Here is a 144,179-nt window from a genome sequence, read left to right as displayed (position 1 = left end):
GTATGATTCACCATATAATGACGTAGGCGTTTGGCAGCCCAAACTAGGGCGCAGCACGTCTTTTCAAGCATTGTATATCGAGTCTCACAGTCGGTAAATTTCTTGCTCAGATAGTAGATAGCATGTTCTTTCTTTCCAGTCTCGTCTTGTTGACCGAGAACGCATCCCATGGATTTATCCAATACTGACAAGTACATAATCAAGGCCCTTCCTTCCACTGGCGGGACGAGGATAGGAGGTTCTAACAGGTATTCTTTAATGCTATCAAAAGCTTCCTGGCATTCATCATTCCATACAACGGGCTGATTCTTTTTGAGCAATTTGAAAATTGGTCCACGGGTAGCAGTCATGTGAGATATGAATCTAGATATGTAATTCAGGCGTCCGAGGAAGCCTCTGACCTGCTTTTCAGTTTGAGGGGCCGGCATCTCTCTGATGGCTCGGACTTTGTCGGGATCAACTTCGATGCCTCTTTGGCTGACAATGAAGCCTAACAGCTTCCCAGATCTTACACCGAATGTACATTTATTGGGATTCAACCGCAGCTTATACTTTCTTAACCTTTCAAACATCTTTTTCAAATATTCAACATACTGCTCTTCGTCACTTGATTTCACAATCATATCATCTACATATACTTCAATCTCTTTGTGAATCATATCATGAAACAAAGTGGTCATACCCCTTTGATAGGTAGCACCAGCATTTATCAAGCCGAACGACATTACTTTATAACAGAATGTTCCCCATGGAGTGATGAAGGACGTCTTTTCTCTATCTTCAGGCGACATCCGTATTTGGTTATAGCCGGAGAAACCATCCATAAAGGAGAACACTTTGGATTGAGCAGTACTGTCAACGAGCACATCAATATTAGGCAACGGGAAGTTATCTTTCGGACTGGCTTTATTCAAATCTCTGTAGTCAACACACATCCGAACTTTCCCGTCTTTCTTTGGCACCGGTACGATATTGGCAATCCACTCAGGATATTCAGTTGTCATGAGGAAACCCGCATCAATTTGCTTTTGCACTTCAGCCTTGATCTTAAGGGCCATGTCTGGACGAGATCTTCTCAATTTCTGCTTAACAGGAAGGCACTCGGGTCTTGTCGGTATCCAATGCTCCACAATCTTGGGATCTAGACCCGGCATGTCTTCATAGGACCATGCAAAGACATCTGGATAATCACGAAGAAGCTGAGTAATCTTCTTTTTTACTTCTGGCTTAAGTGCAGCACTGATTTTGATCTCTCGCTTGCTCTCTTCAGTGCCCAGATTGACGAGCTCAATTTCTTCCTGGTGAGGCTGAATGGTTCTTCTTTCTTGCTCAAGCAGTCGAGTGATCTCATATGGTATCTCTTCATCACCTTCCTCATCTTCAGCTTCATATACAGGGAATTCAAAATTTGGAAGAAACGTAGGACCACTGTGCTCAACGGGTTTATTATGGTTCAATCTGCATAATATGATTGAGATGATTTTAGAAAAAGGTTTTTCATGCAGATTTTTGAAATTAATAAGAAAATAAAAGATGTTTTGGTTCTTTCTGGCATTACCATTATTTCTAAGAAAAAGGCACTAAAAAGTAAAAAATCAAAGAGTTGCGGAAGAAACGACAATTTTTATTGCTAACGGCAATGCCGAAACAAACATGCCCTTACAAAGACATCACTTTCGCCTCGGGCAGAGCGAAAGGATTGCTATTTTGAAAACAAAGAAAAGCATGAGCAACAAGACACATTACATGGAGGCATGCATGACTAAAGGAATATCAATGGCCTCCCAATTTCTCACAGTGCCTCCTGGTACAACAAACGCAGGCATATAACTACTTTCAGCAGCATCTTCGACAATAGCGTTGATAAATCCAGCACTATAGAAGGTTCCTGTTGAAACGTCTGAGGTTGGGGAGAAACTAAGGCCCTCTTTGCGCTTGTTCTCCAGAATCTGTATCACTTTGCCCCAGCCAGCAGCTTGCCCATCTTGAACAGCTTTCTGGGCATCTTTCAATGAGGCCATAGTAGCACTAGCTCTCCGAGGCTCCGTGCCTTCAATAGTCAAGCCCTGAAATGACGTCCCTTTAGCTGACCCTGCTTCAACACAAGAGAAAGATGACACTTGGCTATCCAGATACGCTTCTTCACCATGTATAGTGACAAGCTTACCATTCCTCACAAACTTGAGCTTTTGATGCAGAGTGGAAGTCATTGCCCCAGCATCGTGAATCCATGGTCTTCCGAGGAGGCAACTGTAAGATGCGTTGATGTCCATGATTTGGAAAGTGACCTGGAATGTCTCCGGACCAATGGTAATTGGCAGATCTACCTCCAAGAACATTCTTACGAGATCCGTCAAAAGCCTTAACCAAATAACTGCTTTCCCTCAAAGATATCCTGTGATGGCTCAACTGTCTCAGTGTAGACTTGGGCATTACGTTTAAGGATGATCCAGTGTCCACCAACACATTGGATATCATATCAGACTTACAATGCACTGAGATATGCAAAGCCAAGTTGTGGTATTTCCCTACTTCGGGGAGTTCATCGTCACCAAACCACAAGTTATTACAAGCCGTAATGTTACCCATTATTCCATCGAACTGATCCACGGAAACCTCATGATCAACATAGGCCTGTTCCAGCACTTTCATCAACACTTTCCTGTGGGCTTCTGAGCTCAGGAGCAAAGACAAGATGGATATTTTTTTACGGAGTTTGCAGCAGCTTGTCTACAATCTTATAATCGCTCTTTTTGATAAGCCTCAAAATCTCGTCCAGATTGGATTCTTCAATAGACTGGCCCGATGAGCTGGCGTTTTCGTCAACAGGAGGAGCAACTGGTGGAATTACTGTGGCAGCAGGTGTAACAACCTTCTTCTGGAACAAGGGTGGACGGACCCTTCCACTTCTCTTAGTTGTAATTTCTTCAGCAATGTTACTAACTGCAGCTGGGGATACCAGAGGCACTTTTACTCCATTCTCAATCATGGTTGCAGCGTACTTGTAAGGGATGGCTTTGGTAGAGGCATAAGGTACCGGACCAGATAGTCTGATCACCAAGGGTTCGACATTCCCTGTCTGAGGCACACTCTTGGCAGGGGAATCATGAAACACTGGCACGATCATGCAAACGTCGCTGGCAACCAAGTGCTTATTGTCCATTAGGCTTTGTATGTCACCTTGCACTATACAACAACCCATAGGATTCTGGAGACACTCTGAACAGGAAGCATGATCATGATTAAACAAGGAAGCTTGGCAGAGCTTGACATGTAGCGGCACCAAAGGAGTAGCAACATTACAGACATCTAAAGCGGGAGCTTCTTGAGGAACCCGAGATGTTTCAATTTTATCAAAAGCACAGACTCCTTCGAAAGCCTCAGTCATGTTAACAACTGCATGGTTTGGAAGTGGATTGTCAAGAACGTACGGAACACTATTTTCAAAAGTTAAATGTCCTCTGTCTATTAGATCTTTTACAACATACTTCAAAGCATAGCACCCTTCAACATCGTGGCCTTGAGTGCCCTGATGGAATTCACATTGGAGATCCTGTCGGAACCTGGGAGGCAATGGCGTAGGTGGAGGCTTGCCTGGTCTGGTGACGCAATGTCCTTTAGCAAGTAGGGTTGGGAGCAGATCGGCATACCGCATTGGTATCGGTGGAAAATAAGGCCTGGGCCGGGGGCCCTGTTGTTGCGGCTGTTGCTGTTGAGCAGGAGGCTGTTGTTGTACTTGCTGAGCAATGGCATTGATGGACGCTGGTGGTTGACCCGTTGGCAGAGGAAATTGCTGGTAGAATGGTGGGAAGAAAGGATGTTGAGAGTACTACATGTATTGGTAGGGTAGAGATAACCGAGCAGCATTAATAGGAGCGACAACAGCTGTAGACTGGTTACCGGACACCATCCCTGCCTCGGATTCCTTCTTCTTATGGTGGCCGTTACCATACTTCTTTTAGCTGAGGATTCACCTTTTTCGAGAATAATGATGCCTTCTCTGACAGCATCCTCTAGACGAGTCCCCATGGTAACCATATCGGCGAAGTTATTTGGTGCAGAGACTATCATTCTTTCAACATATTCCTTCTTCAAAGTTTTCAGGAACGTCTGTGTCAGTTCTTCCTCATCGAGCGAAGGAGAAATACGGGCAGCTGCCCCTCTCCATCTCTGAGCATATTCACGGAAAGTTTCATCTGTCTTCTAAGACAAAGACTTAAGAGAATCCCTATTCGGCTTTAAGCGGGTGTTAAACCCATAGTGACTTTCAAAAGCAGCAGCGAGTTCCTCAAAAGTATGGATATTATCTTTGCTCAAGCTAGTGTACCAGTCTGCCGCATCTTCCGTCAGACTATCTTGGAAGCAGTGGATCATCAGTGCATCATTATCTGCATAGTTGTCCATCTTCTGGACGTACCGAATGACGTGGCTATGTGGACAAGAAAACCCATTGTATTTGTCGAAATCTGGCACTTTGAACTTCTTAGGAACCTCGAACTGGGATACCAGGCATAGATCACGAGCCTTGGCAGAAACACCGTTCCCACAGCTAGCTTTGACCTCGCGGAGCTCTCCAGCTAGCTCTCTTAACTGTTCTCTCAGAGCCTCCACTATAGGGTCCTGTCCACGCGGAGTGTCAACATCGATCACCTGGCGCACAATGTGTACAACAGGATCGGTAACAACAGTAGTCGCTTGAGGCACAGAGGTATTTGTAGAAGCAAAAGTTGTTGCGGGAATCTGTCCTTGATTGGCAATACCCGAAATACCGGCTGCAGTGTTGGGAGCATAGAAAGCTGAGAGTCCATAAGTGTGCGCGTTGGGCATAACAAAACGAGCATCAGAAGCTGTTGTGGACAATGGGATGGATGGAATCATTTCAGTAGTAGCCGGAACAGACGTGGCTGGTTGTTCTTGTGCAGCCAGCAAGGTAGACATAGTGTCATGAGCCTTGGCCAAGTCTTCTTTCATAGCAGCCAATTCGGCACGGAGCTGAACATTCTCTTCTTCGAAATTAGCCATGTGTCTCCTTCTATGTAATCTGGTTTGATGAACTATGGTCGGTTGGTAAACCTTACGAGCACGAGCCACCTTTCAGACTGCGGCAGAAGAACCAGGAGGTAATGAGCACGAGGGAAGTTTTGTGTTTTTCTGGTGACCAATGTATGATGCATATGATGCATGATATGTACAGATGCATATGCAAAAAAAGACTCTTTTTGTGTTATCGAAGGGTTTTTAGACAAATTAGGACTTTTGTAAACATTACTACACAACAATTAACATAAACGGGTAAAACAACAACCAACATATAGTTTTACAGGATAATTCCCTTTGAAATGCCAAGCCAAGGGGTAGACTTTGAAATGTAAACAACGTAAACAACAACTGGAAACACCGACAAGAAAACAGGAATCTTCAAGCATAGGAAGTGGAAGGATCATCCTCGGGCTCAGACTCGGACTCGTAGCTGCAATATCGGGCATAGAAGTCACGGACACCCCTAGCCCTCTTGGAATCCATCATAAGCAACTCATCCTTTTCTTCAATTTCTCTTCTAGCCTTAGCCAACTCCCTCTTCAACATCGAAACCTCATGAGTCTTTTGCTCATCTTTTCCATCCAAAGTCGTGATCAAATTCTCAGCATCATAGTATCTGGCCTTCCACTGATGCTTCTCTCGGCTCTCCATAGCTAGATGCTCCTGATACATCTCTTGGGTAGGCAGAGGTAGAGGCAAAGGCATGGATGGAATAGATGCGGACACATATCTCATGGCGGGATAAGGCATGCCAATCTTCTCAGCCTGGTTTATTACCCATTGGGTATAGGCCTCGTGAGCAATACCGGACCTCACACCCATATGCTTCACGTCTTTCTTTCGAATCTTGGACCAAGCCTCTATGAAATCTTCTCTTATCCCTGTAAGAGCATTGGAGTAATGGAAGAAATAAGGAGATGTAGCAAGATAGATGGGCTTCTCTTTCATCGGGAAACCAAATTGTCGCAAGGCGAGCTCCGGGTTATAGTTGATTCCACCCCGGGTACCAAGAAGAGGTACGTTAAGAAACTTTCTACCACCGATGATAATTTCTTTGACCTTAGCGGCGGGAGTGAGCCAAACCACTTCGCTAGGAGTGCGAGCCATAATCCGCTGTGAAATAGTCCAATTCTCTGGATTAGCATGGAAAGACTTCGGAAGGTGCGAAATAAACCACCTGTATAGAAGAGGCACACAACAAAGAATGTAACTGCGAACCTTGACAGATCGGTCGTGAATAGCGTGGTATGTGTCAGCCAGCAAAGTAGGAACCAGATTCTTGGAGCGGAAGATCATAATAGCATTCATATCCACGAAATTGTCAAGATTTGGAAAAAGGATAAGCCCATAGATGAGTAGTGCAAGGAGAGCCTTAAGAGTGTCCTGACAAGTAGTTTTGAGATTGGCTTTCTCAAGTAGATATTTCGAAGTGAACCCTCGGATGTGAGCCTTAGTGAGAAGATTCTTGGAAACATCGGAAGTCTTGAGATAGAGATCACGGGCGATAACCAAAGGAATAGGAGGATGCTCAAGTCCCGTGAAAGGTGTCCCTTCGGCTATAGATAAACCTGTCAAGGAAGAATAAGCCTCGAGAGTAGGTACCAACTGAAAGTCAGGAAAAGTGAAGCACCGATAATCCCGATCATAGAATTGCACTAGAGTATGCACAAGCTTCTCTTCCACATTAGTCCGGAGAAGGGTAAGTAAGTCCCCATAACGGCGTCAAAAACCGGTCGGATCCTCGATCTTGAGTGCCAAATCTCTCAAACTAGCCAAATCAACCTTCATGAACTTGTAGGACTTAGTCTTCCCCATTTCTACAATATTTACAAATTCAATTTGTCTAAGCCCTTCGATAAATGCATGGACAAAAGTTTATGCATGTATGCATGATCACATTCAAGTACGGAGAGAACATGGTGGGTTGAGATTTAAAGTCAAGGAGCCATGGGTGGACACGGTGTCCAGTGATACTAGGGTTTTGGGTAATAGTAACTGGGTTCTACAAAAGGTTCCCAAGTTGCAACCTCTCCTACGTATATCATGGTGCCACTAGACAAACACTCGCTCCACGATTATTCGTAAGAGGGTCTAACTTGAGTGTAGTATCGCGTGACGACTAAAACTCGAGGCGACGCTCGGTTTAGCCACCGCACTACATCTTAGAAAAGGCGATGGATGGGTTTGGTTATCTATGGTCCATAGCGTCATAGAACAATTGGAAGCAAAGTGCCTAAACGCGACAAACACGCGCCGACAACATCACTCCCAAAATGCCGCAGCTATGTGGGATTGATCGCATAACCCAATACACGAGGCAACCCTCGGATTGAATTGTTGATTATATCCCTCCTAATCCTAAGTTCACTCAGCCCGGGTGTAGGACTTTAATATTCTCACCCCCACACGTTTGCAAAAAATTAAACAAGTAAGCAAGTATAGCAACAATAAGTAAAGCGTAAGCGTAAGAAATAAAGACTAGGCGTAACTCTCAAATCTCCCCCAACGGAGTCGCCAGCTGTTTTATCTAGGTTTTTGGGTGTCAAGCATTGATTAAGCTTGGACCTTTTTAACCTTTGATATCTCCATTTTTTCTTGGGAAGGGCAAAATGAGGAACCGTCTTATAGGAACCGTCTTTACTTTCTACACCTAATGCTTTACTTTTATATGCTATTTATTGAAAACGTTATTCACACCTAAAGGTTTGCTAGGTTAAGAATTGGAGGGAGAAGAATGTGTTTGGATTTTTTTTGTTTTATTTGATTTGGAGGAGTGTTGGCTCCTTGCCTACGTACCCTTTTAAAGGATCAAAACCAATCGTAGTTCACTCTCAAAATTGTTTTTGGTGGGTTGTAGTTGATTTTACATTTTTTGAAAATAGAAGTTTGAAGAAGAGAAGAGAGGTCTTAAAGGCTTGAGATTGGAAAATAGTGAGGTTGGTTCAATTATTTGCAAAAAATTTAATCAAAGTAGAAATTAAGATTCATTTGGATTTTTGATTAAGAAAATTGGAAAGAAAATTCAATGGGATTTTGATCCCAAGGTTTATTTGGAAATTTTTTGAGTGATACTCCTTTGTTTTCTTGAAAATAGTAATTTTTCTAAGTTTCACACTTCCTAAACAATTACGTCGTAAAGCAGTAAGATTCATACACCGTGTGTGCATTGTGTCGGTGTTCGTGTCGGTGCATTTCCACTATTTGCTTTTGGAGTTACATTGGCCCTATGTACAAACTAAGGTCTTGCAAGAATTTTAAAGACATGAAAGTAAAAATTACAAACCCTAGTTTTACATTCTAAATTTTGCAAGAAAACTTAAAGTGCAAGAAACCTAAAGTTATCACAATTGAAGATGAAATGCTACGAGAAAATGCATGAAATGGTTAGTACATAATATGGCATAACATGGTAGAGATTATTGGCAAGTGAAATAGCACTAGATAATGGCAAAAAAAATATCAACAACAAGTGACAAAATGTGCCTAAAATTTGATCATAAGTCTCATACAAGCACATGACCTATAATTTTCATACCACAGCAATTTTCAAAGGTTCTTTTTCAGTCATAACATGAAAATTATAAAGCAATATCAAGCCAAAAATTATGACTCACTTTAGACGCATTTTACATTTTATTTTCACATTAGAAAAGTTCACATAACTTGTAAAACAAGAAACTACCAAATCAATTCCCAAAACAGTGAAGTGGACACAAAAATCAGTGGTAAACACATCACAAAATCACATGTCAAGTACCAATATCATGCATCAAAGTATCATGATTAAAGACATAGCAAAATTTCTCAAAAATCAACAAAAAGTAAACAAATCGCAAGAGACAACACACATATTTTTTTTATCAAATTTTATCATGCAAAAATATCACAAAAACATTAAGAATATTATCAAGAATTCATAGAAATCTATTAGGAGTTTTTGCACAAAATTTTGACATGCAGAGGGTGTAAAAAGCAAGATCCAGTGGTGTGCATAGCAAAAAATGAAGGAAAGAGAAACAGACAAAGTCCAGGCCCAAAATGCGTTGAACCAGAGCCACAGGATTGATCCAGATGGATCAACCCTAGATCTGATGGCCTAGGATGGAGGAGAGTTGAACCGGAAGTGAACCGGTTCAGGCGCCTATAGAAGCCTATAGGCGCCGGTCCAATTCATTTCCACTTCTTCTTTCTCTCTCTATCACAAATCTAGTGAGATATGCTCTCACTTCTCTCTAAAACTCACCGTCGGAGAAGGTCGGAGAAGATGACCGGAGGAGGCTCCGGTACGGCGGTTTGTCGGTGGCGCCACGGAGTCTTTCTGACTCCTTTTTCAAAGTTTTTTACATGATTTTTCTCGTTTCTTTCTCCTCTTTGTGGTTTTGAGGTTATTTTTGTGAAACTGTGGCTAAAACGGAGTAGATCGGGGTTTGATTCTTTCGGTTTTTCAAGAACTTTTCAGGTTTTGAATCTTTTTGCAGATGTTTTCCAGAAATCACCGATCTATTCCGATCTAGCTTCGTTGATGTTTTAAAGAAGAAACTGAGGAGTTTTACGCGTTTACCTGTGATTTTATTCGGAGATTGGAAGGAGAAGACGAAGGAAAACTTCTTGAATCTTCTCTGATCATCTGGTGAACGCTTCGTCGTTGTTGCAACTGAAAATAAATCGGTGAGTTTGTTCCTCTTCTTCTCCGGTTCAATTCGAATTCGATCTCTCTTCTTCTCTTTCGCACCAAATCCTTCGTGAACGCGTTGGATTCGTCACAACTTGTGATGGATTCACGCTGGAATTGCAAAGGTTACCGGTTCAATGATGAAGATTCTCCATAGAATCTCTGAGAACTTCTTGCAAAATTCGAACCAGTTTGATGAAGTAATTGTTGGATTGAGTCTGTTTGTGATGAAATTGTTGTGGATTTGCGAGGAATTGATGTGGAATTGTGTTCTGGAAAGTTAGGGTTTATGATTTGGGGATGAAGTTCTCCATGAACTTCATCATGTTCTTGATAATTTCTGGAAAACGGTTAGAGTTTTGATCCTTGAGATCGGAGAGAGAAAGTTGAGAAGTGTTTTTGGTGATGTGGCGCGTAATGGATCGATCCCCCTCTGTTCTGGGCTTAGGTGGCCTTTTATAGGCTGCCAAGTGGCCTCTGGACCTCTCAGGAAATGACATGTGGCACAGGCCATGGACTTGGACAAAAGGACCTCTCTGCAATTGTTAGAAATAACAGGACTGGACTGCAAAAGGACTAAAATGTAAAATTATAATAAAATTTGAATTAAAAAAAGGGTAATTTGGAAATAAACGTAAAGTGAAACAAAAATTTAAAATCAATCAAAAGGACTAAAATGAACCAATTACAAAAAATGAGGTACTTTAAAGTAACCTCTCTGCCAAAATTTTGTGTGAAATGACCAAAATGCCCCTAGGGACTAAATTGACTCAAGTGCAATTTTCAAAAAGGTTTTTTAACATGGAATTAAAGCAAGAATTCATACAAACAAATTGAAAAGACTCAGAGACAATTTACAGGGACTAAAATGAGTTCGAATGCAGGAAATGACTAAAATACCCTTTTTCATGATTTTCTTGCAAATAATATTGAAAAAAAATACAGTTAACCAGAGACAATTGGGAATGCAAGAAAACCTTTTGGATGGTTTGAAATGCAGGAAAACACAGACAAAATCACATTTGAAAATATTTTCAAACACAGACAGTAGAGATATACAAATACAGCAGAGTAAAATATCAGAGTAAACAGTAGCAGATTGGCAATCTCTCAAAGGTCAGGGACACACATCAGAGATAAAAGACATTTTGAGCAAGTATTTTTAGGTCCAAAATTAGGGTATGACAAGTGCTATTAACGGTGTTGAGCAAATGAACTATGCTCAATACAACCAAGGGATGAGACAAAATCAAAATTTTTATAAAAACCAAAATCCCTATGGACAAGTAGCACCACCCGGTTATGCAAACAACCAGAGATTCACTCAGAAATCTAACTTGGAAATTTTGTTGGAAAATTCTATTGCCAACCAAAACAAACAACTTCAAGAACTCAAAAACCAAACTGGATTTCTGAATGATTCTCTTTCCAAGCTCAATACCAAAGTTGATTCTATCTCTACTCATTCTAAAATGCTTGAAACACAAATCTCCCAAATAGCTCAACAAGTGTCCACTCTTTCTCAAGCACCGGGAGTCTTTCCTGGTCAAACCGAAGCCAACCCTAAAGCTCATGTTAATGTCATATCTTTTGAGGGTAGTAAGTTAGGAGATACTATTGCTAAGGTTCAAAACCTTGAGAAAGAAAATATCAAGCTTTTAGGTGAGAGAACTGTGATAGAGAGTGAGAAACCGCTTGATAAGACCCAAGCTCCTTCCCCGTTAAACATTGCTAAGCTTAAACTAGAGGGTCAATTTAATAAGTTTGTCAATATTCTTAAAAGAATTTGCATTAAAATCCCCCTTGCGGAAGCTTTGTCTAGGATGCCTCTATATGCCAAGTTTTTAAAGGAAATTTTTTCAAAGAAAAGGGCTATAGAGCATAGTGAGACGATAGCTTTGGCTAAGGACACTAGTGCAATCATCCAAAAGACACCCCCTAAGCTTAGAGATCCAGGTAGTTTTGCCATACCTTGTATGATTGGGAGTGAGACCGTTGACAATGCCTTGTGTGACTTAGGAGCTAGCGTTAGTTTGTTACCTTTATCCCTCTTTAAACGGATGGGAATAGGAGAGTTGAAACCTACCGAGATAGAATTAAAGTTAGCTGATCGTTCTACCATGAAACCAATAGGATTTGTTGAGGACATACCTGTTAAGATAGAAGGGAAATACATCCCGACTGATTTTATAGTCAGTGACATTAAAGAGGACGAAGACGTCCCGATAATCCTTGATAGACCTTTCTTAGCCACTGCCGGAGCTCTTATAGATGTTAAACTTGGTAGGATTGTCTTTCAAGTGAGTGATACTATGGTAGGATTTGAGTTGGAAAACGTTATGAAAGGTCCCACTCTTTACTCTTGTTGCATGCTTAAAGATCATGTTGTGAAAGAACGTTTTATAGCGTCATCTACAGAATATGATATCTTTGATCCATTCTAAGGACCCTTTCTAACCGTCAAGCTAATGACATTAAAAGAGCGCTTCGTGGGAGGCAACCCACGCATTTATTTGCTTTATTTTGTTTGTTTTTCTTTGCTTTAAGTGTTTTGTAGGTAATTGTCCAAGTTTGATTCGAAAAAACTGAAAAAGGAAAATTTTGAAGCCCCCTGACCAGAAGGTTGGCACGGCCCGTGCTAAGGCTGGCACGGCTGTGCCAGGTATTTGAAGAAAAAGCACAAAAATACGAAAATTTTAAAGAATGATACCAACATTCACCATTAACTTCTTGGAAAGCCCAAAAATAATACCAACATGGCTGAAAAACGTGCTCTTAAAGAATACGTGACTCCTTCAATGGAAGAGCCATATGCTATTATTGTGTATCCAACGGTTGAGGGTGATGACTTTGAAATTAAGCCTGCCCAACTTAAGATGGTGCAGCAAAACTATTTTTCGGGATCCCCCGATGAGGATCCCAATCTCCATATCTCAACTTTTTGGCGGCTCACTGTAACATATAAGAAAAACCCAAGAAACTTTAAGACTGCATCTCTTCCCTTTTTCTCTAAAAAACAAGGCTCTTAATTGGTTCCATTCCCTAAAAGTTGGTTCTATCACCTCATGGGACCAATTGAAGCGAGAATTTCTCATCCGTTTCCTTCCCCCGTCAAAAATCGGCCAACTAAGGGCAAGGCTCTTTCAATTCACTCAAAATGAGGGGGAATCTCTTCATGATTCATGGGGATGTTTTAAAGAAATGCTTAAACTTTGCCCCCTCCATGGACTAGAGGAATGGTTAATCATCCACACTTTTTACAATGGTTTATCTCATGCTACTAAAATCTTTGTTGATACAGTTGCAGGTGGTGCTCTAATGAATAAGGACTTCGAAACAACTTATGCCTTGATTGAAGACATGGCTCGAAATCTCCTTCTATGGACCGATGAAGAATTCACTACAAAGTCTTCACCCTCTAAAAAGAGGGCAGGTATGTATGCAGTCTCTAACTATGACCACCTTGCTTCTAGGATTGATGCACTAACCCACAAATTTGAAAAACTTAATGTTAGTGCTAGCACTTCTACTTCTACACCTCCCTCTTGTAAAACATGTAGTGAATGCAAACTAGGTAGTGTTGAGCAAATAAATTTTATTCAAAACAACCAAGGGGTAAGTTTTAACCAGAGCCCCAATAAAAACCCCTTGGTTCAAAAAACAACACCACCAAGTTATGCAAATGTTCAAAAGGTCATTCAAAAGTCTAATCTTGAAATTTTAATGGAAAATTATCTTTTTAACCAATCCGAACGGCTCAAGGAGCTTGTGAATCAAACTAGACTTTTGAATGACTCTTTTGTTACACTTACATCAAAAGTAGACTCTATTTCCTCTCACAACAAAATCTTAGAGACTCAGCTCTCTCTAGTTGTCCAAGAATTTCGCCAACCTAGAATGAACGCCATTACACTTAGGAGTGGTAAGCAATTAGAGGACCCCTTAAGAGTCAAGCCTAGAGAGGTTGAGGAAGAGACTAGTGAACCACAAGGTGAGATGACTAAAGAAGAGAGTGAGAAACCACAAAGTGAGGATGTTACACCACCTCCCTTCAAACCAAAAATTCATTTCCCTCAAAGATTTGCCAAGTCTAAGCTCGATGAGCAATTTAAAAAGTTCATTGAAATGATGAATAAAATCTACATTGATGTTCCCTTCACCGATGTCCTAACTCAAATGCCTACCTATGCTAAATTTTTAAAAGAAATTCTTTCAAAAAAGAGAAAAATTGAGGAGAGTGAAACGGTGAACCTTGCGGAGGAATGTAGTGCCATCATCCAAAATAAGTTGCCACCCAAGCTTAAGGATCCAGGAAGTTTCTCCATACCTTGTGTCATAGGTTCTGAAATAGTAAAAAAGGCGATGTGTGACTTAGGAGCTAGTGTCAGTTTAATGCCTTTATCTCTTTATGAAAGGTTGGGATTGGGGGAACTTAAGTCAACTAGGATGACCCTACAATTAGCAGACCGTTCCATTAAGTACCCAGCTGGAATCATAGAGGATGTCCCTGTAAGGATAGGAGAGATATATATCCCTGTAGATTTTGTTGTGATGGAAATAGAGGAAGATAACCATGTACCAATACTTTTGGGAAGGCCCTTCCTTGCTACCGCCGGGGCTATAATTGATGTTAAGAATGGTAAGTTAGCATTTAATGTTGGTAAAGAAACTGTTGAATTTGATCTTGCTAAACTAATGAAAAATCCCTCCATTAAAGACTCTTGTTGCATGTTAGATATAATTGACCATTGTGTGAAAGAGTGCTCTTTAGCATCAACTGCACGTGACGGTTTGCAGGTACAAAGCTAGAAGGAGATGCCAAAGCTTACGAGGAATTACTGAATGAAAGCCCTCCTATGGAAGGCTTGGGCATGGAAGAGCTAATGAAAGAAGAGGCAGCCCCTCTACCAAAAGAGGCACCAAAAGTGGAGCTCAAACCACTCCCACCAAGCTTGAGGTATGAATTCCTGGGCCCTAACTCAACCTACCCTTGTGAATGCAAGCTTGAGTGAGGTTGAAACTGAAAAATTGCTTTATGTCCTCAAGAAATACCCTAAGGCTATAGGTTATACCATTGATGACATTAAAGGAATAAACCCCTCATTGTGTACACATAGGATATTACTTGAAGAGGACTATAAGCCCTCCGTTGAGCACCAAAGAAGGTTAAATCCTAACATGTAGAAAGTTGTGAAAAAAGAAGTCTTAAAACTCCTAGATGCAGGTGTTATCTATCCAATTTCTGATTCTAAATGGGTCAGTCCCGTTCAAGTTGTACCTAAAAAGGGTGGTCTCACTGTTATTAAGAATGATAAAATGAATCCATTGCCACTAGAATCGTCACCGGTTGGAGAATGTGTATTGACTATAGGAAGCTCAACAAAGCAACCCGTAAAGATCACTTCCCACTCCCTTTTATAGACCAAATGTTAGAAAGGTTAGCTAAGCATTCACACTTTTGTTACTTAGATGGCTATTCTGGATTCTTCCAAATACCCATCCATCCTAATGACCAAGAGAAAACTACCTTCACATGCCCTTTTGGCACTTTTGCCTATAGGAGAATGCCTTTTGGTCTTTGCAATGCTCCCGCTACTTTTCAAAGATGCATGATGTCTATTTTTTTCGATTTTATTGAAAATATAATGGAAGTTTTTATGGATGATTTTTCTGTGCATGGATCCAGTTTCGATAATTGCTTAACTAACCTGGAAAAAGTTTTAGAAAGATGTGAACAGGTGAACTTAGTGTTGAATTGGGAGAAATGCCACTTCATGGTAAGAGAAGGAATCGTCCTAGGACACTTAGTTTCTGAACGAGGTATAGAGGTAGACAAAGCAAAAATTGAAATTATTGAAAAAATGTCTCCTCCTACCTCGGTAAAGGAAGTAAGAAGTTTCCTAGGGCATGCCGGATTTTACCACCGTTTCATTAAAGATTTTTCTTCAATCACTAAGCCGCTAACAAGTTTTCTCCTTAAAGATGCAGATTTTGTGTTTGATGATGCATGCCTAAAAGCATTTTGCAGGTTAAAAGAAGCTTTGGTCACTGCCCCAATCATACAACCACCAGATTGGAACTTACCATTTGAAATAATGTGTGATGCAAGTGACTATGCAGTTGGGGCTGTGTTGGGACAAAGAAAAGACAAGAAGATGCACGCCATTTATTATGCAAGTAAGACCCTTGATGAGGCACAGGTAAATTATGCTACAATCGAGAAGGAACTGTTAGCAGTAGTCTATGGTATTGACAAATTCAGGCCATACTTGGTAGGATCAAAAATCATTATTTACACAGATCACTAGGCAATAAAATATTTGTTAAACAAAAAAGATGCCAAACCGAGGTTGATCCGATGGATTTTGCTCCTCCAAGAATTTGACATTGAAATAAAAGATAAAAAGGGCACTGAAAATGTTGTAGCTGATCACCTGTCCCGCCTTAGGGAACCCAATGAGGACGAGTTGCCTTTGGATGATTCTTTCCCGAATGACCAACTCTTCTTATTGGCGCAAACTAACGCACCTTGGTATGCAGATTTTGTTAATTTTCTTGCAGCAGGAGTACTACCACCTAACTTGAACTACCAGCAAAAGAAAAAATTCTTCCATGATCTTAAGCACTACTATTGGGATGAGCCTTACCTCTTCAAAAGAGGCTCGGATGGAGTTTTTAGAAGATGCATCCCTGAAAGCGAGGTAAGTAGTATTCTTCACCATTGTCACTCCTCTTCCTATGGTGGCCACGCCAGTAGTCAAAAAACTTCTTTCAAAATTCTTCAATCTGGTTTCTGGTGGCCATCACTTTTTAAGGATGTGCATCTCTTTGTTTCTAAATGTGACAATTGTCAACGCACCGGTAATATTACTAAAAGGAATGAAATTCCCTTAAACAACATCCTTGAAGTTGAAATTTTTGATGTATGGGGTATTGATTTCGTGGGGCCATTTCCTTCTTCTTTTGGTAATCAATACATATTGGTGGCTGTTGACTATGTGTCCAAATGGGTTGAGGCCATTGATTCCCCCACCAATGATGCACATGTAGTTATGAAATTGTTCAAGAAAATTATCTTTCCAAGGTTTGGGGTGCCAAGGGTTGTCATAAGCGATGGAGGGTCTCACTTCATTTCTAAACATTTTGAAAAACTTTTACAAAAATATGGAGTGGGACATAAGGTTGCAACACCCTATCACCCACAAACTAGTGGACAAGTTGAGGTCTCAAATAGACAAATAAAAGCCATTCTTGAAAAAACAGTTTCTATCTCTGGGAAAGATTGGTCAAGTAAGCTTGATGATGCTCTTTGGGCCTATCGAACGGCTTACAAAACACCCATTGGAATGACTCCATTTCAACTAATTTATGGGAAATCTTGTCACCTTCCAGTTGAGCTTGAGCACAAGGCTTATTGGGCAATTAGGAACCTTAACTTGGACCCAAATCTAGCCGGTCAAAAAAGAAAACTTCAACTAAGTGAGTTAGAAGAACTTAGGATAGATGCCTATGAGAATGCTCGCATTTATAAAGAAAGAACAAAAAAATGGCATGATAAACATATCCTTAAAAAGGACTTCAAAAATTGTGACCTTTCTTTTTAACTCTAGGATGAAGCTCTTCCTAGGAAAACTAAGGTCTAGGTGGTCTGGTCCGTTTCAAGTACGCAAGGTCTACCCCTATGGGGCTATTGAAATATTTTCTGAAAAAACCGGACCATTCAAGGTTAACGGACAAAGACTAAAAGTTTACAATGTAGGGGAAGGAACTAAAGTAGTGGCTGCTTGGAAACTTATTGACCCGCCTTAAGGTTGTTTTTCTTTTTGTCAAGCTAATGACATTAAAAGAGCGCTTCGTGGGAGGCAACCCACGCATTTAATTGTTTGTTTTTCTTTGTTTTAAGTTGTTTTGTAGGTAATTGTCCAAGTGTGATCCGAAGAAATTGCAAAAAAAAAAAAAAAAAAAATTTGAAGCCCCCTGGACCAGAAGGTTGGCACGGCCCGTGCTAAGGTTGGCACGGCCGTGCCATGTTTTTAAAGCAAAAAGGGTGTCCAACCAAAGAATGTTGGCACGGCCCGTGCTAAGGCTGGCACGGCCGTGCCAGATTGCAGACTCCAAAATTCAAATTTTTCTGCTATTTATAGCCCATTGTGAGCTTTCTGCACCCCTTCTTCTCTTCTAATTTCTTTTTCTTTGAATCATTGAGGACAATGTTTCCCCTAAGTGTGTGTGTGTGGGGGGGGGGGCTAATAAAGTGTCTAGAGTCGTAGTGTTTCCAAACTCCCTTCAACTTTATTCTTTTGTTTTGTTTTTATAGCGAAAGGCATGATTAAGTAGCTTGTTTTTAATGTAAAATATGGCATAAAATTTTTGTTTTGTCTCTTCTTTAAAGGTTGCTTCTTGTACATGAAAGTAGTTCTTGTGTTCTTGCTATACCCATATCTTGTCTCTGTGAAAAATTCTCCAATGAGAAAAGCACCCGGTTGCAATCTTTGAGCAAATGTATGAGTATGTATTTTAAGGAGCACATTCTATCTTTAGTGTTAACTTAGACCCTTTAAAGTCTTTAGAGTAAAAGTAGTATAAGTTTGTGTGTGAAATTAATCAATTGTGCTTCAATGTTATATTCTTGATTGTTAAAAATTAAATGGGGCGGGAGAATGGCACCAACATGAGGAGGAAAGGACAATCCCTAACTTCCTAATTGTGGTGGTGACTCCCTAATTTGAACTTAAAGAAAATAAATTCATCAATGCTAGGGGGAAAGGACAATTACATCCAAAAAGACTTTCTACGCTGAGATGAAATAAAAGAAAATTTTGCAGCACTGCTTAGGGTGATTTTGAATCTGGGGGGAAAGGACAATTACATCCAAAAAGACCTCCTATGAGGATAGATAGCCCCTAAGCATCTGCAGCCCCTTGTACTTAATTGTTAATTTAATTTAATTTTAACTTAAATTCCCATCACTCTTATATGAAATGAAGAAAGGACTTTTCTCGGTTACTTTAGCATTAAGGATAGAACATGTTCCTCATAATATCTGTCTTATACAGGAGCAAGAAAAAGGCTGGACTGCACACACACACTCACTTGAGACTTGATGTTGGGTTGAATAGGTTCACGAGGAATGTTTGAAATTATGATTAGTGTACTTGGAACAAAACCTTCAAAGAGACTTGTGTTTTCAATTGCATTGCCATAATTAATCCTTTTAGTTGTTGCTATGTCTATTGACTTTCGCTTGAGGACAAGCAAAGATTCAAGTGTGGGGGAGTTTGATGAGTCAATAATTAGTCTAATTTAATGCATTATTTAGTTTAGTTTTATTAAAGATTTGATTTTATTTTATTGCAATTTATTTCCTTTTTGAATATTTTACTTCAAATTGCTTTTTATTATATTTTAGGAACGAATATATGGTGGAAGGTGTCTTGGAGAAAAAGAAAGAGGACTGGAGCAAATACAGTGCGAAAATACGAAGATACGGAACAAAAATATGTTCCCACCAAGTCAGAAGCTTGGCACGGCCAGTGCCAACATGTGGCACGGCCGTGCCACCCTCCAGAGTCTCTTTTGCTGCTTTTTCTTGGGCCCAAGTTACCCTGTTGCAGCTTTACTGTTTTGCCCATTTAGTAGCTTAGTTTCTAAGTCAATTGTAAAGCTATAAATAGAGTAGCATTCCATCATAAACAATTCACCTTTTGCTTAGAATATTTTAGTTATTATTTCAATAAAGTCTTTATTCCTTTACTTTCTCTTTCGCAATTTATTTTATTGTCTTCTCTCTTCTTCCCCCATGTCTACGATGAACATGAGTGAGTAGACTTCTTTGTCTTAGGATTGTTGGGAAGTCTAATGATATAATCCTAACAAACCAAGCTTTAACCCTAATTCTATGTAGCCGTAATTTCTAAATTAGATTCACCGTTTTAACATGAATTAACAATTATCAAACTGTGGAAGCGAAAGCGGAGGGTTTGATAATTGTTAATCCATTATCCCAAACATCAATTCATAAAGCGAGAGCGGAGCTTTGATGTTGGAACAAGTGAATCTAGACAATAATTGCAAGACAGCGAAATAGTCCTTGCAATTATTGAGACACAAGTAGTTTCAATCCTTATAAGCATCTTCTAGTAATCAAATCAGCGAAATAGGCTTGGTTACTAGAAGTAAACTCTCACCGGACTTTCATCGGAAAGATGAGGGGCTAAAGGGAAACCGGTCTTAAGAAATTACGGTGTAAACCATGGAATTAGAAGTTAAAGTCTTGTCTAGTGAAAGATTTATTATCATGACAACCCAATAATCCCAAGGCTCTTTATTATTATTGTTATTTACCTTCATCAATCAAACCTCCTTTTATCAAACTTTCTTCTCCTCTAATCATTCTTTAAAGGTTAATTAAGTTGAACAACTCCCTAGCGGAACAATACTCTTTCTTACTACTATTACTTCGATAGGCCGTGCACTTGCGGTTTGGTTCCTATCAATGGTGTGGTGAATTGTTTGTGTGAACATATGCATTTGTGGTCGAGTCATATGTTCATGCATTCATGACTGATGGTGGCGGATTTATATCCAATTGACATGATTATGATGTTTTTGTTGCATCATGGGTGACGACCTGGAGGAGACTTGGTACCACATGCATATAAGTGTCGAGTATAGGCGCATATGATATTGCCATGAGTCTTATTTGTTGCATGTGAACGATGATTGTTGGTGATAAGTGTGTTTGATGAATACATACTTGCGACATTTGGAATTGATTAGTTGATGAATTGTGTCATAATTGAATATGTGACTTGATGAATTTTGTGCATTGGTGAAATTTATTGAATGTTGTGATCTATGTGGATTGGTGTATATGTACATTGGTGGACTTTGTTTATGGTTGAGCTATGCTCTAATTGCATGCATTACTTGTTTGTGCTTATACACTTGGTGAATCAATTTGATGATAATTACTTTGGTAATAGTAATGAGGTGAGAATTGTATATACATATGATGTGGTGACTTCTTTGATAATGATAATTTCTTGCTTATAACTTTCACATGATGAATTGTACTTGTTGAGTTAAGAATGCTAAGTGAAGAATAAGGCGAGTAATTCTTTCGTTGATTGATGTTGATAAATGATGAGCTTAGGTCGATGACTTGATTAGAGATTGAATATGCTTGCTATGCTATGTCATTGTTGTGATAGCTTGATGTGTATGGAATGGGGGATAATAATCATGTGATGTTAGCATTCTAGGAGGGATGGGTATGTATATATGCTATGCATGAATCCTTGAATGCCTATGTATGTTTATGTTGATTATGATTGATGTGAAGCTAACCCCCAGTGGTCTGTGGTGGACCGCCTACCTGTTTGTATGAATGGGTAGACGGCGTGCAAGATTAGTTTTGTTGCTTGCTTGGTCAGTGCTTGAGGTTAGAGGAGCTACCTCGTCTATCTGTTTTTGGAGTCTTAGCTTAGGGCTCTGATTAGGATGTCGTCTTGTCTTTTATTTTGATGTTGGTTTATGTTGTTGAGATTTTACCCATGTTTTGGGATTTGGAGATTATATGTATTGATATACAGTATTTGGAGTTTATGGCATGTATATTTTGGAGATGTATGAATTGTATCCGCGACTGTTGAGATTTTATACATGAATGTTGTTGAATTTTGGATTTTGAATTTTGAATATATGCTTTATTCGCGTGTTTTATCGCTTTAATAGAAATAGGGTGTTACATAGTAATTTATTTTTAACCGGTAGGTGACCGTTATTATGTTTTACCGTTAAGTGGGTAGAAACATTTTGAATTGGTTTAGTAAATGGGTTAGGCCCATTAAGGCATTGTGAGTTGAGCCCAATTATGTAGAGCCTATATAATTTCTAGTGTTTAGAGAAAATAGGGTTTACATAATCATTTCACAATTTTGAGAGAAGAGGTAGAGAGAAAGAGCAAGAGAGAATAGAAGGGTTTGAAGAAGGAAAGCTAGAGAGAGCTAGAGGAAGGTAGAGCTTCAAGGATTGGAGCTAAAGTGAAGCCCTAGTTTGAGTTTGTGAAGAATTAAGGTAAGGGGGTTAGACTTTAATCATAATCTTGTAGTTTAATTTCTACCCTAATTCTTTGCATAATTGCTTATTGTGGTTTAGTGGTTAATTTGATTTTGGTTGTAGAAATTCGTGCTTAATTGTGATGATATGATTATGAACATGAATTGAATGATAATTGTGTTATTGTTGTTGAATTTGTATGTCAAAATGGGTATATATGAACATGATGTGTTTTTGTGTGAAATTGATGATGAATGGAGTTGTGGTTGTTGAATTGTGGATAAATTCATGTTCAAATGTTGTTGTTGTTATCTTGACATATGTTGTTGTTGAATTGATGCAATGGATATCATTGAAATGATGAATTGTTGATGAGTTTGTTGTTGTTGTTGAAAGTTGTGAGAGTTTGGTGAATTGGTGAATTATTGATGAATTGAAGTTGCAATCTCAAAACTTGTGTATGTTTGAGTGTTTTGAATTGTATATGACCTGTAAACATCTTTTGGGTTGGGTTTTGGGGTTTGGAATGATCAAAATTGGGATTTTGGGTGAAAAAGGGTTGGAACCCGTAACTGAATTTTTGACAGACTGAAGCAGGACGCTTAAGTGTGCTCACCACGCTTAAGCGAGCAGCAAGCGTGCTGCCAGCGAGCTCTAAGCGAGCAAGCCCAGAAGTTTCTGGAACTTGCACGCTTAAGCGAGTAGGCCACGCTTAAGCGTGCTCCCTCCTATACAGCAACACTTGATTTTTTGTTTCGTGCACTTGGGGACCAATCCGGGCTTTCTAAAATGTTTCTTTTGACTTGGTTAACCTCTATTTATACACTTAATCCTACTGGAACATCGTTTGAATTGAATTGGACTTGATTTTGTGAATTGAACTTAACTTTTGAAAAATGGTCCAAGAATGTCGATTTTTCCGAAACTCGTTTTCTCCGGAAAATGGAGTGGGGTTAAAGTTGTATAATGTTTATATGGTTTCTAAAAATGGTTGTGATTGGTTTCATCAAGTCTTAACTTGTTTTGCTTTGAAAATGGGATTTTCTTGAAAAGTGATAAAGAGAGACGAACCTTGTGATTCTCATGAATTCGTCGTGTTTAGCCGGTGAAACGTAATTGTATACTCTACTGTACTTATATGTAGCCTAGAGGTATACTTAGTTGAGGCATTGAATCTTGTTTACTTGGTTTTGGTTCAATAGCTTCAATTATTTTGAAAATGGGATAACGATAGACGAACTTGGTAGAAAATGGTTCCTTTGAGCCGATTACTTTATAAATTCTTCGTGAATGGTTTTATATGATTAATTGAGGATATGTGGATGATTGTTGATGGTTGAATATGATGTTTATCATAAAAGTGTTGTATTGTTCCACTTACTTGGCTTATGATAAGTATATGGAATTGTTGAGATATATTGCGTAGTTGATGTTGATGTATGTTGATCCATGTTGATGACTCTTATTTGAATTGTGATTTGTTGAATGTGTGGACATGAATACTTGATAATGCAAATGTTGTTGAGCTAGTCAATGTAATTGGAGGTGTACTTTTACATTGTCGTTGGTAGTTGTTATGTTGAAGTTGTGCATTGTCGGGTCGTTGTTGTATGTCCATGCATCATAATCATATCGAGTCATATGTTGAAATGTAAAAGGAGAAGTACTTTTACATAGTTGGTTGTAAGAGGAGGTGTACTCTTACATAGATGTGTGGTTGGCATCTAATGGTTGTTGTTATGGTACCACATGCATATCTGTGTCGAGTATAGGCGCATTGCATATTGAAATGAAATCTTGTTGTGGTAGGTGAATGATGTTTGTTGGTGATGATTGGGTTGATAAGCACATGTTTGAGATACTTGGATTGGTTGTATATATATGGAAGCTAATTGTTCATGCAAACTATTTGATAATTGAATTGATTTCTTCAAGCCAATTATTATTTATTGATTATGATTAATGTAAAGATTACCCCCAGTGGTTTGACCGCCTACCTGTCTGTATGGATGGGTAGACGATGTGCAGGATTAGTTGGCTTTTGGTGAGTTGCTTGATGCTTTGCTTGGATAGCGGGAGCTAATCTCCGTTGTCGGTTGTTGAGTCTTAGTTTTAGGCTCTGATTAGGTGTCAGTTGTCTTTGGATTTATGTATTGTTTATGTTGAGGAGTTTTATCCATTGTCGGATTTCAGAAATTTCATTTATGATTTGATGTTGTTTTTATGACATGTAAATTCTGGTGATGTATGAATTATTTCCGCTGCGACTGTTGTGAATTTTATATGCATGTCTGTTGGATTATGTTGAGACGTAACGTCTATTTCTTGAATATATGCTATATTCGCGTGTTTTATCGCTTTAATAGAAATAGGGCGTTACAAATTGCACTTGTATTATCACAAAAAATAGGAACACTTGTGTACCTTAGTGAGTAGTCTTCCAACTGATTTCTTACCCACAAAATTTGAGAACAACAACTAGCTACAGATACATACTCAGCTTCAGTTGTGGAGAGTGCAATGGTGCTTTGCTTTCTGCAAGACCATCCAATTAATGCTTGCCCCAAGAATTGACAGGAGCTACTTGTACTCTTCCTCTCAACTTTGTCTCCAGCATAATCAGCATAACAGTAGGCTACAAGATCAAAACTAGAACCTTTTCTATACCAACGGCCAAGATCAGTAGTACCTAGTAGATATCTAAAAATCCTTTTAACTGCAGTTAAATGAGATTCATTTGCACATGTTTGAAATCTTGCACAAAGACCTACTGCAAACACTATGTCAGGTCTGCTAGCAGTCAAATATAATAATGAACCTATCATGCCTCTATATTTTTTTTCAGAAATAGATTTTCCACTCTCATCCTTATCTAAACTTGAAGATGGATGCATAGGAGTGACCATGATTTTTGCCTCATTCATTTTGTATTTTTTAAGAATGTATTTGACATACTTTTCTTGACTTATGAAAATTCCATTTGGATGTTGTTTAATTTGTAAACCAAGGAAGAAACCAAATTCACCCATCATGCTCATTTCAAATTCACTTTGCATAAGGTTGGAAAATTCTTCACACATTTTTTCTTTAGTGGCACCAAAAATGATGTCATCCACATAAACTTGAACAATAAGTACGTCAGAATTATGTGTTTTTCTAAAAAGTGTGGTATCAATTTTTCCTCTTGAAAATCCATTTTCAATTAAAAATGTGCTAAGTCTATCATACCAAGCTCTAGGAGCTTGTTTAAGACCATAAAGTGCTTTAGTAAGTTTAAAAACATGATTTGGTTTTTCTTCATTTATGAAGCCAGGAGGTTGACTTACATAAACTTCCTCATTTAGAAAACCATTTAAAAATGCACTTTTGACATCCATTTGAAAAAGTTTAATGCTTTTATGTGCAACATATGCAAGAAGAATTCTGATGGCTTCTAACCTTGCCACTGGTGCAAAGGTCTCATCATAGTCAATTCCTTCTTGTTGGTTGTAACCTTGAGCAACTAACCTTGCTTTGTTTCTGACAACCTTACCATCTTCATCAAGTTTGTTTCTGAAAACTCATCTTGTTCCAATGATATTTTTGCCTTGATCATTTGGAACTAAGTTCCAAATTTTGTTTCTTTCAAACTGAGAAAGTTCTTCCTTCATGGCATCAATCCAAGAGTCATCAATAATGGCTTCATTGATTGATTTGGGTTCCATTTGAGAAATCATTGCCATGTTGTTATCTTGAAAGGACAACCTGGTTCTTACACCATCAGTTGTGCTTCCAATGATTTGATCTACAGGATGATCTCCTACCATTCTCCAACTTCTAGGTGGACTTTGAAGAGTTTGATCCTGAACATTCTGATCATCTTCTTTCTCCACTGGATTTTCAGTGTTTTGAGTGGGAACATTTTGAAGTGTTGGCACTTCTGTGTCTTCACTTTCTTTTGGTTGAGAATGTTCATCATACTCATCAAATATGATATGCATACTAATTTCAACAGTCTGGGTTTTTAGATTGTACACTCTATAACCTTTAGAAGTTGTAGAGTATCCTAAAAAGATAGCTTTATTTGATTTAGGATAAAAGTTACCCAATTTTTCTTTATTGTTCAGAATGTAGCAATAGCAGCCAGATATGTGAAAATAAGATATGCTAAGTTTAATGTTTTTCCAGAGTTCATATGGGGTTTTATTTAGAACCTTTCTTATTGAAACTCTATTCAAAATGTAGCAAGATGTGTTAATGGCTTCTGCCCAAAAATTATCTTCAACATTTGACTCATTTAACATTGTTCTAGCCATTTCTTGCAAAGTTCAATTTTTTCTTTCAACAACTCCATTTTGTTGTGGAGTTCTTGCACAAGAAAAATTATGTTTAATACCATTTTCATCAAAGACTGTTTTGAAGGATGCATTTTCAAATTCTCCTCCATGATCACTCCTTACTGTGATGATATTAGAACCTTTTTCATTTTGAATTCTTTTACAAAAGTTTTGAAATGCTTCAAAAGATTCATCTTTGTGTTTTAAAAATAGAACTCGTGTAAATCTAGAAAAATCATCAACAATAACAAAACCATATATTTTGCCATTTAGACTTGCAGTTTGAATTGGACCAAAGAGATCAATGTGAAAGAGCTCTAAAGGTTTCTGAGTTGAAATAAACTCAATAGTTTTAAAACCACTTTTTACTTGTTTACCGTTAACACAAGCTTCACAGATCTTGTCCTTGTCAAAGCTAATATTAGGCAAACCTCTAACTAGATCAAGTTGAGAAAGTTTAGCAATTGTTTTCATGCTTATATGACCAGCCCTTTTGTGCCAAATCTATTTGTCCTTTTCAAGAGACATAAAACAAGATTCAGCAGGCATATCATTTAGTTCCAAAACATATAAGTTCTTTCTTCTTGATCCAAAGAAAAACAGTTTGTTAGAGGAGGTATGTATTATTTCACATATGTTAGGTGTTCTGGACCGGCCAAAGGGATTCTTGGCCCATTTACTTAGGCCTAATATCACTCAAAGCCCAAACTCCACGTTTGGCATTATTGCTCGCAACATACCCCCCTCTCCTGAAGGGGGGTGCACGAAGAAAAGAGACCGGTTCAAACGAACCCCAATGTCTCTCTTGCACGTTGTGCACGTTCCCGCAATAAAATCTTTGGCGGTTACACTTCCCACGATTTCGTAACCGCCAGAGCCAGGTGTGCCTCCTCAACGGCTCTGCAGCTCTCCACCTCTATAAATAGGGGACTCACCGCAGTCCCCAAGGTAGAACTCTTTGTTATACCCTAATTTTGGACCTAAAAATACTAACTCAATTCTTCTTTTCTTGCATTTCAAGCCATTTGATATGTCTCTGATCAATTACATCTTTTTCTGCATTTTATTTCAATATTACTTGCAAAATTCATGAAAAAGGGCATTTTAGTCATTTCCTATGTCAAAATTCCTTTCAGTCTTTTAAAGATTGTTTGAGTCTTTTCAATTGGTTAGAATAAGTCCTCATTTCAATTCTATGTCAAAATCCATTTCAAAAATTGCATTTGAAGTCATTTTGAGTCAGTTTAGCCCCTAGGGGCATTTTGGTCTTTTCATGTGTTAAAACCCTGTTTAAATTCTAAAAATTGTCTCTGAGTCTTTTAATTCGCTTGTATAAACTCTTGCTTTAATCCCTTGTTAAAAAAATCATTTTAAAATTGCATTTGAGTCGTTTCGAGTCATTTTAGTCCCTAGGGGCATTTTGGTCATTTCACATGAAATCTCTGATTCATTTTAATCTGCTTTGTTGTTTTTAATCGTCTCGCTTTACGTTAATTTTCAATTTACTTTTTCAATTCAATTTTAGTTTTAATTTTCATTTTGGTCCTTGTACTTTTGTTATTTGCATTTTAATCCCTTTTTAAGTTTGTTAGAGTCAAAGTCAAGGTTTGTTACAAGTCAAGTGCCACATGGCATCACATCATTGGTCCAAGCTGTTGGAGTAAGCCCTAATAGCCAATCTATGTTGATTGGGTTTGGCTTTGTATCATGATATTGATATAAGTATATATTGTGAATATATAATAATAAGGCATTTCTTTATTGATTTTGTTCTGTTTCAAAATAATAAAGTCCCTAGAATAGTTAGTCCATTTAATGGAACATTAAGTATAACTTAATTGTGAGACCCCGTTAAACATAAGGAAACTATTTTTAAAGTATCCGTAGTCAAGCTTTATTGAGAAGTGGGATATCATTAAAGCATAGAGACTATTATGTGGGTAGACTGATGATCACATCTCACAGATCATGGATAAAAGAGTTATCAAGTCTTCACATAGATATAAATATTAGGAGTAATATTTATAATGGACTGACCCACTATGAGAATACTACATAGTAAAAGTTATGAAAAGTGTCATAAGATATTCTCATAGTGATAGTGGTGTATTCCACCCTTCGACCTGAAACCGCTATGTACCCTAGATGTTGGAGTCGAGTGCTTTGTCACCATTCAAACGTTGTCCGTAACAGGATGACTATAAAGTTGGTTGATGGGTACTCCATGAATCATGCTGAGGGACATGAGTGACCTAGATGGAATTTGCCCCTCCTACATAACAGGAGAAATGTCTACGGGCCCAATATTGAACTAGACAAGGATGACACGGTCTATGCCTTGTGTTCAATATAGACATGAGGGCAAAAGGGTAATTATACACATGATCATTATCACAGAAAGGTTTCGTCAGATCACATGACATTCTCGTCACTTGGGTAGCAGTGATGTGTTGCTAGATACCGCTCACTGTTTATGATATTAAATATGTGATTTAATATTATTGCCAACGTTATGAGAACCTATAGGGTCACACACAAAGGACAGATAGATGAGAGAAATAAATAAGTAAGACTTATTTATAAAATAAATAAGTAAGACTTATTTATAAAATAATAAGTAAGACTTATTAGTAATTAAATAATTAAATATGATTTACTATTTAATTACGAAAAATAGAGAAACGCGGTCCACCTTAAGGTACGGTGTGTTTAAGTGAAATATGGTGCACCGTAAGGTATGGTGTACTTAAGTGCTTGTCTTGCTGACCACACAAGTGAATCTATAAATAGAACCCTTGTGTTGAAGCATTACTAACTTTTTGTGATTGCTTAACCTAATTCACAAAAGTTGTGAAACCCTAGCCGCCGCTCTCTAAACCTTGTTTTCTCTGAATCTCCGTTGGAATTGGCTAGCACCGGTCATCGGAGAAGTTCTGTTCGTGTGGACTGAGTAGAGACATCGCTGCTTTGCTTTGCTCGTGATCAGAAATATTTCTTCTACAAAGGTTCTGCGCTTCAAGAGGTAAACACATGAATCCTTAAAGTGTTTAAGCATGTGTTCTGTTTGATTTGTGATTAATGATTTAATCAAGATCCGTTTCATTGGGATTTGTTCCGCTAAGAGGATTATAAAATTTTGAAAAACCTCTCTTAAAATCCCTTCAGTGGTATCAGAGCACTTGGTTCCGATTAAATCATTGAATTCAAATGTTGTTTACGGATATTATGATTATATGATGATATATTCTTTTATGTAATTATTTATTTGATAAATATTTTTCATCATATTGTTAATCGATTGTTCTGATTGTGTCTTTGAGTCTGTTATGCAATCAGCGATTCAATTTTGGATTTGGTTCGATTTTTGAGTTTTCAAAATGTTTGAATCTCAGGTAATTGAACATCTCCTTTTTGTTTTGATCTGCCACAAAGAGTTTGTGCAATTTTCATACGCATCGATACTGTTGTTTTGCTTTTCTCGAAGAGATAAACATATACCTGCCTGCCGTTATAGTATACACATGTGATGTGGTTTTTACTTCCAATTGATTGGTGTATAAATTGACAGAAACGGTTTCTATCAATCACACACAATTATGGAATTTGTTTCCTCTAATTCAATAGTATCAATTGGATTGATACGAGATTATTTGGATTTTGGCAATTTGATATATGCTTTGATACTTTTCATTTGAGTGCATCATCTTTCACTTATTGTCATTAATTGATAGGATCATATAATTTATTTTAGAAACAAATCTGGGTTACCTAATTCATTGAGATTTAGTTATAATAATAATAATTGAACGTCAATATTATTATTATAATTAAATAATTAAGATTGATGAGATTTTTAAATTTGATTTAAGAGATTTCTATATTTTCGCTTAATTGGTTTCTTTTTGAATATGTTCCCAACATATAGATATTCAGTTTTATAAATTTTGAATGTGATTCAAAATTTCAATATTAAGTATATCTATTTTAAACAATGATCCTATTTTGTTGATGTCACGGGTTTGAAAGTGTTTCATGCGCACCTCTTACGTTTTCCTTTTCTCAGAAGAAAGAATTGTTTTATTATAATAATGAGAGGTTATTATAATTTTGTCCAGTACCATTAGATTCATGAGTTAGTTTTATCATGATTTTGTTAGTTGCTTTTATTGTGGCATGATATACTGCGAAACTACTTCTGGGTCACTGGAATTAAAATTGAAATAGAGTTAATTTCGGATCAAATTAAAAATTGTTTTAATTGCTTGAATGAGTAGAAATAATAATAAAAGGATTTATTATTATGTGTGGTATATGGTTATGACCTTAGATTTTGGCGTTTGGTTTATTTAAATACGACCTGCGTGTCGTGATTTATTTATTCATTTTAAATACGACCTGCGTGTCGTGATTTGTTTTATTTTATTTAAATACGACTTGCGTGTCGTGGTTTATTTTAATTCTTTTATTTAAGTGTTAAATAATGTAATTTCTCAAGTTGAAGAGAAGACGACGCCAAATGATGATTCCAGTTGGAGAAACTTTTGAAGCTTGCTCGTGGGTCAAAGAATTGTAATAAAGTAGTTTATTTAATTCTTACGCATTAGGAGGTCATAACCATACTACCTAATTTATTTTATGTATGTGATGCATGAAATGTATGTTTATTTAGCGCATGTATGTGATGTATGCTTAACATGTTTTAGATGTATGTTAGCATGTATGTTTTAAATGTTTTATATACTTGCTTTCTATGAGCATGAATGTCATGCATCTTAATAGACGCGTGTATGCGATACACATGTCGGTGAGATCAATCTTAATATAAATCCTTCAAATAGAATATGAAGTAAATTGATTTCAAAAGTATAACACACTTCAAGACTAATATCGAAATGTGTAGGTTTCGCCTCCGCGAGGTGCACTTTCTATACTAGTAAGTTGTGGTGCGGTAATTCTATTTACTGACTGTTATTTTTGGATCTAACTTAACTAGATTATTTTAATAAGATTAAAATATATATATTTACTTCAAATGAAATATTAAGTTTAATGTTTTCCAAAAGTTTAACACCCTTCAAGACTAATATCGAATATGTGGGTTTTGCCTCCGTGAAGCGCATATTTTATACTAGTAAGTTGCGGTGCGGTAATCCAATTTACCCAATTGTTATTCTTTTGGGTTTAACTTAACTAAATTAATTTTAATGAGATTAAAATAAATTTAGAAGCAATGTTTGGGAACATCTATATGATAGATTAGAGTAAGGAGTTATTCACTCAAATGATTTGAAAGTTGTATGAGATACAATTGGAAGGAGTTCCTACCTAAATAACTGAGTTTTGAGTACAGCCCCCGTTGACTTAAAGCAAGGTGAAATATGGATTTCAACCCACTAGAAAATCATGATACATTTATTGAAATATGGATTCCAATGAGATTTTCCGATTCAAATGTTGAAGGTCATTTGTTTTGAGTAAAATAGTGGGAGCATATTTAATTAAAGACCTAATTAAATATGTTTTTCAATCATGATACATTTATTTTATTTATTTTCTGTATTTAGAATTTCTTCGGCATATACATTTTTATTATACTGTTAAATGTTCTTATGAAGAACAAAATCTTCAGAAAGGAGTTTCTGAATTGGTACAAAATTAAGAATTGTTCTTTAGAATGAGAAAAACTGTTAATGTTTTGAAAGAGTCAAAATAGAAGTAAGACTTCTTATCTGCCCATATAGTTATAGAAAGTTAAATTTCTACTTTTGCATCATAAGTATATGATACTTGATGATTAATCTCATATTTGTTGAAATATAGAGAGTTTTAAAGAAGCGGGACATTAACTATAAGTGAAGTCCACTTACGTCTAGAATGAAACAAATTGTTTCATTGACATAGGAACTAATGCTTGGACTTAAATTTAACTTGATATGAACCAAATAATTGTTATTGAGTTCCATGTAAAATAGAAGCATTAATCTTAAATCTTGTATTTACAAGTGAAGGATTGTGTAGTTGAATAATAGACAAATGTTGTCCGATTATTCCAATAATGTTTTCTATACAAGTATGCTAATCAAGTAATGGATTTGTGTTCCATGATCTTGATAAGCTGATCTATAACATATGTGAAAAGAGGATCAAATGAGATTTGAACCTTTTGTATGTCATTGGCATTATTGTTTAGTACAAACAGGTGTGATTCACATTTCCAAAATCCGTGGATATGGACTATTGGACTCATTTGATTTTATATCATTTGAAGGATGTGAATCCCACCTTTCAAAATAGATTAGTATACCCGTCACCAACAAAGGTGAAAGGACACATAATCTATTTGAGTTGATATACATATGAGATGTATATGAAGCACTAAACATATTTGCTAGATATTTTGCTTCTCTTACTTCATCTAACATTACTAATTAATAGTAGATGAGAAAAGTGTTTTTGACACGATTCAAGAAATCTTTGAAATTGTTCAAAGAGTTTAACAATGAAGTAAAAGGAATATGTTTGAAAAGTATAAAGACCGTACGAGTAAATCGTGATGGTAAATACTTAATTAAGGAGTATAATGATTATTTATATCTCATCATGTTTGACATGACTCGATCTAAAATAAGATTATAACTCCGTGACTCTTGTAATTGCTTTATTTACAATTATTCTTTACCCACGACAAGTTCCAATTGAGGTAATCATAAAGACACCATATTTGATATGGAGGTAAAGTACCTAGTTTGACTTTATGTTAATTTGGGGTTATAAGGTTTATTCAATAAACTGAATTCCAAACTAAATGAATGTATACTAGTGGAAGTACCCTTAGGAAACTAAAAGATACTATTTCTACATCTTTTTGACAAAGGTTGTTTGTCGTTAAAACTGGAGTATTCCTTTTCAAGGAGTATGGCTCTACAAGAGCCAGTGGGAGTGATGTAGAACTTGAATTAATTCAAGTACCACAAAATACATGTTTCTCTAAGAATGGAACATGAACTGATTCAACAAAGGGTTGTTGGTAAATCGATAGTTCGAGTAACACATGATCTAGATGAGTCTGATATGTCATAACACTAGGATGAGAAACATGATTTTATCATGACTCAACAAGGTGATATGATGCTCATGGAAGATGAGCACCTGACTTACTAGAAGGTCGCAAATGACCTGATTTTGAGAAGTGGCTAGATGCCATGTGATCTTATAAAGAATCCATGTACACAAACCATATATGGATATTGGTTATCTCATCCAAATGAGTATGACTCATAAGATGAGCGTGAGTTTTCTTATAGAAAACAGACATGGATGGTATTATTAATACCTTTAAGATGTGATTGATTGTATAAGGTTTCATGCAATTCATGATGCATATCATGACGAAACCATTCCATCATCATAATGCTTAAATCTAACGATCCCAATTCCCATTGTTTTATAATACATGTTCTAGAAGATGGATAACGATGTTGTATTACTTAATTGGAATAACATTATATATGTATTTGACATATGTAGGATTTCATTAATCCAAAGGATACTAGAAAGGTAGATGTATTATAAAATTCATTTATGAATCAGAGAAAACATCTCAAAGTTGAATTTTTATTTTATTAATGAAGTTTTATGAAAACCTTTTAATAAAGAAATCTTGTGCAAATAAGAAGATTAGTGGGAGCATTGATATTAGTTTGGTGGAGTATGTAGATGACATACTAGTCACCAAAACAATTTATCTACACATGTAAGACATGGTTAGAAAATTATTTCTAATATGTACCAAAATTGATTATAGTGTTCGACACTAGAATACCTTCAAGAATATCCTTGGATGTCTTGAAGGACATTGGATTGTTTCTTAAACACGGATGAAAGAAACATTGTAAATGAGTTACAATGATGTTGACTTTCATATCGGTGTACAGTATATCCAAATTGTAATTTGGAGTAAATGTTATGCTAGGATATCAACTATGAAATTTGTAAAAGTACAAGCTTCAGATAGTTGTTGTTTCTATTACAGATGTCAAATATATATGATTTGGATTGTTTAGCTCATAACTGAGTGAAAACATGTGTTTCTTGCGTTGCGGATTCCATTGATCTCGTCTGACGTAAAATTGGTTTAAATCCTGCAAGCAATGAAAACTTGATCTCACCAATGATCCAAATGTATACTTTGACACTTCAATTTCTTTTCGATGGAAAATCGAAAGTGTAAATTGAAAGTAGTATAGCCTACCAACATAGGAAAGGGTTCCTTATCTACTAGAATAGTATCATGCCCAGAGTGTGCTTGATGCTAACACTTGACCAATAGATATTGAGTTAATATTTGATTGGCTTTTAGTGCTAGTGGGAGATTGTTGGAGTAAGCCCTAATAGCCAATCTATGTTGATTGGGTTTGGCTTTGTATCATGATATTGATATAAGTATATATTGTGAATATATAATAATAAGGCATTTCTTTATTGATTTTGTTCTGTTTCAAAATAATAAAGTCCCTAGAATAGTTAGTCCATTTAATGGAACATTAAGTATAACTTAATTGTGAGACCCCGTTAAACATAAGGAAACTATTTTTAAAGTATCCGTAGTCAAGCTTTATTGAGAAGTGGGATATCATTAAAGCATAGAGACTATTATGTGGGTAGACTGATGATCACATCTCACAGATCATGGATAAAAGAGTTATCAAGTCTTCACATAGATATAAATATTAGGAGTAATATTTATATTGGACTGACCCACTATGAGAATACTACATAGTAAAAGTTATGAAAAGTGTCATAAGATATTCTCATAGTGATAGTGGTGTATTCCACCCTTCGACCTGAAACCGCTATGTACCCTAGATGTTGGAGTCGAGTGCTTTGTCACCATTCAAACGTTGTCCGTAACAGGATGACTATAAAGTTGATTGATGGGTACTCCATGAATCATGCTGAGGGACATGAGTGACCTAGATGGAATTTGCCCCTCCTACATAACAGGAGAAATGTCTACGGGCCCAATATTGAACTAGACAAGGATGACACGGTCTATGCCTTGTGTTCAATATAGACATGAGGGCAAAAGGGTAATTATACACATGATCATTATCACAGAAAGGTTTCGTCAGATCACATGACATTCTCGTCACTTGGGTAGCAGTGATGTGTTGCTAGATACCGCTCACTGTTTATGATATTAAATATGTGATTTAATATTATTGCCAACGTTATGAGAACCTATAGGGTCACACACAAAGGACAGATAGATGAGAGAAATAAATAAGTAAGACTTATTTATAAAATAAATAAGTAAGACTTATTTATAAAATAATAAGTAAGACTTATTAGTAATTAAATAATTAAATATGATTTACTATTTAATTACGAAAAATAGAGAAACGCGGTCCACCTTAAGGTACGGTGTGTTTAAGTGAAATATGGTGCACCGTAAGGTATGGTGTACTTAAGTGCTTGTCTTGCTGACCACACAAGTGAATCTATAAATAGAACCCTTGTGTTGAAGCATTACTAACTTTTTGTGATTGCTTAACCTAATTCACAAAAGTTGTGAAACCCTAGCCGCCGCTCTCTAAACCTTGTTTTCTCTGAATCTCCGTTGGAATTGGCTAGCACCGGTCATCGGAGAAGTTCTGTTCGTGTGGACTGAGTAGAGGCATCGCTGCTTTGCTTTGCTCGTGATCAGAAATATTTCTTCTACAAAGGTTCTGCGCTTCAAGAGGTAAACACATGAATCCTTAAAGTGTTTAAGCATGTGTTCTGTTTGATTTGTGATTAATGATTTAATCAAGATCCGTTTCATTGGGATTTGTTCCGCTAAGAGGATTATAAAATTTTGAAAAACCTCTCTTAAAATCCCTTCACAAGCATTCCCACATCACCTATAAATAAGTCCAAGTCAAGGTCAAGGTTCACAACTAATCATTTTTTTTCCACTAATTATTTTCACAAATTCCACAAAATTCACAAAAGTTTTTTCTCTTATTTTCTTTTTCCCATTTTTTCTCATCTTCAACAACCACAAAAACCACCTCTAACTAACTTTCCTCCACCCTAACCAACTTTCTCCACCACCCAAACCACCCTAACTAACTCTTCCTCCACCTAAACAACCTTCAACCATCATCATCTTCATCCATAACATTCCTCCATAACCAAAAAGCTTCAAAAACTTTTTCACAAATCCAATCAACAATCCTCAAAAATTCCTTTCCTTCTTGAATCGATCAAACCTCAACCATCAATAACACAAGATTCAAGAACGAGACACACACATATACTCCAATCGGTGACTAAACCATAACTGTTCTCGAATTCGTTTTCTTCATACGGCGACATCGAATCGTTCAAAGCTTTATCAAGCCGAAGTGGTGAAGAAGACGAACGAAAGCGAATCAGTTTCGTCCTCAATCGTAGCAAGCATAACCGAATCCAGAATTGAGGTTGGAGCGAGGACAGAAGGGAACAACAATATCTCACCAGAACTGAATCGGAATTGATGAAGCTCGACGAGGAAAAGAGAGGACCGATCTGAAACAAGCTTCATTCAAGCGAGTCACTACTGTACCGAATCGAAAAGAATCGTCCAGATCGAAAAAAGGTAACGTTATCCTCTTCATTCCGTCATTTGATCTTGCTGGTTCATCTCGTATGTCAAATCCGTCAGCTTTGAAGGTTTTTTGTGTGGAAATTCCTTGTTAAAATAAGTGTGTTTGAAGAGGAGTAGGCTAATGTGTGTGTGTTCGTTTGAGTCGATTCGCGGCACTATGTGTTAGCTAGGAAGAATCTGGATTCATGTCAAAGCTATTTTATGAAAAGAGAACATGAGGGAAGAAGGAAAGAGCAGCGATGCTGCTGAGTTTTAAGAAGAATGAGCTTTTACCAAACTGGTTTTTACGTTACTCTTGCTGGACCGATTCGGTTGAACCGACCCGTTCCTGAACCGGTCCAGCTTGTTTTGCCATGATCCACATCTTTTTAGGCCCAAACTGTTTTACTGCCTGCTGTTCTTGCTTTGCCTATGCTGATTGCACCCCCCTGTATTGCTGATTGCATCTGTCTGTTGCTTATCTTTTCGTTCTAAAACCTTTAAAATTTGCTATATGCTTTATTTCTTTCCTGTAATTGATTTTCTATGTCAAAATTCCATCTCTAAAAGTCTGGAAGATATATGCACTCGTTTCTTGTATTTGATTGCGGTTCTTTTTTTTTTTGTTTAGTGTTCTTGTGGATTTTAGATGTGCACGAGACTTTATGTGTTCTTGAGTTTGTTGCGTGTTAATTGTTACCTTTGGAAAATATGTGAAAATACATGTGAGTGCAGCTTACTTCAATCGCTTTGTGGACTTGTCCCTTTGTTTTTGCCTTGAGATGTAAGAATAAATGTAATATGCACATGAGAATTGCTATAAGGTTTTAGTGTTTCTTGATCCGATTGATTTCTAATACTTTGGTTTGAGAAGTATGTTACAAGTCATCATGATAAAGAAACTATAGGATTGAGAATCGTCACTATCTTATAGTAGTTTTCTAAGAATGTTATTATTGTTATTGTTGCTTTCACTTCCAACTTGTTAAACGCTTTCTTGCCTTCAAAATACTTCGAATAGGTGCTTAATGCAATTTTCTTGTTCTCTATTTCTATGAAAATTTCCCTCTGGCGTTTTCTATGCCATATGTGAATTTGTCTCTTACATTTTTTTTACGTTTTTCATCATCTCAAAGTGCCTAAAAAGATATGTCTGCTAAGGCCCTTTTCCTACATGTTGATACACCATTTACTACTTTCCATGCTTATTGTTTTTACCCTTGCAAGTGCGTATAAAAGGCTCTCAAAAAAAACTCCATGTGATTGTTCATACTTCTGGTGCATTTTGTTAGTTTTTTTTTACCACTTCTTTTCTACAACATTCCCATTTGTTTCATGCATCTTTGTTCACTAACCCCTTTGTTCCCATCTTATATTCTTAGCCTTAATTTCTTGCCCCTTTAAATTTTACCAAGACTTAGAATGTAAAGCCTAGGGATTTTGTAATTTTCTTTTATGCTTTTAAATTCTTGCAAGACCATAGGATGTATCTAGGCCAATGATGTAAAAGGACAATGGACTCTAATAATGTACACCGACACAAGCACCGACAAATGCACACACATCACTTTAGGTATATGGCTAGAATATGCATGTTTAGATGTATGTTTAGGATAGTATGTTTAGATGAATGCTTAGGATTTACACTTAGAAAAAATCAATTTTCCAAAAAATATGAACAACATCACTCAAATATTTTTCTTAATAAACCTTGGGATCAAAATCCCATTGAATTTTCCTTTTATCTTCTTAATCCAAAATTTCAATGAATTTTAATCATACTTAGACCTTTTTGCAAAAGTAACTAACTTCACCTCACATTTTTCCAACCTTATGCCCTTGAGGCCTCTCTCTCATTCTTCAAACTCCAATTTTCAAACTTAAAATCAACCAACAAAAACAAAAACATTTTTGGAACAGAACTACGGTGGATTTGATCCCTTAAACGGGTACGTAGGCAAGGAATCAAAATTCCTTCAATTCAACTAAAATAAAGTTCAAACACTTTCTTTTCCCTCCAATTCTTCATTTAGAAACTCTTAGGCTTAAATACCATTTTTCAAATAGCATTTAAAAATAAAGCGCGCGCGTAGAAATTAAAGACGGTTCCTATAGGATACTATAGTCGTTATGGGTGCCTAACACCTTCCCGTAGCAAAAACAACTCCCGGACCTTGATTCTCAAGGGTTTTGCTTACTTTTTCCCTTCCCAAGAAAAAATAAGATATCACCGGTTTAAAAGGTTCAAACGTAATCAATGTTTGACACCCGAAAACCAAGATAAAACAGCTGGCGACTTCACTGGGGAGATTCGAGAGTTACGCCTAGTCTTTATTTCCACGCTTGCGCTTCGTTTTTACTTGTTTCTTTTACTTGCTTTCCTATGTGAATAAATGTTTAAATTCTTGCAAACGTGTGGGGTGAGAATATCAAAAGTCCTGCACCCGGGCTGAGTGAAATTAGGATTTAGGAGGGATATAATCGACAATTCATTCCGGGGGTTGCCTCGTGTTTTGGATTATGCGATCAATCCCACATAGCTGAGGCATTTTGGGGGTGATGTTGTCGGCGCGTGTTGTCGCGTTTAGGCACTTTACTTCTAATTGTTCTATGATGCTATGAACCGTAGATAACCGAACCCATCCATGGCCATTTTCTAGGATGTAGTGCGGAGGCTAAGCCGAGTGTTGTCTCGAGTTTTAGTCGTCACGCGATACTACACTCAAGTTAGACCTTCTTACGTATAATCATGGAGCGAGTGTTGTCTCGTGACACCGTGATATACGTCAGAGAGGTTGCAATTTGGGAACCTTTTTAGAACCCGGTTACTATCTCCTAAAGCCCTAGTTTCACCGGACACCGTGTCCACCCGTGACTCCTCGACTTTGAACTTCAACCCACCATGTTTTCTCCGAACTTGAACATAATCATGCATTCATGCATACATGCATACATGCATAAACTTTTTTCCATGCATTTATCGGAGGACTTAGACGAGTCATCTTTTGAACATCACGGATGTGAACACCAAGTGATACTATCTCAACTAAACTTCTAGTTTTGCTCAAGATCTTCAAATAAAACCGTGTTTCTCCGTGATGTTCACAACCACTTTGACAAGTCTCCTGACAAAAAAAGAGTCTTTTTGCATTTGCATATCATGCATCATATGCATCATTCATCGGTCACAAATGGCTTCCCGTGCTCATTGTCTCCTGGTTCTTCTGCCACAGTCTGAAAAGTGGCTCGTGCTCGCAAGATTCACCAACCAGATAGAGTTCAGCAGACAAGATGGTACAAGAGAAGAAACATGGCTAACCTTGAGGAAGAGAATGCCAGCCCCTCGGGCCAGCCCATTGAAGAGTCTAATTTGGACGAGATTTTAAGGCTTATTAAAAAGAGCGATTATAAGATTGTTGACCAGCTGCTGCAAACTCCGTCAAAGATATCCATCTTGTCTCTGCTCTTGAGCTCAGAAGCTCACAGGAAAGTGTTAATGAAAGTACTGGAACAAGCATATGTTGATCATGAAGTCTCCGTGGATCAGTTCAATGGAATAGTGGGTAACATTACTGCTGGCAATAACTTGGGGTTTGGTGACGATGAGCTCCCCGAAGCCGGAAAACACCACAACTTGGCTCTACACATCTCGGTGCACTGTAAGTCTGACATGATATCCAATGTGCTGGTGGACACTGGATCATCCTTGAATGTAATGCCTGAGTCTACACTAAGGCAGTTGAGTCATCATGGAATTTCCCTAAGGGGAAGCAGCTATTTGGTTAAGGCTTTCGAAGGATCTCGCAAAGATGTTCTTGGGGAAGTAGACTTGCCAATTACCATTGGTCCTGAGACGTTTCAGATTATTTTCCAGGTCATGGACATCAATGCTTCTTACAGTTGTCTCCTCGGGAGACCATGGATTCACGATGCTGGGGCAGTCACTTCTACTTTGCATCAAAAGCTCAAGTTTGTGAGGAATGGTAAGATTGTCACTGTACATGGTGAAGAAGCATATCTGGTTAGCCAAGTGTCATCTTTCTCTTGTGTTGAAGCAGGGTCCGCTGAAGGGACGTCATTTCAAGGCTTGACTGTTGAAGGTGCAGAGTCTCGAAGAGCTAGTACTAGCATGGCTTCACTGAAAGACGCCCAGAAAGCTGTTCGAGAAGGGCAAGCTGCCGGCTGGGGCAAAGTGATTCAGATTTTGGAAAACAAGCGTAAAGAGGGCCTTGGATTCTCCCCGACCTCCGGTGTTTCAACGGGAACTTTCTACAGTGCTGGGTTTATCAATGCTATTGCTGAAGATGCTGCTAAGAGTAGTTATGTGCCTACGTTTGTTGTACCAGGAGGCACTGTGAGAAATTGGGAGGCCATTGATGTTCCTTTAGTCATGCATGCTTCCATGTAATGTGTCCTGTTGCTCACGTTTTTCTTTGTTTTCAAAATAACAATCCTTCCGCTCTGCCCAAGGCGAAAGTGATATCATTGTAAGTGCATGTTTGTTTCGGCATTGCCGTTATCAATAAAAGTTGTCGTCTTTCTCACGACTCTTTGTTTTTACTTTTAGTGCCTTTTCCTTGGAAATAATGGTAATGCCAGAAAAAACCAAAACATCTGTATTTTCTTATTAATTTCAAAACTCTGCATAAAAAACATTTTTCTAAAAGTCATCCCAATCATATTATGCAGATTGAACCACAATAAACCCGTTGAACACAGTGACCCTATGGTTCCTCCAAATTTTGAATTCCCTGTATATGAAGCTGAAGATGAGGATGATGATGAAGAGATACCGTACGAGATCACTCGACTGCTTGAACAAGAAAGAAGAGCCATTCCGCCTCACCAGGAAGAGATTGAGCTCATCAACCTGGGTACTGAAGAGAACAAGCGAGAGATCAAGATCGGTGCCGCACTTGAGCCAGAGGTGAAAAAGAAGATTACTCAGCTTCTCCATGATTATCCAGATGTCTTTGCATGGTCCTATGAAGATATGCCGGGTCTAGATCCCAAGATTGCGGAACATCGGATACCGACAAGACTTGAATGTCCTCCTGTCAAACAGAAATTGAGAAGGTCTCGTCCAGACATGGCTCTCAAGATCAAGGCTGAGGTGCAGAAGCAAATTGATGCGGGTTTCCTCATGACAGCTGAATATCCTGAGTGGATTGCCAATATTGTACCAGTGCCAAAGAAAGATGGGAAAGTTCGAATGTGTGTTGATTACAGAGATCTGAATAAAGCCAGTCTGAAGGATAATTTCCCATTGCCTCATATTGATGTGCTTGTTGACAGTACGGCTCAGTCTAAAGTGTTCTCTTTTATGGATGGTTTCTCTGGCTATAACCAGATACGAATGTCACCTGAAGATAGAGAAAAGATGTCCTTCATCACTCCGTGGGGAACGTTCTGTTATAAAGTGATGCCGTTTGGCTTGATAAATGCTGGTGCAACCTATCAAAGGGGTATGACCACCCTGTTTCATGATATGATTCACAAGGAGATTGAAGTATATGTTGATGATATGATTGTGAAGTCAAGTGATGAGGAGCAGCATGTTGTGTATTTGAAAAAGATGTTTGAAAGATTGAGAAAGTACAAGCTGCGTTTGAATCCTAACAAATGTACATTCGGTGTAAGATCTGGAAAATTGCTAGGCTTCATTGTCAGCCAAAGAGGCATCGAAGTTGATCCTGACAAAGTCCGAGCCATCAGAGAGATGTCGGCCCCTCAAACTGAAAAGCAAGTCAGAGGTTTCCTCGGACGTCTGAATTATATTTCAAGATTCATATCCCACATGACTACTACCTGTGGACCAATTTTCAAATTGCTCAGAAAGAATCAGCCTGTTGTATGGAATGACGAATGTCAGGAAGCTTTTGATAGCATTAAAGAATACCTGTTGGAACCACCTATCCTTGTCCCGCTAGTGGAAGGAAGGCCCTTGATTATGTATCTGTCAGTGTTAGATGATTCTGTGGGTTGTGTCCTCGGTCAACAAGACGAGACTGGAAAGAAAGAACACGCTATCTACTATCTGAGCAAGAAGTTCACCGACTGTGAGACTCGGTATACAATGCTTGAAAAGACTTGTTGTGCTTTAGCTTGGGCTGCCAAACGCCTGCGTCATTATATGGTGAATCATACAACTTGGTTGATATCCCGAATGGATCCAATCAAGTACATCTTTGAGAAGCCTGCCGTTACTGGAAAGATTGCACGTTGGCAAATGTTGTTGTCTGAATATGATATTGTGTACAAAGCTCAGAAAGCAATCAAAGGAAGCGTCCTTGCTGAGCATCTTGCTTGTCAGCCTCTTGATGATTACCAGCCGATTAAGTTTGATTTCCCTGATGAAGAGATCATGTATCTGAAAGCGAAAGACTGTGAAGAACCACTGATCAATGAAGGACCAGATCCCAACAGCAAATGGGGATTGGTGTTTGATGGTGCTGTTAATGCTTACGGTAAAGGAATTGGAGCCATCATTGTAACTCCACAGGGGCACCACATTCCTTTCACCGCTCGAATAACTTTTGAATGCACAAACAACATAGCTGAATATGAGGCATGTATCTTGGGCATTGAAGAAGCCCTTGATCTGAGAATTAAGCACCTTGACATCTATGGGGATTCTGCACTTGTTATTAATCAGATAAAGGGTGAATGGGAGACTCATCATGAGAAGCTGATCCCTTACCGTGACTATGCCAGACGTCTGTTGACATACTTTACTAAGATTGCGCTGCACCATATCCCTCGGGATGAGAATCAGATGGCTGACGCTCTTGCTACTTTGTCTTCCATGTTTCGTGTGAATCATTGGAATGACGTGCCCGTAATCAAAGTACAACGTCTTGATAGACCCACTCATGTGTTTACTGTTGAAAATGTATCAGATCGGGCTGATGAAGATGTGGATGATAAAAAGCCTTGGTATTACAACATTAAACGATTCTTGCAGAATCATGAATATCCACCTGGTGCTTCCAACAGGGATAAGAAGACTTTGAGAAGATGGGCTAGTAAATTCCTTCTGGACGGAGAAATCCTATACAAGAGGAATTATGACATGGTCTTGTTGAGATGTGTTGACAAGCAAGAAGCTGAGAAATTGATGCATGATGTACATGATGGTACCTTTGGGACCCATGCTTCGGGTCACACCATGTCAAGGAAACTGCTAAGAGCCGGCTATTACTGGATAACTATGGAGCGTGATTGCCACAAACATGCTAAGAGATGCCACAAGTGTCAAATTTATGCTGACAAGATTCATGTGCCTCCACACGCTCTCAATGTTATATCTTCCCCATGGCCTTTCTCTATGTGGGGCATTGACATGATCGGAAGAATTGAACCAAAGGCTTCCAATGGACATCGTTTCATTCTAGTGGCAATTGACTACTTCACCAAGTGGGTTGAAGCTGCCTCCTATGCAAATGTGACCAAACAAGTGGTAGTGAAGTTTATCAAGAATAACATCATCTGTCGATATGGTGTTCCCAGCAAGATCATCACTGACAATGGTTCCAATCTGAACAATAGCATGATGCAAGCTTTATGTGAAGAATTCAAAATTGAACATCACAACTCTTCTCCTTATAGACCTTAGATGAATGGTGCAGTTGAGGCTGCTAACAAGAATATCAAGAAGATTGTTCAGAAGATGGTCACTACTTACAAAGACTGGCACGAGATGCTACCGTTTGCCTTGCATGGTTACCGTACCACGGTGCGCAGTTCAACCGGGGCAACTCCTTTCTCTCTTGTGTATGGTATGGAAGCAGTTCTCCCTCTGGAAGTGGAGATTCCATCTCTTCGAGTGATCATGGAAGCAAAATTAACTTAGACTGAATGGTGCCAAAGTCGGTATGATCAATTGAATCTGATTGAAGAAAAACGTATGGATGCTATAGCTCATGGACAGTTGTACCAAGTGCAAATGAAGAATGCTTTTGACAAGAAAGTCCGACCTCGAGAATTCAAGGAAGGCAAACTTGTATTGAAAAGGAGGATAAGTCAGCAACCCGACCCAAGGGGCAAGTGGACACCTAACTATGAAGGTCCTTATGTTGTCAAGAAGGCTTTCTCTGGTTGTGCTCTGATTCTTACACACATGGATGGTGTTGAACTCCAAAATCCTGTTAATGCCGATATAGTCAAGAAATACTTTGTCTAGAAAGAACAGCGTGGTAGGTCGAAAACCCGAAAGGGCGGCCTAGGCAAAAATCCGCTTCCCGGTGGATCGAAAACCCGAAAGGGCGATCCAGGCAAAAGTTAGGGACAAAAAAATGAATATGAAAAAGCTCGCTAAGATTGTACGCAACTCAGGCAAGAATGAGTGCCTCGATGAGCCGAAAACCCGGATGGGCGGTTCATGCAAAAATGAGGTTGACAATAAAAGACAAGTAACTATATTTGGCAAATCACCATCACCCCTTGGGGCATCTGCAACTGTCAATGATCATCTTCATCAGAAACTTCTGTACTTGTGAATTCAAAATTTCTATGAAATGTAGCGGTCATCGTGTTCAATGTATCACCAACCAATAAAATTACCATTTTCCAAGCTTTGTAAATCTGTGAAGTCATGCCTTCGGCTGACTCTCACTCTTCTACATCAATTTGAGCCTGTGCTATTGTTTGAAACTCTATTTTTTGTTCTATTTTCAATGTTATATACAAAATACTTCCTTTCTATTCGATAATGTCAAAGTCTGAAACAAACATCTGTTAAAATTGAAAAAATCTTTTTTGTCTATTTTTGAAAGCAAACCTGAGCAACATGGTACATTTCAATGAAACATGCATGAATGAATGAGTGTCAATGTCTATCTCAATACAAGTTACAATCAGGTTACTCCCCAGGATGATCTGTGGTCAATGGCAAGAATGAAAAAAAAAACAGAATGAAAATAGAAAAATTGAAAAAAATGCAAATAAAAAGCTCGCTAAGTTGAAAACCCGAAAGGGCGGCTTAGGCAAAAATGAGAACCCCGCTGGTTGACAACCTATGAAGGCAATTCAGGCAAAAATGGGGCAATGAAAAGAATTTTATTCCCCGGTGAATCGAAAACCCGAAAGGGCGGTTCAGGCAAAAATGGGATTGAAAAAATGAAAGAATGAAAGAATGAAATATTGAAAAGCGTTGACCACAGATACGAACATCCAATGTTTACCCAGCACTGACACGCCTAGCAACGGCGACCTGTATCCAGGAACTTTCCAAGGGTCCCTCCTTTACAAATTTTATTGCCCTCAGCCATGGTTTTGATACGTCTCTCAACGACGGTCTCTCCAAAGAGGATTTCTATGTGAATATGCTGCAGCACGAGCCACTACGTGCCCAATCTTCCAATGTTTTGTCTGCCTTTGTGAAACTTCTCTGTCAAACTACAAACCAATCATGCATTTCAAGCATTCATACATGCATAATCATGCATTTTATGTGCTCATACATTCAATAATCTTGTTATACCATACATACATGTTGCATTTCCAATTTCAATTTCCAATCTAAATCAATTTCCATTTTCAATCCAGTTCAATTTCCACTTCAAATTCAACCCAATTTCAATTCCAACTTTCCAACTCAATTCAATTTCCAGTTTCAATTCAAATCTCAATTTCGATTCAATTCAATTTCAAATCTCAAATTCGATGCAATCTCAACTCTTAAACCTCAATTTCAATTTTCAATCCAACCTCAATTTCAGTTTCAACTCGATTCCAATTTCAATTGTCAAATTCAATCCAATTTCAAATTTCAAATTCAATTCAATCTCAATTTTCAATCCAATCTCAATGTCAATTTCAACTCTCCAAATCCAATGTTTATGTCTCTGATCAATCTCAACCTTCAATCTCTCTTTCAACATCAAACTTTCAATTCAATGTCATTATCAATGTCAATTCACTCTCAATTTGCTTTTGGGCCATCAAAAATGGTCATGTCTATTTTTTTGAATCTTTCTAAATCCAACTTTCAATTTGTATCTTGTTATCGGTCAAGTGGCAAGTTCGATCCAAAGAACAGCTTGTACCTGCTTATATGTCTATGTTTCCGGTCAAATGGCAAGTTCGATCCAAAGAACAGTTTGTACCCTTTGCTTATGTTTTGTTATCGGTCAAACGGAAAGTTCGATCCAAAGAACAGTTTGCACCTACTTACATGTCGTGGTATTGATCAAGCGGCAGGTTCGATCCAAAGAACAGCTTGTATCAGCCTTTTGTCTATGTCTCCAGGTCAAATGGCAAGTTCGATCCCAAGAACAGTTTGTACCTGCCTATCTGTTTGTGTTTTCAATCAAGCGGCAAGTTCGATCCAAAGAACAGCTTGTATCTCCTTATATGTCTACGTTTCCGGTCAAGTAGCAGGTTCGATCCAAAGAACAGCTTGTACCCATCTCTTGTTTGTATTCCTCGGTCAAGTGGCAGGTTCGATCCAAAGAACAGCTTGTACCCATCTCTTGTTTGTATCTCTCGGTCTAGTGGCAGGTTCGATCCAAAGAACAGCTTGTACCTATCTTTTGTCCCCTGGTTTGTCTACCCTGTCAATTTCTACCTAAATCCCCAGTGATATGACATGCTCTGTTAGACTCCAGTTTCTTGTCTTGCATTCATAATCAAAATGTTGCATGGCATTCATGTTTTGAAAATCTAAGCGTATTTTTATGTCCAAAAACAGTGCAAATGTTAATATTTAAGTATCTTCGTCCCGTCAAATCAAAGACTTCGTCTCTTGACTCTCCGGACAAAGAAACTTAAATAGGGGCAGCTGTTATACCCTAATTTTGGACCTAAAAATACTAACTCAATTCTTCTTTTCTTGCATTTCAAGCCATTTGATATGTCTCTGATCAATTACATCTTTTTCTGCATTTTATTTCAATATTACTTGCAAAATTCATGAAAAAAGGCATTTTAGTCATTTCCTATGTTAAAACTCCTTTCAGTCTTTTAAAGATTGTTTGAGTCTTTTCAATTGGTTAGAATAAGTCCTCATTTCAATTCTATGTCAAAATCCATTTCAAAAATTGCATTTGAAGTCATTTTGAGTCAGTTTAGCCCCTAGGGGCATTTTGGTCTTTTCATGTGTTAAAACCCTGTTTAAATTCTAAAAATTGTCTCTGAGTCTTTTAATTCGCTTGTATAAACTCTTGCTTTAATCCCTTGTTAAAAAAATCATTTTAAAATTGCATTTGAGTCGTTTCGAGTCATTTTAGTCCCTAGGGGCATTTTGGTCATTTCACATGAAATCTCTGATTCATTTTAATCTGCTTTGTTGTTTTTAATCGTCTCGCTTTACGTTAATTTTCAATTTACTTTTTCAATTCAATTATAGTTTTAATTTTCATTTTGGTCCTTGTACTTTTGTTATTTGCATTTTAATCCCTTTTTAAGTTTGTTAGAGTCAAAGTCAAGGTTTGTTACAAGTCAAGTGCCACATGGCATCACATCATTGGTCCAAGCATTCCCACATCACCTATAAATAAGTCCAAGTCAAGGTCAAGGTTCACAACTAATCATTTTTTTTTCCACTAATTATTTTCACAAATTCCACAAAATTCACAAAAGTTTTTTCTCTTATTTTCTTTTTCCCATTTTTTCTCATCTTCAACAACCACAAAAACCACCTCTAACTAACTTTCCTCCACCCTAACCAACTTTCTCCACCACCCAAACCACCCTAACTAACTCTTCCTCCACCTAAACAACCTTCAATCATCATCATCTTCATCCATAACATTCCTCCATAACCAAAAAGCTTCAAAAACTTTTTCACAAATCCAATCAACAATCCTCAAAAATTCCTTTCCTTCTTGAATCGATCAAACCTCAACCATCAATAACACAAGATTCAAGAACGAGACACACACATATACTCCAATCGGTGACTGAACCATAACTGTTCTCGAATTCGTTTTCTTCATACGGCGACATCGAATCGTTCAAAGCTTTATCAAGCCGAAGTGGTGAAGAAGACGAACGAAAGCAAATCAGTTTCGTCCTCAATCGTAGCAAGCATAACTGAATCCAGAATTGAGGTTGGAGCGAGGACAGAAGGGAACAGCAATATCTCACCAGAACTGAATCGGAATTGATGAAGCTCGACGAGGAAAAGAGAGGACCGATCTGAAACAAGCTTCATTCAAGCGAGTCACTACTGTACCGAATCGAAAAGAATCGTCCAGATCGAAAAAAGGTAACGTTATCCTCTTCATTCCGTCATTTGATCTTGTTGGTTCATCTCGTATGTCAAATCCGTCAGCTTTGAAGGTTTTTTGTGTGGAAATTCCTTGTTAAAATAAGTGTGTTTGAAGAGGAGTGGGCTAATGTGTGTGTGTTCGTTTGAGTCGATTCGCGGCACTATGTGTTAGCTAGGAAGAATCTGGATTCATGTCAAAGCTATTTTATGAAAAGAGAACATGAGGGAAGAAGGAAGGAGCAGCGATGCTGCTGAGTTTTAAGAAGAATGAGCTTTTACCAAACTGGTTTTTACGTTACTCTTGCTGGACCGGTTTGGTTGAACCGACCCGTTCCTGAACCGGTCTAGCTTGTTTTGCCATGATCCACATCTTTTTAGGCCCAAACTGTTTTACTGCCTGCTGTTCTTGCTTTGCCTATGCTGATTGCACCCCCCTGTATTGCTGATTGCATCTGTCTGTTGCTTATCTTTTCGTTCTAAAACCTTTAAAATTTGCTATATGCTTTATTTCTTTCCTGTAATTGATTTTCTATGTCAAAATTCCATCTCTAAAAGTCTGGAAGATATATGCACTCGTTTCTTGTATTTGATTGCGGTTCTTTTTTTTTTGTTTAGTGTTCTTGTGGATTTTAGACGTGCACGAGACTTTATGTGTTCTTGAGTTTGTTGCGTGTTAATTGTTACCTTTGAAAAATATGTGAAAATACATGTGAGTGCAGCTTACTTCAATCGCTTTGTGGACTTGTCCCTTTGTTTTTGCCTTGAGATGTAAGAATAAATGTAATATGCACATGAGAATTGCTATAAGGTTTTAGTGTTTCTTGATCCGATTGATTTCTAATACTTTGGTTTGAGAAGTATGTTACAAGTCATCATGATAAAGAAACTATAGGATTGAGAATCGTCACTATCTTATAGTAGTTTTCTAAGCATGTTATTATTGTTATTGTTGCTTTCACTTCCAACTTGTTAAACGCTTTCTTGCCTTCAAAATACTTCGAATAGGTGCTTAATGCAATTTTCTTGTTCTCTATTTCTATGAAAATTTCCCTCTGGCGTTTTCTATGCCATATGTGAATTTGTCTCTTACATTTTTTTTTACGTTTTTCATCATCTCAAAGTGCCTAAAAAGATATGTGTGCTAAGGCCCTTTTCCTACATGTTGATACACCATTTACTACTTTCCATGCTTATTGTTTTTACCCTTGCAAGTGCGTATAAAAGGCTCTCAAAAAAAAATCCATGTGATTGTTCATACTTCTGGTGCATTTTGTTAGTTTTTTTTTACCACTTCTTTTCTACAACATTCCCATTTGTTTCATGCATCTTTGTTCACTAACCCCTTTGTTCCCATCTTATATTCTTAGCCTTAATTTCTTGCCCCTTTAAATTTTACCAAGACTTAGAATGTAAAGCCTAGGGATTTTGTAATTTTCTTTTATGCTTTTAAATTCTTGCAAGACCATAGGATGTATCTAGGCCAATGATGTAAAAGGAAAATGGACTCTAATAATGTACACCGACACAAGCACCGACAAATGCACACACATCACTTTAGGTATATGGCTAGAATATGCATGTTTAGATGTATGTTTAGGATAGTATGTTTAGATGAATGCTTAGGATTTACACTTAGAAAAAATCAATTTTCCAAAAAATATGAACAACATCACTCAAATATTTTTCTTAATAAACCTTGGGATCAAAATCCCATTGAATTTTCCTTTTATCTTCTTAATCCAAAATTTCAATGAATTTTAATCATACTTAGACCTTTTTGCAAAAGTAACTAACTTCACCTCACATTTTTCCAACCTTATGCCCTTGAGGCCTCTCTCTCATTCTTCAAACTCCAATTTTCAAACTTAAAATCAACCAACAAAAACAAAAACATTTTTGGAAGAGAACTACGGTGGATTTGATCCCTTAAACGGGTACGTAGGCAAGGAATCAAAATTCCTTCAATTCAACTAAAATAAAAGTTCAAACACTTTCTTTTCCCTCCAATTCTTCATTTAGAAACTCTTAGGCTTAAATACCATTTTTCAAATAGCATTTAGAAATTAAAGACGGTTCCTATAGGATACTATAGTCGTTATGGGTGCCTAACACCTTCCCGTAGCAAAAACAACTCCCGGACCTCGATTCTCAAGGGTTTTGCTTACTTTTTCCCTTCCCAAGAAAAAATAAGATATCAACGGTTTAAAAGGTTCAAACGTAATCAATGTTTGACACCCGAAAACCAAGATAAAACACTCTTCTCTTCCTCTAAACCCTCACTCTCTGATCTCTACTGACTTGAGCGTCGGAGTGCCTGCAGGTACACACCCCCATCCGCTCCAAGAAGCATTCTGACGTATTCCACCACCTTCACATCCACCGCATTCAAAGCACCGGCAGTCTCCTTCTGATCAGGTACGATCAGTGGCGCCATCTGTGGGAATATATAAGCTTCCCCGTTTTTATCCCTAAAAACCAGAGCTTTTCACAAAAAACTACAATGGCTGCCAACGGTGCTAAATCCCAGCTACGAAGTGAGGTGCGCATTCCTCAACAGGATGGGGTAACATCCTCACCTTCACCTGTGGATACACCCAGGGAGGAACCAACCCAGGTACTTCCTATCCAACAAAGGCCTCTGCTAGGTCCCATCCGCCCTACAGAGACGCCAGAAGACGCAGCACCAACCGGTGTACTCCTCAGCAACCTGATCCGCACGGTTCAACGACAAACCTCGTTAATCGAGGAACAGAACCGCCGGCTGATGGATCTGGAACAAACACGTCCAACCGTCCAAACCCGGCGATCTCCCTCCCCAATACGTAACAGAAGAGGAGGGAGCCCCAGTCGGTCACGTTCCAGATCCCCTCAACATTCGGCGAGCATCGGATCTCCATCCTACTCCCGGAGGTCAACAAGAAGGTCCCCCTGACGGTCTCCACCAAGGAGATCTCCTCCCAGAAGGGCCCCGTCGCGAAGATCCCCTCTGCGTCGAACTCCACCCAGGAGGTCTCCGTCCAGACGCAACGGGCGCTCAAGGACACCTTCCAGTTCTTTGGACACTCGCGATACCAGAACAGATCGTAATGCTTACAGTCCGTTCACACGGCGTATCTGGGAAGCTCCTATCCCTCGCGGACTGGAAAAGCCTCCGCAAATGGACTCATACGACGGGACTACCGATCTGGATGAGCACATTGAGAACATCGAAGCAGTTCTCACTTACCGATCGGTGTGGGGCGCCGTCAAGTGCAAGCTCTTCGTCACTACTCTAAGGCGAGGAGCCGTTACGTGGTTCAAGAACTTGAAGAGAAACTCCATCGACTCTTGGAGTGACCTCTGCAACGAGTTCACCACCCATTTCACCGCGTCAAGAACGTAACCAAAAATGGTGGCTTCCCTCGAAGCCATCGTCCAAGGAAGAAGCGAGCCTCTCCGAGACTACATCGAGAGGTTCAACAAAGAAGCCGTCCATGTCCGGGGCACAATTGAGACAATGAAGCTGTACCTCATTGCCAAAGGCCTACGCGACGAGACGGACGTCAAGAAAGCTGTCCTCCTGGATCGCCCAAGGACTCTCAACGAGTTCCTAGCGATCGCCAAGATCTACATCGCCTACGAAGAGGCTTTGTACGCGGACAGCCTCAACAAGGTTAGGAAGGAGGAACCTGCTGCTGAATCCTCCAAAAAGCCCTTCCACGAGAGAAAGAAGGAAGGCAAAGCTACTCGGGAGAGCAAGAGGCCCAGCGGCCACTTCGCCGAGTACACTCCTTTGGCCATGTCAAGGGAGAAGATCCTCGCCGAGATCGCAGTAGCCGATCTAGCAGAAGTCGGCATCAAGCCGCCAAAGGCTCCATCTCATGAGAGGAAGGGAGTCGACAAAACAAAGTATTGTCGATTCCACAAGTGCCACGGACACACCACCGATGACAGCATCCATCTGAAAGACGCCATCGAACTCCTCATCCAAAGGGGTCGACTCAAGCAGTACGTCAAAAATTCGGAAGCAGAACGGAAAGTCGTCGAACTTATAGGTGACGGATCTGAACCCGGAAGGACCATCGCCATGTCCGTGGAACATCTTGGTGATTTCCCTGACAACGTGGAAATCACCCCATACTCATGCACCTAGGAGCAGTTCCCTACCGCTAACATCATCACCGGAGGAACGCTGAACATTTCCATGGGCAGCATGAAAAGGAAATTCCAGGAACTCATGGAAGTCAATGCCATGGCCCCCTCCAATCGAGGAGGAATGCCGCCTTTGGCCTTCTACGACTCCGAGCTGCCTGGTGGAGCTTCAAATTCTGCCATCCCTTTGCTCGTGCGAGCATCGATGGCCAACGCAGATGTCAGACGAGTCCTGATAGACACAGGGGCCTCATGCGACATCATGTACACCAGCCTGTTCAGAACTCCCCAACTGACGGAGAAAAACCTTTCTCCCTACGTTGGGGATGAACTCTATGGCTTCAACAGCTCATCCAATCAACCATGGGGGTACGAAGAGCTACTGGTCACCTTCGGCGAAGAGGAGGCCAAGAAGACAATAAAGATCCCATTCTTGGTGATCGACTGCCCTTCTCTCTATAACTGCATTATAGGGAGGACCGGGTTAGCCCAGCTGGAGGCCGCATGTTCAACCGCTCATCTGAAGTTGAAGTACCATGCAAAAGACGACATCATCGCCTCTCTCAGCGGAGACATCGAAGCCGCTAGAAGATGTTTCCTCCAAGCTAATAAAACCCAGAACTCGGTTTCCCAACCCAGCAAACCTGCTGGAGACAAAGGGAAAGCTGCTGCGAGTACCCTGGACGCCAACTTGGTCGAACTCGACCCCAGGTTCACCAAGGAAGACCTGAAGGAGCAAAAACGGGAGAAGAAGGATCCGCTCAACGCGAAACTTCTTCGACCTGTTCCCGATGGTGAATTCGAGCTGGTCCCTTTCGGCAACGACCCCTCGAAGAACTTCAAGATTGGCAAGGATCTCCCCGAACTTGTCAAGAACCAGCCGATCGCCTGCCTTAGAGAAAACGCTGACCTGCTCGCCTAGAGCGCAACTGACATGCCCGGAATCGACCCTAGCGTCGCCTGTCACCAACTGACAGTGGATCCCGGAGTCAGCGCTGTAGCCCAGCATCGTAGGAAGTAGTCTCCTAAAAAGTCAGAGGCTGCAGAAAAAGCTGTAAAAGACCTCCTAGAGGCAAAGTTTATTTCCAAGGCCAAATACACTAACTAGCTCTCCAATGTTGTACTTGTCAAAAAATCTAATGGAAAGTGGCGTATGTGTGTTGACTATACCGATCTTAATAGGGCCTGCCCTAAAGACGCATATCCTCTTCCTAACATCGATAAACTCGTTGATAATTCCTCTGGCTATAAACTTTTATCCTTCATGGACGCCTATTCTGGGTACAATCAGATACCCATGGCTGAAGAAGATAAAATGAAAACAGCCTTCATGACCGAATCAGGGAACTATTACTACAACGTAATGCCCTTCGGTCTACGAAACGAGGGGGCTACTTATCAACGGATGATGAACAGAGTTTATGACAAGGCACTTCTGGGCGACATTCTAGAGGTTTACATGGACGACATGATCGTAAAATCCCAACAAGAGGTGGATCATGCCACCCATCTCAAAAGAGTGTTCGAGCAAACTCGGAAATACAACATGAGACTCAACCCAGAAAAGTGCACCTTCGGAGTCCAAGCGGGTAAATTCCTTGGTTTCTATCTTACAGAAAGAGGAATTAAAGCAAACCCAGACAAATGCCGCGCATTTACTGAGCTTCCAACACCCCACTACAAAAAGTGCATCCAAACACTCAACGGAATGCTGACCGCTATCTCTAGGTTCGTGGCCAAGTCCGCTCAACATGCACTTCCTTTCTTCAAACTCTTGAGGAAAGAAACGAAGTTCGAATGGACGGACGAGTGCGAGACTGCCTTGCAGCACCTCAAAGAAACACTCTCTGTGCCACCAGTGCTATCGCGACCAGATCAAGGTGAAGTATTGTACCTATATCTCTCTGTTTCCTCTGACGCGGTAAGCGCCACCTCATCAGAGAAACGGCGGAGGGACAGAAACCAGTATACTTCACCAGCAAAGCATTGTTGGGACCTGAAACAAGGTACCAGAGGATCGAAAAGGTGGCCCTCGCACTCCTCACCGCAGCCAGAAGGCTAAGGCAGTACTTCCTAGCTCATACGATGGTAGTCCGAACGGATCAACCCATCAGGCAGATCCTGGGCCGTACAGACGTGGCCGGCCAGATGATGAAATGGTCACTCAAGCTATCCGAGTTCGACATTCATTACGAATCCAGGAAGGCACTAAAGGCTCAGGTGTTCGCCGACTTTCTCGCCGAGATGACTTTCCCAGCTGAGGAAACCCTGAAGAATGGACCGTCTTCGTAGATGGGTCATCTAACGCCAAGGGAAGAGGAGCCGGAATAATCATCGAAGACAACAAAGGTATCGTTGTCGAAATTTCCCTCGCTTTGTCTTTTCCTGTTACCAATAACACTGCAGAGTATGAAGCCTACCTGGCTGGCTTGCGAACCGCCAAAGACATGGGGGCCAAAAGGGTGAAAATCTTTACCGACTCGCAACTAGTGGCTTCCCAAGTCACAGGAGAGTTCCAGGTAAAAGAAGACCACCTCCAAAAGTACGTCCAGTTAGTACTAGAGAAAATGAAAGAATTCGACGTCGTAGAAGTAATTCACATTCCCCGCGAACAGAATACTCGGGCAGACATTCTTTCAAAACTCGCAAGTACGCGAACTGCGAACGGAAACAAAACAGTAATACAAGAGGTCCTCGGCGAGCCAAGCATCCAGAACACAGGAACTCTGCATCAAGAGGTCAACTCGATCATCGGAATGGAAGATTAGAGGGGACCCATCTCTCGATACATAGAGAATGGCGAGCTCCCGACCGATCCGCAAGAACAGACAAGGTTGAAACGAAGGGCTTGCTCATTCATTTTAGTGGAAGGAACCTTGTACAAAAGAGGTTTCAACATTCCGCTAATCAAGTGCCTAAGACCCAATGAGACCCAAGAAGTCCTCGCCGACATCCACGACGGCATCTGCGGACAACACCTTGGTGCAAAAGCTCTCGCAAAAAAGGTCTACGAGCAGGATACTACTGGCCTACCATGATGAAAGACGCCCAAGACTAAGTGAACCTCTGCGATAAATGCCAGCGACACGGGGACATGCACCTAGCACCTCCTGCTGAGCTAACATCCTTGGTCTCACCTTGGCCTTTCGCATGGTGGGGCATCGACCTTCTGGGACCATTCCCCAAAGCCGTTGGGCAACTAAAATATCTGGTCGTCGCAATCGACTACTCAACCAAATGGATCGAAGCAGAACCATTGGCCAAAATCACAGCTAAAAACGTACTCCGCTTCTTCAAGAGAAACATCTTAGCAAGATTTGGAGTGCCAGCATTAGTGATATCCGACAATGGTACACAGTTCACGGACCAACGGTTCCAGGACTACCTAAGGAATATCGGCATCAAACAAAGCTTTACCTCCGTCAAACACCCTCAAGCCAACGGCCTCGTCGAGGCTGCAAACAGGTTAGTTTTGCGAGGAATACGAAGGAGGCTAGACGCGGCCAAAACACAATGGGCGGAGGAATTACACGCAGTCCTCTGGGCCTACAGAACTACTCCCCATTCCACAACTGGCGAGTCACCTTTTCGACTCACGTACGGGACAGAAGTGGTCTTACCCATTGAGTTAACTGAACTCACATGGCGTACGGACACCAGCACTGACTTCCCGGCCAACACGGAAAATCTACGTGAAGAGCTCGAATTCGTCGATGAAGTCAGGATAGAGTCAACCTTGCGAGAGGCAGCACTAAAACAGAAAATAGCTGCTCGCCACAGCAAGAAAGTCATCAAAAGAGAATTCAAAGTAGGCGACCTCGTCCTCCGGTGAAACCAGAAGGATTCCGAAGAAGGGAAACTCGCCGCCAACTGGGACGGCTCCTTCAGGATCCGGATGAAGACCGAGACAGGAGCTTACGGACTCGAAGACCTCCATCAAAATGCAATTCCAAGGACTTGGAATGCAGAAAAAATCAAAAAGTACTACACTTAGATGGCAAAACAACGCCAGCTCACTCTAATGTACGTACTTAGTTCGATACAACGAACTCATCGCTCCCCGTCGAGCAAATAAACAGAAGAGGAAAGTCGTGCCACTCCGAATCCAAAAAGAAAAAGGATGAGAGAATTTTACATAACAAATTCTCTTACTCCTCAGTATGTACGCTTACCGCCGCGACATCACTGCTCGGCATGTTAGGTAGAACCCCAGCTCGCGATGGGTGTTTCACGCCTCAGTGGAGGGAACTTAGAAAAAATTATCTCGTTCACCCGCTGTTACACGTCCATAACTTTGGACACACATTCAGATAAAAAATCTCTTGGATGTGCAAATACTTCTAACTAATACTCCGCGTAAACAGTTAGAAAACTCCTGGCCTGAGCTCTTCCTTGCAAAAACTACGCAAAGGTAAAAACTTTCCTAGCAAAGTAAATCATTACTCGGAAAGCAAAAGGCACAACTTTGATTTCATCAAGTCAAAGCCACAAAACGCTACGCGGGCATGGAAGACTCTCCAGTCATTAAGTCACTTCGTCGAAATAATGACTGCGGGGGGTAACCCATCCCGCCACACTCAACTTAAAGAGCTTCGCAATCCGAAAGCATACAAGTTCGCAAGTTGAACAACTAAGAGCGCACGAATTATTGTAATCTGTCAAAAACATAAGGCAGATAGATAGTTCGCTCTCGACAGCAGCTAAGAGCGTACGAATTATCGCAGTTTATCAAACATGCAAGGTAGATAGATAATTCGCTCTCAAATAATACTTCAAACAGTATCAAAAAGCCTCACACAACGAGCATGCAAAACTAAGACATTATGCAAAGTAAATCACACATTTCAGAAATAAATGTTAAAGAAGCAAAAAACATACGAGCCACAAAGGGCAGTATAATGTCAGAGGCACGAAGGCCAGTCAAGCAAAAGCAAAAAAACATATTACATGGCAACACAAAGCCCGGGCTTTTCAGACATGCCCCTCGTCATCTTGGTCAACAATCTCACCATTTCGCACATACTTCAAAAAGTTAAGCCCGTCCTCACAGAGCTGCACGCCAGGGTTCACTACCTTGAGTTGCTCTATGGCCTTCTCAAAGCCATGACGAGCAGCACCTACAAGGTTTCTCTTCAGTTCCTCAAGCCTGTACACCAAGGCAGGACGAGCCAACACCGCCGTGTCCTCGGTCTCATCTTCACCTGGCTGGGTGGCATCACGGAGAGCATCTTCCAGGGCTCTTTTCTCTACGGCAAACTTGGCACGAACCTCAGTCAGCTCACGATGGCAGCGGGACCCCATATCTGCTTTCTCCTCCAAGAAGGCAATCAGCTTGTCATTCTCAGAAGCGCTCGCTTTCATGGCAGCCACCTCCGCCTCGAGTTCAGCTATCCTCTTGGCGGTCGTCTCCCGCTCGCGGGCAAGGGCATCTGCTCGGACAGCTTCCTCCATAGATGAATTGTTGAGAAAGACAGCAACCTCCAAGGCTCGCATGGCCCCAACGACTCCCTCGGTCACGGCACGAGCTCGGCCCGCGGTTCCCAAGTCACGAATGGCCTTCAGCTCAGCATCGCCAAGATACAATGAAGCTTGAGGACCAAAGCGATCTGACTGGGACCACACCTTCGGAAGTTGGAACAAGCCTTCGTCAGCAGAAGGGACACTTCGAGAAGGAGCGACCCCCTGCACCTAGAATTGCTTACCTTTGTCCAGAGCAGTAATCATCTTCCTCTTCAAAGGAACTTCCTCTTCCTCCCCTTGGTCATCAGTCAAACGGACGGGGAACCAAGCGTCCGCGGTCCTTCCCCGCTGCTCATCTCTCTGCCTGCTACCACTACCTTGCCCGGAGACTTTCTGGTTGGCCTTGTTCACTAGGGAACGGATATGAGACATCTTTCCTGCACATGAAAAACAAGGATCAATCATTAAAACAGAAAAAGCAGACGGAAAGGTAAAGGAAAGCACAACACCAGTATACCCAGAAGAGTCAAGGGATCCATGGAGAACACCAAAGAGCGGGTATCAATCAATCGGGGTTTGGTAACAGGATTCCCTCGCAAATCCATCACCGGATCGCCACCATCATCGACCACCACCGATCGGGAAAAAGAGTTCACAAACCTCACTAGTTTGGCGAAACTATCTTTGTTCCGCTCGGTCAACTTGTCATAGCTAATCCTATACATGGTGTGCTCATGCTTCAGATGGTCGCGACTCTAGTTAAAACGGATTCGAGGGACACGCACAGGCGCGACACCACCCTCCCCGTTGGGTCGATCAACTACCTTCAAGACACTTGAAGTGTTGCTTCCGTTCGAGGCCTCACCAGGAAGAACCTCTCGTGAAAATCGGCAACACCTGCACCAAAAACCTCAAAGAGAGAGGTACGCTGATGAAACGACACCCAGCCGCAGCCGCCATCTTTGTCCAAGTTTCGTCGGACAGCGAAGATAGCAAAAAAGAGGTCTTTTGAAACGGGAAGCCGGAGGAAACGACATACCGACTCAAAAGCCGACATATAGGCGAAGCAGTCGGGTCTCAACTGGGAAGGACATACCTCCAACCACTCCAGAACATTGATTTGGAAAGAGGAAAAGGGAAGCCTAAAACCCACTTCCTTAAAAGTCGCTTCATACATGGGGAAACGATCTCTCAGAAAACGCGAGCATATTCGATCCGCAATTTTGGGGAGGAGGATCTCCCAATCTTCTTTCCTCCCTATTGGACAGCGCGGAACTACGCCAGCGCCGTCTACCGCAAATTGGGACACCGCTCCTAAGATCTCCCCACTTATCCAAGAATCAGCAGACATTTCTCCTTTGTCCCCTCTTAAGTTTATCACCTCGATCAAACCTGGAAGGAGGAAAACATGGGGAAGGTCACTATCATCTTCTCCAAAACTAAGGGGTTCAATCGCAAAGAAAAAATTCTAGAAGGTCTAGGGGGACTCCAAAGCAGTGAAAAAGCCTACGCTACGGCTAACCCTAACCCTAGAAGCGTAAGCCTGTCGCCAATATTTTTCTAAACACTAAACAGAAAACAGACAGCATATCTACAAAACTCTTTGATGCACGGTGGAAACCGCCTAAACCAACGGCGGATACCACCGAGTCAAACTACTCCTGCCCTAGAAGCATGCATTCCTACGGTTTCTAAAGAAGAACAGAAACTAAAATACAGAAGTAAAAGAGACGAGTCAACAGAACTCTACCTGTGAAGAAGAAGAGATTGAAGTTGCGATTGGAATGCGAAAACTCGGAAGAACTTTGCTTTTGGAAACTGTGGGAAATCTCTAAGTCTCTGAGAAATTTGAAAATGCAATGACTCTCCAAACAACAGTGGAACTATTTATACTCGTTTCACAAACCACCCAAAAGTCACAAAGTCTATCCGGTGCATCCCTTCACTGGCTACTCCTCCTCTAAAGCGCTGCTTCGACGGTCCATATTCAATCATACCTCTACATCCAAGGGCTATGATCCTTCACTACGGTTCCCCAAACGTCAGGATTCAATCAACGGTGATGATGACACCTCGGAAATACCACCCGAGAACACACTGGAAACTATAGGCACTCAAGTGCTACTAACAGCTTGCACACGTGTCACTCAGAAACCAAAGGTCATGTCCCCTCAACTTCTCCCTCGAGACGTTGGCATTAATTACGGAATGACATCCGACCAAACTTCCTGGCGAGGGAATCTTTTCATCCGATCTCATACCACCGGACATACCCACGCCGGAGTCCGCCACACAACTATGCGAACTTACATCGTTAGAGGGAGAACAAACGCTTCGAGATAGGCGAGCCTAGTCGGCCCGAATTCTCCGCATTCTCAGTCCACCTCGCAAACGATTCTCCGATTCAAGGCATGCATACGTCCGCTAACGAGATCCATCTCTTCCTCTAGCACGGGGATACATACCAACTGAATTCTCATTGAGGTCGGCTCCTGACGAGCAAAACGCCCGCACTTAAGTCATCACTCTTTATCAAGAGCAACGACTTCGGGGGCTACTGTTCTGGACCGGCCAAAGGGATTCTTGGCCCATTTACTTAGGCCCAATTGATGACACTATGTCATGACTAGTTTTGTAGACACTTTTTCATGTATTTGTAAGGTAATTCATCAAGGTATTCAAGCCAAAAGCACAAGAAATTGAAGATTTCAAGTCATTGGGATTCTGGAAAAATCGGGCCCCGATTTACCACATTCGGGCGCCGATTTCAGCAAGATGGGAGGAGCAAAGTTTCTGGAAAAATCGGGCCCCGATTTACCACAATCGGGGGCCGATTTACTGTTCACAGGGTGACGAAAATTCAGTTCGGGGGCCGATTTTACTGGTTCGGGGGCCGATTTTGGCCTGCTTATAAATATAAAACTCTGTTTCTGAATTAGGGGTTCACGTTTTTGGAGATTAAAAGGCATAGAAACACACAAGGAGAGAGCTAGAGCAACATTGGAGGAGATTTTGAGCAAGAATCATTCATGAATTATTCTTGTAATCTTTCTTTTATCCCTTTCTCTTGTTTAATTGCTATGTGTAACTAAACCCTCCATTGTTGGGGATGAGTAACCCTAGATGAACATGATTGTCATATGACCTAGTTTTTATTATGGATGAAACTCATTGAATTGCTTTTCTTATCTCTGTTCTTAATGCTTTTATTGATTGATCACCTTTAAATTGAATTACGGTTTATTTTGTGAAACGGAAGTGGAATTTATAAACGCTTTGAGATAAGAAATCCTTGCCTTTGTAATCTAGGAATAGATGCAAACCCTTGGAACCGTTTGAGAATCCTTGGTCGTTCATGCTTAATTTTAATCTTAAAACTCACTAAGGAATTAGGTGTTTATTTTAGAATTAACGTTTCTGTCACTAAGGAATTAGGGCACGAATTTTATAGAGGATTCGGTAGCAATTAGATGAGTCGATTCAATAGCGATAATTAGGTTGTTAACGTGAAATAATCATCCTGTAAAACTCATCCCCAACACTTTTCTCTTATTAAATTTGAACCATATTTACTTGTTTAATTTTTCATTATTGCATTGAAAATAAATCTCGTACCTTTTTGTTCAATTAAGTCCTAAATACAATTCAATAGTATAACGCGATCCTCGAGTTCGACACTCGGTCTTACCGATTTAAATTTATTACTTGCACGATTTCGTACACTTGCGAATGTTATACCCTAATTTTGGACCTAAAAATACTAACTCAATTCCTCTTTTCTTGCATTATAAGTCATTTGAACTATCTCTGATCAATTGTGTCTTTCTCTGCATTTTGTTTCAATGTTATTTGCAAAAGTTACATGCAAGGGTATTTTAGTCATTATGTCAAATTTCTCTCAGTCTTTCAAAATTTTGTCTGAGTCCTTTCAAGTAGTGTGAATAAGCCTCTGTTTCATTCTATGTCAAAGTCCATTTCAAAAACTGCATTTGAAGTCACTTTGAGTCAGTTTTGCCCCTAGGGGCATTTTGGTCATTTCGAGTGTCAAGTCACTGTTTAAATCCTAAAAATTGTCTCTGAGTCTTTCAGGTTGGTTTAAATAAACTTTTGTTTCATTTCCCTGTCAAAAATCCATTTTTTAAATTTGCATCTGAGTCATTTTCAGTCATTTTAGCCCTAGGGGCATTTTAGTCATTTCACACAAAATTTCGGCAGAGAGAGGTTACTTTAAAGTACCTCATTTAGGCCATTGGTTCGTTTTAGTCCGTTTTGTCAATTTTAGACGTTTCGCTTTACGTTATTTTCCAATTACCAATTTTAATTCAATTTATTTTTATTTTTAGTCCTAAATTCCTAAAAATTGCATTTTAGTCCATTTTTGTCCAAGTCATAGTCCAGTGCCACATGTCAGTCTTTTATTTGTCCTAAAGTTAGTTACGCCACATGGCAGTTTGTTATTGGTCCAGTCCATACACTTGTCAGCTATAAATCCAGTCACAGGCCCAGTCATCATTCACTATTCATTTTTCCACTTTTCACCATTCATTTCTTTCCACATCATCACAAACACCTTTTCTCATTCTCTCTCCTGCCAAAACAGATCAAACACAGAAAAAAGGGATGAACACATCGAAGTTCATCAAGAACTTCATCATCCAAGAACCCTAACAACTTTCTCAGATTCCAATCCAGCACCAATACAGAATCATCATCAACAATTCACATCGCAAAATCAACAAAAACACCAGAAATCACATCAGATTGAGAATCAATTCGCAAATTGTTCATCAACAACAAATCGCGAATTCAAGCTCAGAATCCAGCATCAAAGTCACAAAATCTGAGTTCAATTCCAGGCACGAATCAAACGCAAAAACACATCACAAGTTCGAATCAAGAAATCACAACCTGAGTTCGTTGCAAGCTTGCAACAAATTCAGTTACTCAGAAGTGCAAAGGAGAAGAAGAAAGAAGGACTCGTGAATCACGAAGAAGGAGAAAGGAATTGCCAGTCCAAACGAACGAAAGGTATTCTCCTACCGTTCATCTTTCATTTGAAATATCCAGAAGTTAGAAGTTTAGATCTAGGACATTTGAGCATGCTCCTCGAAAATCTAAGGCCAGAATAAGGACGAGGAAGATGAGACGGTTATTTTGGTGTAAAGAAACTTAAAAAACGTAAAAAAAAATGCTCCGGTACGGTGGCGCCGCCGGCGAACCACCGCACCGGAGCAAACTCCGGTCATCTTCCTCATCTTGTTGCTCGCAGAGCTCCTCTCTCTAGGATAACCTAGAGAGAGAAATGTATGTGTGTTTTGAGTAACTTCTCTCTGAAATTCCTTTTTATACCATGCCTGTGCATCTCACGCGCGCGCGTACACCATAGTAGCGTGCTCCCCTGGCCTTTGGACCATCAGATCTAGGTTTGAGAGAGTCTGGATCAATCCAACGCCCCTGATGCGTTTGGATGATCCAAGATCCATCTCTGTATGGGCCTGGACGTCTGTTCTTCACAGATCTTTCGTTTTTGCCTATTTCCTGCTATGTGCACCACTGGATCTTGTTTTTTACACCCTTGTTTGTCCAAAATTGTTCACAAAAATCCTAAAATTTTTTCTATGTGTTCTTAACACTTCTTTCAACATGTTTGTGACCTTTTATTGTGCTAAAAATTGAGAGAAGTATTTTAAGCATTTTTTTTCCATTTTTTGTTAGGATTAGTAATTTTCTTGTGTTTTTACCCAAAAATCCTTTAAAAATTCCTAAAAAGTTTTCTATGTGTTCTTGATTGTTTTTTGACATTTTTGTGATGCTGATTATGTTTTAAAATCTTGATTGAAAAGTATGTAGTATTTTCTTGTGAAATGTTTACTTGTTTTGTTAAAAAATTGTGAAGTTTATATGTAGTTTGAGTCCAAAAATCTTGTGAAAAATTCTAAAAATTTTCATACACATTTCTTGATAACTTTGTGGTGTTCTTGTGTCAATTTTACATAATAAAAATTGGTTAACATAATGTGGATAATTTTCCTACTATTTTGTGATATTTTGTGCTAAAAATGAATGAAAATTTGCTTGATTTTAATCCAAATTGCTTGATGAATATTGGTGACCTATACCACTTGATTTCATAGGGTTTTAGCTACTGTTTGTGTTTGATATTGTTGCATAATTGTGAATCTTGGTTAATTGCTTAGGTTACAAGTTACTTGTGTAAATAAATAATGCAAATATGCTTAAAATTTGTTTTAAAATGCCAATTAAATCATGTTGCCTTAATTCCCATTCCAAGACTTGATTCTAAACCTTTAACATGTATTGGAATGTGAGAATTATAGGTCATATGGTTCTTGCCTTCTATGAACAAATTTTAGTCATGTTTGCACTCTTTTTGCCTTTATTTTGGTTTATTTTCTATCCTTTATGCTCTAGTATTTCTCTTGCTTCACTTCTTTGATATTGTCATGTCCTACTAACTCCCTTCATTTCATGTTTCATCATTTCATAAGCATCTCCATTTCATCCTATATTCATCTCTTTTTCTTTCTTCTTGCAATTTAATTTGTACCAAAAATTAGAATGTAATAATTAGGAGTGCTTGTAATATTTTACTTTTATGCCACTTTTAATTTCTTGGCAAAGAGGCCATAGAATGTATCTAGGGTATGATGTAAAGGACAATGGACTCTAATGATGTACACCGACACAAGCACCGACACATGCACACACATCACTATATAGCTAGAATATGCATGTTTAGATGTATGTTTAGGATTGTATGTTTAGATGAATGCCTAGGACCTATACTTAGAAAAAACCAATTTTCCAAACAAATGTGAACAACTTCACTCAAGCCATTTTCCAAATAAACCTTGGGGTCCAAAACCCCATTGAATTTTCCTTTTATTTTCTTAATCAAAAATCCAATGAAAATAATCATACTTTAGACCACATTTTGCAAACAACTAATTCCACCTCACTCTTTTCATAACCTCATGCCCTTGAGGCCTCTCAATCTCCATTCTTCAAAATTCATTTTCAAACTTAAAATCAACCAACAAAAACAAAAACATTTTTGAGAGAGAACTACGGTGGATTTGATCCCTTAAACGGGTACGTAGGCAAGGAACAAAATTCCTTCAATTCAACTAAAATAAAAATTCAAACACTTTCTTCTCCCTCCAATTCTTCACTTAGAAAATTTTAGGTGTAAATAACATTTTCGAATAGCATTTAAAAATAAAGCGCGCGCGTAGAAATTAAAGACGGTTCCTATAGGTTACTATAGTCGTTATGGGTGCCTAACACCTTCCCGTAGCGAAAACAACTCCCGGACCTCGATTCTCAAGGGTTTTGCTTACTTTTTCCCTTCCCAAGAAAAAATAAGATATCACCGGTTTGAAAGGTTCAAACGTAATCAATGTTTGACACCCGAAAACCAAGATAAAACAGCTGGCGACTTCACTGGGGAGATTCGAGAGTTACGCCTAGTTTTTATTTCCACGTTTGCGCTTGTATTTTTACTTGCTTCTTTTACTTGCTTTCTTATGTGAGTAAATGTTTAATTTCTTGCAAACGTGTGGGGTGAGAATATCAAAAGTCCTGCACCCGGGCTGAGTGAACTTAGGATTTAGGGGGGATATAATCGACAATTCATTCCGGGGGTCGCCTCGTGTTTTGGATTATGCGATCAATCCCACATAGCTGAGGCATTTTGGGGGTGTTGTTGTCGGCGCGAGTTGTCGCGTTTAGGCACTTTGCTTCTAATTGTTCTATGACGCTATGAACCGTAGATAACCAAACCCATCCATGGCCATTTTCTAGGATGTAGTGCGGAGGCTAAACCGGGTGTTGTCTCGAGTTTTAGTCGTCACGCGATACTACACTCAAGTTAGACCTTCCACGTATAATCATGGAGCGAGGGTTGTCTCGTGACACCATGAGATACGTCGGAGAGGTTGCAACTTGGGAACCTTTTTAGAACCCGGTTACTATTATCCTAAAACCTTAGTTTCACCGGACACCGTGTCCACCCATGACTCCTCGACTTTGAACTTCAAACCCACCATGTTTTCTCCGAACTTGAACATAATCATGCATTCATGCATACATACATACATACATGCATAAACTTTTTGTCATGCATTGTTATCGAAGGGCTTAGACAAGTTGAAATTGTAAACATTGTAGGGATGAAGATGACTAAATCCTACAAGTTCAAGGAAGTGGATTTGGCTAGTTTGAGGGATTTGGCACTCAAGATTGAGGATCCGACTGGTTTCCGACGCCGTTACGGGGCTTTACTTCCTATTCTCCATACTAATGTGGATGAGAAGCTTGTGCACACTCTAGTGCAATTCTATGATCCGGCGTATCGGTGCTTCACTTTTCCAGACTTTCAGTTGGTGCCTACTCTAGAGGCTTATTCTTCCTTGATGGGTTTATCTATTGCTAAGGGGGTACCTTTCTCAGGACCTGAAAACCCTCCTCCTCCATTGGTTATTGCTAAAGATCTCTATCTCAAGACCACCGATGTCTCCAAGAATCTTGTCACTAAGGCACATATCCGAGGGTTCACTTCAGAGTATCTTCTTGGGAAAGCCAACCTCAGTACTACTTGTCAGGACACTCTCGAGGCTATCCTTGCACTTCTCATCTATGGGCTTATTCTCTTTCCGAATCTTGATGGCTTCGTGGACATGAATGCTATTATGATCTTCCACTCCAAGAATCCGGTTCCTACTTTGCTAGCTGACACATACCATGCTATTCACGATCGTTCCAGCAAAGGTCGTGGATACATTCTTTGTTGTGTGCCTCTCCTCTATAGGTGGTTTATTTCGCACCTTCCGAAGTCTTTCCACGACAATCCGAGGAATTGGTCTATTTCACAGAGGATTATGGCTCTCACTCCTAATGAAGTGGTTTGGCTCACTCCCGCTTCTAGGGTCAAGGAAATCATCTTTGGTGGTGGAAAGTTTCTTAATGTACCTCTTCTTGGTACCCGGGGTGGAATCAATTACAACCCGGAGCTTGCTTTGCGACAATTTGGTTTTCCGATGAAAGATAAACCCATCAATCTTGCTACGGCTCCTTATTTCTTTCACTACTCCAGTGCTCCCACAGGCATTAGAGAAGATTTCATGCAAGCTTGGACCAAGCTTCGGAAGAAAGAGGTAAAGCATATGGGTGTAAGGTCCGGTATCGCTCATGAGGCCTATACACAGTGGGTGATAAACCGAGCTGAGGAGGCTGGTACGCCTTACCCCTCTATGAGATATGTGTCTGCAACCGTTCCTACCATGCCTTTGCCTCTACTCCCACCTACCCAGGAGATGTATCAGGAGCATCTAGCTATGGAGAGTCGGGAGAAGCATCAGTGGAGAGCTAGATACTATGAGGCTGAGAACTTGATCATGACTTTGGATGGAAAGGGTGAGCAGCAGACTCATGAGGTCTTGACACTGAAGAAAGAGTTAGCTAAGGCTAGGAGAGAGATTGAAGAGAAAGATAGGTTGCTTATGAGGGACTCCAAGAGGGCTAGGGGTGCCCGTGACTTCTACGCACGATACTGCAGCTATGAGTCTGACTCTGAGGACGATGCTTCCACTTCCTATGCTTGAGGATTTCCATTTCCTGTTGTTATTTCCAGTTGTTTATGTTGAAATTGTCTTGTAAAACCATATGTTGGTTGTTTGTTTCCCGTTTATGTTAATTGTTGTTTAGTAATGCTTACAAGTTTATAATTTGACTAAAACCCTTCGATAACATAAAAAGAGTCTTTTTTGCATATGCATTAACGCATTTCATGCATCATATGCATTCATTGGTCACAAAAAGCTTCTCTCGTGCTCATTGCCTCCTGGTTTTGTCCGTCGCAGTCTGAAAAGTGGCTCGGGTTCGCAAAGTCTACCAACCAGATAGAATTCATCAGACAAGATCTCACAAGAGAAGGATGATGGCTAATTTTGAAGAAGAGAATGCTCAGCTCCGTGCCGAATTGGCTGCTATGAAAGAAGACTTGGCTAAGGCTCATGACGCTATGTCCGCTATGATGGCTGCACAAGAACAGCCAGCCACTTCTGTTCCAGTTACTGCTGAGGTGATTCCGTCTATCCCACTATCTACTGTGGCTACTGATGCTCGTTTTGTTATGCCCAATGGGCGTCCTTATGGTCTCTCAGCTTACTATTCTCCTAATACTGCTGCTGGTGTCTCTGGTTTTGCTGGACAAGGACAGATTCCTGTGTCTACTGCTATGCCTCAAGTAACCACTGTTGTTACCGACCCTATTGTACACACTGTGCAACAGGTAATTGATGTTGATACTCCGCGTGGACAAGATCCCGCAATGGAAGCTATGAAGAGACAGTTAAGGGAGTTGGCTGGAGAACTCCGTGAGGTCAAGGCTAGCCGAGGAAACAATGGTGCTCCTGCTAAAGCTCGTGATCTGTGCTTGGTATCCCGATTTGAGGTTCCTAAGAAATTCAAAGAGCCAGAATTTGACAAGTACAATGGGACTTCTTGCCCACACAACCATGTTATCCGGTATGTCCGAAAGATGGCTAACTATGCCGACAATGATGCACTGATGATCCACTGCTTCCAGAGTAGCTTGACAGATGATGCAGCAGATTGGTACACTAGTCTGAGCAAAGATAACATCCATACCTTTGAGGAACTCGCTGCCGCTTTCGAAGGTCAATATGAGTTCAACACCCGTCTGAGGCCAAACAGGGACTCTCTCAAAGCCCTATCTCAGAAATCAGATGAAACATTCCGTGAATATGCTCAAAGGTGGAGAGGGGCAGCTGCCCGTGTTTCCCCTCGACTTGATGAGGAAGAATTGACACAGACATTCCTGAAGACTCTGAAGAAGGAATATAAGGAGAGAATGATAGTCTCTGCCCCTAACAACTTCTCTGATATGGTTACAATGGGAACTCGCCTAGAGGAGGCTGTCCGAGATGGTATTATTGTCCTCGAGAAAGGTGAATCATCAACTAGTGCACCAAAGAAGTACGGTAATGGCCATCACAAGAGGAAAGAATCTGACGTAGGAATGGTGTCTGGTAACCCGTCTGCAGCAGCCATGCAACTACCTTTACCCTATCAATACATGCAGTACTCTCAACATCCTTTCTTCCCACCGTTCTACCAGCAATATCCTCTGCCACCGGGTCAACCACCAATGCCCGTCAATGCTATCCCTCAGCAAGCACAACAACAGCCTCCTGCTCAACAGCAACGGCAGCAACAACAGGGTCCCCGACCCAAGCCTTCTTTTCCAACAATACCAATGTGGTATGGTGAGCTGCTCCCAACTCTATTGGCTAAGGGACACTGTGTCACTAGACCAGGCAAGCCTCCGCCTAATCCATTGCCTCCCAGGTTCCGTCAGGACCTAACATGTGAATTCCATCAGGGTGCTCAAGGCCATGATGTCGAAGGTTGCTTTGCTCTGAAATATATTGTGAAAGATCTGATAGAAAAGGGACGGTTGACTTTTGAGAACAGTGTTCCTCATGTCCTTGATAATCCGCTTCCGAACCATGCTGCTGTTAATATGATTGAGGCCTTTGAAAGGGTTCCCGTTCCTCAAGAGGATCCCATGTTGGATGTCCGCAATGTTGTTACTCCCTTGGTGCCATTACATGTCAAGCTTTGCCAGGCTTCTCTGTTCAAACATGATCATGATTCTTGTTCAGAATGTCTGCAGAATCCTATGGGCTGTTGTGTTGTGCAAAATGATATCCAGAGCCTGATGGATGACAAGTACTTGATTGCCAGTGATGTATGTGTGATTGTGCCAGTATTCCATGACTCTCCTGTTGAAAGTGTATCTCAGGTAAAGAATGTTGAGCCTTTGGTAATCAGGCTACCTGGTCCGGTATCTTATACCTCTACCAAAGCAATTCCCTACAAATACAATGCAACCATGGTTGAAAATGGGGTGGAGGTGCCTCTGGTATCCCCAGCTACAGTTGATAATGTTGCCAGTGAAGTTACAGCTCTGAGAAGTGGGAAAGTCCGTCCACCCTTGTTTCAGAAGAAAGTGGTGACACCCATTGCCACGGTAACTCCACCAGTTGCTCCCCCTGTTGACAAGAACACCGGCCCAGCAGGCCAATCTATTGAAGAGTCCAATCTGGACGAAATCCTGAGACTTATCAAGAAAAGTGACTATAAGATTGTTGACCAGCTGCTACAGACTCCTTCAAAGATATCCATCCTGTCTCTGCTCATGAGCTCTGAGGCTCATAGGAAAGTGTTAATGAAGATACTCGAGCAAGCTTATGTTGACCACGAGGTCTCTGTGGATCAGTTTGATGGGATAGTGAGTAATATTACTGCCTGCAACAACTTGGGGTTCGGTGACGATGAGCTCCCCGAAGCAGGGAAACGCCACAACTTGGCTCTACATATCTCAGTACATTGTGGATCTGACCTGATATCTAACGTATTGGTAGACACTGGATCGTCTCTGAATGTAATGCCTGAATCCACCCTAAGGCAATTGAGCCATCACGGAATTTCTCTGAGGGGTAGCAGCTATCTGGTTAAAGCTTTTGATGGATCCCGCAAGGATGTTCTCGGGGAAGTGGACTTGCCAATCACCGTCGGTCCCGAGACATTTCAAATAACTTTCCAAGTCATGGATATCAATGCCTCTTACAGCTGTCTCCTTGGAAGACCATGGATCCACGACGCCGGAGCAGTCACATCCACTTTGCATCAGAAGCTCAAGTTCATGAGAAACGGTAAGGTTGTCACCGTATATGGTGAGGAGGCATTTTTGGTTAGCCAAATATCATCGTTCTCTTGTGTTGAAGCAGGGTCCGCAGAAGGGACGTCATTCCAAGGCTTGACTGTTGAGGGTGCAGAGCCCCGGAGGGCTGGTGCTAGCATGGCTTCACTGAAAGATGCCCAGAAGGCTGTTCAAGCAGGGCAAACTGCTGGCTGGGGCAAGGTGATTCAGATCTTGGAAAACAAGCGTAAAGAGGGCCTTGGATTCTCCCCGACATCTGCTGTTTCAAAGGGAACTTTCTACAGTGCTGGGTTCATCAATGCTATTACTGAAGATGCTGCTGAAGGAAGCCATGTGCCTACATTTGTTATACCAGGAGGCACTGTGAGAAATTGGGAAGCCATTGATGTTCCTTTAGTCATGCATGCTTCCATGTAATGTGTTTTGTTGCTCATGTTTCTTGTTTTCAAAATAACAATCCTTTCGCTCTGCCCAAGGCGAAAGTGATATCATTGTAAGGGCGTGTTTGTTTCGGCATTGCCGTTAATCAATAAAAAGTTGTCGTTTTTCTCACGACTCTTTGTTTTTTTTACTTTTTAGTGCATTTTTCTTGGAAATAATGGTAATGCCAGAAAAAACCAAAACATTTGTTATTTTTCTTATTAATTTTAAAAATCTGCATAGAAAAACATTTTTCTAAAAATCATCCCAATCATATTATGCAGATTGAACCATAATAAACCCGTTGAACACAGTGACCCTATGGTTCCTCCAAATTTTGAATTCCCTGTATATGAAGCTGAAGATGAGGATGATCATGATGAAGAGATACCGTATGAGATCACTCGACTGCTTGAGCAAGAAAGAAGAGCCATTCAGCCTCACCAGGAAGAGATTGAGCTTATCAACCTGGGTACTGAAGAAAACAAGCGAGAGATCAAGATTGGTGCTGCACTTGAGCCAGAAGTGAAAAGGAAGATCATTCAGCTTCTCCATGATTATCCAGATGTCTTCGCATGGTCCTATGAAGATATGCCGGGTCTAGATCCCAAGATTGTGGAACATCGGATACCGACAAGACCTGAATGTCCTCCTGTCAAACAGAAATTGAGAAGGTCTCGTCCAGACATGGCTCTTAAGATCAAGGCTGAGGTGCAAAAGCAAATTGATGCGGGTTTCCTCATGACAGCTGAATATCCTGAGTGGATTGCCAACATTGTACCAGTACCAAAGAAAGATGGCAAAGTTCGAATGTGTGTCGATTACAGAGATCTGAACAAAGCCTGTCCAAAGGACAACTTCCCATTGCCTCATATTGATGTGCTTGTTGACAGTACTGCTCAATCCAAAGTGTTCTCCTTCATGGATGGTTTCTCTGGTTATAATCAGATACGAATGTCACCTGAAGATAGAGAAAAGACGTCCTTCATCACTCCGTGGGGAACGTTCTGTTATAAAGTGATGCCGTTTGGCTTGATAAATGCTGGTGCTACCTATCAAAGGGGTATGACCACTCTGTTTCATGATATGATTCACAAAGAGATTGAAGTATATGTTGATGATATGATTGTGAAGTCCAGTGATGAAGAGCAGCATGTTGTGTATTTGAAAAAGATGTTTGAAAGATTGAGAAAGTACAAGCTGCGGTTAAATCCCAACAAGTGCACATTTGGTGTACGATCTGGAAAGTTGCTAGGCTTCATTGTCAGTCAGAGAGGCATTGAAGTTGACCCTGACAAAGTCCGAGCCATCAGAGAGATGCCGGCCCCTCAAACTGAAAAGCAAGACAGAGGTTTCCTCGGACGTCTGAATTATATTTCAAGATTCATATCTCACATGACTACTACTTGTGGACCAATTTTCAAATTGCTCAGAAAGAATCAGCCTGTTGTATGGAATGATGAATGTCAGGAAGCTTTTGATAGCATCAAAGAATACTTGTTGGAACCACCTATCCTCGTCCCACCAGTGGAAGGAAGGCCTTTGATTATGTATCTGTCAGTGTTAGACGATTCAGTGGGCTGTGTTCTCGGTCAACAAGATGAGACTGGTAAGAAAGAGCATGCTATCTACTATCTGAGCAAGAAGTTCACCGACTGTGAGACTCGGTACACAATGCTTGAAAAGACTTGTTGTGCTTTAGCTTGGGCTGCCAAACGCCTGCGTCATTATATGGTGAATCATACAACTTGGTTGATATCCCGAATGGATCCAATCAAGTACATCTTTGAAAAGCCTGCTGTTACTGGAAAGATCGCACGTTGGCAGATGTTGTTGTCTGAATATGACATTGTATACAAAACCCAGAAAGCAATCAAAGGAAGCGTCCTTGCTGGGCATCTTGCTTGCCAACCTCTTGATGATTACCAGCCAATTAAGTTTGATTTCCCTGACGAAGAGATTATGTATCTGAAAGCAAAAGACTGTGAAGAGCCACTGATCAATGAAGGTCCAGATCCCAATAGCAAATGGGGATTGGTGTTTGATGGTGCTGTTAATGTTTATGGTAAAGGAATTGGGGCCATCATTGTAACTCCGCAGGGGCACCACATTCCTTTCACCGCTCGAATAACCTTTGACTGCACAAACAACATAGCTGAATATGAAGCATGCATCTTGGGCATTGAAGAAGCCCTCGATCTGAGAATTAAGCACCTTGACATCTATGGAGATTCTGCACTTGTTATAAATCAGATAAAGGGTGAATGGGAGACTCATCATGAGAAGCTGATCCCTTACCGTGACTATGCAAGACGTCTATTGACATACTTTACAAAGGTTGAACTGCACCACATCCCTCGGGATGAAAACCAGATGGCTGATGCTCTCGCTACTTTGTCTTCCATGTTTCGTGTGAATCACTGGAATGATGTGCCTGTGATCAAGGTGCAGCGTCTTGATAGACCCGCTCATGTGTTTACTATTGAAAATATGCCAGATCAGGCTGATGAGGTTGTGAATGATAAAAAGCCTTGGTATTACAACATCAAACAATTCTTGCAGAATCGTGAATATCCACCTGGTGCTTCCAACAGGGATAAAAAGACTTTGAGACGATGGGCTAGCAAATTCCTTCTGGACGGAGAAATCCTATACAAGAGGAACTATGATATGGTCTTGTTGAGATGTGTTGACAAACAAGAAGCAGAGAAATTGATGCATGACATACATGACGGTACTTTTGGGACCCATGCTTCGGGTCACACCATGTCAAGAAAGCTGTTAAGAGCCGGCTATTACTGGATAACTATGGAACGTGATTGCCACAAACATGCTAAAAGATGCCACAAATGTCAAGTTTATGCTGACAAGATTCATGTGCCTCCACATGCTCTCAATGTTATATCTTCCCCATGGCCTTTCTCTATGTGGGGCATTGACATGATCGGAAGAATTGAGCCAAAAGCTTCCAATGGACATCGTTTCATTCTAGTGGCAATTGACTATTTCACCAAGTGGGTTGAAGCAGCTTCCTATGCAAACGTGACCAAACAAGTGGTTGTCAAGTTTATCAAGAATAACATCATCTGTCGATATGGTGTTCCCAACAAGATCATCACTGACAATGGTTCCAATCTGAACAATAGCATGATGCAAGCTTTATGTGAAGAATTCAAGATTGAACATCACAACTCTTCTCCTTATAGACCTCAGATGAATGGTGCAGTTGAGGCCGCTAACAAAAACATCAAGAAGATTGTTCAGAAGATGGTCACTACTTACAAAGACTGGCATGAAATGCTACCTTTTGCCTTGCATGGTTACCGTACTACAGTGCGCAGTTCAACCGGGGCAACCCCTTTCTCTCTTGTGTATGGTATGGAAGCAGTTCTCCCTCTGGAAGTGGAAATTCCATCTCTTCGGGTGATCATGGAAGCAAAGTTAACTGAGGCTGAATGGTGTCAAAGTCGGTACGATCAATTGAATCTAATTGAAGAGAAACGTATGGATGCTATGACTCATGGACAGTTGTATCAAGTGCGAATGAAGAATGCTTTTGACAAGAAAGTCCGACCTCGAGAATTCAAGGAAGGCGAACTTGTATTGAAAAGAAGAATAAGTCAGCAACCCGACCCAAGGGGCAAGTGGACACCTAACTATGAAGGTCCTTATGTTGTCAAGAAGGCTTTCTCTGGTGGTGCTTTGATTCTTACACACATGGATGGTGTTGAACTCCCAAATCCTGTTAATGCCGATATAGTCAAGAAATACTTTGTCTAGAAAGAAAAGAACAGCGTGGTAGGTCGAAAACCCGAAAGGGCGGCCTAGGCAAAAATGCGCTTCCCGGTGGATCGAAAACCCGAAAGGGCGATCCAGGCAAAAATTAGGGACAAAAAAATATATATGAGAAAGCTCGCTGAGATTGTACGCAACTCAGGCAAGAATGAGCGCCTCGATGAGCCGAAAACCCGAAAGGGCGGTTCATGCAAAAATGAGGTCAATGAAAGACAAGTAACTATATCTGGCAAATCACCATCACCCCTTGGGGCATCTGCAACTGTCAATGATCGTCTTCATCAGAGGCTTCTGTACTTGTGAATTCAAAATTTCTATGAAATGTAGCGGTCATCGTGTTCAATGTATCACCAACCAATAAAATTACCATTTTCCAAGCTTTGTAAATCCGTGAAGTCATGCCCTTGGCTGACTCTCACTCTTCTACATCAATTTGAGCCTTTCTATTGTTTGAAACTCTATTTTTCTTCCTACTTTCAATGCTATATACAAATATTTTTCTTTCTATTTTGATAATGTCAATGTCTGAAACAAACATCTTTGAAAATTGAAAAACATTTTTTTTTCTGTCTATTTTGAAAGCAAACCTGAGCAATAAAGTACATTTCAATGAAACATGCATGAATGAATGAATGTCAATGTCTATTTCAATACATGTTACAAGCAGGTTACTCCCCGGGATGATCTGTGGTCAATAGCAAGAATGAAAAAACAGAATGAAAGTGAAAAAAAATGAAAAATGAAAGTAAAAAGCTCGCTAAGTTGAAAACCCGAAAGGGCGGCTTAGGCAAAAATGAGCACCCCGCTGATTGACAACCTATGAAGGCAATTCAGGCAAAAATGGGGCAATGAAAAGAATCTTTACTCCCCGGTGAATCGAAAACCCGAAAGGGCGGTTCGGGCAAAAGTGGGGTTTGAAAATGAAAAATGAAAGAATGGAATATTGAAAAAGCATTGACCACAGATGCGAACGTCCAATATTTACCCAACACTGACACGCCTAGCAACGGCGACCTGTATCCAAGGACTTTCCGAGGGCCCCTCCTTTACAAGTTTTATTGCCCTCAGCCATGGTTTCGATACGTCTCCCAATGACGGTCTCTCCAAAAGAGGTTTTTCCCCTGTGAATATGTCGCAGCACGAGCCACTACGTGCCCAATCTTCCAACGTTTCGTCTGCCTCTGTGAAACTTCTCTGTCAAACTGCCAATCAATCATGCATTTCAAGCATTCATACATGCATAATCATGCATTTTATGTGCTCATACATCCAATAATCTTGCTATACCATACATACATGTTGCATACCCAACTTTCGACTGCCAAGTTCAATGCAAGTTTCAACTCTCCAACTTCAATTCCAATCATGTCAACTGTCAAATTCGAAGCAATTTCCAATCTCCAATGTCAATCCCAACCTCAATTTCAATGTCAAACTGTCAAAATCAACTCAAATTTCAAACCATGTCAAATGTCAAATTCGAAGCAATCTCAACTTCAATAACAATTCCAATGTTGACATCCAATGACAATGTCAATGTCAATCTCCAATTCCAATGTTGACGTCCAATGACAATGTCAATGTCAATCTCCAATTCCAATGTTGACATCCAATGACGATGTCAATGTCAATCTCCAATTCCACTTCCAATGCCAACTTCCAATTCCAATGTCAATTCCAGTGTCGATTTCCAATTTCAATTCCAATTTCAATGTCAATGACAATATCCAATGTCAATGTCAATTTCCAATCCAATTCCAATCCAATTTCAATGTCAATTGCAATTCTCCATTCCAATGTCAATGTCTATGTCTCAGTCCAATTCCAATTTCCAATCTCAACTTTCAATCTCAACTTTCAATGTCAATTTTCAACTCAAATCAATGTCAATTTACTCTCAATTTACTCTTGGGCCAACAAAAATGGTCATGTCTATTTCCAAATCAGGTCAATGACAATTTACCCTCAATTGGTATCTTGTTAAACCAGACTTTCAATTGGTACCTTGTTACTGGTCAAGTGCCAGGTTCGAGCCAAAAAGAACCACTTGTACCTGCTTATATACCTATGCTTTGTTATTGGTCAAACGGCAAGTTCGATAGAACAGTTTGTACCCAGCTTATGCTTTGTTATCGGTCAGACGGCAAGTTCGATTTGAAGAGCAGTTTGTACCCAGCTCATGCTTTGTTATCAGCCAGACGACAAGTTCAATCTGAAGAACAGTTTGTACCCAGCTTATGCTTTGTTATCGGTCAAACGACAAGTTCGTTCTAAGAGAACAGTCTGCACTCCCCCACATGATGTGGTGATAAGCCCACAAGCAAGTTCGATCTAAAGAAACAGCTTGTATCAACCCTTTTGTCTAGGTCTCCAGCCAAACAGCCAGTTCAATCCAAAAGAACAGTTTGTGTCTGTCTATCTGTTTGTGTTTTCAACCGAGTGTCAAGTTCGATCCAAAGAACCGCTTGTATCTGCCTATATGTCTAAGTTTCCGGTCAAGTGCCAAGTTCAATCCCAAGAACAGCTTGCACCTATCTCTTGTTTTGTATTCCTTGGTCAAGTGACTAGTTCGACCCAAAGAACAGCTTGCACCTTATTTTCTATCCCTGGTTTGTCTACCCTGTCAATGTCCACCTGAATCCCCAGTGACATGATAGGTTCCATAGACTCCAGTTGTTTGTCTTGCATTCATAATCAAAGTATTGCATAACATTCATATCTTTGAAACTCTGAAAGCGTATTTTTACGTCCAAAAGCAGTGCAAATGTTAATATTTAAGTATCTTCGTCCCGTCAACTCTAAGACTTCGTCTCTTGACTCTCCGGACAAAGAAACTTAAATAGGGGCAGCTGTTATACCCTAATTTTGGACCTAAAAATACTAACTCAATTCCTCTTTTCTTGCATTATAAGTCATTTGAACTATCTCTGATCAATTGTGTCTTTCTCTGCATTTTGTTTCAATGTTATTTGCAAAAGTTACATGCAAGGGTATTTTAGTCATTATGTCAAATTTCTCTCAGTCTTTCAAAATTTTGTCTGAGTCCTTTCAAGTAGTGTGAATAAGCCTCTGTTTCATTCTATGTCAAAGTCCATTTCAAAAACTGCATTTGAAGTCACTTTGAGTCAGTTTTGCCCCTAGGGGCATTTTGGTCATTTCGAGTGTCAAGTCACTGTTTAAATCCTAAAAATTGTCTCTGAGTCTTTCAGGTTGGTTTAAATAAACTTTTGTTTCATTTCCCTGTCAAAAATCCATTTTTTAAATTTGCATCTGAGTCATTTTCAGTCATTTTAGCCCTAGGGGCATTTTAGTCATTTCACACAAAATTTCGGCAGAGAGAGGTTACTTTAAAGTACCTCATTTAGGCCATTGGTTCGTTTTAGTCCGTTTTGTCAATTTTAGACGTTTCGCTTTACGTTATTTTCCAATTACCAATTTTAATTCAATTTATTTTTATTTTTAGTCCTAAATTCCTAAAAATTGCATTTTAGTCCATTTTTGTCCAAGTCATAGTCCAGTGCCACATGTCAGTCTTTTATTTGTCCTAAAGTTAGTTACGCCACATGGCAGTTTGTTATTGGTCCAGTCCATACACTTGTCAGCTATAAATCCAGTCACAGGCCCAGTCATCATTCACTATTCATTTTTCCACTTTTCACCATTCATTTCTTTCCACATCATCACAAACACCTTTTCTCATTCTCTCTCCTGCCAAAACAGATCAAACACAGAAAAAAGGGATGAACACATCGAAGTTCATCAAGAACTTCATCATCCAAGAACCCTAACAACTTTCTCAGATTCCAATCCAGCACCAATACAGAATCATCATCAACAATTCACATCGCAAAATCAACAAAAACACCAGAAATCACATCAGATTGAGAATCAATTCGCAAATTGTTCATCAACAACAAATCGCGAATTCAAGCTCAGAATCCAGCATCAAAGTCACAAAATCTGAGTTCAATTCCAGGCACGAATCAAACGCAAAAACACATCACAAGTTCGAATCAAGAAATCACAACCTGAGTTCGTTGCAAGCTTGCAACAAATTCAGTTACTCAGAAGTGCAAAGGAGAAGAAGAAAGAAGGACTCGTGAATCACGAAGAAGGAGAAAGGAATTGCCAGTCCAAACGAACGAAAGGTATTCTCCTACCGTTCATCTTTCATTTGAAATATCCAGAAGTTAGAAGTTTAGATCTAGGACATTTGAGCATGCTCCTCGAAAATCTAAGGCCAGAATAAGGACGAGGAAGATGAGACGGTTATTTTGGTGTAAAGAAACTTAAAAAACGTAAAAAAAAATGCTCCGGTACGGTGGCGCCGCCGGCGAACCACCGCACCGGAGCAAACTCCGGTCATCTTCCTCATCTTGTTGCTCGCAGAGCTCCTCTCTCTAGGATAACCTAGAGAGAGAAATGTATGTGTGTTTTGAGTAACTTCTCTCTGAAATTCCTTTTTATACCATGCCTGTGCATCTCACGCGCGCGCGTACACCATAGTAGCGTGCTCCCCTGGCCTTTGGACCATCAGATCTAGGTTTGAGAGAGTCTGGATCAATCCAACGCCCCTGATGCGTTTGGATGATCCAAGATCCATCTCTGTATGGGCCTGGACGTCTGTTCTTCACAGATCTTTCGTTTTTGCCTATTTCCTGCTATGTGCACCACTGGATCTTGTTTTTTACACCCTTGTTTGTCCAAAATTGTTCACAAAAATCCTAAAATTTTTTCTATGTGTTCTTAACACTTCTTTCAACATGTTTGTGACCTTTTATTGTGCTAAAAATTGAGAGAAGTATTTTAAGCATTTTTTTTCCATTTTTTGTTAGGATTAGTAATTTTCTTGTGTTTTTACCCAAAAATCCTTTAAAAATTCCTAAAAAGTTTTCTATGTGTTCTTGATTGTTTTTTGACATTTTTGTGATGCTGATTATGTTTTAAAATCTTGATTGAAAAGTATGTAGTATTTTCTTGTGAAATGTTTACTTGTTTTGTTAAAAAATTGTGAAGTTTATATGTAGTTTGAGTCCAAAAATCTTGTGAAAAATTCTAAAAATTTTCATACACATTTCTTGATAACTTTGTGGTGTTCTTGTGTCAATTTTACATAATAAAAATTGGTTAACATAATGTGGATAATTTTCCTACTATTTTGTGATATTTTGTGCTAAAAATGAATGAAAATTTGCTTGATTTTAATCCAAATTGCTTGATGAATATTGGTGACCTATACCACTTGATTTCATAGGGTTTTAGCTACTGTTTGTGTTTGATATTGTTGCATAATTGTGAATCTTGGTTAATTGCTTAGGTTACAAGTTACTTGTGTAAATAAATAATGCAAATATGCTTAAAATTTGTTTTAAAATGCCAATTAAATCATGTTGCCTTAATTCCCATTCCAAGACTTGATTCTAAACCTTTAACATGTATTGGAATGTGAGAATTATAGGTCATATGGTTCTTGCCTTCTATGAACAAATTTTAGTCATGTTTGCACTCTTTTTGCCTTTATTTTGGTTTATTTTCTATCCTTTATGCTCTAGTATTTCTCTTGCTTCACTTCTTTGATATTGTCATGTCCTACTAACTCCCTTCATTTCATGTTTCATCATTTCATAAGCATCTCCATTTCATCCTATATTCATCTCTTTTTCTTTCTTCTTGCAATTTAATTTGTACCAAAAATTAGAATGTAATAATTAGGAGTGCTTGTAATATTTTACTTTTATGCCACTTTTAATTTCTTGGCAAAGAGGCCATAGAATGTATCTAGGGTATGATGTAAAGGACAATGGACTCTAATGATGTACACCGACACAAGCACCGACACATGCACACACATCACTATATAGCTAGAATATGCATGTTTAGATGTATGTTTAGGATTGTATGTTTAGATGAATGCCTAGGACCTATACTTAGAAAAAACCAATTTTCCAAACAAATGTGAACAACTTCACTCAAGCCATTTTCCAAATAAACCTTGGGGTCCAAAACCCCATTGAATTTTCCTTTTATTTTCTTAATCAAAAATCCAATGAAAATAATCATACTTTAGACCACATTTTGCAAACAACTAATTCCACCTCACTCTTTTCATAACCTCATGCCCTTGAGGCCTCTCAATCTCCATTCTTCAAAATTCATTTTCAAACTTAAAATCAACCAACAAAAACAAAAACATTTTTGAGAGAGAACTACGGTGGATTTGATCCCTTAAACGGGTACGTAGGCAAGGAACAAAATTCCTTCAATTCAACTAAAATAAAAATTCAAACACTTTCTTCTCCCTCCAATTCTTCACTTAGAAAATTTTAGGTGTAAATAACATTTTCGAATAGCATTTAAAAATAAAGCGCGCGCGTAGAAATTAAAGACGGTTCCTATAGGTTACTATAGTCGTTATGGGTGCCTAACACCTTCCCGTAGCGAAAACAACTCCCGGACCTCGATTCTCAAGGGTTTTGCTTACTTTTTCCCTTCCCAAGAAAAAATAAGATATCACCGGTTTGAAAGGTTCAAACGTAATCAATGTTTGACACCCGAAAACCAAGATAAAACAGCGAATATCGCCATCAAGTTTTTGGCGCCGTTGCCGGGGATTGCCAAATCACTGTTGAATTTTATTTTTGCTTAATTGAAATTTTTTGCTCTGCAATAAAATTTTTGTTTTTATTTTATTTTTATCTGTTAAGTTTTCTAATGTCGTGTTCTAGTGATGTTCGTCTTCTTTGTTGAGATAATTAACCACCGCATAGTATGGAAGAATTTGATGATTATCTTCTACAACGTTTGGATGAAATTGAAACTTGTCTTCTTTCTGCACAATGTCGAATACTTGAGGGGCAAATCATGAGAGATACATTTGAAAAGGACCTCCTTCGGTTTTTACCTCATAGATTTGATTTTTGTATAGAAGGACATATGAGTGACACTTTTGATTATTATGTCCTGCCATCAAAAGGCGAAGAGCTATTGGTGTTGGAAGCAGAAGAAGATGAGTTTTTCATGAAAAAGATCAATTGGAAGCAAATGCTACCTACTCAAATTCTCTACAAAGATTCATATGACAAGAATTTTCATTCCAAGGACGTTTTGATTGAATTCATGAATGATAATCAAGGTTCAATTGAAAGGTTTGAGAATCAATGTGAAAGGTTATTTGAGCAAGTGGTTGAGTTTGAGAAGCTCAAGATTGTAGATAAATTCAGCGTTGTGGAAAAGAAAGAAGATGAGGGGGAATTGATAAACATTAAAGATGGTCTTGTTGGTAAGGAAACTCAAAAGTCTCAACTTTGGAGAGATTTAGATGTCCAACCAGAAATTCCTCAACAAAACATTCCTCCGAATTTTTTTAGCGACAAGGTAGGGAAAAAGGAAGAGATTGATGAAGTCCTAGATGCCATATATGCCTTGTTCATTGTTGTCAACTTGAAAAGGATATGGAAGCAACATCATCTATTTTTCAAGTTCATGGAGTTCTTACCCAACAAAAGGAAGAAGAAGGATGATGTGTTCTTTGTATCATATTTGCCACCTTAACAGTGGTTGATGCGTCAAGCTCAATGACGTAAAAGAAAGCGCTTGATGGGAGGCAACCCATCCATTTCCCTGCTTTGTTATTTGTTTCTGTTATTTCCTTTGGTATGAACTTTTGTATGGAGTCAAACTTGAGTAGTGTCTTGGTGCTTATGGATTTGTTCCCCTATTTTGAAATGCATCTGCGTTTGTTTATTATTAATGAATTCACTTTTCTTGAAATGTACCAGTTGAGTAACAAAGATTCCGCCAATGGTTTGTCAAAAGTTCAAAGGAGGTGGTTGCTTGATTGGATCTTTCAATGGGAAGTGTACGGCCGGACGGAATGCTTAGGTAGACACAACTTCCAGAAACCTCAACTTGTAAGGTCATAGCCAAATTTTATTTTTCAATTTTTACAAATATGAGTGTTTCCATGTGAATGCTATTTCTAGGGATTTCGATTTTTCTCTGCTATTGATTGGTTATATTATGTGCACACTAAGGCAAATTGCTTGTACCTTGAGCCTTTGAAGCCAACCTGAGTTTATATTGAATTATTCCTTTGTTTAAGCCAAGTTGAGCCATTAGGATTAGACCCCTTGTTTCGGTGACGAACCACATTACAAGCCTAGAGACCATAGGATTGTCCCAATAATTTTGTTGGAGTTAGGCATAATGTGTGTTTCAATGTTACAAAAATTCAAGTTTGGGGTTGCTCATGGAACTAGCAACACTCTAAGTTTGGGGTAGGGGTACTAGAGAATTGAAGATCATTTTGTGTTGTCTTATAAAAAAAAAAAAAGAAAGAGCATGTCAAAAATAAGCTGAAACGTTAAAAATTCAGCTCAAAAAAAAAAAGTATATATGCATAAAGACAACAAGTGATCAGTTTTTTATTATTCAATGTTAATGATCTCTAGTCCCTGAATTTTGTTGTGGTATTGTTTTTAATTTTTAGAACTGTAGGATGATGCTTAACTCCAAGTCATTTTTCTTAAGCCTACTTTCCAAATTATCCCACCTCAAACCTAAGCCCCGTTATAACCGAAAAAGTCCTTAAAAGTGTGTGCATGATATTGACTTTGATTGATGCTTAGAAACTTTTCAAGTCTTGGTAATATAGTAGTTTGCATGTCGACTGTGTGAACCTTGTTTCAATATTGTTGCGAGAAGTTGTGGATTGGATGTGTTGCCAAGCAAGTTAGCTCATCAATTGCTAACTAAGGAGTGAACTTTTGACATGACCCTTGGTGGAGTAAGTGTTATTTTACTGTTATTTTTCATTTTTAGTGTGTTCCTTGAGGACAAGTAACGATGCAAGTTTGGGGTTGTGATGACACTATGTCATGACTAGTTTTGTAGACACTTTTTCATGTATTTGTAAGGTAATTCATCAAGGTATTCAAGCCAAAAGAACAAGAAATTGAAGATTTCAAGTCATTGGGATTCTGGAAAAATCGGGCCCCGATTTACCACATTCGGGCGCCGATTTCAGCAAGATGGGAGGAGCAAAGTTTCTGGAAAAATCGGGCCCCGATTTACCACAATCGGGGGCCGATTTACTGTTCACAGGGTGACGAAAATTCAGTTCGGGGGCCGATTTTACTGGTTCGAGGGCCGATTTTGGCCTGCTTATAAATATAAAACTCTGTTTCTGAATTAGGGGTTCACGTTTTTGGAGATTAAAAGGCATAGAAACACACAAGGAGAGAGCTAGAGCAACATTGGAGGAGATTTTGAGCAAGAATCATTCATGAATTATTCTTGTAATCTTTCTTTTATCCCTTTCTCTTGTTTAATTGCTATGTGTAACTAAACCCTCCATTGTTGGGGATGAGTAACCCTAGATGAACATGATTGTCATATGACCTAGTTTTTATTATGGATGAAACTCATTGAATTGCTTTTCTTATCTCTGTTCTTAATGCTTTTATTGATTGATCACCTTTAAATTGAATTACGGTTTATTTTGTGAAACGGAAGTGGAATTTATAAACGCTTTGAGATAAGAAATCCTTGCCTTTGTAATCTAGGAATAGATGCAAACCCTTGGAACCGTTTGAGAATCCTTGGTCGTTCATGCTTAATTTTAATCTTAAAACTCACTAAGGAATTAGGTGTTTATTTTAGAATTAACGTTTCTGTCACTAAGGAATTAGGGCACGAATTTTATAGAGGATTCGGTAGCAATTAGATGAGTCGATTCAATAGCGATAATTAGGTTGTTAACATGAAATAATCATCCTGTAAAACTCATCCCCAACACTTTTCTCTTATTAAATTTGAACCATATTTACTTGTTTAATTTTTCATTATTGCATTGAAAACAAATCTCGTACCTTTTTGTTCAATTAAGTCCTAAATACAATTCAATAGTATAACGCGATCCTCGAGTTCGACACTCGGTCTTACCGATTTAAATTTATTACTTGCACGATTTCGTACACTTGCGAATATCGCCATCACCAATATCACTCAAAGCCCAAACTCCACGTTTGGCATTATTGCTCACAACATACCCCCACTCCAGAAGGGGGTGCACGAAGCAAAGAGACCGGTTCAAACGAACCCAACGTCTCTCTTGCACGTTGTGCACGTTCCCGCAATAAAATCTCTGGCGGTTACACTTCCCACGATTTTGTAACCGCCAGAGCCAAGTGTGCCTCCTCAATGGCTCTGCAGCTCTCCACCTCTATAAATAGGGGACTCACCGCAGTCCCCAAGGTAGAACTCTTCTCTTCCTCTAAACCCTCACTCTCTGATCTCAACTGACTTGAGCGTCGGAGTGCCTGCAGGTACACACCCCCCATCCGCTCCAAGAAGCATTCTGACGTATTCCACCACCATCACATCCACCGCATTCAAAGCACCGACAGTCTCCTTCTGATCAGGTACGATCATTAGGTTTAAAGATCACATCAAATCCACTATCACACAATTAACTTATGCTAAGTAGATTGTGTTTTAAACCTTCTACATACTGAACATTTTCTATCTTAGCAGAGTTAGGCTTACCTATAGTACCTTTACCTCAAATCTTACACTTGTCATTATTTCCAAATGTCACCAGTCCTCCATCCTTCTTTTCAAAGGTTAGAAAACAGTTCATGTCCCCTGTCATGTGCCTAGAACATCCATTATCCAAGTACCATGGCTTTGTTCTTGCACCCTGAGGCATGACCTCTTCTTCATCATCTGACTGAGTCATCAATCCCATGTTGGCTTCTTCATCTTCTTGAGGTTCTGTCTCTTCCAAGTCATCGCAAGCGATCATTTCCTTCTTCTTAAAAGGAGGTTTTCTTTGTACCTTCTTGATGTCAGGATATTCATTTTTGTAGTGTCCAGTTTTGTTGCATCCAAAACATGTGACTTGGCTTTTGTCAGCTTCAGTTCTGGTGCTATTGTTGGTGTTTGGAAACTTCTTTCTGATCTGATTTCTTCTCAACATCATTCTTTGAATTCTTTTAGAGATTAGTGCAAGTTCATCTTCAGCTTCTTTTTCATGAACTTCTTCTAATTCTTGTGATTCTTGCACATCATCCTCAGCTACTGATGAGGTTTGCTGAGAGGCTTTCAAGGCAAGTGTTTTGACCTTGTTCACTGGGTTGTCTCCTTGAAGTACAACTTCATGAGCTCTCAGTGAACCAATGAGATCTTCCAGGTTCATAGATTTTAAATCTTTGGCCTGAGTAATTGCAGTGACCATATGTCTCCACATACTTGGAAGGCATCTCAATATTTTTCTGATTCTTTCATGAGTGGAATATGCCTTTCCAAGAGATCTCATTTCATTTACTATTGTAGTAATTCTAGCATACATCTCATCAATGGTTTCATTTTCACTCATTTCAAAGACTTCAAACTTTCTGACACCAATGTCAATTCCAGTTTCTTTGACATGAGATGTACCTTCATGATGTACTCTCAAGGTATCCCATACCTCTTTACCATTCTTACATTCATCAACTCTTTCACTTTCTTCCATGGTTAGTGCACATGATAGAAAAAGTCTAGCTTTAGAGTTTAACAATACCTGAGCTTTTTCATCTGTTGACCATGCACTCTTTTCTTTAACAGCTCCTTATTTGGTTATTGGAACAAAGTATCCATCTGTGATAACTGTCCACATATCATTGTCTTGAGATCTGAGAAAGAGTTTCATCTTGCCTTTCCAGAAGTAGTAGTTTGATCCATCAAAAAGTGGTGGTCGGTTTGATGATCCTCCTTCAGCTATGTATTTGACTTTAAACTTACTTCCTAAATCTTTTCTCTAACACTTGTTTAAGTGTTCAAACCCTTAGAACCAGGCTTTGATGCCAATTGAAGTAGATAAAATATTCACAAGGAAGGGGTGTTTGAATTGTGACCCTTTAAAAATTATCCTAAAACTTAAAAGTAAGTAGTTTACTTGGAATAGTTAAGTTAACTTTCTGACTTCAGAACGTTTTGAAGTTCGTACACAAAAACTGTTTAATAAATTAAATGTGCAAATGTGTGTTGTGTATACTGTAATTAAAGAGTATAGAGAAGAGAGAAAGAACACACAAAGAGTTATAGTGGTTCACCCAATGTGGGCTAGTCCACTCCTCACAATCTTGTGAGAGTTTCCACTATGATGCTTGAGATAACCTCTCAAGTCCCGCACCTTACAATCTTTGTTCACCTGAACAATTACAACTCTGTATTCTCTAAGCCTCAGCAGGCTTGCACCTTCTTGCTAAGTTAACCACTTAGACTTTTACAACCCTTGCTCAAACTAACACTTTAGTACCCCTAAAGCAAGATGAGACTTTGTTTACAATTTGTATAGAGATTGAATGTTTGTGAATCAAACTGAAGAGGAGGAAGAAGTTATCTTTAAAATAGATAACAGAAAGAATTGATTTACACTACAAAGAAGATAGAAAGAGTCTTCAGTGATGATCAATTCAAATTGCAAGAGCTTCAAACACGTTTCAAATGTTTTCTTGTATGCTTTGCAATGGTGCAAGTAATGCTGACCCTTTGATCTCTATTTATAGAGTTTTTGGGCTCACATAGCCGTTGTATAAAGACTTTATCACCAATATTTTAGCCTAATATGACTTTAGCTTCCACAATATATTTTCCCATTTGTGTTTATCAATCAACTTCCATCAAACTTCGCATATAAAGTCGTATTATATGCTTTCATATTTATAGATAAATAGATCCTTGTAGATGTTGGAAGATATCTTCCAACACGTATAACCGGTTGTTATTGATGATCATTGCAAACGATACAACCAAAAGTTGAAATTTGAAAGGAAATCTCGCATCAAATGGTGTCAAAGATAACCTAAGTATAAAGACTTTGTCATCAATATTTAGGTATGTGTGTGTGTGTGTCTATATATATATATATATATATATATATATATATATATATATATATATATGTTTTGGTACAATAGACCCACTCCTTTTTATATATAGGTTTGCTAGAAGACACCCATGAAGGTGTCTTTTAGCAATCCACACCTTAAAGTGTGATTATCAACTTTTTAGTTATAACTTGTTAAAAGACACCTTCATAAAAATTAGTTGGTGTCTTTTAGCAAATGTCTATAGGATAACTTGCTAAAAGACACCTTCGTAAAGGGTGTCTTCTAGCAAAACCTATATATATATATATATATATATATATATATATATATATATATATATATATATTATGAGTGAGTGGCGGAGGATAGAAGATTCTTGAGAATGTTGACCTAGTCGGGATATCTGAGTTCTTCTTGAAGTTTTTTTTCACTCTTACCTTATAAAAAAAAATGGAGATATCTTTAACACTAAATTCATACCTATAAATTGGAATTAAAAAAGGACTATTATATTTACACTAATAGATTAAAGGCTTAAATATATGTCTAGTCCCTACAAATAGGGCTCAATTGAATTTTAGTCCATGTAATTACTAATCCTCCCAATTTGCCACTGCAAATATTAATCACTTATAATTTGCTCCTAAATAAGAAAACTTGGAAGGTGGCAGGTGATTAGATACGTGGCACTTACGTGGCATGTAGTGACTGGGAAAGAGACATGCTGACTCTGATTTTCAGACCTGAAATTCCAATTTTGCCCTTAATGAAATCTAAGATGCACGAAAAGACAATAATACCCCTGGTTTTCCACTTCTTTCTTCCCTCTCTTCTTCCCTCTTCTTTCTGGACATTTTCCCTTCTTCCTTCTTCTTCAATTTCAAAACCCATCGTCATGTATGTCACTAATGTCATGCCGCAAACCAAAACTCACCCAATCCATATAATCCAGAAGACCAAACAGTGAAACTGAAAGAGGTCAGGTTCGAATTTCACGCTACCATGGACAATTCGAATTTCACGCTTGTCGGTTTAGGTGCGAAAATTGACTGGTCGAAACTGAAAGAGGTGAGATTGAATCAATGAAGGTTTCTCAAAACCGTATTGGTAAATTCCACGCAGTAAATCGTCTTTGATTCCCATCTCATCGAAGCTCTGAATCGCATTCACACCCTTCGTTGTCTCGAAATCCATCTTCTCTAAGCTTCGAATCGCCATAGCCATCAGCCACTGAGTGACAGTAGAAGGAAGGTTTTGTATTTATCCCTCTCAATACAAAAACCCCACTCACCTCTTTCATTTCTCACATTCTCGTCTTCACTCTCCAAAACCCTTCATCTTCTTCTTCTCACTCTCTCACCGTTTTCTATCTCTTCAAAGTTCATTTACGGATACCCACACTTCAAGAAACCCAGAAAGAAAACCCCCAAATCGAATCCAGCAACAAATCGAAACAAAAACCTAGATGCGTCTCAGAATTGAATCCAGCAATCTCTCCGACCGCGACACACTCGTTGGCGCCACCGTCGAACTCGGAGATGGTTATGAGATCTACTTGTGTTGACGTTGTGGAGGATATGTCGTTTTAGATTACGTTTTGAGGTCGTTTATGAAGGCTTTAGAGGTGGAGCAGGATGTAAATGTGCAGATCGGAGAGCAATTTCCTCCTGAGCTACGTTTATGGCGGTAACATTTTTGAGCGATTGAGGCGGCGCCAGCGGTTATCGATTTTGTTTTTGTTTTTGTGATTGGATTCTTATTATGTGTTTGAATGAGTTGAATCTGTATTTGGTCCGAAGGAATCCATTTGTGAAGGTATTGAATCTGTGTGTTGGTTCGAAGCAATTTGTGTTTGGTTCGAAGGAGAGGAATGAATTTATTGAAGGAATTGAATGAAGAACTATTGAAGAAGACAATGGATCTGTGATTATTGAAGGAATTGAATGAAGAATTGTTGAAGAAGAATTGTTGAATCTGTATTTGAAACCGAAGGAGATGGAGAGGGAAAGGGAGAGGAAGAAGAAGAGGGCATTTTCGTCATTTCGCCATTCCTTTATCTCATTATGGGCAAAAATGTCCTTTCCAATCTGGTTTGATGACATGTCAACCTTTGCATCCTGTCATCACTGGCCACGTAAGCGCCACGTTTCTAATCACCCTCCACCTCATCAAAAAAACCTAATTATTACTAAATTTCAAATGATTAATATTTGCAGTGGCAAATTGGGAGAATTAGTAAGTACATGACTACCCTTCAAAAAAAAAGTAAGTACATGACTAAAATTCAACTGAGACCTATTTGCAGGGACTAGACACATATTTAAGCCTAGATTAAATCACATTAAAGTAAATAATTTAAAATCAATTCGGAGACACGAATTTATTATTTATGCATTAAAAAACGAAATTAATTTAAATGTGATTATTGAATTTCCTACGCGATTTTTTTGTCATCATAGAATGCATTGTATTCTTTTTAAACTTCCAATGGTAAATTAGTTATTTTGCCTTTACAATTAATAAATTAGTTATTTGTCTGCTATATGTATTTTGCTGAAGATTTAGTGTGGTTTTATTTGTGAAGCTCTCCTCTTCCTGTTGCTTGTTGATGGTATTATGTCCGCATGCTGTTTAGAAGAAGGACGTTTTGTATCAGTATTAGCTTGTTCTGTGTGTTGCATTGATTTTATGAATATGCCTAAACAACTTGAGAATATGCATCTTTAAGAGCATTGTTCTGTGTGCTAATTGCATTGTTCTCTTAAATATCCCTAAACAACTTGAAAATAGGCATATTTAAGGGCAATCACGAATGGATTTCCTCCCTTGGAAATCTCCCGTGTTTTCTCTGCACCATTAATTATTTTCTCTCTCTTATTTTCAACATTTATCAACATTTAATATTTTCATATGCATTAATTTTTAATAGACATGATTTCACTGGACTCTCATGTGACTGGAGAGGATCCAAACCCGCAATCATTAGTTCCAGGGGCTTTGGTTTTGTCCTTTGTAATCTTTTAATCATGTACACCCTCCGGTCATTAATATAAGCAAAAGTTTGATTTTTAGATTCATTCATTAAATGATGTATGTAGTCTTTAATAAAGACTATATACGTCATTTAATGAATGAATCTAAAAATCAAACTTTTGCTTATATTATTGACCGGAGGGTGTAGTGTAATTGGCATCTACATAGCATTTCTTGTGCTTTTAGGTGCTTTTTTAGTAAAATACTTCATCCGGTCACATTTATAAGCAAAAAACAACTTTTGAGGTTCATGGAATAATTAATGTATTTGGTTATATTTGTAGACCAAATACATTAGTTATTCAATGAAAGTGGGTATTAGAGAGAGTGTTCAAAAGAAAGTGTTACTAACACTACTCTTTTTCCACATTGTTAGAGCACATACAATTCATCTTTTTCGTCTTACAATTCATCTTTTTCGTCTTTGACACGGGTAGCACTTTGGTGCCATTAATGGCGCCGTGCCATTAAATCTGGGCCGATAATGGCACCAAGATAGATGTGTTGTGTGGCCCAGATGCAATGACAATGTGTTTGTGTGGCCCAGATTTAATTGGCACGGTGCCATTAATGGCACCAAAGTGCTACCCCTTTGACACACATACCAACTTTGAAATAATTTATGTCTTTCAAGATCGCATATCCACGTTACACTTAACTTCATCTCTATTGATGCTCAACTTTGTAGTTGTTGGTGTGCATTAGATCTTAACATAACCCTCCCGTGTGGATCCGTTGCTAAGTTTTAGGACAAGATAAGTGTCTCAGTTATTTCACTTATTTGAAGGGTGCTTACATGACGGAGGGAGTATAAATATTTAGTTTTAGTACCCGTTTAGCCGTTTTTACCAAATTTCAGTTTTTACCAAAATCCCTTCAATTATGTAGCTTTTTGAGCTTAAGTTGACCGTGGTGAAATTATTCAGTGCTGTAATTTAACTCCACCATGATATTAACCGTGATGAAATTATTTAGTCCTAACTCGTGGTTCACAAGAGTTGAAGCTGATGACAACACAAAAATATTCGACTTATTCAGACCCTGAACCATCCATCTAAGAAAGTACAAAGTATAGTGAAACTCATGAAATGAATATTAACAAATTAGATTATAACTACAATTATCTACTACTTCTACATAAATACAATGTAACATAAGTAACACAAAAAAAAAAAAAAAAAAAAAAAAAAAAAAAAAAAAAAGCATACAACATATAAAAATATTTACAAAATGAAGTTGGCAATGTAAAGTTTTGCTTCAGTTAAATCCAATGAAGTCATATGAATGAAGCTTCACCAAGTAGGTTCTCCCTGAAAACAGGGGCTTGGCTCCACAACACCTCAAACAAGTGGATTATATCATCATAAGCAAACAATTTTAATAATCAACTTCATTAAAATTGAGTGATTCTGATACAAAAATAATAATTAAATTCAACATTGAAAGAGGCTCAGAACATTTTTAACAGCTCTAACAATCACGATTTTTCAGAAGCAGAACTGGCATTAAGCTGATTATTCATCTTCACAGCCAAATTAAATTAAAAAAACAAAATCCATATAAAAAATTCAAAAACAATAAAAATAATTCATTAAAAATCAAGATCTGACTCATATAAAGAAATTCAACCATATTTCAGTATTTTTAATATTTGATTGATAATAGTATAGTATAAGCGGTGTTTTCAGAGGCAAAAGTAACAAATCCAAAACCTCAAATAACAAAAACAACAGCTTTTTGATTTGTGCCTCTAGGACTAGCTCAAAATCCATAGAACACTGTGTTCGAAAACAAGCTGAAGAGTTTAACGAGGCAAATTCATCACTGAAATAACAACAACAAAAAACAATTAAAAATGATGATTAAATGATGTAGGCATTACTTTGACACAGATCAATCGTGGAATTATGGAGATGAACTGCAACACGAATGGCATTGATTTTGCACGTGCAATGGGGCTTTCACTTCATCCAATTTTCAGAGAAGCCCGGGGTTGCAACGTGCGTTTAATTTGAGAAAGAAAAAAATAAGTTAAAATGAATTTGAGAGTAATGCTTGGGTCACACTTGGTCATTGATATAAATTGTTTAGGCACTAATCATAATCAATGTTTAAGCACACTAATCAATTTATATCTGTGACAAGCATCACTCAAGAATGATCCCAGATTGAATTGCTGCCGCAAAACCCTAATCCTAGCTATGTTAAAAAGAGACAGAAAGCAGTGCGTTATATAGGCGCAACTAAACCCTCGAAACATTTCACTAGCGGCGAAGCGTTGTGATCGGACTTTTGTTGATGGGTTACCCGATCCAGTTCTATTGGGCTAAACTTATATGGTTAGATTTTGAAACCAACAAGTAGGTTGCTTTTTGGACCCCCACAAATGCACAAATTGCTATAGAAATCATTTTTGAACGATATTTTTTGTTGAGATATTCTTGCATGAACTCTTACCTAATAGATTATTCTTATACCCAACTAATAAAAATATGACACATGTTATTAACTTTAAAAAAATGTGATTTTAATTAAGGAAATGGAAACAATAAATGGTGGTGGGTGGTTTTTGTTGGTTAAAGAAAGTGGAGAAAGGAGAGAGAAATATTAAAAATAATGAGAAAAAATTAAGATATTAATTATTTTTATTATTTTAATGAGATGTTTGATTTTAATTGGTTGGGTGTAAGAATGATCTCTTAGGTAAGAGTTCATGTAAGAATTTCTCTTTTTTGTTTTGTGTGTTTAAAGATTTCAAGAGGTAACTTCCAAAGTTGTTTTTCAGGATAAAAAGTAAATGGTGGACCAAAAGAACATTTGTCGTTAATTTTAGTTAGGTTAATCATACTTTTCACGAGATAACTTGTATCTATAGTTTATTTGTTGAAATTAAATTTTAACTCTATTTTAAATTTGTATACACCAATGGTGTAAAAAATAAAATTCCGCATGAGTTCAATCAAATCACTATATATGTTGAAGGAAATCAAATTGCTTTATGATGAAGGCAATCAAATTGCTTTATGATATCACCATTTTTAGTTGATTCCTAAAATATATTTGAAAATATCTATTTTGCATGATTTAATTGGATCGATATGAACAAATAGTAAACACTATTTGTGCATTATTTTTTGTCAAAAAACTATTTGTGCATTATTTAAAAGATGTATACCAATTCTAAAATGACGATTATCATTCATTTTTGTCAAGTGTTGTTGATACTTAATTGAGTATTCTATTCATCGGGTCTTTTTTAGATTGAGTGATCATCCTCATTAGTCTTTGGTATTTTTTGCTATTTTTTAATTATTATAACAAGGGACTAAATTGTCCATTTTTAATTATTGTCGGAACTAATTATTCATTTTTTGACAATAGTTTAAGTAAAGACAAACTTTCTTAAAAAAAAAAAAAAAAGTAAAGACCAACTTGTCTCGTTTTTTTTTATGGACTAAAGATTTCTTTTATTTTTTCGAAGGACCAAAGTTTGTTGTTTAAAAACGGTCTAAGAAACATGCATATGTTAGGAAAACTTTCATGTTGATCATTCAGACAAGAGGAATGTTTGAAACATTCTCTAATACTTTTTTAGCATTCACTATTTTACTAGATGAAGTTCATATGAGTCTCGTATCTTTATGTTGTATCATTTTCAAGTGTGATGCTCACAAAGATTTTACGCAATAAAATAGTGGATATTAGAGTGTTAAAATAGTGTATGTTGTAACGCCTACTTTTAATATTTATTACTTAATTGAATTATTGTATTTTAGTATAATATTATGTGACTTATATATTTTGATGGAATGTATATATATTAATAATTGATATTATGTGTTAATATTATTGCATGTGGGGGAGAATTACAATTATTAGAAATAAATAAGTAAGAGGGGAGGAAGTAAATTGTGGTGAGAAGAGTAATTATAAAATAGGTTAAGAGTCAGTAAGAGTTAGAAAATCAGAACACGTACGTTTTGGAGAAAAGAGGAGAACTCAGAGAGAGAACCCTAAGAACGAAGAATGCAGCCGTTGGAATTCAGAAAAATAATCTAAGGTAAGGGTGGGATTCATATTCTCTAATCTTAAGTATGTTCTTCTGAAAATTGGGTTTGACAGAAGTTGTAGGTTGTGAGTTTGGGGATTAGGGTTAATGTTATGTTGTTGTTCATAGCTTTGTTTTTTTGAGAAATTAAGTCTTTGAATTATGAATTTAATTGTTGAAAGTGCATGAATTTCCCATGAATTGCTATGTTGAATTGATGTTCAGGTCTTAGAATGATCATAGGCAATGTTCCCTATCAAATTTGGGGTTTGGGTGATTGAAAATTGGATTTTTTGGGTGAAAAATGGTGTAAAAATCGTAACAACCTGTGCCAAATCGTGCTCCGATTATTTACGAATGAAAAAGCTAATTTTGACCTAGAAAATCGTGCTCCGATTTTCCAAATCGTACTCCGATTTGACAGCATCCCTTGTTTCGCGTTCTTGCTTCTTTTTCACCCGTTTCTGTTTTGAATTAGCTTTAGGTGTAAACATAAAAGTTGTAGATAATTGAGTTAGCTTTCTAATGGATTTGGAGTGACTAGAAAATTATTTGTAGATTTTGAGTTATGATTAAAATAGTCCAAGTGGGTCCTCAGAAAATTTTAAGAAAACTTAGCATAACTAATCCCAAGTTAGTCCAAAAACTTATGGTTGGTTTCCGAACTTCAACTTAAGTATTAGGGATTTAGTTGAGGTGTTTTATGAGTATTTGGCTTATGTCTTATTGATCAAACTTGATTTGCTTTTGAAGAATGTTTTAGACTCTCATATGAATGTAATTGATTAATGTATATGTTGTTATTGTTGTTGATATGTTGGAATATATTATGTCAGTATTGTATGATGCATAATATTATGATGTTATGCCATTCAAGTTGTTGTACGAAAGTTATGTTGTTGCATTAGAGTTGTGTCGTTGCATAGTCAGAGATGGGGGCTTAACGTCTGACAGGTCCTTTATGACCTTAGAGATGGGGGCTTAATGCCCGACAGGTCCATTTATGACCTTAGAGATGGGGGCTTAATGCCCTGGTGGTACCACATGCATATTGAAGTTGTCTAAGATGTTGTTTAAGATGAGGAGTTTGTTGTTGCATTGTAGAGTCATCATAACATGAAATAAATGATGATTGCTTAAGATGTTGTTGATGCCCTTGATGATGTTGTTGCTGTTCTGACCTTAATGGATGATATTAGTTGATGTTATATAATGATGAATATATATATTGTTGATGTTTAAGATGTTGTTGGTTGCTTTATCCTTATTAAAGGATGTTAAGTGATGATATTAATGTTAAATATATGTTGTTGATTAATCTTTATGAATTGTTACTTGCTATTAATGAATGTGAAATCTCACCCCTTCTGCTTGAAAATGTTGCTCTTCGTATGAGTAACTTGCAGGTAACGAAGAATAGTGCAGTTGTGAGTGATCTCCGTCGTGTCGTCTAGGATGCGGGATGGGGGATTGTTTGATGCATTGTTTTCCTTGTTACGTATTTATTATTGTTGGACTAATTTCATGGAGACTATTTTATGATGTTAAGTTGTGGCCTTTTAGCGCCAAGGATTTTATAAGATGATGTAAAACTATTTCCGCTGCATATGATTATTGGATTTTTATAAAGGCTGGTTATTTTGAATAAATAGTATTTTGTTCTATTAATGAGTGGAAAATGTATTAAAGATGAATGTGATACTCCGTTTCCGATGAGAAACTCTGATATTCTTTGTATTTACTTAAATTGGGAAAAGGGGGTGTTACATATGTGGTACTTCTCTTTAGACAATAGAATCAACTTCAAATATGACTTTTGTATAGATTCATGGTTCGAACCAATCACATTAGTATGAACAAAACTTATACTTAACGAAACAATAAGTTTCTTTTATACGAGAATAGATTTCTTAAGCATCTAGAATGAGAATTTATCCTATTACAGGAGTTTGTTCAGAGAGGTTGTATGAATCACTTATTTCATTGGTTTCAAGCAAGTTCAACTCAAGTGTTACCGTATTGAAAACCATTGAGGAGGATACGAGTGACATTTGGATTTACGGACACATAACTGGAAACCCTACCCTAGTTCTAATTTAAAAGCTTCAATTCAAAAGTTAAAGCATACTACTTGTCACTTGTTGTATATCCAATATCAACCCAAATTAAATTGAGTTAGCTTGGACCAGATCATTTTTTTTTAAAGAAGGTCAATTTTTTAAAAATGTTAGTCATTCAATCAACGCACATATAATTTCATCTTTGAATTATGAGTTTTTTTCCTAACTAATTCAGACCACATGTCGAACACTATTTTAAAGAGATATCGGCTGACACAAAAATTCTAATATAAATTGTGGCATATGTATATGTTAGTGCGGTTTGAAAACTCCCAAATATCAATTTCGTGGATATTGAAAATCTAATCAAATAAACATGTTTTTAGTTAATCATTTATTATTTATATTTTTTGTGATAACTCTTCGATTTTTAGAGGAATAGAGTCTTGTATTATTTATTATATAAATATAAAAGTAGTCCGTCAAAAAAAGAAAAAAAAATAGAACTAGAAGTACTTTATTTTGTTTAGTCAAATGATTGATGAATTTCCATAAACATAAATGATCTGCGAACACTCAAGTTCATGTATTCATGGTTGGTATGCCAAACTTTTAATTATTAGGGTTCCAATCTCTTAAGAACAAAAAGATTAACAAAACAATAAAACATATTTTTTTATTTGTAGACGAAGTGACAATCTTCATCTAAAACTTGTAAAAACAACTATGATATCATGAATTTGAATCCATGTTTTCCTAAAAAAAAAAAAAAAAATTGAATCCATGTGAAAACCTATAACATAAACACAATTTCAACATTTGCCACTTGATCTTACTACAATTAAAAAACGACATATTTATTTAAAATGAAAGGGCAAACGTGCAAAAAAAAAGAAGTATTAGCCATCAATAGAATGCCTTGTAAAAAAAAATCATCAATAGAATATAATAACTAATAAGACCAAAAAGGATATAGTTAACCCAAGACCAATAAAGATATAGAGAATCCAAATATTTACGTTAAGTTTTTATGGTACATCTATAAATAAGTTTTTTTGTTTGAAAGAATCTCTTCTTAATTAAGTTATCTTACACACATGGTAATCTCTTCTATCGTTTTCGGGTCATGGTGATTCGGAGTTCTATGCTATTGTTTCTAGTATTATTTATCGGTTATCTTTACATTTCAACTTCGAGGTGAAGTTTGTTAGGAGACAAGCGAACATGGTTGCTCATACTTTAGCTAGGGCGGCATGTTCTTGGGCTAGTCACCATATTTTTTTATTCTTATCCTTCTTGTATTGAACATTTGTTGATTAATGATAATAATTAACTTTGCTTTGGTAAAAAAAAAGTTATCTTACACACATTAAAATCCCTTGTGAGTTGGGTTTTGGAGGGAAGGGGAGGGGAATAAAAGGCTTATGGAGAGGTAAACCCTAGTTTGGGAGTTTTAAAAAAACATGGAAAGGTTTTGGGGGGTTTTGAAGGGTTTCATTTGTCCAATTTTAAAGTTCCCCAAATTGGGGGTTTTGAGGGTTAAACATACAAATTGACAATTTTGTCATCATAATAATTCAAAATTCCAATTATAATTTACAAGATAAATTACAAAGTATAACACAATGTATTGATTTTAAGAGAAAAAAAAATGGTAAAATAGTAGAATTATCACATAAATCCTCCATCTCTTTTCCTTGTTGGTTTCTTTTACTCCCAAACAAGGGGAAAGCTTTCCCTCCTTTCTCCCTTCCCTTCCTTCGCTTCCCTTCCCCTCCTAAGTCTTTCCTTCCCCTCCCCTCAAAACTCGCAAACAAAACCTAAATATTTAGACTAGAAAAGCAATTACTTTAAATAGTATAAAAGATAATATAATTATATTCTATGATCTTTTTTTAGAGGTATTCTATGATCTTAAATTTTAGATAATTACGTAAAAGACACTTTTTAGTAAAACGATTTTATTAGAATATTTAGAATTACTTATCTATTAAGTTATTATTTGATTAAAATATTTAGAATTACTTATCTATTAAGTTATTAGAATATTTAGAATTACTTATCTATTAAGCTAAGAAAATATACTTTGTAAAAATTAATTTTATGCTCAGACAGTGCAAAATATTTTATACATGAATCAAATCAAACTACACACCAAGATGATTTTTTCAAAATATTTTAGATACTATTTTTTTTTTTAAGAAAGGAACAAATTTATAAATGTGGCATATCATGACATGTTTTTGTTGGATATATGCATGAACAAATTTATAATGTCGGTGTATACAAATTAAGGTTTTATTTAATTATATACATTGAGACACTATAGTGTGAGACTAAATTGGATGCAGAACCAAATTTTGTATTATCTGGACTCATTTTTTTTCTAAGAATCAAAGTGTTAACAAAAAAAATTATTTTTTTTGAGAATGGAAGTGTAAAAAAAAAATTGGATGCATAATAGAATATTTTTACACCATCAATGCATAAAAGTCATTCTTTTTTTGACGTTATATAAAAGTCATTCTTTCTATAATGTTAATGAATAGAATATTTTTAGAATTAATTTTGTTTAATGAATTTTAAGAATTACTTTTTTTGACAAAAATTTTTAAGAATTACTTAGTTGTTAAGTTAAGAAATTATCTATTTATATATGGCATGGCTAATTCTCTCCTATTATAAATAATCAATCTATAATCAAAAAATGAAAAATCACAAAAGCCTCACTCACTAAACATCAATCACTGTTCTTTTTTATCTCATTCTAATTGCAAGCAAAACTCGTTTCTTTGCAGTGGGAGATGGAGAAATCTGTATCAGTGGCTGACAAGAAGTCAAAGGTAATAAACAATCTTCATATTCATGATGATCTTGCCTTTTCCATTCTATCAAAATTACCTCTTAAATCTTTGAAGCGTTTTGGATGCGTCCGTAAAGCATGGTCTCTTTTATTTGAAAACTCTCATTTCATGAACATGCTCCGCAACCATTTCTTGTCTAATAACCGTTCCGATCACAGTGATAGTCATTCGTTTCTCATCCTAGAAGAGCATCCCTTGTTTTCGCTCAGAGATAGATATGTTTACCAAAGCTCAATCTATTTGCTCTCTAGTAATGATAGGTTTGAGAATGGGATTAAATTAGATTTACCACCTCCATTTCAAGAGGATGACACTAATATTTTTGTTTTAAGTTCCGCTAGTATTAATGGCATTCTCTGCATTGGGCAAGAGAAAATAAGAAGAATGGTACATGTATTATGGAACCCATCGACCACAGAATTCACGGTCATTCCAACAAGTCCTAATGAGTCTGTACCACCTTATCAACGCCCTAGTTTTAAGTTTTATGGATTTGGCTATGATCGTGTGAGAAATGACTATAAAGTGATTCGTTATACATCCTTTAGCCATGTATACGACGAAGATGAAGATGTGTACGAAGTAATATCTTATGACCCCTTGTTTGAGGTATTTAGTCTTAGAAGCAACTCTTGGAGCATACTTGATGTCGATGTGCCTAGGGTTTGTTATGAACTACCTCCCGGAGTGTACACTGATGGAGTGTGTCATTGGTGGAGCAGCAGTTCATCACATGATAAAGAAGACTGTTTGGTGTCATTTGACTTCGTCAACGAGTTGTTTTTCACAACACCTATGTTGTTAGACGTGGATGAAAGTTGTGATTATTATTCCATTAGGAGACGTTTGGTGGTGTTAAATGAGTCAATTGCTTTAATCTCAAATTGTCCAGATGCTACTACTTTTCATATTTCGATTTTGTGTGAACTCGGTGTAAAGAAATCATGGATCAAACTCTTTATTGTTGGTCCCATACCTTTCATTCAACACCCCATTGGAGTTGGGAAGAAGGGAAACATTTGCTTCAAAAAAAAAGATGATGATCTGGTCTGGTTTGATTTAAGCACTCAAATAATTGATGAGATTGGTGTTAAAGCTAAGTGTTGTCATATAGGAATTTACAAGGAAAACATTCTTCCGATTGGACGAATAAATTAGTTGTTTTTCTTTGTTCAAACCCAAGTGATGTATGACAATGGGATTTCTACTTTGTAAACAAGATGATTTTGTCTATGAATATTCATAATTACACATTTGTTTGAATCATCTGCTTATTAGGTTTTTCCTTTTTATTAAGGGTGGCAAAACGGGTCTGACCCGCCGGGCCGGCCCGTTTAACCCGCTATTTTTGGCGGGCTGAGTCGAAGTTTTGAACTCGCTTTCTATAGTTGGCTCGGCTCGTCTCGTCTCGTTAAAATACGGGGCAGGCATGGGGCGGGGCGGGCCGGCCCGCTTAACTCGTTGGAAATGGGACGGGAACGGGGCGGCCCGCTTAACTCGTGTTTCAATTTGTTATTTTGAGTCTTACTTTATGTTTTTCGATTTATTTTGGTTGTTAGATATATTTTGAGATTTATTTTACGCTTTTGGATTTATCTTGGTTGTTGAGTTTAATTATTTTGAGACTTATTTTATAATTTGGTTGTTGGATTTATTTTAGGCTAAAGTGCAACTTTGGCCCCCTATCTTTCAAAAAGTTGCGATTTTGGCCCCCTAAGTTTGAAAACTACAATTTTGGTCCCCTATGTTTTAGCCCCTTTGCATATTTGGTCCTTTTGGTCAATTTTGACCAAGTCAACGCATATGTGGCATGCCACGTGTGTAATTAATTAATTAAAAAATAAAAAATCGAAAAAATCAATTTTTAAATTAAATAAATGAAAAAAATAATAAAAAAATATTAAAAAATTCTGGAAAAATGAAAAAATTAAAAAAAATTAAAAATTTTCCAGATTTTAAATTAAATAAATGAAAAAAAATCCAGAAAATCAATTTTTAAATTAAATAAATGAAAATAATAATAATAAAAAATAATGAAAAAATTCGAAAAAATAATGTCAAATTTTCCAGATTTTTTAAAAAATTCGAAAAAAATACGGAAATTTTTTTAAAAAATCTGGAAAATTTGACATTATTTTTTTCGAAATTTTTTTTTTCAAATTTTTTCCAGAATCTTTTACAGAATTTTCTAATGTTGAAAATTTGACATTCTAAAGGCGCAAGGAAACGAAAAAAGTATACACAAAAACACCGACGAGAATACAATTTTTAAAACAAATATCTTAATAGGTACACACGAATAGAGTAAAAAAACATATTCTAAGTACCTGTGAAAAAAATCCAGAAAATCAATTTTTAAATTAAATAAATGAAAATAATAATAATAAAAAATAATGAAAAAATTCGAAAAAATAATGTCAAATTTTCCAGATTTTTTAAAAAATTCGAAAAAAATACGGAAATTTTTTTAAAAAATCTGGAAAATTTGACATTATTTTTTTCGAAATTTTTTTTTTCAAATTTTTTCCAGAATCTTTTACAGAATTTTCTAATGTTGAAAATTTGACATTCTAAAGGCGCAAGGAAACGAAAAAAGTATACACAAAAACACCGACGAGAATACAACTTGGCCACAAATTTGGTACATATTTCTTCTTTAGGGAAATGAATGTTTCCATGACATTACTTTTTCGAATAAGTGATTCTTGGAATTGTCCATGAATTTTTGTGAAATTTTTTTCGTTTTTCTAATCATTTTTATTAATATTTTTATTTTTCAGTGAATTTTTTTCGTTTTTTTAATCATTTTTATTTATATTTTTATTTTTCAAGAATTTATTTCATTTTTTTGTAATATTTTTTCGTTTTTTAAATTTTTTTATTTTTTCATTATTTTTCATTTTTCCAAATTTTTTAAATTTTTTTATTATTTTTCATTTTTCCAGAATTTTTTATTATTTTTTTCATTTATTTAATTTAAAAATTGATTTTTTCGATTTTTTATTTTTTAATTAATTACACACGTGGCATGCCACATATGCGTTGACTTGGTCAAAATTGACCAAAAGGACCAAATATGCAAAGGGGCTAAAACATAGGGGACCAAAATTGTAGTTTTCAAACTTAGGGGGCCAAAATCGCAACTTTTTGAAAGATAGGGGGTCAAAGTTGCACTTTAGCCTTTATTTTATGATTTGTTTTATGTTGCGCATTTGCCTTATTTTACTATTAGTTATGATGTTGAATTCGACAATTTGATAATTATTTTGTTTTTCACAAGTTTACTTGCTACCTATTCTTTTATATTTTTTTACGATAAAAGCAACATAGTTTTTTTGTGAGAATTAAGTTGTAAAAAAAAATATTTTAAAAAGTTTTTGTTTGGCGGGCCGGCCCGCCAACTCGCAAGCCCGTCATTAAACGGGGCGGGGTGAGATTTTGGACTCGGTCACAAAATTTGACTCGGCTCGTCTCGTCTCGTTTTTAGCGGGCTTAGACGGGGCGGGCCTAAATGGGGCGGGCCGGCCCGCTTTGCCATCCCTACTTTTTATACATAGAGCCGTGTTATATTATTTTACAATTTCGATTACTATAATAGTTGTATGAACTATGGAGTCAGGGTAGTGGTAATTAAACTCATTCTGACACTATCAAGTGGTAATTGAAATATATTTGGCTAAACTAAATAATTAACCTCTTATTTGCCATTCAAGAATGTAAGTCAACATATATAATTGTACCAACTAGCAATGTCTCAAGCCTTTTCGTTGTTTTTCAATCACTAGTGACTGGCTTCTTTATTGGATCATAATGGACACAGAATTGAATCATTTTAATATGAAACCATTGAGTGTCAAAATGAACTGCTTTGGTTTCATCGTTTTAAATCAAAAGAATGATGAGTTGTAGGAAATATAGTTGCAATCTTTATCCAATACACATGTCTCAAATGCACATAGAAGCCAAATATTTATGATTTACCTTGTTTGTTGAAAAGGACTCTTCTGTTTGGACTAGTAGAATTCCTTCGTACTATATTTTTAATTCACTTGTATAATTTAATTTGATCATCTCAAGTATCATACAATAATGATTACAAAGTATGCTACCTTGTGCTAATGATTTGATCACTTTCATTACACAAACCAAATTCAGGGGAAAATGAAATTCAGGGGAAAATGAAATTCAGGGGAAAATGAAAATCACTATGAGCAGCGTAAGAGATAGACGCTCTTGCTAAAGCTTGAGTACTCTCGTTAGCTTGTCGCCTAGTAAAAACAATCACAGAGTTGTTGGGCTAGTTAAAACGGTTCTACAATCTTCATTGATTGAACCATATTCTAATGAAACTTGATTTCCAGAAACCCAGGGAGCGTAGCCGTAATGTCTACCCAATGAAAACAAAACCATTAGAGAGATATAATTATAATTATTTAGAGATACATACACACAAATAGTCCAGTGGAACAAGCAAATTAGGAACAAAATCAAGCAAAAAAGGTTTGAAAGTGGAAAACATATGCTTCCATGGATTCATAAAACAGTAACACACCAATGGATATTGACTTCAGTAGCAAGGAAATAGGTTGCTCTTATACAAAGTCTCAAATGTGAACCTTCAGTTCTAAATGTTCAAGAAAGACAAGGAGGCCTTTGTCCTCGAGAGTGAATAGACATGTTTTACTCAAATTAGCCACAACTCAGATTCAGATAATGAGGTATTGGGAAAAACCCAAGTCCCACATAGAAAAGATAAGACTCTTGATAAGAGTTTATAAAGAGTGACACCCCTCACTATACAAGCAGATTTTGTAAGGATAAGTGAGGCCTAGTATAAAAAAATTTAATATGACGCTCCAATTCAAAACTGTGATAAATAGAGCAATGAAAGAAACAATGATTCAAAGTTATGTACTGCTAAACTCAAAGTTATGTGCTGCTAAACAGGTGGAAGCACGGTTCAGACTTTCTGATCATGTTTAAAGCAAATTGTGTTTACTAACGTTGTCAGTATCAAAGTCACAATATCCAGTGTCATCAATAATTCAAAAAGAAACAATGATTCAAAGTTATGTACTGCTAAACTCAAAGTTATGTGCTGCTAAACAGGTGGAAGCACGGTTCAGACTTTCTGATCATGTTTAAAGCAAATTGTGTTTACTAACGTTGTCAGTATCAAAGTCACAATATCCAGTGTCATCAATAATTCAAACAGTGAAAAGATATCAAGATTCAACATGGTAAGAAAAATCAAATAATATTCCAGAAAATTTGTTCATTTTTGAAATTCAAAATGCTATCCACCTAGGCTACACACATGTAAGGTCCATATGCAAAATGCTTGCAGGAAAAAATACATTGATATGCATCATTCATGTTGTCTTGGGGTGTGTGTGTCTATATATATATATATATATATATATATATATATACACACACACACATATATATACATACATATATATAGCATCATTGATAAATACATCCATTATAATGTGTCACAGTGTCAGTATATCTTACACATATGCATGCCTACTTGCAAAAGCTACAATTTGTAAGAATTACATCAATTTAGTTGTGATGCATGAAAATTACTCAGCAAATTCGGCAACATAACATCTAACAAAGTCATGTCTGTTTGGAAAGCAGGAGTGCGGACACAGAAGATAAACCAAGAACGGTACAGTGGCTCATACGTTAGAGGTTACGATACATTTTTGATTGATCCTAATATCCATATATTTGGCTTGGACCAAAACATATAACAACAAGCATGCAGAGCCTATAAGCCTACATATTAAAATATTGTACTCATGAGAAAGTGATATTGATATACAGTTTAGTTTGAAGTTCAACAAGATTTATTTGTTTTTATTCTCACAAATTGCATCTCCTTAAGAGAACGAAACGAAAGTAGTACCGTTTTTCACCGAATTCTTCCATAGAATGTGGTTCCAAAAAACGTGGCCACAACAAAAACAACGCTAGTCATTTCAAGAGTAAAGGTTGATATGCAAGAACAAGCAAAAACCACAAGGAACAAGGATGAAGCAAAGATCACAATAGGAACAAGCAAATCAAATACGAGAACAAGCAAAAATCACATATATGCATAAATGATTTGAAGAGCAAGCAAATCAACCCTAAATACAAGGAACAAATGAAAATCACATGGAACAAGGATGGATACCTGAGTTGAAGCGCAAAGACAGCAAAGAGCAGTAGGGTCGGAAAACCACTGTTGCATAGTGAAGAGGGTGAAGGGTTCAAAGAGGAATACAACGCTAGGGTTATTTTTGACTTGAGAGAGTAGAGAAGTCCAAATTCATAAGCTTGTTAGGGGAGGTTATGGGAGCTCAGAAGCTCTTACAATATTCTCTTCCAGACAGTTCCTCAAACACTTCAACAGTAGATAAAGCCCAAATAAACCCTAAATAAGCTAACCCAAATGGCCCTGTATACTATTTTTTACCTATCTATGTCATTCCGTGTTAATAATCCAAACATGAGAATGACAGCTTTACATTTAAAATTTTATAATCTTGTTATAAATAAATAAAAAAAATTACACTCTCAGTCACAATTGAGTTTACTTGTGTAATTTACTTGTGCAATGACATTTTTCAGTTTGACTGTCACTGTCTTACCTTTTAGGGAAGCTTGGGTAACAGTTAAAGTTATTGTTATGTGGTTTTTTATTCCATCCCTTCCTCTTCTATTTCATGCCATTGATTCTCTAAACATTTTAAACATAAATTTCAACCCTGCAAGGCAAAATAATATCTGGAGTGCACTGTTCGTATATCAAAATTGCTCAAATAACAAGCTTGGATGAAAAGGTACAGCCTTGTGATAAAAAAACAACAATTACAACAATTGCAACAAAATAGCTATCTAGTCATGTCCTTCCTCAAAACTTTACAGACCACCAAACTTCATTCTTCTTCAAATTCAGATTAATTACCTATCAGCAGTCATACTACCATCCATGTCAAGTGCCTATACCCGGCCCAGTTAGCAGCAACTCGTAAGCCAATTGCTAAAGCTGCAAGAAAAAGAGGAACTGGAAGCTTCCTCCTATGTGGTTCAATCTCTTCAACTTCTTTCCCTTCTGAAATCATTTTTGAATGCTGATAAATAGCCAAGGCTGTGTATGAGACAATCACAACAAATCTAACCCAAGGCTCTCCAACCGCAGCAAGTACTGTTGCAACAGGCATTGCAGATGAAGCATCGTCTCTCCTTTTGATAAATTTTGAAAAGCCATAGATCCCAACCAGAAGTGTCCAGAACAGTGGTTCAGAAATAACGCCTCTAACAGCAGCATAGCCAATAAGACCAGTTACAGTCAGAACATAAGGTTGGTCGCTGATACAATTGGGATTAGTAGTTTCAGCAACAGCTAAAACAACTGATGCCAGGACGATAACGAGGGTCAGGTCTGGTACAGGGGCACTGGTAATTATCCAAGAGTAAAAAGCCTGAACGCCGTAAATCAAATCCTCAATGGATCCGATTGTAAAAGTGATCGGATTTCCTATGAATCGATAGACTAATGCAAAAGCATATTTCAAGACGTATCCTACGAATCGAACAATTCCAAATGCAGCATTCTTCCAGTTTGACAGTTCAAATAGAACAGCTCTCCATGCATAGATAAGAAAAGCCAGTGCTGTACATTGACAAAGAATCAAATTGTTACATGAGCCATGACAGAAATAAAACAGTCTGGCGAAACAAAAGGGTTTCCACGATGGGAATTGAGAGTATTAATCAGCATATAGCGTATGACGTTTAACTCTTGCATTCAAGTTTAAGTTCATCTTTGTAAACAACATCAATGATAGACTACAAAAATTACTCTATGGTTTCTTTTCAAATATAACAATTTATGCATTGATCACCTCTAAACATTCTTACAAGACACTACAAATATGGAACTGAATTTTAATAGGAATGAACAATTTCATGTAGTGAAATTGTTGTGTTAAAATTGGTGTTCGATAAAAATAACATAACAAGTGTTAGATGCTTACTCAAGTCATGAAACACAAAAAACATTATGAAAACCCATCCTTTAAACAAGTGAATGAGATAAAGTAAATATAATTTTTTAAGTAAACATTCATTTTGGTCCATAAATATGCAAGCCGGTTTCACTATAGTCTTTGAATGTATCGAAAATGTAAAAAGCATCTATGAGTGTATCTTCTTTTAATTACTTCTTGGACCAATGTGGCTAACGTACATAAGACGCAATTGAGGACCAAACTAACAAATACATATTTGAAGATTAAAATGACTAACAAATACCAACGAATGTTGGTCCAGTTAGTACGGAGTTGACTCATACCACACAAAGGCCTGCGTTAAGACCTCGTCAGTAAGTAACATGTAAGTACCTCTTTTTGGTGGTGGTCAGGGCTAGAACCCCGAACCTTGCATATATTATGCATTATCTCTATCAACTAAGCTAAGCTCACAAAGACGTATGTAAGTACCTCTATCAACACCCTCTTAGCCTTGAGGCTTGCTCTGACCGACCCAATTCATCTAAACTTTCCTATAGTCCGAACATCAAAATTTGATTACAAAACACGAAGAGAATGAGAGAAAGATAAGAAACTGACCTACAAACATGGGCCACTTGAAAGGAGATTCAGGAGCTGGTTTAATATAATCCTTAAACCTTCCCGGCAAAGTACTAGGCTCCTTCTCAGCTTCATCGTTATTTGTGGCAAAACGCTTCACCGGCGCAAATCTGAATGGTTTGGGGGAAAACCCAATAAGGTTACGAGTGAATTGAGGGTTAAAAGGTTGGGATTTTGTGGTGGTTGTTGGGAATTGTAGGTGGTGGCGTGGGAAGGGGAGTGAGAGTTTGGATTTGAAGGTGAGGAGGGATGGGATTGTGGTGGACATGGTTATGTTATGGTTACAGTTTTGTCTTTGGTTTAAAGATAGAGATGAATTTTCATTGTTGTTGTTTTGAACTCATGAAGAACAAAATGGTCGAATCTAAATTCTTATCATAAAACCCTCCAAACCCAAACTCAGCTTCGTAAAATGGTCACTGCTACGGGGTATACCTCTAAACAAAAGTTTTTATATTTTCCTTAAAAATAAAAAAAAAAGTTTTTATATTTATTTTTTGACAAACAAAAGGAAAATATTTTTTGAATGAAAAGATATTTTTTTTAAGGAAACAATTCAATGTATTTCATTAACTAAAATGTGTAAAATACATGACGGTACATCAACGTAAATATGGGAGCTAGCTTCAGATGGGGCTACCCAAACTAGTTAATGGGCGACACCATTAGATGGCCTCCTATTAAACTCGATATGAGAGTTTTGAAATCTATCATAAAACAGCTGTCTACAACCTTCGTAGAGTCTAAGTCAACATTGTCAAATTGAAGGTATGAAACTCATTCCAATGTCATATGTAAGCCAATTGCCTAACTGATTGCAACATCACATAGAGGAGAAAATTGAGCAGTCTTCGCAAGCACATACTCCTCAACATCATCTCAGATGCATATCCCAATACCTACGCAATTCGAGGATGAAGAAAAAGGCATCTATGTTACACTTATATCTACCACTTGCAGGTTTTTGCAACGAATGATATCTTGTTGTGTTGGGCTCGACTGCTGCATATTTGCAATCGAATTCTTGCCACTACGGATAATCTGAGCTGCCTTCCAACCATCAAGAAGGTGCATTGCCCTTTCGACGACCTAATCATTCGTTTCATTCGTCTGCTGCCAAAGTTTCAAATTCCTTCTCTTCCAAATACTCCACATCACCGTGACAAAAAGTATTATTTGGCTTGCATTAAGCTTTTGCAACAAAGCAAAAATAACCACATTCATGTTATAGTTTCTCCTGAGAGCCTTATCAATTGAATCTCATAAATTAACATCATGCCAAATTTGCATAGCACTAGGACATTCCAAAAAAGCATGGATACTACCTTCATAGTTACTTCCACAAAGCATACAATCTGTGTGACAATGAATTCATCTATTACTAAGACTAGCTCTTGTTGGAAAACAACCCCGACACACGTGTCAAACAAGGTTCTTAATTTTGGGAGGAACTTTGAGCTTCCAGATTGAATTCCAATGGCTTGGTAAGTGTAGATGATAATTATCAACAATTTAAGTAACACATATCTTATAGTCATTACACATCGAATATATGCCATTCTTTCACCTTTCCAAATCAACTTATCATCATCAACCAAAGGTTGTAAAGGTGTCTCAAGATTAACTGGGTTGTGACATTATCAAGCAAATTATAAATTAAAGTTGTGTTACATACCTTCATGGATTGATCAATAATGTCTCGTACCTTGGCGTGAGCCAACGACACAAAGATAGGATTATAGGTTGTCAAAAACAATTCATCTTTAAGCCATGGTGCACAAGACAAAGAAATATTGGCCCATGTACCTATGTGCCATCTTGCATCTTCATTCACCACCATCTTAGCACTAAAGATGCTTTTCCATACATAGCTCAGATTAATACCAAGTTTTGACCCTAAATAATCATTATTAGGAAAGTAACGAGCTTTAAACAATCGAGAAACGAGACTAGAAGAATATGTTCAAAACTTCCACCTTTGTTTACCAAGCATAACAATATTGAAGAAAGTAAGGTCCTTAAAACCCATGCCACCGTCGTTTTTATGACCTGACAAACTTTCCCAAGACAACCAATGTACACCTTTTCTCATAGAACCACCATGTCCCCACCAAAAAACATTTAACATTTTCTCTATGGTGTCAATCAACTTATTAGGTCGAAGATATATGCTCATAATATGCAAAGGAACAGACTGATGAACCAATTTAATCATTAGCTCTTTTCCTGCTTTGGATAAACACTTACTGCTCCACGAATTGATTTTATGCCAAATTCAGTCCTTGATGAAGGCAAAGGTTGATTCTTTTCTTTACTTCGCCCCACCATCAAAGGAAGGCCAAGATATTTACTTGCACCCATCACAACTCAACACACCTAAGATGTTGGTAATAGTCTTTTGACACATCTTGCACGCCCCTACTATAGTAAACTTAAGAGTCTATGCCAACATCAGGCTTTCCAAAGAAGTAACGAGACTTGTGGCTTATGGCTTATTTAAGATAGTATTGCTTTTGGATATGTAATATTTAAGAACTTTCAGGTCATGACTTATTTATGCCCCTTGCTTTTGGCTATGTAATACTTAAGAACCCGCTTTTATGACTTATAGCTTATTAATGCCCATAGTTAGGTTCCTTGCTTTTGAACATTTAATATTTCTGCACTTGTTTTACAATGGTTGCCTTAAGTTTAGGTCCACCATTATGACTTTATTATGGGCATGCAAGGACTTGGAGTACAATGACTAAATTATAAAACAAGTTGAATATTATGCACTCCAATTGTGTTTCTTTTCTTTTTACTTTGTTCCGAACATATATGAATCAAGGATCAATTTGAAAACTAAATATATAATTCATATTACTTATTTGATAATTTTGCATATAATGTAGGATCGATTTAATAATTTTGACAATAATTCAGGGACTAATTTGCTTGTAATATTATCACTAAAAGGTTACATTCTTCTTCAACCTCTTTTCATTGAGGGTATTTCACACTCCTAGTACAATACAATAACATATTAAAATGTTCAAACAAGCAAATTATGCCTATCAAATACTTAATCAATCTAAGCTCACTTCATACGCAATCAACTTTGTCCATCAACCTTGCCCTGCAAACCTCTTCATTGCCACTTTCCTTAGCCTTAACTATAGACTGAACCTTCTCCTTTACTTTTCTTCCCTGACCAGCATCAATTTCGTTGTATTTAAAGTATCTTAGTTATTCAGCTTCATCAACCCAGACAAAAAATTCACAATCATCATCATCATCATCATCCTGTACAAAGGAAAATCAAAATCAATCAACAATAAAATTGCATAACATTAAACAACACATAACCATCGTTAAATAAACCTTTAACAAAGGGCAAACATAGAAAGGACTTCTTGGATTTTTGAGAGTATTGACTTTTCTTACAACATAAATTATGGGACACCAACATTCAAACATTCAGACATCGCAATTAAACATGAAACCTGAAGATGAAACTCGAGATTGAGAGCTGTATTTGTCCATATGACCACAACCCATCAGTTCGGATTCAATATGTTATACCCTAATTTTGGACCTAAAAATACTTGCTCAAAATTTTCATCTCTGATATGATCTTAAACCTTTAAAAGATTGTCAACTTGCTAATGTTTTACAATGATATTTTACTTTGCTTTATCTGCATATTTCTACTGTCTATGTTCAAAAACATTTTCAATTATGACTTTGTCCATGTTTTCTTGCATTTCAAATCATCCAAAGGGTTTTTCTTGCATTCCAAGTTATTTGAAATTGTCTCTGATCAAGTGCATATTTCTCTGCATCTTATTTCAATGTTATTTGCAAAAATTCATAAAAAAAGGGGTATTTTAGTCATTTCCTGCATTCAAACTTATTCTAGTCCTTGAAATTTGTCTCTGAGTTTTTTCAATTTGTTTGTATAAGTCCTTGTTTCTATTCCATGTTAAAATCCATTTCAAAGGTTGCATCTGAGTCATTTTGGGCCAATTTAGTCCCTGAGGGCATTTTAGTCATTTCCTGTGTTAAAACTCTTTTAAATCCCTAAAAATTGGCTCTGAGCCTTTTTTAATTTGCTTGTATAAACTCTTGCTTTAATTCCCTGTTAAAAAACCATTTTAAAATTGCATTTGAGTCATTTTGAGTCATTTTAGTCCCCAGGGGCATTTTGGTCATTTCACACAAAATTTTGACAGAGAGAGGTTACTTTGAAGTACCTCATTTATTTAGTTGGTTCATTTTAGTCCTTTTTGTGTTTTTTTATTTGTTTCACTTTACTTTTTGTCCATTTTACCAATTTTATTCCAATTTTATTATTATTTTCATTTTGGTCCTTTTACTTTCAGAAATTGCATATTAGTCCTTTTTCATTTTAAGTCTTCTTTAATTGCAGTTTCGTCCTTTAACCAGTTTTGCATTCTAGTCCTTTAAGTCTCAAACTTTTGTTTTTAGTCCTTTTTTCCATAATTGCAGTTTGGTCCTCAAGTTTTAGTTAATTGCAAATCAGTCCAAAGAGTTTGTTATGAGTCCAAGTACAGGTGTCAACGATACATTGGTCCAAAAGCTACACATGTCAGCTATAAATAAGTGCACAGTGTCAGAACCATTCATTACAAGCCACATCACACAAACAGAATTCACATTTTCTCTCCAGGATTAAAAATCAAACCCAGAAAATCACCAAGAACACGATGAAGTTCATGAAGAACTTCATCCCCAAATCATGAACCCTAACTTTCCAGAACACAATTCCACATTAATTCCTCGCAAATCCACAACAATTTCATCACAAACAGACTCAATCCAACAACCACGTAATCAAATCAGTTCGAATTAAAGCAATTTCTTCGCAGTTCTCAGAGATTCGAAAGTGAATCTTCATCATTGAACCACGTTCTCTGCAATTCCAACACCGATCCATCTCAAAGACGAATCAGTGTGATCACAGAGACGAAGAGGTGAGAAGAAGAGGAATCGAAGAAAAGAAACAGTTCGACAAATTCACAGAGAAGAAGCATAAGACGAAGAGTGAGAAGACGAAGAAACTTCGATTTATTTTCGAAGTTTGAATCAAAACATTCATCAGAGACGAAAAGGAAGCATCAAAATCTTTCTCACCGTTCTCTTTGTTCGAATCTCCAATTTCCAACAGGTAAACACGTAAAACTTCTCAGTTTTTCTTTAAATACATCAACGAAGTTAGATCGAAGTTGATCGGTGCTTTCTGGAAAATATATGTGAAAAAGATTCAGATCTAAGAAGTTCTTGAAGGAACCGTAAGTTTAAACTCCGATCTACTCTGTTTCGATCACAACTTCACAAAAGTGACCTCAAAACCTTAAAGAGGAGAAGAAGACGAGAAGATTCATGTAAAAAGATTTTGAAAAAGAGTTCAGAAAGATTCCAGTACGGTGGCGCCACCGGCGAGCCGCCGTACTGGAGCTTTCTCGAGTCATCTTCTCTGATCCATCTCCGACGGAAGGGTTTAGAGAGAAGTGAGAGCTTCTCTCACTAGGTTTAGTATAGAAGAGAAAGAAGAGGAAGAAGGGAATTGGACCGGCCTCTGTATGTTTATATAGAGGCCTGAACCAGACCGGTTCAACCTTGGTTCACCTCTGCTTCGTCTTTAGCCGTTAGATCTAGGGTTTGATGGAGCTGGATCAATCCAACGCTCCTGATGCGTTTGGATAGTCCAGATCCATCCAGGATCTTGGGCCTGGGCCTGTCTCTTGCAGATTTTCGTTCCTCACTTGTTTTCTTGCTATTTTGTACACTGCTTTTGCTAATTACACCTCTTTTGAGTTTAAAATCTTTTATAAAAATTCCATAAAAATTCATAGAGTTTTCTTGATGGTTTTGTGATGTTTTTTGATAGTTTTATACTGGAAAACTTGATAGAAAATATTGATGCTGTTTCTTGTTTCATTTCTTGAATTTCATGTTAAAAACTTGTGAAAATTGGCTTAATTTTGATTCCAATTCTTGATCTATATTTGTGATTCATAATATGTGATTTTGTGAGGAATTTACTACAGTTTGAATGTGTTTTTACTGGATATGTGCATGTGATGTTGGGTTGCTTGCTTTCCAAGTTTTGTTTGTGAATAAATAATGTGGAATTTGCCTAACTTTGGTCTTAGTTGCTTGGTAGAGTGTATTCCTTTAATCCTCTTCGTGAAAACTGAATTGAAACTCTTTGGGAATTCTTTGAAATATGGGGATTATAGGTCATATTCAAACCTTGCATTGGTGATGAATTTTTAGGTCTATTTTACATTATTTTTGCTTGTTTTTTATGTCAATTCTCTTACTTTTGTTATAATAGCTCTTACTTGCCCTATATCTTATGCTACTAACATTTTCATCTCATGTTTCATATATTCCATAAGCATATTTCATCCTTCAACTTTAGTTTCATTTCTTGCACTTTAATTCTCATACCAAGACTTAGAATGTAAAACCTAGGGTGGTGTATTTTACTTCATGCAATTTTAATTTCTTGCAAGACCATAGAATGTAAACTAGGCCAATGTAAGGGACAATGGACTCTAATGATGTACACCGACACAAGCACCGACACATGCACACACATCACATGGATACTTTAGATGTATGCTTAGGGAATGTATGCTTTAGATGTATGCTTAGGAATCACGATACTTAGAAAAATTCTCTTTTCCAAAAAACATGAACAACTTCACTCAAATAATTTTCCAAAGAAACCTTGGGATCAAAATCCCATTGAATTTTCCCTTTATTTTCTTAAATAAAAACTTTAATGAATCCTAATAATACTTAGACCTTTTTGCAAAATAACTAATTTCACCTCACATTTTCCAAATCTTATGCCCTTGAGGCCTCTCTCTCTTATTCTTCAAAGTTCCATTTTCAAAATTAAAATCAACCAACAAAAACAAAAAACATTTTTTGGAAGAGAACTACATGGAGTTTGATCCCTTAAAAGGGTATGTAGGCAAGAAGTCAAAACTTCTCCAAGTCCAATAAAACAAAAATTCAAACATCTTCTTCTCCCTCCAATTCTTGACTTAGTAAACTCTTAGGTGTAAATATCGTTTTCAAATAGCATTTAAAAATAAAAGCACGCGCGTAGAAAGTAAAGACGGTTCCTATAGGATACTATAGTCGTTATGGGTGCCTAACACCTTCCCGTAGCGAAAATAACTCCCGGACCTCGATTCTCAAGGGTTTTTTTCTTATTTTTCCCTTCCCTAGAAAAAATGAGATATCAAAGGTTAAAAAGGTTCAAACTTAATCAATGTTTGACACCCGAAAACCAAGATAAAACACAATATGAACAAGTTTTATTGAAATTTTTTTGGAAATATTGGATTGTAAATGAGAGGAAAAAAAATTAGGGTTTGGAGTTTTTAGAATTGTGGAAGAGTTGCTAATTAATGGAAGAAACTTTGAGAATTTTGGACCGTTAATAAGAAATTGAAAAATTAGGGTTCCAAGTTTATAGAATTGGGGAAGAAATAACCATTATACAACGGTATTGGAAATACAATGTTTTTATGAATTTCAATCAAATTCGTCTTTGACAATTTTTTCACTTTCGTTCATATTAGTTTCTGCTTGTGTGACATATGACATGACACGTCACGTGAGTGGTTAACGTCCCACGTCAACACAGTTAACGACAAATTGAGACAAAATTGATTATCAAAATTCATGCCTAATTGACTATTTCGACAAATTGAGAGACAAAATTGAGGGGATGTATTGAATTAGGATTCTAAGGGATTTTAAAAGACTTTTTAACTATGAAAAAGTTTTGTGATATTCAATCAAAACTCTTTACAATTTAAAAAAAGTCTTGTGGTATTCAATTAAGATTCTTTGTCATTTTAAAAAAGTCTCGAGGTATTCAATCAAGACTTTTCATCATTTAAAAAAAGTCTCATGGTATTCAAAATCAATGAAATTTCAAAGGATTCTTTAATAAATTAGATTTTGATGGATTTTGTAGGATTTTCTAATGAAATTTTAACAAGAAAAAGTTTTTCATGAAGACATAAGATTTTTTGAGATTGTTTTTCTTTAAAAGTTTACTATCTCTTTCTTATCCCTTCTTCCTTCTCTCTCTCCTCCCTTCTCTCTTCGTCTCTCTCTTCTCCCTTCTCTCTTCGTCTCTCTCTTCTCCCTTCTCTCTCTCTCTCTATCTCTCTCTCTCTATCTATCTATCTATCTATCTCTCTCTCTCTTCTCTTTTCTCCCTTCCCCCTCTCTCTCCCCCTTCTCTCTTCGTCTCTCTCTCTCTCTCTCTCTCTCTCTCTCTCTCTCTCTATCTCTTCTCCCTTCTCTGCCTCCTCTCTTCCCCCTCCTCTCTCTATCTCTCATAAAAATAAAATAAAAAATAAGAGTTTGTATTGAAAATATTATGATAGAGAGTGTGTTGTAATTATTTCTTTTCAACAAGTCCTTAAAATTCATAAAATGTTTTGAAATCTTATAAATCCATAAAATCCTTTAAAATCTTATGATGTAAATCCATTGAAATCCAAATTGAAATCCTGATAATCTTTTAAAATCATGAAAGTCATTAAAATCCTAAAAAATCTTTTAAAATATGAGACTTTTTTAAGCAAAAATTGTTCTTTAAAATGCTAATCCAATACACCCACTTGATTGATCCTTACATACATAAAAAGGCTTAAAATACGCAGTCGTTTAATAACCCGGAGGACATCATTTCTCTGAAGCTCGATAGCAATCATGGCCTCTCTCGTACGCGGAGCCGCATCTCTAACTCGCATCACTGCTTCCTCTTCCAAATCTCCCATTCAACTCATCCACCGCCGTGGCCTCTCCGCAGCTGCAGGTTCTTTTTTCCATTTCTCTATTTACTTAATCAATTCTCTAAAACCAAATCCAAATCCAAATCCATGTCTGAATTGGAATAAGCTAGATTTTAAAACTGAAACTTTATTTTGTTTCGAATTGTTCTGTGATTGGAATAAGCGTGATTTTAAAGCTGTAATTTAGTTTTGCTTTGAAATATTAGCTATTAAATGACAAGGGAGAAAGGGTCTTCGGGTGGATGAAATGAGAGCTTAATGTTTATCAATGGCGAATAAGGTTTGGATTTCGGCTAGGAGAAGTACTACATTTAGTGTCTGACACGTCTCGAAGAGGATTATCTCCCGTGGAGGTAACTTATGGGAAACAATAATAATATTAAGCTAGTTCTACAAACATTACAACAGACTGAGTGGAATTGGACTCGAATCTGTTCAGCATAGTCATGGATGCTTCAACTTATGATATGGTTAATAAAAAAATAATCTAGTCTTAAATCTTGTTTACATATTTGGTGATTTTCGAACAAGCAATTGACTTTGGTTTTGGATAGATTAATGGACTAATGATACAAGGACGAATAGATGTTTGGTCTTGCTTTCTTTTGTGTATTGTAGATTTGCATTTTGTACACAATTTTGATATATGTGAAATGGCTTCATTGTTTGATTATTGCAGATCACCATGGTTCCGCTAAAGTTGCCTGCTGGAAAGACCCAATGAGTCCTTCTAAATGGAAGGAAGAGCACGTGAGTCTCTAGTTTTGTGTTTGAAGATCAAACTCTAACGAACTTGAATTGTTATTTTTTACATTGAGATGGTTGGATAAATGTTTTGAATATTCTTTTGAGTTTTGTCTGGTTGTTTTTTGCCTCCAGTTTGTGATTGTCTCTTTAACTGGCTGGGGACTAACATTCTATGGGGGATACAAGTTATTTTCAGGAGGCAAGAAAGAAGAGGTACTTTGAATTTTAGTTATCTTTGTTACAACTAAGAATACCGTATTTATTAGCTCGTGGCTAGTTTCATTATGATTATGTCTAACCTTGTTTGATTATAGCTGACTTCTGCAATTCTGTTCTGATAGAAGAATATTTCATTCGCCGTTGTAAAATAGTGCATGGATGTTAGTTCCTTGACCATGTACAGGACAATATATCCATAATTGTCTGGGAAACTTCTTCATGTGTAGATGAAGTGTAGTAATTATAGTTTTGATTATAAATCTCTAGTTTTAAGTTTTGGGTATAGGAATTCAAATGAAAGAGAAACAGAAACTGTACTTTTTGATTGGAAACTAGATGTATTAAGAAGCAAATCTCCAGTTTTATATGTTGGGTATAGGAACCCAAATGAAAGATAAACAAAAAAATGTATTATTGATTGGAAAACTGGATTTATTACAGAAGAAAATTCGCCAATAACCCCAGAGCTATTGCTCCTTGGATAAAAGATAATGCTGTCTTTGTTCAACCTATAAGGTTGTAATTGAAAATAATGCTGAATGATTCCCTTTCCATTTTCCCAGCTCTGTATTCGGTTGCCAACCTCCACTACCACTTAAACAATTTTCCTCTAACTTCCCTACTCAACCTCTTTATCGGGCTTAGGCCCAAACCAGGTATCCTAACAGGTTCCTGCTGCTCTAAAGCAACAAAAGCTTTTTGTCATTTGACAGTTCAGAAATTAGATACTATCATTTGAGCTTTTAGAAAAAATGTTGGTATGATTCTTCTACTTGTCATTGAAGACAGTACTGTCTTTTGGAATCCATATTGGATGGCAAGATAATAATTAGATGGGCTCAGAGCATGCAATACTTCAATGAATCAGTAGGAATGGAAAACATTAACGATTATTTGTATTTCTCAAGTGCTTTTTTTATCTTGTAATATTTAAATTTATGAAAATGAAAAGCATAGCTGTTTTTGAAATATTTTATCATATTGACCAATAAAAATTTGTCGTCTACAAATGTTATAGAACAATTATGTTTTAATCAGGACTTGTTGGTCCTGATTAGATGGCATGTTTTGTCTTTTACAGTTTAGCTTATTGTCTTCTCTTGAATACCTCTGATCCGAGTCTTCTCTTTACTCACGGATTGCGCTGAATTTTTGCAGAAATTGGTGGAAGCGTCAGTTTGAGGTTTGCAACATATTACAACAATCATCGTAATAATGTGTGGCCGGGACTTTTTTCGGGTTTTTTCAGACTCTGTCTTGTTTGCTAGCTAGCAAACCTTTTGCTTTGTTATCATTGATCAATCCTTGCAGACTATGAATATTGGGGGATGATTCTTTCCATAAAATAACAATATGTTACTTTTGATGTTATATTTGCCCATTTATACCAATTCCTGAATCCTGATTTCAACTACGTATGCAAGCAATTACTTTTGTTGACATTATTATTACCAACTGAAGGAAGCTATGCTATAATTTTCCATATTATCAAATACTCTATGATCCTGGTACCAAGGCCAAAAAGAGTAGTTCATTTTTCACCATAATGGTTCGAGCTACATAGTCATTTTGCGAAAATATAACACTTATTTGATAAATTAACCATGGCATAGATCAGCCCAGTATCCTTACATACTATTCTCAATTCTGAAGCATGACCCTGAGCTTGCTGATGAAGTTTTGAGCTTAAGTGGGAAAGGATAATCGTTCAAACAATGCGATTGACAGGCATCAATACTATCATGAATGTTGCAAAGTTTGACACACTTCCTTGAAGATCTTTCTAAACAACACAAACACTCCCTTTAGCTTGTAAGTAAACACTAATCTGCCTTATTTTTCTCTTATTGATGCACACACCCCTTTCAACTTAACACTGTATATCAGTTAAATCCTCCACTTTCACCCATCGCCTGTCCTTTGGGACTGACTCATTCACATGTAAAACCTGTTATACAATTAGCATATCTACCGTGGATGTTAAATCTTTAGAAGTCAAAACTTATGATTTAAAAAAAAACAGGACCCAGGGAGAAATTCGTGACAACATTAATATGAATATAAAATTAGAAAAAAAAAATGCTACTCTTGTAATGAATTGATTTATAAGACCCCACAAGGTTTTGAGAAGTTTCAACCATGAGAATGAGCTAGGTGGGAGGAGTAAAATAACAAGAGATGATGTTGATTTCTTTAATGTATGGGAAAAGTATATGTTAAATGTAGGTTATAATATTTTTTATTCAATTATTGAAATAAATGTTATGGGATACATATGTGAATTTGCTTTAAAATTTGAAATTTTAAGATTTGGGTAAATTAAATTTCAAACTTGGTAGTGATTTGGATACTAGTAAGCTTATTTCATTCTCAATTAATGATTCTCATTACATAGACGTAAACAGTGTACATGAACTTATAATGTTCTCCATTCCAGTTAGAAGAAATATTAACAACAAAAGTAAGTCATGGAAATAAGAATTAAGAACTCATACTAGAAAAATGCATACAAAGTCATTACCCCTGGAACTATTGAAGTACAAAATAACACACATTCATTTGGTTAAAAAATTACACGAGATCAGGATTTACAGAAAGCAACTACCACAGTAAAACAGAAAAATCGCACAATATTAATGGCATTCCATTCATATGGGGTATAGCTAAACTACTACTATAGTGTGACAACATATGACAGAAGGCAATATTAAAATGCACTATCAATAATAAGGTATTTGAAAAGCATTATCAATGACACTATCATGTCACAGAAAGTCACTAACAAAAACACTTCCAAAATTTATGAAATTGAAAGACCTTACCAATGGTACTAAAATAAATTTGCAAACTCTATTAATAAAAGGTGCATGTTTTTGTGAAACTAGAGGGAGTGTTGGTGATATATAGACTTACCTCAGGAGAGGTAACCGTAATTTGCGCAATATTGCAAAGTTGGAGTTGATAAATAAATCGGTCTAAAATGTGAGCGAAATGTCTGATATTACTAAAACGAAAATAAGAAAAGGTGAAGTCTGGCTTCATTGACATACTATCCCTAAGATGATACTAATACACTCCTTAGTCAGTAATTTAAAATATTTTCAAACTCAGTAAACCCACACCATGAGTACTATTTTAGATGGACATACTAAATAGTAAATACGGTTTAATTACAAACCATGCTGAAACTCCGACTCATCTATTTCTTCCTTGTACTCTTCCTTCTCATTTTCATCTTCAAATTCTGGTTGGGATTCGTTGAAGAATTCATCGTTATTATCCTCCTCATCATCGTCTTCACCATCAATTGCATCTTTCTCTTGCTTTTGCGCATCCGAAACTTCCAATTCTTGCTGCTCTTCCTCATGGAACATATTGGATTTTGTTTGTTCAGCATTGTTGCTAGCGTTATTGATTCGCCTCCTGCTCCAGTTTTGTTGGACAGCACCATCTTCATGCTCTTCTGGGTGATTGTTGATTCCCTTATCAGTCTCCTGTTGACTAGTTTTATCGACTGTTGTGTTGTTTCCATCTTTGTCTTCATGGTTTTCAGGCTTCAGCAATTTGGCCTGCGATTCAGCTTCTCTTTGATTATTGATGTACCTTTTCTCATCAGAGTCTCTTTCAACTGTTTCATCCTTTACCTCTCCATGATTTTCAAAAATTCCATTGCTCTCCATTAACTTATTCTTGACAATATTTCTCCAACGCGCCCCCTCTGTTCTACTTAAATGACCATGTTCCCTCTTTGCGCCAGACAATTGTTTTGCTTTGAAATCTTGTCTTCCACCATCTGTGTTCACCTCGAGTTTTCTTTGATGCTCTTCTGTGATTGCTTTCTTATCCTCCCCGACTTTAGCTTCAACTTCTTTTCCAGTGGCACCATCATCTGCAGGGTTGTCTTTTTTCTTACCTAGCTCCTCATTCGTCTTAATTTCTTCTTTTATTTCAGCTGTAACCTCTCCATCTTTGAACTCGGTGAATTTGCTTTTACTTTCATCTCCCCCATATTTGGAATTTTGATATTTTTCTTGATTATCATTCTTAGTTTTACTCTGTGCTTCCTTTGCTGCCACAATCTGATCAAATATGGTTGGATGATCATCGATGCTTATCCGGTGTTTTAAGTCCTCTATATCTGCTTCCGTTTTCTTAAGATTCTCTCTTGATGATATTCTTTTAGTTCCTCCTTGTCCCAAATTGCTCCCTCTTTGCTGCATCATTCTAAGCTCATACTGCTTCTCCGCGTACGCGGACTCTATCAGTTTCTGCTCATCTTTAAGTGAACTCATGGTAGATTGCATCTCAGCAATTGTTCTAGCAAGCTCCATCTTTTGATTACTGAGGGTGTATATTTTCGCTCTTGTCTCTTCGTTTTTCCTACTCAACTCTTTGGCGCGATCTCTTTCCTTCTACAGAATTGATAAAAAAAACAAAATATTTAGGTAATTATAGAGGCACTGCATGTTTTTTTAATGAATACTACACACCAAACATCATCAGAATTGAATTGAAAGGATATTGAAATGCAATATCTTTATTATTGTTCACCCTAAAGAAATAGAGTGAAATAACATGAAATGCAATTGATTAGTTACATTTTAAAAACTAGACATTGTCCCATTTAATTCAGTTCCATTCCAATCAAACATACCCAGAATAATTTGATATTTCAATTCAAGTGGTCCCTTCCCCACACTTTCTAATTTGATTGGTGTATAACCATCAAAGGACTAAGGAATAATCAAATATAGAAAAAGAATTGCTTCATTGGTCCCTCAAATTAACTGACCAATAAAGTATCCTACTAGTCTTTAGTCCCCACTACCTTCTCTTTTCCTGTTGGCTGTAAACAACGGTTTCAAAATTTGTATTGCATGTTGCTGAATACGTGTAATGTTGATTGCATAACACGTAAAACTGAGAAAAACAGAATCATATGAAGGAGTAAATGATCACACTGTTTCTGTAGTTATTTTATCAAAATTACAAAACCATTCTCTAATTGTATTTTGTTGGTCTCTTGAAACTTAACTTTTGTTAATTTTTTAGTCAATTTCGTCCAGAAAATTACTAACAGAAAATAATTTTAAAATTAACCATAAAACAAATGAAAAATTAATACATCAAATATAAAAGAAACTTATGCACATTGTGTGAAAAAAAAAAATTCTTATAAAATGCTCATGACAGAGTCCTTGCAGGGCGGACCCTGCAAGGGACATGATCTTAATCCAATATTGTTTATCATACCCCGTCCCGTGACGGGGGTATGATCAAATCCCCACACAACCTTGGGGGGACTTACCATCCCGTCCCAAATGGAGCAGTCCGCCGGAGATCCCATTTGCAGATACAAATTGACATTTCTATTAAAAATGTTTTTCAATTTGATATATTTAGGAACTATAGTAATACCGTTTTACACACTAATTAAAATGGATTTTTTTTTTATTGGTTTTAAAATGGATGTTTAAGAGAGAGAGAGAGAGTAACTGACCTGCAAGAGAACTTGAAGAGTAAGAAGTTGATGATCTTTCTGTTTAACAAGAAGGTTGTAGATACGTTTCTCTCTAAACCGATGAAGCACCATGACACCAAGCAGTGCAGCCCCAAATGTCATCAATAATATCAACACATAAGGCCTTCCTCTCTGACTCCCTCCCCCTTTGTTGTAACCCATCTCTCTCTCTCTCTCTCTAGAAAGGTGATGATGCTAATACTTTAAAAGGAATGATGCATGAAGAATGAAGTGGGTTTTCTTTTTCCTTTTTCTAACTCTTGGTGAGTTCAGATTGTGGCTTATAGTGCTGATTTGGGGTTGCTTGTCATGCAAAAAGAAAGTGCCACCTAATCAATCCTTCATGGAAATTGTGTCAGGGAGGGCACTGATTTCTAAGACTTCTCATCTTCGGTTTCCAATGTTTTCTATAACACCCTCCTTAATTAATTTTCCAACCATGTAATTAAGGCAATATTTATATTTTTATGGATTTTTCTAAGATGTACAAACTTCCACGTATGAAGTTTAAAAGAATAATTAGATGTTATCTTTATAATTATTCCCTCCTTCTCTAGCTGTTTAAGGTTTATGTACGATTATTAAAGAAATGATTAATTGTGTTGATTTTAACGGTAAAATTAATATCATTTACCAAAACACTCTTATTAATTGTAGTTAGTGGAATAGTTAAGTTATATGAAATTCATTAAATAAGTGTATAATAATGGAAAAAAAATAATAAATGTTGCATTGATATTGTATAGTGACAATTATTTTAAGATAAAGAAAAAATATTAAAGAGACAATTATTGTGAGACGGAGAGAGTATTATTTTTAAGTGGAATTCCCTCCGTCTCAAATTAGATGTTATCATTATAATTATTATTTTTCTTCAAATTATTTATCTTTTTTATAATGCTTATGCAAAATTTATTATTCTTTTCCATTAACATATTCTTATTGATTAAGTACATTTCAATCACCTAACTATTTCACTAATTGTAATTAATGAATATGTTTTGGTAAATAAAATATTTTAACATTTCTTTTTTGAGAAAAAATATTTTACCATTAAAAATTAACATTTTTAATCATTCCCTCAATACCCGTATAAAATTCAAAAGAAGTGAATAATTGAATTTGAATCTTATTTACCACATCCGTCTCTAATTATAACATTTAATACAAAAATTTAGTTTTTATATAAGAAATTTTGTTGATACTATGAATTTGTTTTGAAGCATGAAAAGTTAACACTGATTGCAATTACACAAAAGATAATTTAAAAATAATTACCCACCTTTCGAACAAATTTACTATATTATCATCTTATTTTAATTTTGTAATTTTGTTAGAGGTTCATGTAACAATAGATAAGAGATGGAGGAAGTAAAACAATGCTTACTTACCTGTTTACGGCAATGACTATGCCCCTCTTTTGTCATGGATAGAAAGGTTAATAAATGTCGAAACAATGTAATTGAAACAAAGGTTTTGTTAACGGGTAAGTGTCTTTAAGACACTCTTTAAACAATTTTAAATTAAATAATTACTTTTTAAAAAGTTAAATATTTAATTTTAAATACATAAATTTTCATAAAATCTTAAATCTAAAGTCCTTAAATAATGTTTCCAAGGCACTCATTTGTATTTCATTGAAGCAATTGCCTGACTTCCGGCTAACGGAAAAAGGTGCTCATGTGCGAAGTCCAAATAATGTGAGCATAACTACTTTCTTCTTCCTTCAAAAAAAAAAAAAAAAACCACTTCCTTCTATGAACGTAAAAACTAAAAAGACATTTTATTTGTAGGTTACATATACATGAATATTGATGTCATTAAAATCATTTTCATTTTCAAGAGTGTAACATATGAGTTACTTCAAGCGTTCCTTTTTAATTGTTTGTGTGAGTTTAGATTGTGTGTTTCCATTTAACAGTTTTTTTTTTTATAGTTTTTTTTTTTTATAGTTACAAGGCATAATTTGTCAATTGTACATTTTTTCAATAAAATTAATTAATACAATTCATTTGAAAAATTGAAGTTTGTTTTTTATTATCTACAAATTTAAAAAAAAATTTAAGCAAAATTTTGTTCCCTATAATAATAATTGGTTCCATGGATAATTCAAATTCTATAATAAGATGAGTAACATTGTGAACAATTTTATGGGCAAGATAAAAGAATAATTTTGATGAAAAAAATAATAAAAGAATTCATAAATGTTCAAAAAGAAAAAAGAGTGGAAACCCACTTGGGTTAGCTTGATGGTATTGACTTGAGACATGTGAGTGTGTTTCTCTTCAAGGCCTTATGTTCGATTCTTCCCGATATTAGACTCGAATTTATTGGAGAGAGAGTAGCTAACAATTGTTTGTTCCGGGAAAAAGATAACACGTCAAATTTATTGATAAAAGAGTGTATTAAAAAAAAGGAAGGAGTGGTATATTTGGATTTGGCTCTAAAGTGAGTCGTTAGTAGGATGAGAAAATTAATGGTTTTTTTTTTTTGTGTGTGTGTATGAACCAGGTATACTCATCACTCAACTATAAAGTTAATCACTTAAATTGGGTAGAACCACAACGCGATACAAAATTCTCAGGGTTGGATTTGATACTTATTGTACACATGAATATACTATGCGCTCAACTGTAGTGATTAATCACTCGAATTGAGTAATATCAGTTGTAAATTTGTTTGTCAACGATTAATATGACTTATTTCAGCCTCGTCAGAAATAAACTTAGTTTTAGAGAGTCTTGTTACTCGTAAATATACTTCAATTAATTAATTTATTAATTGATGTTTTCTTGTTATCCTCTTTATACCCAAACACTTTGTCCTCTCTCTACATCTCTTAACCTTAATCGTCATCGCACCCCCTCCAAATCCAAACCTCATCGTCCTCATGTAACCTATTTCAGTGATAGTGCAACGATACTCCTCACGAGTTGAATTAACCTCTTTCCCTTTCGGCATTATGAGCACCAACTCATTTTTCCAACCTCACCTCGTCATCATCTTCAAGGTCGTTGTCGTTCATCAAGGTTTGTAAAGGGTCGGGTTGTTGTGTTACATTCAGATCTTTCTGGATAGTTGATGGTGGTTCTGGTTCTCAGATTGTTGAGTTTTGTGATCTATGTTTTGGATTGTGGTATTGCCTCCACCACGCCGAAAGGTGGGATAGTTTAGGTAGGTGTTGGCGTAGCCGCTCTACCTTGACTGTGAAACCAGTTTGGGTTTGGGTTCCCTACTCCTGTTTGGATCCGTCTAAAACAAAGAGTGAATACCTTTTTTGTTGTTGCAAAAAGTGAATATCATTTTAGCATCAAGAAAAACTACAAGAATAAATAAACGAAAATCATTTATTCCTTTGAATAAAATGGAGACAATTTGTCCCCGTAAGCATAGCTCAGTTGACCGGGACATGCATTGTTATATGCAGAGGCTGGAGTTCGAACCCCGGATACCCCATTTATTCACCTTGAAAAAGGTGAATTCTAGCCACTAGACTACCGACTAAAAAAATAAAATAAATGGAAAAAATTTAGTCTTACCTAAAAACTACTATCATATAAAAGGGACAATTATATTTCTAACAATCAAAACGAGATAATTTTTTTTAGGGGGGGATAAAACGTGATAATTTTATGAGGATAATTAAAAAGAGACAAATTTTCTCTATAATAAAAAGTGGTAATAAGCCCCTTTCAAAAAAATTGGTAAATTTGCTCCAAAAAAAAAAATGGTAATAAGTCCATTAACAATTTATTCTTCAATAAAGTGTCTATTTTTGGGGTATATGCAATGGAATGAAGCTTCATAATTAAAATATTACCATGTCATCTTTATTTTTTATTTCATCTCTGTATTATGTTTTATTTCACTGAAATACTCAACTTGCTTCTCTATTCCCCAACGTGTGTGTCGTCTATTCTCTTAGAGCATGCACGTCGGTAGTGTCCTACCGTGTCTTAATTGTGCCAAAGACACCATGTGTCAGAACAAGCACGATATTTCATATTTTCGGAGTGTCCTTCAATGGCAATTGTTGCCCTGCACAACACCGATGTTTTTGTGTTTTACAGGATTTTAAAATTAATATAAAATTACAATTTGACCTTAAAATGTGTTATATATTAATGTAAAAGATGGGGTATATTATAGATTTAGTGAGACCTCTTTTAAAGTTTTTAGTGGGTAATATGAATATTTAGAAAATGTAATTTAATTGTTTTTTTTATTTTTTTTGAGAGATATAGTTGAATTGTTTAAATAATTGTAAAATAATTGACATAGGCTATGTTTGGTAAAAACAGCGAATAGCTTATAAGCTAGCTGATAGCTGATGGCTGATAGCTTATAGCGGATAGCTGATAGCTGATGACTTATAGCTGATAAGCTAATTAAAGTGTTTGGTAGAATTAGTGGTTCAACTAGCTGATAAATATAAAATGACATAAAAGGACATTCCTGATTCGTAATAAAATCTATATTAACTAATAGTATTTTAGATATTTGAAAAATTCTTGTTTTTTAAAAAAAAAAATGGTAATTTAACTATTTATATATTATTAAATTAGTTTCTTTTTTTCCATAAAATTTTATTTTGAATTATTTTTCATTTCAGTTTTTATACTTTATAGAAAATTAAAGTGTAAAGTTTTATTTTAAATCAAAATACAAAATAATATACCCATAAGAAAAAAAAAGTGCTAAAGGAAAAAAACAAAGATGCATATATATTGAAGGGACAAGTTGTATATATATACGACGATAACATTTTTTTTAGAAAAATAAATTGCTATAAAAAAAAATCGTATATTAATTTGAAGTGTCCACTCGATATTGTACGTTAAGGTAATAGCCTCATTTTGTTTTAAATTATATAAGTAATATTATCATTATTAAAGGTAAAAGTGGATTTTAATTAAAACAATAAGGGTAAAACTGGAATTAAAAGTGAGACGCTATAAGCTATAAGCTCAAACGCTACTTGAAGTAGCTTCTGAAAAATAGCTTATAAGCTCCTGAAATAAGTTATAAACTTGTTGTAAAAAAGCGTTACCAAACAAAGTTTTTTCTCTCAAACAAGTTTATAAGCTATCAGTTATAAGCTCTTTTTTGGGTGCTACCAAACAAACCTCGTTCATTCAAGTTCTTCAAAAGGGAAAAATAAGGGTATTGTTTAGTTTTATTAAAAATAAAAGGGTATTGTTTAGTTGAAGCGTACATTGGGTAAGGGACAAGGTCAAGCCAAAGGGAAAAAATTATAGAGCAAGAGCTTAGGGTTTTCCATATCTCAATCTTCATCTTTGATTTCTCAGGTGACCATTCTTCTTAATATTTAATTTTAAATTGCAAGTTAACTCGTTAAATTTTACAATTCGTCATCTTATTTTGGTGCTCATCGTTTTTTTTTTTCAATGCGTACTTGTCGTTCTGTTGTTGCTATAAAATTCAATAATAGACCTGTTTTGCAATTGAAGTTGTTGTTGGAGTATGTGACAAAGTATGTTACAATGAGATTTGTAAAGCTATTGATTACAAGTGTTTTCATGTTGTGTTTAACATTATTGATTTGTTAAGATTTTTGTTTTATGTAAACCAGTTTGGGAATTATCTATTAGAGCCTGACAAACCAGTTTTTAAACGGGAATTCGTTCTTGAACTGGTTGTTTAATCTGTTTCTCACAAACTCCACCAGTTTTGGACTGATTTTAAAACCAGCAGCTCTATTTGGTTTGGGTTGAAGAAAATCACGTTTCGTTCTGATTAAATTCTGGTTCAGTTCAGCCTGAATCAGTTTTTCTGCCAAACCAAACCATGATCAGTCCTACATAAACGAAAATAACCTTTTCTCGAACAAAATAATATCTTTCAATCGAAAAACGACAAATTGAAAAGTGTCCATTTTCTTTGGCAGGTTGTGAATTGGGCGTTGAGTGATGATGGATGGCCTATTTGATTCTGCGGTGAATTTCGAGGAGGATTATTTGAAGGAAGGCTATGATGAAGGCTACAGCCATGGCCTCGTTGCTGGCAAGGACGAGGGGAAGCAGGTTGGGCTCAAAATTGGTTTTGAGGTTGGTGAGGAACTTGGCTTCTACAGCGGCTGTATCCACATCTGGACATCTGCCATACAGATCGATCCGACATGCTTCTCCTTTCGAGCCAAAACTGCCATCGCCCAGATGAAGGACTTGATTCATAAATACCCTTTGATGGATCCGGAAGATCTACAAGTACAAGAGATCATGGATAGCCTGAGGCTCAAGTTCAAGATGATTTGTTCTTCACTGCATGTCAAGCTTCACTATAAGGGCTATCCTGCTGAGGCCAATGACACTCAATTTTGAACCACATTTTGGCTTTTACTATGTTTCCAAAACGGGAAGAGATCCTCTCCACTGCAGTTTTTGTCCAGTGAAATCTCAACCCCGTGTTTTTCTTGTAATCAGTGCAGTTCTAATCATTAAAAAGAAATGAATGGTATGGATGTGCACTTGACCTCCTCTAGTGAAAACTTCACATGAGAGAATCCATGCCCGGTGAAAAAAAAGTTAGGGTTGAGTTATACAATGGTTAAAGTTGGATATGTAAGTTGCAGTATTGAGTACTTAACCTTAGGTATGATTAATATTTATGGTTCATGTTTATAACATATTGACCTCTTAGCTCTATCCTGTTGGATAAAAACAGAATGAAATTGTTACTTCTTTCAAATACATACTTAGAGATAATTTCTGCACATCTGAATTTTGAAATCAAATGCTGCCTTATTTTTTGTGCGTATTTTCGAAACATGTAAGTTGTAGAAAAACAAAAAGGTAAGAAATGGATAGAAATAAATGGTGTCACATAGGTGTCTATATTTTGATATTTCAAATAACACGAATCTATTTAAAGAATTTCAGATTAGTAGCCATATTGAATTATATTTTTGACTTTTGTATATTGTTACATACTGAAATAATCAGAAGCAAGCCTAAAGGTTGCTGATGGCATTTGATCCAGGGAACATCGACAGAAAGGGATTTTATTTACGGTAACCGGGAATAATAGATTCTTCAAGCTTTCCACTTTGAATCCTGCCATATAACTATTAGGTTGCTGCAACAAAAGATGTGTTCAAAGATTTTCAAGCTTACATGTTTTTCCAAAGTCAAAGCAGATACACGAGATACGACATCGACAATGTTAAAAATTTAAAAGATGAATTAATTGAATGTAATCACATGTCGGTATAAAACCTCACCTCGTCATCATCTTCAAGGTCGTTGTCGTTCATCAAGGTTTGTAAAGGGTCGGGTTGTTGTGTTACATTCAGATCTTTCTGGATAGTTGATGGTGGCTCTGGTTCTCATATTGTTAAGTTTTGTGATCTATGTTTTGGATTGTGGTATTGCCTCCACCACGCCGAAAGGTGGGATAGTTTAGGTAGGTGTTGGCGTAGCCGCTCTACCTTGACTGTGAAACCAGTTTGGGTTTGGGTTCCCTACTCCCGTTTGGATCCGTCTAAAATAAAGAGTGAATACCTTTTTTGTTGTTGCAAAAAGTGAATATCATTTTAGCATCAAGAAAAACTACAAGAATAAATAAACGAAAATCATTTAATCCTTTAAATAAAATGGAGACAATTTGTCCCCATGAGCATAGCTCAGTTGACCGGGACATGCATTGTTATATGCAGAGGCTGGAGTTCGAACCCCGGATACCCCATTTATTCACCTTGAAAAAGGTGAATTCTAGCCACTAGACTACCGACTAAAAAAATAAAATAAATGGAAAAAATTTAGTCTTACCTAAAAACTACTATCATATAAAAGGGACAATTATATTTCTAACAATCAAAACGAGATAATTTTTTTTAGGGGGGGATAAAACGTGATAATTTTATGAGGATAATTAAAAAGAGACAAATTTTCTCTATAATAAAAAGTGGTAATAAGCCCCTTTCAAAAAAATTGGTAAATTTGCTCCAAAAAAAAAATGGTAATAAGTCCATTAACAATTTATTCTTCAATAAAGTGTCTATTTTTGGGGTATATGCAATGGAATGAAGCTTCATAATTAAAATATTACCATGTCATCTTTATTTTTTATTTCATCTCTGTATTATGTTTTATTTCACTGAAATACTCAACTTGCTTCTCTATTCCCCAACGTGTGTGTCGTCTATTCTCTTAGAGCATGCACGTCGGTAGTTTCCTACCGTGTCTTAATTGTGCCAAAGACACCATGTGTCAGAACAAGCACGATATTTCATATTTTCGGAGTGTCCTTCAATGGCAATTGTTGCCCTGCACAACACCGATGTTTTTGTGTTTTACAGGATTTTAAAATTAATATAAAATTACAATTTGACCTTAAAATGTGTTATATATTAATGTAAAAGATGGGGTATATTATAGATTTAGTGAGACCTCTTTTAAAGTTTTTAGTGGGTAATATGAATATTTAGAAAATGTAATTTAATTGTTTTTTTTTTATTTTTTTGAGAGATATAGTTGAATTGTTTAAATAATTGTAAAATAATTGACCTAGGCTCTGTTTGGTAAAAACAGCGAATAGCTTATAAGCTAGCTGATAGCTGATGACTGATAACTTAGCGGATAGCTGATGACTTATAGTTGATAAGCTAATTAAAGTGTTTGGTAAAATTAGTAGTTCAACTAGCTGATAAATATAAAATGACATAAAAGGACATTCATGATTCGTAATAAAATCTATATAACTAATAGTATTTTAGATATTTGAAAAATTCTTGTTTTTTAAAAAAAAATTGGTAATTTAAGTATTTATATATTATTAAATTAGTTTCTTTCTTTCCCTAAAATTTTATTTTGAATTATTTTTCATTTCAGTTTTTATACTTTATAGAAAATTAAAGTGTAAAGTTTTATTTTAAATCAAAATACAAAATAATATACCCATAAGAAAAAAAAAGTGCTAAAGGAAAAAAACAAAGATGCATATATATTGAAGGGACAAGTTGTATATATATACGACGATAACATTTTTTTTAGAAAAATAAATTGCTATAAAAAAAATCGTATATTAATTTGAAGTGTCCACTCGATATTGTACGTTAAGGTAATAGCCTCATTTTGTTTTAAATTATATAAGTAATATTATCAATACTAAAGGTAAAAGTGGATTTTAATTAAAACAATAAGGGTAAAACTGGAATTAAAAGTGAGACACTATAAGCTATATGTAACGCCCTCCTTTTTATTTAATTATTTTTATTAAGTTAGAGTCTATTTATGTGATTTATTTATTTATATGAGGTGTTAGTATTTTATTATGTGGCATTATTCTATTATTTATTAGAATATGAGAATTATTAGTGTAACTAGAATTGGAGGTTAGAATAGAAAGAAGAATAAATTATTGGGCCTAAATAGATTTAGGAAGAGTGTTAGAATATGAAAATTATTAGTGTAACTAGAATTGGAGGTTAGAATAGAAAGAAGAATAAATTATTGGGCCTAAATAGATTTAGGAAGAGTGATTAGTATTATAAATAAGGAAGCTTAGGTTAGAAAGAGTTTTTACGTTAAACCGCTTTTTGGAAAAGATGAGAACAAGGAGAGAAGAGAAGAGGAGAACTCAGAGAGGGAACCCTAGGAACGAAGAACGCTGCTGCTGATTCAGGAATTAATCTAAGGTGAGGGCGAGACTATCTTGCATTAATATTAAGTTGTTAAATCATTAGATTGCATCTAACAAGTTGGGGAAAGTTTGTGAGAATTTGAGAATTAGGGTTTAGAGAGAGATTTGATGATTAGATGATGAAAACTTGTTGAATTGATGTATAAATTATGTACAGACCTTAGATAATCCATATGATGATTATTGGAAGTAGTTTTGAGGTTAACACCATGAGATTAGGTGAAACTTGAAGAAAATCTGCATTCTGCCCGAATTTTGATATTAAAACTGGTAATGATCGGTGCAGAATTGGTCTTAGGTGTAAACACGAAAGTTGTAGGTATGGATGTTAGCTTTCTAATGTCGTTGGTCTCACGTCAAAACGATTTATAGAACTTGAGTTATGGTCAAATTACTGCACGTAGGTCACAGTGAATTTTTATCGACTTTCAGCACAACTTTTCCTAATTTAAAATGAAGACCGGTATTGATCGGTACAGAATTGGTCTTAGGCGTAAACATGAAAGTTTTAGATAATTTTGTTAGCTTTCTAGTGGCTTTGGTTTGACGTGAAAATGATGTTTGGTCTTTGAGTTATGATGAAAATACTATAGGGAGGTCTTAGCGAAATTGTACGGTGACAACCTTCTCTGTTTCATGTTTTTGCGTTTTGTTCATATGTTTCTGTTTTGAATTGATCTTTGTTGTAAACATGAAAGTTGTTGATATTTGTGATATCTTTCCAATAGCTTTGGTTTGACATGAAAATATGTTGTGGATAATTTATTATGTTTTTACAAAGATACATAGTGAATTATTGTTGATGTTTAAATACGATGTTATATGAAGTTGTTTATGATTGATGAATATGATGTTTTAAGATGTTGTCTATTATCATTTGATATTGTTATATAATGATATGACATGAATTATTTATGTGATCCATATGTTGTCAAGATATTAAGATGTTAAGACGTTAAGATGATAAGAGTTGTTAAGTCGTCAAGTCGTTATGAAGTCTTCAAGTTATTAAGATGTTATGTTCTCAAGATATCAAGATGTTAGGATGTCATAGATGTTCATGAAGTTGTCTAAGTTGTAGGAAGTTGAGTCCATTGCATACTCATATACGTTGGTTGGGGGCTTGATGCTCTGGAATGCTTAGTCATTCACACGATTGGTTGGGAGCTTGATGCTCTGAAGAGGCTATTTACGCTCATATAAGTTGGTTGGGAGCTTGATGCTCTGAAGAGCCTATTTACGCTCATATAAGTTGGTTGGGAGCTTGATGCTCTGTATTGGTACCAAATGCATTTGCATATCAAGAAGTTTTAAGATGATTTAAGATGTGAAGTTGTCGAGTTGTCAAGTTGTTAAGTTGTCAAGATGCTAAGATGATTTGAGATGTTAAGAGTTACATAGTCGAGTTGAGTCGCATTGTCGAGTTAAGTGAGTTTTGATTATGAAATTTGATTGTGATTTGATGATTATGATTTAATGATGATGGTTGTTTATGAAGTTGATTATGAACTTGATTATGAAGTTGTTTTCGATAAATGCTATGTTTTGATAATGATACTTATGTGAATTATATGATGATGCTTACGATTATATTTGGTGTTAGATATTGATGCTTATGATCATGATTTAAGATAAGATGTTTTATGAATAATAATTGAGATTACTTGATGAAGTATATGACTAATGTAGGAAGGATAATGACACTAGTTAAGGAAGTTTAAGTTATTAGATATGATTAATGAATTATAAGATGTTTAAGTTGTTGAATGTACTTTATATGATTTATATGCTTAATATTATTGTTTGAGAAATCTCACCCCTCTGCTTGGAAATGTTGCTCTTCGTATGGGTAACTTGCAGGTAACCAGGATTAGTTGCGGTCGTGAGTGGACTCCTCACAAGTGTGTCTTAGGTGCTCTGATACGTAACGGGATGGGATTATGTCTTCTATTTCTATTCCTTACGTATTACTTAAGGATTTTTATGAATAAATGTTGAACAAGACTTATGAGATTTTTATGTTGAGGCCTGCGTGCCAAAGATTATTTTTATTGTTGAACTAATTTCCGCTGCGAAGTTTTGAATTACTTATGTTAAATGATTTTGAAGAATAAATTGTTATTTATTCAGTTTATGAATTTTTAAGAAGTGTAGCATTCCGTTTAAAGTTGAAAAACTCTGATTTATTTATGAAATTTTTACGTTGGGAAAACGGGGTGTTACACTATAAGCTCAAACGCTACTTGAAGTAGTTTCTGAAAAATAGCATATAAACTCCTGAAATAAGTTATAAACTTGTTGTAAAAGAGCGTTACCAAACATAGTTTTTTTTCTCAGACAAGTTTATAAGCTATCAGCTATAAGCTCTTTTTTGGATGCTACCAAACAAACCTCATCTATGAAGCCCCGATACCTGACACGATACCGATACGATACGATACTGATACGGCGATGCGGGAAAATTTTCAAAATTCCCGATACGATACGGCCTCGATACGTTATTAAAAAATTAAATTTAAAATTAATAGTATAAGTGCACAATGTATAAACATAACTAAAAATGATAATAAACAAACATTCAAATTAATGAAAATGATCAAAACAAGTGACAATTACATATTTTTTCCGCACAAATTAGATAGAATATAGCTAAACATCATTAGTACCATCCAAAGAGAACATCATAAGTGCTATATAAAAAAAAAGAACATCTTTGTCTAATGTTGACTACTTAACAGTTAACACTAATTTATATCGAAAACAAACAGCAGAAGAAACATAACATTAGAGAGAAGAGAAACAGAGTAGAATTCAATCAGTGGTAATGGTTAGAAGAGAGAATAGCTATTGCTATGTGGTGACGAGAAACCCTATTTTTTTAGGTTAGAAGAGACAATATGATTTTGATAGTGCTGCCAGACTTGTAGTTTTATTTCTTATTATTTTATTTTATTTTATTTTTTTAAAGGAAATATGTAAGACAGAAGTATAGGTGTCGGAGTATAAGTAAGTTGTGTCGAAATACAAGTTAGTCGCATCCGACACGTATCGGTCATTTTTTTCCTTCAAAAAATAAATAAGAACTGCCCGATACTTCTCCGATACGCGTATCGGGACGTATCCGACACGTATCGGTCATTGTTTTTCAAAAAAATAAATATTAATTGCCCGATACTTTTCCGATACGCGTATCGAGACGTATCGGGGCGTATCGGTATCGGATACGTGTCGGATACGATACTTCACCATTTTTGGAGTATCGGGGCTTGAGAGAACCTCATTCATTCAAGTTCTTCAAAAGGGGAAAATAAGGGTATTGTTTAGTTTTATTCAAAAAAAAAAAAAAAAGGGTATTGTTTAGTTGAAGCGTACATTGGGTAAGGGACAAGGTCAAGCCAAAGGGAAAAAATTATAGAGCAAGAGCTTAGGGTTTTCCATATCTCAATCTTCATCTTTGATTTCTCAGGTGACCATTCTTCTTAATATTTAATTTTAAATTGCAAGTTAACTCGTTAAATTTTACAATTCGTCATCTTATTTTGGTGCTCATCGTTTTTTTTTTTCAATGCGTACTTGTCGTTCTGTTGTTGCTATAAAATTCAATAATAGACCTGTTTTGCAATTGAAGTTGTTGTTGGAGTATGTGACAAAGTATGTTACAATGAGATTTGTAAAGCTATTTATTACAAGTGTTTTCATGTTGTGTTTAACATTATTGATTTGTTAAGGTTTTTGTTTTATGTAAACCAGTTTGGGAATTATCTATTAGAGCCTGACAAACCAGTTTTTAAACGGGAATTCGTTCTTGAACTGGTTGTTTAATCTGGTTCTCACAAACTCCACCAGTTTTGGACTGATTTTAAAACCAGCAGCTCTATTTGGTTTGGGTTGAAGAAAATCACGTTTCGTTCTGATTAAATTCTGGTTCAGTTCAGCCTGAATCAGTTTTTCTGCCAAACCAAACCATGATCAGTCCTACATAAACGAAAATAACCTTTTCTCGAACAAAATAATATCTTTCAATCGAAAAACGACAAATTGAAAAGTGTCCATTTTCTTTGGCAGGTTGTGAATTGGGCGTTGAGTGATGATGGATGGCCTATTTGATTCTGCGGTGAATTTCGAGGAGGATTATTTGAAGGAAGGCTATGATGAAGGCTACAGCCATGGCCTCGTTGCTGGCAAGGACGAGGGGAAGCAGGTTGGGCTCAAAATCGGTTTTGAGGTTGGTGAGGAACTTGGCTTCTACAGCGGCTGTATCCACATCTGGACATCTGCCATACAGATCGATCCGACATGCTTCTCCTTTCGGGCCAAAACTGCCATCGCCCAGATGAAGGACTTGATTCAAAAATACCCTTTGATGGATCCGGAAGATCTACAAGTACAAGAGATCATGGATAGCCTGAGGCTCAAGTTCAAGATGATTTGTTCTTCACTGCATGTCAAGCTTCACTATAAGGGCTATCCTGCTGAGGCCAATGACACTCAATTTTGAACCACATTTTGGCTTTTACTATGTTTCCAAAACGGGAAGAGATCCTCTCCACTGCAGTTTTTGTCCAGTGAAATCTCAACCCCGTGTTTTTCTTGTAATCAGTGCAGTTCTAATCATTAAAAAGAAATGAATGGTATGGATGTGCACTTGACCTCCTCTAGTGAAAACTTCACATGAGAGAATCCATGCCCGGTGAAAAAAAAGTAAGGGTTGAGTTATACAATGGTTAAAGTTGGATATGTAAGTTGCAGTATTGAGTACTTAACCTTAGGTATGATTAATATTTATGGTTCATGTTTATAACATATTGACCTCTTAGCTCTATCCTGTTGGATAAAAACAGAATGAAATTGTTACTTCTTTCAAATACATACTTAGAGATAATTTCTGCACATCTGAATTTTGAAATCAAATGCTGCCTTATTTTTTGTGCGTATTTTCGAAACATGTAAGTTGTAGAAAAACAAAAAGGTAAGAAATGGATAGAAATAAATGGTGTCACATAGGTGTCTATATTTTGATATTTCAAATAACACGAATCTATTTAAAGAATTTCAGATTAGTAGCCATATTGAATTATATTTTTGACTTTTGTATATTGTTACATACTGAAATAATCAGAAGCAAGCCTAAAGGTTGCTGATGGCATTTGATCCAGGGAACATCGACAGAAAGGGATTTTATTTACGGTAACCGGGAATAATAGATTCTTCAAGCTTTCCACTTTGAATCCTGCCATATAACTATTAGGTTGCTGCAACAAAAGATGTGTTCAAAGATTTTCAAGCTTACATGTTTTTCCAAAGTCAAAGCAGATACACGAGATACGACATCGACAATGTTAAAAATTTAAAAGATGAATTAATTGAATGTAATCACATGTCGGTATAAAACCCCTGACATGCCTTTCATTAGAAGTTCGGTGCTAGAGAGCTTAGAAAGAAGGGATCTTCGTATGCAATCCAATTCGATGTAAACTGCCAATGCTTTCTCACCCTACACTTCATCAAATTCATCTATCACAAGCCACATGGAACCTTAAGATCAACACTGCATTGCCACAGTCTGGCTTTTTTTTACTTGCAGAAGCCAAGTTGAGCATTCTGACACTGGTAATAATCATACCAATAACATTTGGTTATCTAATCTACCCATAAGTTTTTTTTTTTTTTTTTTAGGTTTTGTGTTGATCTTGTGTTCACATATTTCGGTTTGATTTTGCAGAAAGAGGTCAATTAAATGTGTATGATATTAATATTAATAAGAGAGACTATGGTATCCCAGCTTACTTGAGATTAAACATTAAACGTGTCGATTCTCCGGGTGATTTAATCCTCCTCTTTAGCAACAAAGTAAATTTCTTCCAATTGATTTTTCATTGAAAATTGCGGGTGTTACATGAATTTTTCATTCAAAATTGTGGATTTTACATGAGTCCTCTCTAACACTTGATGCTCGTCTATCGTTAGCTTTGTAGCACCAACACTTCTGATAGAAGACGTGTTTGGTGTCTGATACCTCTCATATTTTTTTTTTAAAATTATTATGTGTTAGTGTCGTATCTATGTTCGTACTTTATAGATCATTAGTGCTTAAACAAACACACTATTACAGATTTGTTCTTTGAATTGACCATGTCACAAACACAATGTTCCATATTTGGTTTTTTTAGTGCTTAAACAAACACAATATTACAGATATGCTATTAGAATTGACCATGTTACAAATACAATGTTCCAAATTTGTTTTTTGAATTGACCATGATAATGTATATAAAAGTGCTTGTTGAATTTCTCCTTCAATTTGAATCGAAGTCCAAGTACATTCTATAAGCATTTCTATCAGAAGAGTAATAGCCTTCAACCAAACAGTCAACATGAAATCCATGCTTCTTGTACAGATTCAGCGCAGGGGTCCTCAACGGATCGACATGAAGCATTATCCGCGAAACTTTTCTTGTTCTGCATTTCTCGATTGCCGCTTTCAGTAGAACCTCTCCGTGTCCTTGCCTCCTCCATTGCTCCTTCACTACAGAAGAACCAAAACATCCCATATTACATACCCATATTGTGAGCAACAAACAAATTAATGGATTCAATACAAGCATTTCATTAGTTGGGAGTTGCACAATTTGTTGAATTATTATTTATTCCCTTATATTAAAGATAGTTAATCATCATAGCCTAAATGACAATGTCGATATTGTTAGGTTGGACATTTCATCCAGTATGAACCCAAGACCTTTCAGTTGTGTGTGTGAATTTCATATGGTGGTTGTCACTTCATCTTCAGACTAAAAAGATAGTTAATCAATTTAGCTATGAAGTACAGATACAGACACGGACACGACACGGACAAGCCGACACAGTTAATAATTTGAAAAAAAAAATCACATAATTCAATGTAATTACAAGTGCCGGTGTCGTGTCGGTGTCGGACACGACACGTGTCTGACACTGGAACACGTCTAATCCGATGAGTGTTTGTGCTTCATATTTAGGATGTTTTAAAAGTTTAACTTTCACTAATAGGAGAGAGTAATTGTCCAACGACTAAGTTGATGTATTAAGGGGGATAACTCAACTGATTTGAGCTAAAAGTTAACGGGTTCGAGCCCTGACCCTTGCATACCAGTGTCCAAGCTTACCAACCGAGTTGAACTTACAAAAGCTAATGAATAATTTCTTAAAAGATATTATTTTAGTAAAGAAAACAAATGGAATGACGTTTTTTTAAATGTATTGATATTTTATAAATTTGAGTCACTTAGACAATTTTTCAAACAGCTTATAGGCATAAGTTGACAGCATAAGAAAGAGTGGAGTTGGAACCTGCGAGCTTGGTGATAGAAGCATACAATGAAGAAGGCCAAGAATACATGACATAACCTGCAAGTTGGGAATCAACGTGAAGATAAAGCAATCCACTGTTCTTCTTTTTGAGTTCATTTTCAAAGAAGGAAGCGAGTGATTCGTGTTTGGGAAATATCTTTCTCTCCAATTTCACTATCTCTTCCACTACTTTACCACTGTTTCTGTCAAGTTCTAAAATCTCCACATTTGCCATCACTCGTGCGTGAGTAAGCTAAATGAATTCTTTTGATTCTGTTTCTCTGCAACGGTGACAATATTTAGGGACTAAATTGATAGATTTTCATATATTTGATGGACTAAATTGACGGATTTTGTATAGTTTAAGAACTATTTAATATTCTCTCAAAAAAAAAAAAACTATTTAATATATTTTATAGTTTAAGGAGAGGTTGATTGATGAGATCAAGAGCTCATTAAGCATGTGGAAGGAAACATATAAAAAAATACATGAAAAAATGAATAAAAATTGGCCCAAAAACACTAAGTATGGGTATTTTGTGTGTTTAATCCATTTTAAAGCTTCCAAAGCTTTAAATGGAGTGTTTTGTGTGTTTATTTCGTGCAAAGGAGTGCTGAAGACAAAAGAAAAACAAAGCATTAAGAGCATTTAATCTGATGGAGGAAAGAAGGCAGAATTGAAAAAGAAAGAGACAAGACTTCAATGAGACAATGAAGGCATTTCATTTCAGCATATGAAACCACCATCATCATCAAAATCACGTCCATAATCATCAAGAGCAGCCACCCTCATTTATTGATCTGTCTTGTAACCATTTCTTATATTCATGTTAATTTACTTCAGCCATAGGAAATAATGATAGATTAATTTGGCTGAAGGAATTTTAAGAGTTATTTGCCTTTTCCTTTGTATTTCAGCAAGTGTCCCTCCTACCTATATATAGGACACGAAAATTATGAATAAAGGGAGACCATTTTGTGTGAAAAACTACACTATGTGTGTTTTTGAGCAATTGCTCTTTGGTTCTGGATTGGACCAATTTTGATCATATCAAGAATCCTTTCTTGTGGTGATCCTCAATCCCATAGACTTATCACTTTCTTGGATTAGAAGGTGTGGCGTCCCTTTCTTTTCATTCCATTTCTTCATTTTATCCACAAACTCTGTTTGGGTCAAAATTCTGTCATTTGCCTATTTTAACCCAAATATCCATTTTCCAATCTGTTTAACATTTTGAATCACATTATCAAAGCAATTTCGTGAATTTGGAGGAAAAATAACAATTTTTTGGAATATGGGACTCATCATTTGGTAATCAGAGCTCAGGTTCAAATCAGGTGTTATTTATCATTTTTCTTTCTTTCATTGTATCCTCTTTGTTTTTATTTTGTTTGAAAAAAAAAATCATCAAAAAAAAAAGTGTGGAAAAAAAAACGTAGCATTTTGAAAAGAAAAGTAAGAAGAAAAAAAAATCAAAAGTTTCAACATTTTATTTTCTTAGTGGTCCTTCATGGAAGCCAAACAAATGAATATTTTCTTTACAAGATGTCTTGTGAATGATAAAGTATGTGAGTTGTTCATTGATAGAAAATATTGGATCAACATGGCAAGCACATCAATGGTGGAGAAATGGAGACTTCCGATTCTTGAGCATCCAGATCCATATATTCTTTATAGTCTTGAGGATCCAGAATTTAAAGACATGGCTGATGTTTTGGTGACCAAACAAGTGAGATTGTTATTCAAAATTGGAGAATATGAAGATGAGGTACTATGTGACGTGGTGCCTTCCAAAACAAGAGATTTGTTACTTGGGCTTCCATGGCAGCAACAACGTCGAGCGAAGCATGACCAACACACCAACACATACACATTTTCATTTAAAAATTGTCAAATCATTATTGCACATGATAAGGTCGGTCATGATCAAATCTTGAAAAGAAGAGTGAGAAAAGAAGAAAGCGCTCTAAGGATTGAGAGAGGGATTGCTGCTATTTTTAAAACATTTGAGGAAGAGCTCCTTCAAATTCAAAATGATTATAAAAAGCGTGAAAGAGATATTGAAAAAATAGAGGATCTCATTGTAAAAGAAAGTCATGAGAAAGACTTCAAGAAGGAAAAAGAAGAGAAAAAGGTGAGTGAGAAGGTAAATGAAGAGGAAAATGTTAGGAAGTTTTGGCCTACTATTACACTAGTACCCTCATCAAAGTTGGTATGTGTAGTTAAATGTTGGGATTCTTCTAATATTTTGCAATCTCCTAACCTTCCTTCTTTAACTCATGAAGGAAACCAAGCAAATGAAGAAGTTTTTTCTCAACAAGTAGAAAACAGTCATGTTCTTTGGAAAAATGATTATGTCCCAAAATCACAAGGAGAAAAATTTCTACATAGCTCACTTCAATTTTATGCAGGTCTGGATTTGAGGTCAAATCCTCTTAAAGAGGGGAAGAATGATGAGATCAAGAGCTCATTAAGCATGTGGAAGGAAACATATAAAAAAATACATGAAAAAATGAATAAAAATTGGCCCAAAAACACTAAGTATGGGTATTTTGTGTGTTTAATCCATTTTAAAGCTTCCAAAGCTTTAAATGGAGTGTTTTGTGTGTTTATTTCGTGCAAAGGAGTGCTGAAGACAAAAGAAAAACAAAGCATTAAGAGCATTTAATCTGATGGAGGAAAGAAGGCAGAATTGAAAAAGAAAGAGACAAGACTTCAATGAGACAATGAAGGCATTTCATTTCAGCATATGAAACCACCATCATCATCAAAATCACGTCCATAATCATCAAGAGCAGCCACCCTCATTTATTGATCTGTCTTGTAACCATTTCTTATATTCATGTTAATT

The 144,179-nt window shown here is 37.0% G+C and overlaps 11 protein-coding genes and 4 non-coding genes across 15 annotated transcripts; 7 read left to right on the top strand and 8 right to left on the bottom strand.

The window, feature by feature from the left end:
- Positions 1 to 52,296: 52,296 nt before the first annotated feature.
- Positions 52,297 to 53,040, top strand: LOC146929512 (uncharacterized). Its single transcript, XM_085707343.1, has one exon. It carries the CDS (start codon positions 52,297 to 52,299, stop codon positions 53,038 to 53,040), a length of 744 nt encoding a protein of 247 aa, XP_085563469.1.
- Positions 53,041 to 54,402: 1,362 nt separating this feature from the next.
- LOC146929511 (uncharacterized) lies at positions 54,403 to 55,807 on the top strand. Its single transcript, XM_085707342.1, has 3 exons — positions 54,403 to 54,960; positions 55,046 to 55,259; positions 55,332 to 55,807. The coding sequence occupies exons 1-3, from the start codon at positions 54,403 to 54,405 to the stop codon at positions 55,805 to 55,807; spliced, it is 1,248 nt and encodes a 415-aa protein (XP_085563468.1).
- Positions 55,808 to 82,251: 26,444 nt separating this feature from the next.
- On the top strand, positions 82,252 to 83,034 carry LOC146929510 (uncharacterized). The gene has a single exon (XM_085708239.1). It carries the CDS (start codon positions 82,252 to 82,254, stop codon positions 83,032 to 83,034), a length of 783 nt encoding a protein of 260 aa, XP_085564365.1.
- Positions 83,035 to 86,044: 3,010 nt separating this feature from the next.
- LOC146929509 (uncharacterized) lies at positions 86,045 to 86,998 on the bottom strand. Its single transcript, XM_085707341.1, has one exon. The coding sequence runs from the start codon at positions 86,996 to 86,998 to the stop codon at positions 86,045 to 86,047; it is 954 nt and encodes a 317-aa protein (XP_085563467.1).
- Positions 86,999 to 92,309: 5,311 nt separating this feature from the next.
- LOC146929508 (small nucleolar RNA snoR97) lies at positions 92,310 to 92,450 on the bottom strand. The gene has a single exon (XR_015008753.1). It is a non-coding gene; the product is annotated as a small nucleolar RNA snoR97 (small nucleolar RNA).
- A 195-nt stretch (positions 92,451 to 92,645) lies between these two features.
- Positions 92,646 to 92,760, bottom strand: LOC146929507 (small nucleolar RNA Z278). The gene has a single exon (XR_015009243.1). It is a non-coding gene; the product is annotated as a small nucleolar RNA Z278 (small nucleolar RNA).
- A 74-nt stretch (positions 92,761 to 92,834) lies between these two features.
- On the bottom strand, positions 92,835 to 92,927 carry LOC146929506 (small nucleolar RNA Z223). Its single transcript, XR_015009049.1, has one exon. It is a non-coding gene; the product is annotated as a small nucleolar RNA Z223 (small nucleolar RNA).
- Positions 92,928 to 93,258: 331 nt separating this feature from the next.
- Positions 93,259 to 93,397, bottom strand: LOC146929505 (small nucleolar RNA snoR134). Its single transcript, XR_015009276.1, has one exon. It is a non-coding gene; the product is annotated as a small nucleolar RNA snoR134 (small nucleolar RNA).
- Positions 93,398 to 100,199: 6,802 nt separating this feature from the next.
- Positions 100,200 to 101,626, top strand: LOC146929504 (F-box/kelch-repeat protein At3g06240-like). Its single transcript, XM_085701400.1, has one exon. It carries the CDS (start codon positions 100,304 to 100,306, stop codon positions 101,519 to 101,521), a length of 1,218 nt encoding a protein of 405 aa, XP_085557526.1. The 5' UTR covers positions 100,200 to 100,303; the 3' UTR covers positions 101,522 to 101,626.
- Positions 101,627 to 107,095: 5,469 nt separating this feature from the next.
- Positions 107,096 to 109,438, bottom strand: EMB1923 (embryo defective 1923). The gene is made up of 2 exons (XM_085701399.1): positions 108,994 to 109,438; positions 107,096 to 108,035 (listed from the first exon to the last, which is right to left on the bottom strand). Exons 1-2 carry the CDS (start codon positions 109,280 to 109,282, stop codon positions 107,338 to 107,340), a joined length of 987 nt encoding a protein of 328 aa, XP_085557525.1. The 5' UTR covers positions 109,283 to 109,438; the 3' UTR covers positions 107,096 to 107,337.
- An 8,290-nt stretch (positions 109,439 to 117,728) lies between these two features.
- LOC146929502 (uncharacterized) lies at positions 117,729 to 120,228 on the top strand. Its single transcript, XM_085701404.1, has 4 exons — positions 117,729 to 117,874; positions 118,531 to 118,601; positions 118,731 to 118,811; positions 119,976 to 120,228. The coding sequence occupies exons 1-4, from the start codon at positions 117,769 to 117,771 to the stop codon at positions 119,997 to 119,999; spliced, it is 282 nt and encodes a 93-aa protein (XP_085557530.1). The 5' UTR covers positions 117,729 to 117,768; the 3' UTR covers positions 120,000 to 120,228.
- Positions 120,229 to 121,800: 1,572 nt separating this feature from the next.
- Positions 121,801 to 124,777, bottom strand: LOC146929501 (uncharacterized). Its single transcript, XM_085701398.1, has 2 exons — positions 124,318 to 124,777; positions 121,801 to 123,229 (listed from the first exon to the last, which is right to left on the bottom strand). Exons 1-2 carry the CDS (start codon positions 124,498 to 124,500, stop codon positions 121,988 to 121,990), a joined length of 1,425 nt encoding a protein of 474 aa, XP_085557524.1. The 5' UTR covers positions 124,501 to 124,777; the 3' UTR covers positions 121,801 to 121,987.
- Positions 124,778 to 129,511: 4,734 nt separating this feature from the next.
- LOC146929500 (uncharacterized) lies at positions 129,512 to 131,048 on the top strand. The gene is made up of 2 exons (XM_085701396.1): positions 129,512 to 129,647; positions 130,247 to 131,048. Exon 2 carries the CDS (start codon positions 130,269 to 130,271, stop codon positions 130,677 to 130,679), a length of 411 nt encoding a protein of 136 aa, XP_085557522.1. The 5' UTR covers positions 129,512 to 129,647; positions 130,247 to 130,268; the 3' UTR covers positions 130,680 to 131,048.
- Positions 131,049 to 137,292: 6,244 nt separating this feature from the next.
- Positions 137,293 to 138,894, top strand: LOC146929499 (uncharacterized). The gene is made up of 3 exons (XM_085701403.1): positions 137,293 to 137,311; positions 137,388 to 137,464; positions 138,064 to 138,894. The coding sequence occupies exon 3, from the start codon at positions 138,086 to 138,088 to the stop codon at positions 138,494 to 138,496; it is 411 nt and encodes a 136-aa protein (XP_085557529.1). The 5' UTR covers positions 137,293 to 137,311; positions 137,388 to 137,464; positions 138,064 to 138,085; the 3' UTR covers positions 138,497 to 138,894.
- A 1,187-nt stretch (positions 138,895 to 140,081) lies between these two features.
- On the bottom strand, positions 140,082 to 141,708 carry LOC146929498 (Acyl-CoA N-acyltransferases (NAT) superfamily protein). The gene is made up of 2 exons (XM_085701402.1): positions 141,328 to 141,708; positions 140,082 to 140,524 (listed from the first exon to the last, which is right to left on the bottom strand). The coding sequence occupies exons 1-2, from the start codon at positions 141,560 to 141,562 to the stop codon at positions 140,295 to 140,297; spliced, it is 465 nt and encodes a 154-aa protein (XP_085557528.1). The 5' UTR covers positions 141,563 to 141,708; the 3' UTR covers positions 140,082 to 140,294.
- Positions 141,709 to 144,179: the final 2,471 nt, after the last annotated feature.

This window comes from Medicago sativa, chromosome 4 (assembly GCF_051527215.1).
Source record: "Medicago sativa cultivar Bolivia chromosome 4, Bolivia_mono, whole genome shotgun sequence".
Lineage (NCBI taxonomy): Eukaryota > Viridiplantae > Streptophyta > Magnoliopsida > Fabales > Fabaceae > Medicago > Medicago sativa.
This window is presented reverse-complemented; position numbering and strand designations above follow the sequence as displayed.

Bases quoted from the DNA above. Each gene is read 5' to 3' on its own strand.
- LOC146929512 (XM_085707343.1), top strand. From the start codon at position 52,297: ATGGTGGCTTCCCTCGAAGCCATCGTCCAAGGAAGAAGCGAGCCTCTC.
- LOC146929511 (XM_085707342.1), top strand. From the start codon at position 54,403: ATGCCCTTCGGTCTACGAAACGAGGGGGCTACTTATCAACGGATGATG. The intron at 54,961-55,045 runs GTAAGCGCCACC...ACCTGAAACAAG, and splicing joins TCTCTGTTTCCTCTGACGCG to GTACCAGAGGATCGAAAAGG. The intron at 55,260-55,331 runs GTGTTCGCCGAC...CCGTCTTCGTAG, and splicing joins GGAAGGCACTAAAGGCTCAG to ATGGGTCATCTAACGCCAAG.
- LOC146929510 (XM_085708239.1), top strand. From the start codon at position 82,252: ATGGAAGAATTTGATGATTATCTTCTACAACGTTTGGATGAAATTGAA.
- LOC146929509 (XM_085707341.1), bottom strand. From the start codon at position 86,998: ATGGAAGAAAGTGAAAGAGTTGATGAATGTAAGAATGGTAAAGAGGTA.
- LOC146929504 (XM_085701400.1), top strand. From the start codon at position 100,304: ATGGAGAAATCTGTATCAGTGGCTGACAAGAAGTCAAAGGTAATAAAC.
- EMB1923 (XM_085701399.1), bottom strand. From the start codon at position 109,282: ATGTCCACCACAATCCCATCCCTCCTCACCTTCAAATCCAAACTCTCA. The intron at 108,036-108,993 runs GTCAGTTTCTTA...GTCAATGTACAG, and splicing joins CAAGTGGCCCATGTTTGTAG to CACTGGCTTTTCTTATCTAT.
- LOC146929502 (XM_085701404.1), top strand. From the start codon at position 117,769: ATGGCCTCTCTCGTACGCGGAGCCGCATCTCTAACTCGCATCACTGCT. The intron at 117,875-118,530 runs GTTCTTTTTTCC...TGATTATTGCAG, and splicing joins TGGCCTCTCCGCAGCTGCAG to ATCACCATGGTTCCGCTAAA. The intron at 118,812-119,975 runs GTACTTTGAATT...GAATTTTTGCAG, and splicing joins CAGGAGGCAAGAAAGAAGAG to AAATTGGTGGAAGCGTCAGT.
- LOC146929501 (XM_085701398.1), bottom strand. From the start codon at position 124,500: ATGGGTTACAACAAAGGGGGAGGGAGTCAGAGAGGAAGGCCTTATGTG. The intron at 123,230-124,317 runs GTCAGTTACTCT...TCAATTCTGTAG, and splicing joins CTCTTCAAGTTCTCTTGCAG to AAGGAAAGAGATCGCGCCAA.
- LOC146929500 (XM_085701396.1), top strand. From the start codon at position 130,269: ATGATGGATGGCCTATTTGATTCTGCGGTGAATTTCGAGGAGGATTAT.
- LOC146929499 (XM_085701403.1), top strand. From the start codon at position 138,086: ATGATGGATGGCCTATTTGATTCTGCGGTGAATTTCGAGGAGGATTAT.
- LOC146929498 (XM_085701402.1), bottom strand. From the start codon at position 141,562: ATGGCAAATGTGGAGATTTTAGAACTTGACAGAAACAGTGGTAAAGTA. The intron at 140,525-141,327 runs GTTCCAACTCCA...GTTCTTCTGTAG, and splicing joins TTCTATCACCAAGCTCGCAG to TGAAGGAGCAATGGAGGAGG.